Source organism: Triturus cristatus, chromosome 2_2 (assembly GCF_964204655.1).
Source record: "Triturus cristatus chromosome 2_2, aTriCri1.1, whole genome shotgun sequence".
NCBI lineage: Eukaryota > Metazoa > Chordata > Amphibia > Caudata > Salamandridae > Triturus > Triturus cristatus.
Window position 1 is genome coordinate 851,974,860 of NC_140582.1, and position 144,179 is coordinate 852,119,038.

At 45.9% G+C, this 144,179-nt stretch overlaps 1 protein-coding gene across 1 annotated transcript; it reads right to left on the bottom strand.

Moving 5' to 3' along the window:
- Positions 1–12,538: 12,538 nt before the first annotated feature.
- Positions 12,539–109,435, bottom strand: CHRNA9 (cholinergic receptor nicotinic alpha 9 subunit). Its single transcript, XM_085643118.1, has 5 exons — positions 109,224–109,435; positions 57,846–57,991; positions 53,823–53,977; positions 37,293–37,825; positions 12,539–13,131 (listed from the first exon to the last, which is right to left on the bottom strand). The coding sequence occupies exons 1-5, from the start codon at positions 109,285–109,287 to the stop codon at positions 12,539–12,541; spliced, it is 1,491 nt and encodes a 496-aa protein (XP_085499244.1). The 5' UTR covers positions 109,288–109,435.
- Between the last annotated feature and the right edge of the window lie 34,744 nt (positions 109,436–144,179).

Consider the following 144,179-nt stretch of genomic DNA (forward strand, 5'->3'; position numbering starts at 1 on the left):
AAAAATTATAAATAATGTAAAAAATATTTTGGTAACATTTCAATAAAAAGCCTATCCTTTACAATGCTTTATTGCCTTGTACAAATATACCCTCACCTCAGATACCCAAAGTATGGAAGTGATTGAAAAATATGTTTATCAAATTTCAGCACAGGATTAGTCAAAAAAATAAGCTCAGAACTCTATATTTATCATCCGTGAATGTCTCATTCCAAAGAAATTTCAACAACTACCATTTCTAATTATTTGGAAGGGCACAAATGTTAGTCTCAAGGCATAGAATAGCAACACATGTGTTAAAGACTCCCCGATATTAGCTCTTGTATCAAGGGATAAATTATCCCTTTTATGTAAAGTTATGTTGAAATGCATTATTGCACATAAGAATTCAAATTGTCTCTCTATTTTCACATTCCTTTTTCAGTGAATCGAGCTGGCCAAACTTCATCATAGAAGGACCTGGGGAAAGAACAAAGATCCTTTACTGGGAGCCAGGCACAAAGACTTTCCACTACCAGTGAGGAGGAAAACTAACTACGAGCGTGGTTAGTGCCCTGCCTGGAGACAGACCCAATCGGTTACCAAGATACTCAGCTGAACAGGCGGCTAGGGTTGTTATTGACACTACCAGCTGGGGGGAAGCAGATTTTGGGGCTTAACCAGGCCTTGAGTGACAACAACCTGTGGTTTCTGAAGAGCAGACCCCACCACCATATGGACCTGCACCCAGCTCCTTCTTAGCTCTGGAAGCCCCCATTCCATTTGGGCCTCCATCTGCACACCCTGCATAGTTTGCCTCTCATCTTCCCAGTGCCTGCCCAGACACTTCTGCCCCCAACACCTCACAGCCCACATGTGCAGCCCAGTACCTACTTCCAGAATATGTGTCCTTGGCTGCTCTCAAGGAGGCCCAGATGCCAGTTAGAGAGGTTCAAAGAGCAATCTCTGAGGATATTCAGGGCTTACAGGGTCATTATACTCAGAGAGATAGCCGCTGAACAGTTCTGAACTTTACGTGGCCTCGTGACCTCCTACAGTGTAAAGCTCCATGATTTCTGACTCGTGCACTTGGAGCACTGACTAAAGCAGAGGAAGCCAATTGGCTGCCGCTGACCTGCCTGCAGGATAGAGGATCTTATTGCATCAACGGAGAAGCATCTCGGGTGCCCAGCCGACTTGCATGCTGCTCATCTCCAGCATCTGCTCCAGTCTACTGCAACACTGGGCTGTGACCACTCCAGGTGTCTTCTGTATTCCATATTGCAACAGCTGCAGGGGCAGGTAAGACTGATCGCTGGGCTGCAGAGCCCTGGGGGTAACTTGCTCTGCCTCACTCCACTACAGCTCTGGAACACTTTGACTTCTAGGAAGCTGTTGTGTACTTCTAGACTCAAACTCATTAGCAGGACCTAACCTGAATGTTGCCTTTCGTAAATGGGGAATAACCACTGCCAGGAGTAAGGGACATTGGACTCAGGGCTCTGCCCGGAAATTGCTAGAGTGATGGCCTTAGGAGGACTGTGTATATTGTTTGTGTGCGTCGTATGTTCCTTTGTGTTTTCATATAAATGTTACTTTTGACATAAAAGCGAGCATCTGGCTGGACATTCATTTATTGAGGTTGCTGAATGTATTTTAAGTCTTGATCCTGTATCCACCTTGCACATACCTTTCCCCCGAGAAGCCTTGGTCTGCTTGACCCGAGCTACCACTGAGAGTCAAGTGCTGAAGGGGCAAATGACCCAGCTGCTCAGGTCCCTTAGTGGGTCTGGTCCGAGGACATCAGGAGTAAAAGGCTGCATTCACCACAGTTAGGCTCAGTATCTCCTGCTTGCCCCATGCTCCTCTGAAAAGGGTTCTGTTAGTTTCTCACATGTAAATTTACCTTTGTGAATAGACCCTATTGTGTGCACTAGTCCTCACCTAAATTAGAGCAATCTCAATCCACAGATAACTGGGGGATAGAGACACCTGTTTACCCTGTCTAGCATGGCATAGGATCCATCAAAATGAAGGAAATAGTTAGCCTAATGGTCAAGAATGATAATATATTCTTAATGGGATAGTGTGTCTGTAAACATTTTGTAAATAGTACGAGAAGAGTTCCCAGGGTCTGAGTCCACCTGACAATTTTAAATTCTAAGGTATGTTGAGGGAGGAAATACATTATTTCGATCAAGTTGTTCACTTCGGAAGCCTTTTCAATTGTTTGTTTGATTAATAGTTAATTAATATATATCTGTGTCATCTAGATTCCCTGGTCTGTTCATTTGCAATGTACTCAATATTCCGTGCTAATATTTCATAATGCGGACAGTAGTAATCATCATTTCCGTCGATGACACACAAATTATCGTGCTTTTTCAGATGATCAAGGACCAAGTAACTCCATCTTCAGAGCTTGTATGAGTGTGGTGGTCACGTGGATGCAGTTTAACTGCATTAAGCGAAATGCTGATAAAACTCATTTTCCTAACTCACAGCAATCCCTTGGAATAAGCTTCCATTGGACCTGAAGACCTTGCCAATCAATTATGTTTTTCAAGAAATTAAAGGCCTGGCCATTCAAGCCTTCTCACCTAGCAGCTGTGATGTCACCCTCCACCTTTTCTTTTTAGTTCCAGTACATCCTTTTTGGGTAGATATTCACTGCTTGGATTTATGAAATATCAAATAAATATTAAAGTATCTATCCACTACTTAGAATCAGGGGGAACCAAAATACATGGTTGTGATAATTATATATTTGATAGCCTACCCATGAATCTTATTGTTATATATGTTATTATTATTATTATTAGGGAAATTAACAGATTGTTAATTACACATCATGTCCCCTCCAATCTTCTCCTTATGTAACATATTGAAAAAATACACACTAAAAAATGGACTTGGCATTGTTAACATCTGAAGGAGGTATGCTCCCGTAGTTGACACTGATCATAGTGCTCTCAGTCTGTGCTTGGAAGAGCGCCAATGGTTTGTCTCCTTGTACTGTGCTTGATTTCATGAGAGTGTCATCAATCCGCGTAGGCACATTTGCATCACGAATCAGGACATTACATTAGAGTTGTATGTAGTGTAGGGGGGTCCTGTTCATGTAACATAGTGTCACTGTTAAAAAGCGGCACCACAAGTGTAAGTTATTTTTTATTTAAGTGTGGCATATTGGGGATAATGGGTTGGGCTGCTCGTTATCATTGTTAGATCATAAATAAACTAGCCCATGTCCCATAATGGCCGATGAGGGAAAGATTTATATCTGTCATATATATTGTTGTTGGTGAAAGGATTGTCCTCTTAAAATGATGCGCCACTGATTTTGTCATCTAGGCCATCCTTACTAAATAAAGTACTAGGGCATGATATTTGCTATGTGAAATACATTGAATAAAGTACTGGAGCATGATAGTTAAAGGACAGTTAAAAATTTGCGAACATTCGTGACAAGAATTTTCAATTCTATTAAGGACTACGGAGGCGAGGATTATGCTTCTCAATCTTTACTATAGAAGCTCACAGCAGCCAATGAAAACACAGAAATAAACCATGTGACAACCATAGAGTCTCTGCCATATAAGGACCCTGCCAGCCCATAGAGTCCTCTTTCTTTGGAATGATAGTTAAGTCCAAGCACGACCTGCTCTCGAGGATCACCGATAGCCAGGGCCTTCTCCAAACCAAGGAACTGTAAGCCCAACGGGGCCGAACGTCTTCCTGGATCCCGATCCAGACAACTTGCACGGGAGCGGAGCACCGAACGGTAGTCATCCAGTCACCGATAAACCATAATCCAGCTTACTTGCTGTCTGTTCCTGGAAGAAAGGAAAGGAAACACCCCATAAAAGCTGTTCCAGAGTGCTCAGTAAAGCCACCTCACAGTATGAGAAAAACGGGGGGGGAAACAGTACACAGAGAAATGCAAATCCGTAGCATAAGCAAACATCACATGATGAAATATAAGCATCATAACATTTCATGAGGAAAGCATGATGAATAAGCAGCATTACATCAAACAATGTATATCTGTGGGTGGGATAATCCTCGCCTCCGTAGTCCTTAATAGAATTGAAAATTCTTGTCACGAATGTTCGCAAATTTTTAATTCTATGTCAGGACCGGAGGCTCCGATTATGCTTGTTCAAAGCTGATCCACCACCATTGACGCAATATTCACAATGGGTTTATAATAAAATGTTTTGAAGGTACTCTCATTAGACCAGTCAGCTGTATTCATGATATCTACCAGGCTGACACCTGACGAGTACGCTTTCGAAGCCATGGCTCCGCGTGCAGAATGCGCTCCAAATCTGGAGGTATCAATTCCCGCTTCGCCCATGAGCCAACGCATCCATCTAGATAAAGTGGCCGGAGTCACTGGGCGAAATGATTTCTGCAGAGCGATAAGCAACTGCCCCTGCATATTAGTACGAAATTCTTCAGTACTTACCTCGTAATCCTTAATACACTGCACCACGCACAATTTAGGATTAGTGGGAAAGCTTGGATACGTGACTGAAGTGGTGTTGCACTTGGTTCTCCTGGATAGAATGAAATGCACACCGTCCGGGGTAAATCTACGCCCTGCCAAATCCAGTGCCCGTACATCAGACACCCGTTTGCAAGAAACCAAACATAGGAGCATAGTTAACTTGGCCGAAAGTTGCTTCCGAGATAAGAATCTGTTGGAAGGCCAGGCTTCAAGAAATCGAAGGACCACCGAGACATCCCAGAGGTGAGAATACTTTGGGCAAGGAGGTTTCACCATCCTGACCCCTCTCAGTAATTTACATACCAGAGGATGTTCCCCTATGGGTTTACCGTCTAAGGGAAGATGGCCCGCCGATATCGCGGACCGGAAGTTGTTGACCGTCCTGTACGCTAAACCGGAGGAAGCTAAGGAGGCAAGGAAGTTGACCACTAAAGAGACATGTGCCGTAGCGGGATCCACGTCCCGTTGAGCGCACCAATCACACCATCTTCTCCAAGAGGAGGAGTATCTCTTATGGGTGTTGGCCGACCAGGCCTCTTTGATGAAGTTGCTAGCCTCGTGTGAAAGGCCCGGGACACTCCATCTGTCCCTGAAACCCGCCAAGCAACGAGTGGGAGCTGGCCCGATGCCACCAAGGGATGAGGATTCTGAAGAGGGTCCAGCAATAGGTTGTGCACTCGCGGAAGAAGAATCGGAATCGCACAACTCATGGCTAACACTACCGGAAACCATGCCTGAGCCCTCCACAAAGGGGTGATCAATATGAGTTCCGCGCGAAAGGTCCTGACTCTCGCTAGGACCCTGGGGATCATGAGAAACGGAGGGAATGCATAGCAGAGAGTTGTCGGCCATTCCTGTAGGAAGGCATCCGTGGCTATCGCCTCTGGATCCGGCCTCCAACTGAAGAATTGGGGGACTTGCTTGTTCAGTCGAGATGCAAATAAGTCTATCAGGCAAGGACCCCAAAGTTGTGTCAGGCGTCGAAACACCGTGGGTAACAACCTCCAATCGCTGGAGTCCTGCAGATGGCGGGAATTCCAATCTGCTACCTGGTTGCTGGAGCCGGGAAGGTATTCCGCAAGACCGAAAGTCTGTTCTGCAGACAGAAATGCCAGAAATCCTTGGCGATCTCCGCCAACATCTTCGACTTGGTACCACCCAACTTGTTGACGTAGCGTACCGCCGATATATTGTCCATCCGGAGGAGGATACAACAATCCGCTTTCTGCGGTGAAAGACATCTGATTGCAAAAGAACCGGCTAATAGCTCCAGGCAATTGATATGTAAGCGCAATTCCTCCGAAGACCAGCGACCACCCGTGGTCAATGTGTCGCAACGGGCTCCCCAACCCCATCGGCTGGCATCCGATTCGATTATCACATCCGGAGCCGCTCCAAAAAGCGCTCGGCCGTTCCAGGCCTCCATGTGATTCAACCACCAATCCATCTCCAGCCTCGCCTCTTCGGAGAGAGGGATCTGTTCTGAGTAGCTGAGACCTTTCCGGAGATGTCGGATCTTGAGCCGCTGGAGGGCCCGGTAGTGAAGGGGGCCCGGGAAGATCGCTTGGATGGAAGAAGACAGTAGGCCCACCACGCGGGCCAACGATCTCAGGGAAGTCGTTTGCTTGCGAAGGACAAGTCGCAGTTCCCTCTTGATTGACTTTATCTTTGCCATTGGCAGCAAGAGTTGGCATGATAGAGAGTTTATCAAGAACCCTAGGAACTCTATGGATTGCGAGGGAACCAACATCGACTTTTGTGGGTTGACGATGAACCCCAAACTCTGCAGTAGATGTATCGCCCAGTAGAGGTGTGTTTGGACCGTCTGAGGGGAGGACGCCAAAATTATTATGTCGTCCAGATATATTATGAGGCGGACTCCTCGAGCCCTGAGAGACTCCACTACCGGTCTCAGAAGCTTCGTGAAGCACCACGGTGCTGACGAGAGGCCGAATGGAAGGACTTTGTACTCGTAACAAACTGTCTCCCAGATAAACTGAAGAAACCTCCTGTGGGGGGGAAAAATGGGAATGGACAGATACGCGTCCTTGAGGTCCAATCGGACCATCCAATCTCCTTCCTGGAGGAGATCGCGTAATAGATGGATGCCTTCCATCTTGAAATGCCTGTAAACAATCCAGGAGTTGAACTCTTTGAGGTTCAGCACTAATCTGGATCCGCCTCCTTTCTTGTCCACCAGAAAGACTGTGCTCAGGAACCCATGCGGGTGCACCACGGAAGGCGCAATCGCGCCTTTCCGTAACAAGCAGTTGACTTCTTCCGTGATGAAAGCGCGATCTTGTTGGGAAAAAGACAGCGGGGGCGGGCGGAACTTTTGCGAAGGGGAGTTGTACATCTCTAACTTGTAACCCTGTACAGTCTGCAACACCCATGCATCTTGCGAAATTTCGCGCCATTTGTCTAGAAAAAATGCCACCCTGCCCCCCAAAAGCACCTCCGAAAAAGGAATCAGGCTCACCTGAGTTTGCGGCATCATTCTGGGTGTTGGAGTTCCCTCCAAATCTGCCACCTTTGCGGAATCTGTTCCTTGAACGGCGGGAGGGGTAGAAATTGGAGGTATTGGCAGAATTGTCTTGGTAACCTCCTCTTTGCTGACCTCGCTGGGCGCCTTGATTGTAGCCCCGGCCGAACGAGCGCCCACGAAAGCGTCCGGCCCTGCCGAAAACCGGGCGGAAAGCCCGCTTCAAAGAACCTTGGGCCTTGTCCAGCCCACTGAAGGTGGCCACAAACTTTGTGAGTTCCTTTAAAAAAGGTTGGCCAAACAACAGACCTTGGGCCAGCGGACCTGATTCGGACGTGGCCAATTCAGCTAACCTGGGATCTAATTTCAGGAGGATGGATCGGCGCCGCTCCGTCGATAGCACACAATTAGCGTTGCCTAATTGGCACACTGCCCGTTGTGCCCAGCCAATCAGCTCATCCGGATTAATCAAAAGGGCCGACTCTTTGGCCCGAAAACCCATCTCTAGAATCTTCGTCAGGGGACCAATGACGTCCAGCAGTTTATCCTGGCAGGACCTCCAGGACCTATCTAGGCCTTTCTTGGGGTCTTTGGAATATTTTTTCAAATATGTCAACATTGACGGGTCCACTTCCGGGGTAGCCGCCACTTTGTCCGCCAGGTCCGGCCTAGGGCATTCCGACCTCAGCCGAGTTCGCACATCGGTATCAAATGCTTGGCGCAGATGCGACTGGACATAGTCCGCCACTTCCTGTGACGGCAACCAGGAAGAAGAATTAGGGTGGATAATATCCGCCGGCTCAAAGGTAAGAACCTTGGGTGACGAGGACGGGCCGGCATGCTTTTCCTTCCGTGCCTTTTTGGCTGGGCGAGGGGATTCCTCTTCGTCAGAAGTAGGGTCTGGGGAAGTATCGTGGCCATCATCCTCCTGCGAAATTTCAGTAATTGTAGCTTCCCTAGAAGCTGAGCGTTCTTGCTCCGCCATTGACTTGGCCAACTTTGCGAAATCAGCGGCGTGTGGGTTCGCCCTTCCTTTACCCCCAGATTTAGTGCGGGAGCCAGGTGCTGGCAGCCAACCTTGTTGCTGTGCATAAGAGCAAAGATGGCGTTTTAGGGGCCCCATCGCCCTCACCAAAGCAGAGTTTACTGACTGCTGGACACCCGCGTCCAATGCCTCAACGAGGTCATACTCCATCGACCCAGAGGGTTCCTCATCATAGTAATAGTACTCCTCCTCATAGTACTCAGACATTATTTCAGCACGAGTGCAGTAGATGACCCTGGAGGAAATGATTGGCTTATTCACCAATTATTAGAGTTCTAATATGAGTTCAGGGGGAGTGGTAACCCCAGGCAAGCCCTAATCAGACACCCACAGGTGACTTCTGGATAAATTTAGAATGTGGAGGGAGAGGGCTTGCAACAAAAAACCCCACTCTAGGCAAAGCCTATGCACAATTTTACAGCCCCTGAGAAGGAATACACATCAAGGGCGTCAGAGGAGCAAAAACGAGCCGTTTAGGATCCAAAACGCTACAATCCTGGGTCAGAAGCATGGAAAAACGCTGCTCCGGCGTTCGTTGAAGTCCCAATGAGGACAATATGGCCGCCGCGCATGCGCGCTGGCCGAGGCTCGTAAAAGCTGAAAGGGGACTGCGCTTCAATCCGATGCGCGTCCCCGCTCCTCAATCTCCCGCTCCACTATAACCGGCAATGCGAGGGAACAAACCTCGCTGACACACACACGCGCGAAGGCAAATTTAAAATGGGAAGAGGGGAAAGCCGGTAGGCGCGTACAGCGCGACACGCGAAACGAGGGACAGTCCCACAAGAAGAACGTCTAGATCGCAATAGCGCGTAAATACAACACAATGCCAACAACAACGCTTAGCAATAAAGGCAACTTGCGATCAACAGTTATGAAGAGAAAAGGTAAAATGCACTTAACTGGCTGCGGAGCAGCAAAGAAAGAGGACTCTATGGGCTGGCAGGGTCCTTATATGGCAGAGACTCTATGGTTGTCACATGGTTTATTTCTGTGTTTTCATTGGCTGCTGTGAGCTTCTATAGTAAAGATTGAGAAGCATAATCGGAGCCTCCGGTCCTGACATAGAATCAGGATGCACCTCTAATGGTTGCAAATGGTGTTCACTGGTGCCCATGAATACCATTTCACTGTAGGATGTTAGGGTCATGTAGATGATGAAGTGAAGAAAGGATCAAATCCTATTTAACATTTAACGTTGTTAATCTATGTGGATAAATGATGATCCATATATAATCTGAAGTTACTAAGGATTCCTGAATGTTATTAGGGGTGGCTTACTGATCCTTAGGCTATACGTGATATTGTGATCTTATCTGTTTTGTGCAAGCTAGTACTTGATTATAATAGTGTACAGCTATGACATAGTATGCGTCTATGTTGAAATCCTTTGATGTACTGGGGCAAATCAGATTTTATCCCTATTATGTCAGTAAATGCCGTTCAATCTCATTGTTTAATCCCACTTTGTCGGTGACAAACCTATAAATTTGTTCTTGTTCCTCCTTATGGATAATGTCAGCCATTTTTCTATGTCTGTCCATTTTTAATGGTTGGCGATATGCTGTTTCTCTTTTAAGTGTTTGACTAGCTTAGTGGCTAGATTGCCACACTTTGTGTAGGATTCATGTTCCAGTATCCTAGTCCTGAGTTTCCTTGTGGGCATCCTGTAGTATTTTAGTCCCAATGGACATAATTGCATGCATTGGTACTATTACAATTGTTTCACGATTCTCTTTTTAATTTCATTTTTTCAATTGCATACTCAAATTGTCTGCAAACTCATCAAAGCTAGGTAAATCAGATACATTTATTCTGTGTATTCTTAATTGTTGAGCAAGAAACGTTTCTCTTAATGTATTAATGCCCCTACCACATATATGATTTTGAGATCAACTAACAATAGATCACTTCGACTCATGGTGGTTGATTACGATGCCGGCCGGAAAGGCTCCGAACGGCATCCAATTCGGTCGAATCCAATTTGGAAACCTTGGTTCTGACCGACTCGGACACATTTTCGTACAGCTGATCATAATGTCCTGAAAGTGTGCGAACTATGCGACTTGGGGGCATATTATCAAGCACGGCCTTAAAATTATCGCCGCTTTAGCGGTAGAAAACTGCCGCTAAAGCATCGATTATGGGCTTCATAATATGCCGCAGAGAATTCCAATAGACACCAGAAAAAAGGCTTCTATGGGAATTCTCTGTGGCATATTATCAAGCCCATTATCGCCGCTTTAGCGGCAGTTTTCTGCCGCTAAAGTGGCGATAATTTTAACTCCGTTTCTTGATAATATGCCCCTCAGTCCTGAACGGCATTTGGAGTAACGGTGTCGTTCGGAGCCCACTCGTACAGGTCTACAGGCTGCTTTTCTGGATGAACCAATAGCATTTCAGATTCGGACAGCCTTTCTGAGTCGGTTGTTCTAAGACGGATCAGCTGCCGGAGTCTGACTAAGGGGGCCCTTAGCGGGCCTCCCTTCACCCTGGGCCCTCCCAATCAGACCCGTGGTGGTACCCATGGGTCCCCCCTTTCCCTGCATGCACAGAGTGGCAGGCACCATGGGGTGCCTGCCACAGGGTGCAAGGTTTTCCTCAACCACCCCTTTCCTCAATGGGAGCCTGTGTTCTTGTTTGGGACACAGGCTCCCATTGAAGTCAATTGGAATCTGACCGAATGGTGTTGGGACACAACGTAATTGTTCAGTTGTACTCCCCGAACTCGAGTTGTTCAGAAAGCATTCCCAAACCGATTCGGTTGGAATGCTTTCCGGACAACATCGTATTTGGGCCCATAGTGATGGTGAATCTTAGATGAGGATCTGTGATGTTCCGCTTTATTTTCATTTATGTTTAGGCATTTGTAATATTCTGGCACCATACCATCTACTTTCTATATAACACATGGTGAGATTCCTGAGCTAATCTTTGGCTCACTCTACCTCCATTTACATGTGTTAAAAGGTTGTCATCTGTGCAGATGGTGATCTTTTTCAGTCACTCAGCTATCCTCAAGCATCTACTTGGAGGCATTTGAGAACACTCATTTGCACAGTGGATGTTTTCCGTATTTGTGTGGAAGGCATGAATTAACCAGACAAGGAAAGACATAATGGATTTTTAAAGGAACAGTCACCGAGAGGGCCCAGTAGGCACCAATTCTCTTAAGCACTTTGGCTCAATGACTCTTTTGGATATACCCTCTGGAGCGTGTTATGCTTGCGTTATTGTATGGTGTCTGGGCCTTGTTTCCAGTGATGAAGCTGCACAGTAACAGATATTAGCTCTCTGTGCAGGATATCTTAGGGATGTGGTCGACTGAAGTGATGCATCAGTTTCCTGCATCTGAAGACCTAAAGAGAAGCCTTGCAGTTGACCTAACGGCTAGGGCGGTTGACCTCGAATCTGGGGAACCAGGTTCGAGTCTCGGCAATGACACTGAACATCCTGTGATTCTGGGCAAATCACTGTAACGCAACTGGTGCTATGTAATGCGCTCTGATACCCGATACTGGGTCTAGTTCGCGCTATATAAAACTGTAAAAAAAAAAAAAGGCATTGCAATGTATATTGCCAAATTCTTTATTTTGTATTCGAGTACTCTGTCATAGCGAATCAGGGAAAGAGTGAGTTGGGCCATGTGGGAGCTAGTATGGCTTGTGTGAAAGACATCTGAGTATCACGTGGGGTTGAGATTGTGTGGGTGGGGGACTAGGAGTCTCGTGCGGAGAGGTGTAACTTAGCATGTGACAGACGAACAGACAATTGCCTATCTGAAACAGCCTTTACTCATCACCCTTTGATCTGAACACTCACATGATAACACCCAGTTTCACATCTTAAAGAGATGGTGTCGGGTACCAACTTTTATATCATACAACAGCCCTGTCTAATCACGAGAGCTACAATCCAGCGTCAAAGTGGCAATATCTCCAGAGCAGACATACAACAATGGCCCCCTAACTTTAACATGCCTTGGAGTGCTGACTTGAGTAGCTAAAAGCCAGTTTTATTATTTTACTTTCCAACTAAATTGCCCCACTTTTCTGATCCTCATTCACAATTTAAATCGATGTTCTAAAAGGCTGCTGTACTCACTTCTTTAGCTGCTTCTGGATAAACCTGCTCTCCAGCTGTCTCTTTGGCACCTGTACCCAAGTGCTTGCAGAACACAAGTTGCAAAAAGCTAAGAGGCCTTTAGAGTAAACTTCATTCTGTTCTACCTACGATAATTTGCTCTGTTCAACATGCAGATAATCTGCAGTTGCATGTGGGTCTAAACTCTTAAGTAGTTTCTGCTCCATCAATGTCAACATCCCACTTTGTAATTTTCAGAAGTTCTTGAATGGGCACCCATGCCTTCACACACAAAATGAGTATTCCCATCATTACACTTTCTTTATAGGCTTCACATAAAACTAGCCAGCGCCAAAATAATGAGAAGAGCTGAGGACGCGCAGAGCTTTATTGAGCTGAACAGAAACAAAATCCTACTACAGTCAGTCAAAGGGCATCAGTGGGCCTTCGCAATGATCAAAAGACTCATAAAAAATACCATGAGGAAAAACACCCACATGAAAAACCTATCCATCACCTTGGCCACCTTCTTCCACTCAATTCCTTTGATTGTGGTTGCTCTGTGTTCCCTAAAACAATTTGTGATATACTCAATATTCCTTGTTAATATTTCATAATGCGGGCAGCAGTAAGCATCGACTCTTTCTAGGCTTCCACCCTGTGCCCCAGGAATCCCATCCACATGTCCATTTTGCTCCTTCTGGATGACAATATCGCAGACACAGTCTTCATTTTTGGGCAGTTGCCTCTTCGCGCCTTTGTAGGAAGCATGCCCGTTGGAGGCTTTTTCGTAAGGTTTAGAGCCATCGCTTTTCAGATTGCACTCATGCTCTCTTCTGTTTGGTGGGCCAGTACAATTCTCACCCACATCATACACGAAGAAGATCTTCGACATGTAGTCCAGTATCACCACCCTGGCCCACTGGGGGACAGGTTTCGCTTCTGCCCCACAGTGGTGGATGTTCATGATAATGATGGTGAGCGCAGTGGATGCGGTGATCATTGTCATGGTTGCTATGTAATATTTACCTGTGAAACATAAACAGAGAAAAGTACTGGTCATTTATAGAGACCCTAAGGAAAAGCAATCAATATGTTGCAATCGATGAGTTAAATCTTTTTTAAACTTGTTCATATTGTGCTGCCACCCCATACCTTTTGAAGCAATGTGCATAAATAGAAAACTAGATTTGAGGTTTATTGTTTGTACCACACAGGTTACCAGTCACGGAATTTCAAAACATCAGTCTATATGTTGAAGGCAATACAATCTGTATACGTTAGATCATATTGTAATAGGTTTGATTAATGAAATTAATTGGTAACCGATTATGAGATTCGGGTTTAAGATATTTGTAATTGTTTTATTATGTACATAAGTCACCTTTTCTCAAATTTGGCAATATTGTTTGATGTTATTATTGCAGCCATTGATGAATTTGTGGAACTACATATTATATATACACACACGCACACACAGACACACACACAGACACACGCACAGACGCACACACATCGAACAGTTACTTCAGTGACAATTTTCAGTTTATCACTCTTGTTGGTGCAGCCAGTACTGTGTATCTCTGGATGTGTGTTTCAAGATAGTTGTCCTTCTTCAGTAGAGAGCAACACATCGTTTTGGGGGTTCTGGAAATGCTGCCCAAACACTTCTCAGGTCTTTGTACTGCTCACTGGGCACAGGTGCATCAGCTAGAGCGCATCAGCTCATTAGCTCAAGGGAGTCTTTTCCCCAAAAAATAGGGTAGAAGCACACTGCCTCACATTTCAGCACTCAGTTCTCCCCAATGCATCAAGGTAAATGCAGTGGATGATAACACTTACTTCAGCGACAGTCTTTAGTTTTTCACCCTTGTTGATGCAGCCGGTGCTGTCCATCTCCAGACACGTATTCACGGATAGTTGTCCTTCTTCTGTACAGAACAACCCATTGTTTGGGGGTGCTGGAAATTTTGCCTAAAGTCTCCTCAGGTCTCTGTACCATTCACTACGCCAGCTACAAAAAGTTATCCCTGCTTCATTTCCAGCCAGAGTCTAAGAGAAAATGTTCTCAGTGGCCCTCATCCTCCTGGACTTTACTGCTGCATTTGACACAGTCTCCGGCCCTTCCTCATCCAACAACTACACAGCATTGGAATCCAAGAACATGCACTCCGATGGATCTGCTCCTTCCTAACAGGAAGGACCCAGTCAGTCAACCTGGCACCGTACACCTTGGACACGGGCGACGTCATTTGTAGAGTTCCGCGACCATACTCCCTAACCCAGACCCTCTTCAGCGCGCACATTATCCCGTTAGCCAGCATCATCCACTCTCACAATGTCAATGTCCTCTTCTACACTGACATCATGCAGCTCATTCTCTCCCTCAGGGACAAGACACCAGTACCCAGATCAAGCTTAATGCCGGCATGACTTAAATCGCCCACTGGATGAAGACCAACTGTCTAAAACTGAACACTGGCAATACCAGAATCCTGATCTACGGGATGAGCACATAAATGTGGGACTCCACCTGGTGGCCAACAGAGCTAAGGCCGACACCCACCCTTACCAGCCATGCCAAGAACCTCGGGATCATCATTGGCAGCAAACTCAACATGCCCACCCAAGTCAATGCTGTCACGGATTTATGCTTCCATACCCAGAGGACACAGAGGGCGATTTTCAAATGACTAAACTGTCACGCATGCACTGGTCACAAGCAATCTGGACTAAGGTAGCACCCTCTTTGCTGGGATCAACAAATCACCAGAAGGCTGCATACTATTCAGAATTCAGCGGCCAGAATCACTCTCAATCTCCCAAGCTGCACTCACATCATACCCCACCTGAAGGAGCTCAGCTGGCTCCCCATTCACAAACTAGCACAATTCATACTCCTCATCCACATTTCTAAGGCACTACATAACACTGTATAAGCTTACCTCAACAATTCCATCAGCTTTCACAAACATTCATGACACCTCTGCTCGTCCGGACTCTTACTTGCACAAATCCCCTACATACGGAACACCAGTCAAGCCTTCTCCTACATTACTCTAAAAGTATAGAATGGCCAGCAGCAACACATAAGAACCTCCTCTTTACTTCTTGAATTCCGCAAGAGGCTGAAGACCTGGCTTTTTGAGTAATCCCACTATGCCCTAGAAATGCCAAGGCTCCCACCGGCTCAGCGCCAGGATACCCTCCCGGGTGATAGTGCACTCAACAAATCAGCATAACATAACATAAAATAACAATATAACAGTAAACCTCAGAGCAAGATGCAGCAACAGGACTACAGGAGGGGAACAAGAGGAACACGCCAGGAGGGCCAGCTTAAGAACTACGTCTGTCCCTCAGGGAGACGTGGGCCAAGACATCACATTTTTTATGTCTGATTGAACAAAGATCTGAGAGGAATCAGAAGCCTTCTCAGGGTTAAGTTATGTTGTGTTGTGTTGTGTTGTGTTACGTTATGGTATCCAGCCTCATTGTTGCTAGAGTTATAAAATTTAGGGACACTGATTTCATCCCCTGTGAATCATGGAAGATGCCTGCTGTTTATTACACAAACCTAGGGCCACTACAGGGCATACATCTTAATACATTAGGCCCAGTCTGTGAACAATGCAAGCTAGCCCTGTAAAGAAGTTATGAATACATTTGTGGTGCAAAAGTTGAAATGCATGCGGATGTACCCAGTCAAACTGAAAATAAAAGATAATTGAAATGCACACTCATTTAAAACGCCAAAAGAAGCATTGGATTTGATGGAAAAACAGGGAACATTGAATACGCTGTACTGGAAAAAAAATGAATAACCCAAGGTGGGAAGAACAGAGGAAACACTGAAGGATGACAGGCTCCTTATGACAGCATATTACCACAAAGCAGGACAGAATATTGCCACATGAAGAAGTGGTGCTGTAGGAGTACGTGTGCTGTCTCGATGTTCAAAGAACATCAGAAAGAAAAATAATTTCCCTGGTTGAGTTAATCCCATGTTTAAAATATTGTTTTTAAATGGTGCATAACACAACATGTTTTGCCACTTCCATGCTACAGCAATTAGGGAGCATAAAGAGGAGTGGGAGGAGGAAAGCTAAAGAGAAAAAGGGGTAAATACAGCGGGCAAAACGAAGGATGTGGGCAGGAAGGCAACCACAAGTAAAAGGAGGCAGGATGAAAATGATTTAGTCAGTGAAAAACTATCCGTAAAGATGAGGTTGTCAAAAATATATTTGCATGTAAAATATGCAGTTCGACAAAACAAAATTAACAGAGCAGTTTCGTCTGGTATATTCATCAAATAAAAAAAGTCAGACTCCCATGAAACAAGTTGAAGATGCTTTCTAATTCATTGCTCTGCAAGGCTATATGATTGTATGACAGGCCTTGCTGAAAGGACAGCAAGACTGGATCTCAAACAGGGGTTTTCATTGAAGTCCAACACATATTGGTGCAGACTGTCTCAAAAATATCTGCATTTGTTGGAGATGTAACAGTGATGATAGAAAGGTCAGATCTTTATTTTATCATTCTTTCCCAACTCCCTCCATGCTCTATCTGTATGTTTCTTCAATTACTGTTTCTTTTAACAGGGAAGATGAATAGGCTCTAAGTGTGATATATCAGAAAATTAAGTAGAAATCACTATGTTCAATAAATTAGATCTCGGTATTAAAATGTGGGAGGTTTAGTTAGCTGCAGACAAAGAGGAGGATCGTAGACTATGTGAGGACATTGTTGCAAATATAAACCCAATTCGCAGCCAGTAGAGGATTCTGAGATTAAATGCTCCTTGGTCTTTTCACGCCAACATATGTCTGATCATTTTCACTCAGCAGTGATTCTACCTATACACCTGTATCTGAATAGCAGGATATTACTCCGTTTTCAAAAGCTGCAGCTAATTCAAAATCTGGCAAAATCCAAGTCCCTGAGCATTGTCTTAAAGAGTATGTAAATATAAACATAACAAATTGCTCCCACCCTTGACTAAGGTATTCAGAAGAATGATAAAAAAAGAAAGAAAGTATTCTGCTACAATATATAATAAACCAATAGCACTAATGTTTGCCCAAGTCAAGTTATAAGGTAGGATAACATATGGGACGGGAATTTGGCATAAATTGCCAAAGGAATTGTGGAGATCCATGAGATACAGCACAGGGATCACCCAAGCCGAGTCCTCGGCTAACAAAGACAGAAACTACCAGGCAATGAGACGACTTGTATGGTCTCAAGTCGTCATTAGAAAGAAAAACCTGTATAATGCATTTATGAATTTGAGAACCACTTTGTAAACAGGTGTCTCATTTGATTGACCCTGTCCCTTCTAGTGAAACGATCTAGAATTAGGATGCTGCGCTATTGCTCACCATGAGCATAATTCTGCATACGTAACTTGCAAATGTCTTAAGAGTGGGCTACTTTGTATTATTGTAAGGGGGTGTATCAGAGAAGCATTTTGGCAACACCATCATTTCATCGTTCTTTTATATCAATAGTATAATTAAATGCCTTTGTGAATCCCACTTGAATGTTCCAAAACTCTAGCAGGTGAAACTCATATTATTGGTGTTGTTCTACTTGCTAAACCCGAAGTAGCTGTTCAATGGTAATTACTGTGTTTCAAAGTGTTTCCATGAAGCCAGGCTTGCAACATTAATATATTAAAGTCAAAGATATGACAGTCGGCAAAGAGAAATATTTTAGGAGTTGTTCAATGGACTCAGTTAAATATCATGATTACCTTGCATTAAGATTTTCAAACCGCTTATCCTAGGGTGAGCCTAGGAGGCAAACCATGCATGTTATTATGAGGGCATTCTTTCTGTACAAGGCCACGTGCTTTACACTCAATTGTGGCATAAAGCAAAGGTTGTTATGCAAAACTGATAGCTAGAAAAAAAGACTATTGTTCTCATTTAGAGAATGGTGTATGACCCGTTGTCCATCAGCGTAGTCAAGAGCGATACCATGGCTGGACTGTTACTCACCATCTTTAGAAAACTCTGCTGACCCTGTGGAGATCGCATGCCTTCAGGGAGCCGCCACCACGGCAGCTCCTCTCTGGCAACTGATCAACAAACATTTTTGGTTTTTGAAAACAAAACTCCCAAAGTTTCGAATTTTATCCCAGGATGTCCGGATCAATTTGAATTATTTTCTGTTCGCGACTGCCAGGGAAACCCTGGAGGGTTTGAACAGAAAAAAGTACATCAAACCATCTGCTCTAGTTAGGGCGGACGGTTTGAGGTACTTAAACCGATTGCCACAACTCAGGCAGTTGGTGTAAGGTTTCAACCAGCGTGGCCAGTGGGGGAGCCACCATCAGAAGCAATCTGGTCTGCCCAGAACTCAGTAGAGTGAATATATCTCTTTACATTGAATGCACTACAACGCATTCTATTACAACTCGGTCGTTGTTACAACACAAACCATTACAACGACTTGCTGTACGGGGCTCCCTGGATTTAGGAATATTATAATTTATTATTCCTACTCCAGTTTGTGCAACAGCAGGGAAGGTGTTGGATTGTAAATCCAACACCTTCTGCCCCCTACAGCAAGTCGCTGTAACGACCTGCGATGTAATGGTTCACGTTGTAACACCGCGGTCGTTGTAACAACCCCGTTGTAATGGAAGGCGCTGTAGCGCATTCGTTGTAAACAATGTCTCCCCAGTAGAGCAGGTGTACTGTCAGTTTGGTGGACAGGGTACACTGTTGCGTTTTTGGCAGAATACCTTGCACGCTAAACTCTAAATCTTGCCCTAAATTCATCAAGAGTTTGTTAGAGATTCCAACTACGACAAGTGGTATAATGGTGCAATGGGTTATGGTCATTCTATCACTGAAATACATTGCAGAACTAAACCCAGGCTATGATTGTGAAGATCATTGAATTAATCATTAATAATTAGATCTATCCAAGAGCTATCCCCGTTATAGACACGTGCGGAAATTCTATGGTTCAGTGCAATTAGGAATAGGTCATGAGTAGTAGGTAATAGCAGTAGGTGTAAAATAAATGTAACCCTATTTGCTTATTAGATGTTTTGTTCAGACTGTTTATTAATATTTGTTTTTTGACTCAGTTGAATGCTGCCTGCGCTGCAGACGATGCTGTCCAATAACCTCTCAGACAGGGTCCTCTTGTAGGTGTCCATCAGTCTGGTTACAACAATATTCAACATGGGGCTGGCATTCAAGCATTGATCATTGGCTTTCATCTGACAGCACCGCATGAAACTTCCCATGGCCCAGATGGGAAGAATTAAGGCCAATATAAGCATGCTGCACTCAAAAAAAACAAAGAAAATGGAAATGTCTCAATGTGGGTTCCTGGAAGCAATCCATAATGTGCAGTCCTACTCTGGTGGTACTGACAAGTCAACTGACAAACTGGACTGGATTTGAGCAGCAATCAGCAACATGAGGACAGCACTGGATGCTGCAATTGATGTGGTGGCAAAAGTCCTACACTTGATGTGAGAAGAAAAAGGCAAACTCTGGGAATAAATCTGGCATATTGAAACAGTATTAAAGGATCTACTCCTGCAGACCACAGATATGGCAAAGCAGATGCAAAAACTCAGAGACAGGTTGAGCTTTTTGGAGGGTCTTAGAAGGATGCACCAAGCGCAAGAATCTGTGCATAGGGCGCTGTGCAAAACCACAGAAGGCCCCAACACAACACTTTATATGCAAAATTAACTCCAGATGGAAGTATCCACGCAATCCTTTTCACCAATGTTCATAGCCCAAGTCCACCAAGTGCCTGCCAAGAGACCATCCTCCAGAGCTCCAGCTGGGCCAATTGTAGCAAGGATTTTGAACTACTGTGACCGAGATACCATATTACAAAAGGACAGAACATGAGAGCTGCTGATGGTAGGCTCTGCCAGACAGATGATCTCATTTGGCAGTACAACATAGAAATTCTTTCTTGAGCGTGAAGAGAAAGCTCAGGGAACTAGACCTCTAATGTGCTCTCCTTATCCAAGTAACGCTGTGGGCAGTAGCAGGTCAACAAACTAAATTCTTCACAGTGCCTGAAGATGGGTGGAACTGAATAGACCAGTAGCAGGAAAAGAAAGAAGACAAATAAATTGCAGATCTGAGAAGAAGATGCAGAATAGCAAGGAAACCAGACGATGGACAAGGAGACTAAGACACCATACCTTAAATGATGTATCCTCCTAGTTGATGACACAAAAGGGTAGAATGGCAGCTCTTCACATAGCAGTGGCCATAGAGGAAATTCTCAAGTACCGATCCAACGAGGACTTGGAGTGAGAATCTGCGGGCACATGTTGATTTGAACCTGCCCCTGGCGGTGACATCGCGAACAGCTAAGTATATTATATTATATGGCAACATGTGGAACTCACGATTGGCGGTAAAACCACTATTATAGCATTGTGAAATCAGTAATGTAGCACTCATACAACATAACAGCAAGACAAAATGCTAACAAACTAATACCGCAGGAATCTGGCACCCGTCAGTATGCAGTCAATGGGTTTGAGGTGAGAATCACTCATAATGACATTGCCTCCCTTCACTGCCCCGGTAAGTCAGCTCCAGAAAATATGCATAGACATGCCGAGTCATTGGGATGGCCTCTTCCTCTAGCACTTATAAGACTAAGTAATGGGCTGGGTTTGAGCTTTCAGATAAGGCATGTACGGTGACCGGTTTACCTTGCCCAATGAGGATAACTACAGTTAAGTAATCATAATTACAAAGTTCAAGTTTGAAAATTTGTTGAGTGTAGAGCTTATGGTTATTTGGACAGATTAAAGTTTTGCCTCTGACCAGGAGTTATAGGGAAGGGATGTGAAACCTGAGGTGGGTCCTGCTGAGCATCAAATGAATGCATAATCAGATAAAGATAGCTACCATCTCCCCCACAACCCATGAACCCATGAGATGGGCTTACTGGGCAATTACCCTGAATAAAACACAGCATGTGGTCACACAGTAGTTACATATTTCCAACCTAGAATATTTGGTCATGGGATTAGTGAGCAAGAGCTACAAGATATGGGCACAGCTAAAAAGACACAACACACACACACACACACATGGCATTAATACAAGAAATGCATTTAACTTGTAAGGAAGGGAATACATTGAGGCATAGATGGAGTGACAGTAGTTTTACACTATATTCTCAGAATATATTAGAGGTGCAGCAGTTTGGCTATGACTTGGGATGCCATTTTAAGCTGATGAGGTGTGCCTAGATCAGAATGGGCATTACGTATTGCTTCGGTGCTGCCTAGATAGACACCACACATTACCAGGTGGCTAATATGCTCCTAAAATAGAGGAACCCCAATTCTTAGCAACAGTATCAAAGAAAGTGGATGAATGGGTAGACATCCTTTGAATACTGGGTAGAGATTATAATAGCATTTTGGATGTAAATCTTGACCAATCACATCCTTCACTACCCAATACACCTGTGGAGCACAATGCTAAAGCACTGCCACAGGCTGACAGAATGGTCATTAGTAGATTCATGGCAACACAAGAATGAGGGGAAGAGGGAGAACTCCTTTTACCCGGTCCCACTCAGGCTTCATAACAGTATTTACTGGACATAAGGCAAAAGAGAGCAGATTGGCAGTCTAGAATGCCTTTGTATTTTATTTATTTATTTATAGTTTTATTTTATATAGCGCTAGCCAGACGCGAAGGTATCGAAGCCTTTACAGCCTGATCACTCGTAAGATACATAAACATATTAGTATGTACAATGACTCAAGACGCATCGCATAATATCGTCGTAGAGAACATATTGTCACTCGTGGGGTAAATGATCATAGTAGTATGTACAAAGACTTGTGGCACTTCGCGTAGTGTCGTCATAAAAGGCACAATGATTCATGGCAAGATTGGACCTGGAAAGGGGAAGTAGGTGATAGTCAAGAGGAGATTGAGGTAGAGGTCTTAATGTCAACGTGTCCGTGTGCTGCTGTGGGGAGGCTTCGGGGGTTAGGTTGTAGCTATCCATTCGGGAGAGATCGGTTGAGGAGGAGGTTTTTGAACTGCCTTTTGAATTGTAGGTGTGAGGGGTTAATCCTGATATGGACTGGTATGGAGTTCCACATTTTGGGAGCATTTCCTGTGACGGATCGGGATGCAGTTTTTTGTTTGCGAGTTCTCGGAGGAATAAGGAGTAGGGTGTTGTAACTCCTGAGGCTTCTTGTCTGACTGGCCTTCTGGAATTTGGCAGTCAGGTAGGCAGGTTTCTCTGTGTGCAATGCTTTGTGCGTGAGGCAGTGTAGTGAATCAGCCACTTTTGTGGTCTTACACCCTATGATGACCCTCAACCACCACCATTCTGTACTGACTTAAGTGTGTTCTGCCTTTTAGTGGAATAGTCTTTCCAAGAATAGAAGGTATGGGATGTTGAGGTGCAGTCTTGTGGGTGGTGGTGCACACATGTGCTCAATGTTGTATACTGAGGGATTAAGTGTATAATGTTATTTGGGTTAGGTGAATTATGACTTTGACCTATTGGCTTTGACGTGGTCTAATGTCATTCTGCCTTCTGACTTTACCTTGCTTCAAACTTTTCTGTGTGCACAGTGGTGCTTGTTAAGTTGTGTGGATGAGAATTATAGGTGCTCCTTGCTTTTTTGATTCCATCTTGCTTTGGGACTTTGTGTGCATGGCCTAACTAACTCTGAAGCCATTTTCTGTGAAGAAGAGGGCATGTTTTGCTTTCCTGCTGTTTTTCGCATTTTACTGACTAGAGAGAACTGGTTCTTATCAGAGGAATGTACATGGTTTGACTTTTAGTCATAACAGGGGCCTGATCAACCCTTGGTCTGACCTTGAAGCAGGCTGGTACTGGCACTCATGAGAACTAGGGGGCGTGGCTTGCTAGAAGCTTCGCTGTGTTTTGAATGTGTATTAAAAAGGTGAGTCCTATCCTGACTAAATCCTGGTAACTTTGACGGGCTTTTGCTGATGCATTTGCGCTGAGGTGCCACCCGTTTTCCAAATTCAGATCGGACGCCGGGAACCCGAATGGTTGCCCTCCGAAGTTTGCGGCCTGCTATTGCCTAGGTCCCGATCTCGAGTTGGTGAGGTGCCCGGGTACGAAGTGAACAACAGCGGCATGCTGGGCTTCATTTGCCGCGTACCCCGCACTTTCACTTTCGTTTTCAAGTCTGTTTTTTGAGATCGACTGAGGGACCTTGGTGTTTCAGAGGAGCGCGGCCGGCGGAGTGTCTGGCCTGATTTTCGGACTATACACGGACTTCCTGTCTGCGATTGCAGTGTTCGATTGACTTAGCCAACTGGTCCCTGTCCCTGGCGCTGGCGGGTGCCAACCTTGGTGGCCTCCGGACGATGGCGGCGAAACCAGACGGAGACAAGTCGAAACCCAAGTCAACCCGGAGGGGATCCTATGCTCAGGCCAACAACATGGATCGCTATGCGCAGCTAAAGGGATCCCCCGCTGGCCTGCATAAATCGCCTGAGAGGTCTAAAGAGGTCACGGGCCCATCGTCAGAATTGACCCTGCAGGACGTCATGGGCGCCATTGAGGAGATGAAGGCTGCTGTGGGTCAGCGGTTTGATACCCTGGCACATAAATTGGACGCAGTCCTGATCGATGTGAATTTGGTCAGGGCAGACCTGTCCAAAACCAACGAGCGGGTCGACTCCTTGTCTCAAGCGGCGTCGGGCCTAACTGTGGATGTGGCCGCCCTGCGGACGGAGGTCCGTAGGTTGTGGCTTGCCAGTGACCAGACGGATCGTCGACTTGAGGATTCGGAAAGCAGGGCTAGACGGAACAATGTTCGTATCATCGGAGTGCCGGAAAGATCGGAGGAATCTGCTGCTGATCTTTTTGTGGAGGATCTGGTGATCAATCGTCTCGCGCCCAAGGGATTGAGCAAGTTCTTTGCGGTGGAGCGGGCCCACAGGATTCCGGGTGGTGCGCCCAAAGTGGGTGCTCCCCCGCGGCCTATAATCGCCCGACTTTTTAACTTTCGGGATAGAGATGCTATCCTTCAGGCGTCGAGGGTGGCCGGGCCGCTGAAGTTTGAGAACTCCAATGTCAGCTTTTATCCGGACTTCACGCAAGCGGTCCAGAAACAGCGGCTGGGATTTTAGGGTGTCAAACGGCGCTTGAGGGACATGGAGCTGAAATATGCGATGTTATTCCCGGCGAGGTTGCGGGTTGAGTTCCAGGGTCGTTCCCACTTTTTTGACCGGCCGGAGGCGGTTGGAGACTGGTTGGATGCCCTGCCGCGGAGACAGGATCGAGACAGTCGGACGGCGGAGAGCGGACGGGATGTGGTGGAGCAGGACTAGAACTTGGTTCCTGGCGATGGACTAGACTGGCGATGTTTTGTACCTTGGCTCAATTGCACTCTGATCTGGCACACCATGCCCTTCAAATGCTTGGGGGTTGTGGGGAGCTTATTGGGGTCTTTTCCTCCTTCTGGGGTTCTTTTTGTGGTATATATTAGGGCGACAGGCACACTGCAAGTTGGGGGGGCTGTTCGGGCTCAAGCAGGGGTGCAGGGAGGGGGGAGTTGTGGTTTTGGGACTGTGGAGGAGGGGGGTTGTTGGGGATTGTTGTTTTTTCGTTTTGCAAGGCAATGTGAAGTTTTCTGTTGACTTCTCCGGGTTGTGCTCTACGGGATGTGGGTATCATGTGCGGGAGTGGGATGGGGGGTAGGGGATTGAGAATCCTTTCGTGGAATGTGAATGGACTGGGGGACAGGATCAAGCGCGGGGTGGTGTTGCAGTTCTTGAAGCGGATCTCGCCCGACATTGTTTTCCTGCAGGAGACACATTTGATTGGGAACTCCTTCCAGGCCCTAAATAGGAGGGGCTATCGCCTTGCCGCTCACTCTGGTTTCACTTCTGGCTCTAGGGGAGTGGGCATTCTGGTTAGGGCCTCTCTCCCATTGGAAATGGACGAGGTGCTTCACGATGATAGGGGGCGATATGTGGCACTGGTGGGGAGATGGGAGGGCAGGACTATTTCGCTTGTGGCTGTGTATGTGCCTCCGGGGTTACAGACGGCTACATTTGCTGATTTGGGGCGTTTGGTCCTGGGACTCCCTGGGGGGGTTCTGGTGTTGGGTGGGGACTTTAATGCCGTTGTCTCCGGATTGGAGGACCGTCGCCCCCCCAGGGATCTCCCTAGGGCTCAGGCCTGGTTGGGGTTTTTTTTGGACACTTTGGGACTTGTAGATTGCTGGAGATTGATGCACCCGGGACAGGCGCAATATACCTTTCACTCGGGGGCCCATGGGAGTCTCTCGAGACTTGACAACATGCTTATGCCGGCGATCCAAGCTGGGATGATTGGGGAGGTGCGTCATTTAGCCCGAGGTATTTCTGACCATTCCCCTATATGGTTGCAACTGAGGGTTGTCCCTGGGGCAGAGGGAAGAGTGGCACCCATTAGCCCCTGGTATCTTCGTAACCCTAAGATCCGCGCGGAGCTGGTCAAGTCCACTGATCACTACTTCACTGATAATGTGGGGTCGGTGTCGTCGGCCGTCTCCCTATGGGAGGCTTATAAAGTGGTGGTCAGGGGGCAGGCCTTGTCCCTTATCTCCCATACTAAGAGGTGCGAGAGAGCTGAGGTGGTTCGCCTGGAAGCTGAAATAGCTGAAATGGAGGAGGACTTGGAGCGTGGAGTTACTGATGAGAAATTGCATGTTCTCAGCCTAAAACAATCAGATTATAGAGCGCTAGTCACAGAAGCTGCTAAAGGGATGTGTAGAGAGCAGCAAGGGCGACTGTATGATGTGGGGGATAAGGCCGGAAAGTTGATTGCTTGGTTGGATAAGAAGGAGAGAGCGAGCAGGGTGGTGCCCGTTGTGGAGAGAATGGATGGAGTGCGTGTGACTGACCCTGTGGAGATTGTTGACTGCTTCGCGGATTATTTCCGCGGGGTATACTCTCCGGTTTCTGTGCGTTCGGAGGAGGATTCTCATTGGTTGCTTAGAGACATTGAACTGCCAACCCTATCGGAGGCTGATGCAATATTGATGGAGGCGAAGTTGTCGTCAGATGAGATCGCTTTGGCCACTCGCTCGATCGCGTCTGGTAAGGCTGTGGGTCCTAATGGTCTTCCCATTGAGCTATATAAGTTGCGTCCCGATAAGATAGCGCCGTATCTTCGAGACATGTTTTTGGTGGCACGTGCGGCGGGCTTCCTCCCCCCTGACCAACGCCTCGCCACCATAGTTGTGATACACAAAGAGGGGAAGCCGCGAGATTGCTGCGCCTCCTATAGGCCCATTTCGCTGTTGAACGCAGAACCCAAAATTCTGGCTAAGGTGTTGGCTGACCGACTGGTTCGGGTCGTGGGCGACTTGATTCATCAGGATCAGTCCGGTAATATACCCCATCGGAATACCGCTCTAAATTTGAGGCGGTTGCACGGTGTGCTTGCTAGAGCGGAATTTATATGGGAGCCGGCCATCTTGGCATCTTTAGATGCTACTATGGCGTTCGACACTTTGGAGTGGCCATATATTTGGGCCGTGTTGGCGAAATTTGGGTTCGGCCCTGAGTTTATTGGTTGGGTAAAATTACTATACGCTGACCCACTGGCTCAGGTGGTGGTGAATGATAGGGTGTCGGCTCCCTTCGCACTGGGGAGAGGTACGCGGCAGGGATGTCCGCTATCACCCCTTCTATTTGCACTTTCTTTGGAGCCTCTCGCCGCTTGGTTGCGTTGGGAGCCGTCGTTGCGAGGCATTAGATGGACTCCGAAGTTCGAAGACCGTGTCTCCCTTTACGCGGACGACATCCTTCTGTATCTCACTTCTCCCCGACAGTCGCTAATTGTATTGGTGGACGTACTGAATTCCTTTGGCCGCAACTCCGGCCTGGTCATCAACTGGGCCAAGTCGTGCGTCTACGTCCTCTCGGGGGATGCCCCCCTCCTGCCGCGAGATTGCCCTGTTCAGATTGCTACCCTGGGGTTCAAATATTTGGGAATTTTTATCTCACTGGATCCCGCGGTCCGCTATGAGCGAAACCTTCTCCCTCCCCTCCAGCGATTGAAGGCCGACGTCGCGAGATGGCGACGACTTCCGCTTTCACCGCTCGGACGAGCGGCATTGTTTAAAATGATGTCGCTGCCTCGCTTTTTGTACGCTTTGCAAAATACTCTTGATGTCGTGCCGGCCCGTTATTTCCGGGAGGTGGAGGGACTTCAGCGCCAACTGTTTTGGGACGGGCGGCCGCGGAATGTTCTCGCCAAGTTGACGCTCCCTTGGTATGATGGGGGGTCGCCCTCCCCGATATTAAACGATACTATTGGGCGTCTCAGTTGGCGGCGGTGAACCACGGGATATATGGTCCTGCCTTAAACCCGGCCTTCGAGATGGATAAATTCCTGCTCCCGGGTGGGGACTATAATAGGGCGCTGTACTCGGTGACCCCGGACACGCGGTTGACGGGACCCACGCGGGTGGCGGTACGTGTGTGGCACGCGGCGAATGCTGCGATGGGGTGGAGGGATCGCTTGACTCGGGCGACGCCGTTGTATGCCTCTGGGCGGTTGGGCTGTTTGTGGAGATCGAAAGGCTTTGAGAAATGGGATATGATTGGTATATGTAAGGTGGGTGATCTGTGGGCTAAGGGATCTTTCAAAACGTTTGAAATGCTCAAGATTGAATATAATTTAAACGATAGAGAGTACTTTCGGTATGCTCAAGTCCACCATGCGCTGTGTTCGATTTTTCCGGACGCTGCGGCTATCCCCGAGTATTCCCCACTGGAGGATAGAGTGTTGGATGGCTACGTGCCCGACAGCACTATTTCTCTGATTTATAAGAAACTCATTAATGATCGTGCGGACTTGCTGCTCCGCCTGAGGGAGGCTTGGATGGGCGATGGCTTGGAACTGGATGATGAGGACTGGGTATCGGCGGTGGCCTCCCCGAAAGAGGTGGCGATCCCGGCCCGCTTACGGTTTGTACAGCTGAAGATCCTTCATAGAGTGTATGTCACGGGGCCCGGTTTGCTGCGTATGGGTTATTCGATGGATGGACTGTGTAAGCGTGGATGTGGCCTACCGGGCACCTTTCTTCATATCTTGTGGGAATGTTCGGAGGTTGTGCGATTTTGGAACGGTGTCCACACCGTTATGGAGGAGGTCACGCGCGTTGCCCTGTTGCCAGAGGCTAGGAGGTGTTTGTTGAATGTTTGGGAACCGAATGATTGTACTGCGGCACAGACGCAGTGGGTGACCTTGGGGTACATGGTGGCTAAGCGTAACATTGCACAGTTATGGGGCTCCCCGAGGCCGCCCACGATCGAGGTATGGAAGGAGAATATGGACTGGTGTATGTTTAGGGAAAAGACGGTGTATGTGGCGAGAGGTAAGCCAGGGAAATGGACTAGGGTATGGGGTCCGTGGAATTTATATCGAGGACGTATCTGCACCCCGCCTCTGCCATTAGAGGTCGATATTGCTTTGACCCCCTAGCCACGCATTCTGCGGGAGGGTGTGAGGTGTGTTCCATGCTTTGTTTTCCCATTGCTCCCCTCTACCGCTTCCGGACAAGAACTGCTTTGGACACTGTATGTTATTCCCCGTCCTGGGAGGAGCACGCTGCTATCTCGGACTCTCATTGCCTTGAGTGTGTTTTATATTTAATAAAAAATGAAACTGTTGTTTTAAATTGCTCCTGGCCTATGGCCACGGCCTGTTATATGTGCTTACGAACTGCCGGGCGCTTTGCCTCTGGTTCATTTGAATGTGTGGCGTTACACTGCGGGCCCTCGGGCTCTATAGCGGCCGGCCCCGGTGGTTGTAGGCCCTTGTCTGTCTTTTATTGTGTGCTAACGGTTTCTAATAAAAAATATTTTTAAAAAAAAAAAAGGTGAGTCTACACTGGCTCGGTGGAAGTTCATCCGTGGAACAGACGTGTTGCCACGGAAGAGTAGAGGCTGGTGTCACCTCTGAGCTTTCGCCCGGTTCAAGCAATGGACTCCCCTTGAACAAAGTGGGGTGAAATGGAGCATTAGGTGAGGTGTCTCTGCTAATGTCTCTTGATTCTTTTCTGAATTCTTTCCTTTCCTTCTTATTTTCTGATTCTTATATCCATACATATATATATTTCTAAATATATATTTGTCTTGATTGATATTTGCAATCATACTATTGATATGTTAGAGTCTGCTATGTTAGGTGCATTTGGCTTACTGTGTGATGCTATTTACTAATAAATACATCCCAGATATACCAATTCGTCTTTTCCTTGTAGCAGGAGGTGTGGCCTCTTCTTGGCCAAGTATTCTGTTGTAGAAGGATGGGTGAATTCCCTTCTAGCAGGTAATTGTGTTATAGGAAGTTGGCGCTACTCCTCACAAGTGATGCGCAAATTATTGTTTTCTTGCCTTGCCTTTGGGGGAGTGTTGAAAGTTTGCCCACCTTAGGAAGTGCTGTGTATATGTTATATTCCATAAGTTTGGAACTGATATTCTCGCCCTGGGAAAGTGACGGTACATTCCTTGGTCCAGGGGAGATCTAAGGTTTGTCATTACAGGCAGGCAGTTCTGAAGTTGGCCCGCACTTCGATTGGGAGCCATTTTAGCTCTCTGAGTGCAGGGGAGATGTGATCATATTTATTTACTCCGGTGACCATTCTGGCTGCTACGTTTAGAGTTGATCTGAGGGGAGCTAGGTGCGATTTTGCTGATCCTGTAAGGGTTGCAATCCTATAGTCCAGTCTGGACAGCACCAGGGATTGAGTGGCTTGTTTGAGGTCATTTGAAGGGATGAAGGGTTTTATTTTGTTGAGTAGTTTAAGGTTCAGGAAGGCGTTCTTTGCGGGGGTCTTGTTGTGTTTGCTCATGTCTAATTTGGGGTCCAGTGTGATTCCCAGCAATTTTGCAGAATGGGCTAAGGTGGGGTTGTAGTTGGGTGCATCAATAGCTTTTAGCCATTCTGTGATTTGGGGGTTCTTCTCATCGTTGGATATGAGGAGGATTTCCGTCTTGTCTTGATTGAGTTTTAGGTGGTTGCGTGATAACCAGTGTTGGACTTCTCTTATAGTGTCATTTAGTCTCTGAATGTCTTCAATGGAGGAGGTTTTCAGATAGATCTGTGTGTCGTCTGCATAGAGGTGGAAGGGAATGTTGGATTTTTTTAGTATAGTGGTAAGGGAACCCATATAGATGTTGAAAAGTTGAGGGGAGAGTACTGATACTTGGGGGACACCCCTGCTCACAGGGAGTAGGTCAGACGAGAGGTTTTTGATTTTTAGACTTTGGGTGCGGTTCTGTAGAAAAGAGGTGAACCACTATAATACCATCTCTTCTGTTCCGGCCCTTTCTTGAAGTGCCTTCATGAGTAGTTTGTGGTTGACCGTGCCGAAGGCTGCCGATAGGTCCAGGAGTATGAGTAGGCAGCATTGGCCTGTATCAAGAGATTTGTGCATTTCATCTATTACATTTAGGATCGCTGTCTCTGTACTGCAGCCTTTTCTGAAACCTGATTGGTGAGGGTCTAGGAGGCTGATGCTGTCCAAGTGTTGAGTGAGTTGGAAGAGAACACATCTTTCCAGGATTTTCGTTAGGAGAGGGAGGTTGGATTGTTAGTGTCTGAGCCCGTTTTTTTCAGTAGCGGTGTGACCTAGCCGCTTTTGAGGCAGTCTGGCATGACTCCGGTACTCAAGGAGCTGTTTAAGATCTTGGTCCAGTGAGGGGCTCGGGAGAGTTTGAGCTTTTTGGCCAGTTGTGAAGGTATGGGATCCAAGACGTGTGCTGAGGGTTTGGTGGTGGAAATCATTTTGATGACCCCCACTTCACAGATGGGATTGAAAGATTTCCATGAGTTGGGGGGGGGTGCTTGGGTGTGGTATCTCCTGTCCCTGGGGCTGACTTGCTGTCTGGGGGACTGTTTTGCACGTCCAGTGAGAGTTCTATCTTGGTGATTTTGTCATTGAACGAGTTGGCAAAGTTGTCGCACAGGTCTTTGGAGGCCACAAATTGAGTCGAAGATGGCCTGGAAGTTTGTTGTCTGATGAAAGTGAAGAGTTCTTTAGGTCTGTTTTTAGCATTGCCCAGGGCCTTACAGAAAAAGGAAGCTTTTTCATTCTTTATGTGATTTTTGTATTTCCTTCGTATTGATTTGAGTCTAGCTCATAGGATTGAGGACTTTTTTTTGCCAGAGTCTTTCTGCCGCTCTTAGTTCTCTTCTTTTGGCGTTTATGTCTGTATTGAACCACGATCTAGATGGTAAGTTCCTGACTCTTTTCAGTTTCAGGGGGGCTATTTGGTCCATAATGGAAGTCATAGTTGTGCTGTAGTGAGAGGTGAGTTCTGTAGTAGAGAGCTTGCCAGTGTGGATGGGGAGGAGGGAGCTTACCTTTACTTCCAGGTCTGCAAGGGGAATCTGACTTAGGTTTCTCGCCCAGCGGAAGGGGGAGGGTCTTCGAACGGGGCTGGGATTGGATCCTTTGGTTCATGCGGAGCAGAATGACGTGGTGATCAGACCAGTTAACAGGCAAGGTGTGGACGATGGAGACCAAGTCTGTTTGAGCGATAATGGCATTGAGGATTGAGCTTCTGGTGTAGGTTTTCTCTGTGCAGTGTTGGGTGAGGTTATTGTTGCTTAGGAGATCGTTTACGGTTTTGATTAGAGTGTTGTTTTCCTCATTCCAGTGTAGATTGAGGTCGCTGAGAAAAATGTTGTTGGAGTCACAGAGTGAGCATTGAGTTATCAGGTCGGAGAGGTGTTCACTGGAAGAGGAGGTGTTTCCTGGCGGGTGGTAAAGGCGATGGCAGAGCAATGTTCTGTTGTCACTCAGCTTAATGTTGGCAGTAAGACATTCAAAAGAGTTATATTTGATGGAGTCAGTTACCGTCACGGAGATGTTGTTCTTATGTATGATTGTTATACCTCCTCCTCTCTGTTTTTTTCTGTCTTTGTGGATGATTGGGAAGCCCGGGGGCACAAGCATGTCCATACTTGGGGGGGAGAACTCATTTAGCCAAGTTTCGGTGATGAACGTGATGTCAATATCATGGGTAAGGAAGGTCTCTGCCAGTTCTGTTGCATGTTTGGTGGTTGACCTGCAGTTAATAAGCATGCAGTTGGTATTGGATTCCTCATTTTTTAGATTCTTCTTAAGCGGGCCATGGGGAAGTTAGTGGGGGTCTAGTGGATCTGGGGGGGGGGGGGAGCGGTCTCCTCCAAATCCAGGGATGACCTGGATCTTGGAACTAGGGGTGACAGTAATGGATGTGTCATACGAAGAGGCAAGATCCATCGCTTCCTTTTTGGACATTGCGGCTCTAGTTCTCTTGGGTCTCTGTTTCTGTTTCGGGAGGGAGGTTGTGATCCAGCTGAGCCGTTGGGTCGTGTGAGGCCTTGAGGGATTAGAGTTAATGAATGAGGATGTCGGATGTAAGTGTTGGACGGGCTTTCGGGGTGAGGAGAGGTTCAGTAGGATTCCAGAGAGGCCCAGTATTACCATTTCTAGCAGGCTTTTACAGCAAGGCAAGTCGCTGGGTCGTCTCTCCAGGGGGGTGGGGTGGGTGCGTCCCGGGAGAACGTTGCATTTTTTCATTCTTTTGGGTCTCTGTGTCTGGTTCCAGATGGGGGATGTGGTTGAGCTAAGTTGTTGAGTCTTGTGAGGCCTTGCGTGATTGGAATCAGTAACTGTGGGTGACAGGTATAGGTGTAGGCTGGGCTTTTGGGGTTGGTTTTTGGTGTTGGAGATGCACCAGGTATCCTTATGGGTAGTCCAGGATATGGGGTGTGGAAGATTATGGCTTGGTTCAGGCTGCCTTGGTTCAGGCATCAATAACTGCGGGCTAGGTTCGCTGGTAGGGGATGGAGGTCTTCTGTGGCTGGGCTCCGATTAAAATTGGAGGGACGGAATGAGTTGAGCGCTATGGTGGAGGGGCAGATGGAGGGGAGGATGGTGTCTGGAGGGCGGAGGTTGACTTTCGTGCCGAGGTCTTGTGATTGCTTTGTGTGATCGCCTGGAGGGGCAGTCTATCATGGGATAGTGAGTTGGACGGGCGGGAGCTGTGTAAATTCGCTGGGGCGTTGCAGAGCGAGTGGAAGAGGGAGTTGAAATCTTCATGGTTGTCATTGTTGGCTTGGATCATGACTTTGCCGTTGGTGTAGAGGGTCACTGAGATGTTGCCGCTGCATTTAGGGTGATTTGGGAGTGTGATTGTTAGTTTGCAGCTATAGGGGGGTGTTAGTTGTTTTGGATATGTGCAGGTGTGTTTTGAGGATGCTGTTCCACTTAGCAGGTCTTAAGGTATAGTTTATTTGGCCTTTGGAAGAGCAGTTGTATATGTCTGAAGATAGCATTTCTGGGTGCTGTCTAATCAGTCTGTGTTTGAGGTTTCTTTTTGCTTTTGGTGTGAGGTTGGGGGGAAAGTGATGGAGAAGGATTTCAGGCCGTGTGGTTTCAGCCTGTTAGGTGAGGAGAGGCGAAGGAGGGATGGGGTAGGAGGTGACATTTGTCTTGGTTTGGAGGGTGGAAGGTTACCCAGGGCTGTGTTCAGCCTATTGGTCTATTGTACTAACTAGAGGAAGATGAGGACCAGTTAATAAAAATTTTGAAAAACATAGATTTGGCAGAACCAGTAAGGATGCATAATATGAATGTATGGGATAAGAATGCATAAGTCAAATGAAATATTTGGAAAATGTGGGGACCTGTCTGAAGGTCTTACAAGTGTCTCGGAATTCAGGGATTAATTGAGTTTGTTTGGATATGGAAATATTCAGAGGAAACATGTTCCAGCTAGGCTCCTCTATAAGAAAAATGACAATCTCTCCCAGGAGGGCCATCTAGGAACATGTTTAATCAAGAGAAAGGTTAAGCCCCAGTACTGGTTACCAGGAAAGGACTTCATGGCACAGAAAAAGGTTACGAATTGTGTCATTGGGCCGTTAAGTGTAAATATTATGACTGTAAGAAACCCCTTCCGTCACCCTTTGAGGTACTATTTAAATCTTCAGAGCAGGTGGGCATTTAATATCGTTGGCCTGTTAAATCATATTGGTCTGAATGGTAAGATCATTGTTGTTCTAGTGGACTACAAGACTCATTGGATATTCACATGAACAGTACAGAACACTACAACAATGAGATTTATCAACTTTCTGAGCGAAACGTTCTTTAAAGAGGGTATTTAGAGATTCTTGTAATGTATAATGAGGTACAATTTATTTCAGACTCCTTGTTGGATTTCTTATGAAAAATGCCTCTGAAACACCTCAAAAGTACACCCTACCACTGAAGGGCAAATGGGCTCATTGAATAAGGTTGAATTGTATGATCACTAGGGGTGGGCGGAACTCATGGAATTTAACTTCACAGAATTCCGCGGAGTCACATAAAAACTCGACGACGTTCCGCTGAGTCCTGCCAATGGGCAGAAATAGGCACTTTGAGCGGTTTGCGCTGTGATTTATTACCGGTATTGTGTTCCGTACTGAAAAATCTGAACGAATGGCACCACCCATTGCACCAGAGAGCGCAGCTACTTGAGTTGATTTTGTTGCTACTCCAGTAGATTTTCTACTCCAGCTGCAGCCTTCTGACAGCTAACGGTCGCGACTATCCATGACCACTTACGTTAAAAAAATGTCACTAGATGTCCTCCTAGCGACCAGAAATCCCGCTCTGGGATACCAGATCTCATTTGCTTTGTCAACTTGCCGTGCTTGGGTTGGAGTGAGAAAAATATCTGCCACACAGTAATTGGTGGAATTTGGCCAGGACCAGCATTACAAGAGTGATGCTGAGTCAGCAAAATTCTGCCTGTTCCGCGGGCAGAGCGGAATATTATGCCCACCTGTAGTGATCAAATGAAGAAGATCTTCCTAAATATGTTATGGCTCTATGACGGCACACCCAACAGAACAACATAAGTTTCTGCTTTGTTAACTCTCAAGGGTAGGCACCCAGGTGACAAAATGGTTCCAGTTGAACTGATTAGTGGTAACCTCACCTGGGTAGAGAGAGAATTTGTTATTGTTGGACTTGATTCTCTCTGCAGGGTCATCCCCAAACATTTTCTCTTTACCCTCCTGTCTTCTGAACCAGTTTTTGTTGGCCTTTAAGACTCTGCACACTTTACCACTGCTAACCAGTGCTAAAGTGCTTGCGCTCTCTCCTTTAAACATGGTAGGATTGACTTACACCCAATTGGCACATTTAAGTTACTTGTATGTCCCTAGTAAAGTGGTACAACATTTGTCCAGGGCCTGTAAATTAAAGGATACTAGTGGGTCTGCCGCACTGATTGTTCCACCTACTTAAGTAGCCCTTTAAGCATGTCTCAGCCCTGCCATTGTAGCCTGGCAAAGTAAACCTCTTGCCAGGCCTAAACCTTCATTTTTAAAACATACAAGTCACCCCAGGGTAGGTCTTGAACAGACCACAGGAAGGGGTGCAATGTATTTAAAAAGTTGGACATGTACTTTTAAGTTTTATATGCCCTAGTAGTGAAAACCCCTCAAATGTGTTTTTCACTACCGCAAGGCTACCTTTCCCATAGGATAACATTGGATTTCTGCAGTGAACTGCCTTGCTGAAACCAGCCTGCCTATGTGTCCCAGGACTCCATGATCTTCAAGGGTCAGTCGGCAGACATCCTGTTCCTAATCCACAGGCACACAAAATGCTTCTCTGCGCCACGCATCTTGAACGCAGGAACATGCATCGCCTCAACAGCTTGGCAAGCCTGATCCAATGCGACCCATATCAACACCGACAACTGGCAGAGGGCCCTGCAGCTCCCTACAGTTCATACGCCGAACCATGCATTGCATCGGTGTCTCTGCCAGCCCGACCCAGCGCGATATATCTCAACTGGGATGACCGGACCAGCTCAACGCAGTGCATATCAACCCAAGTCCTCAAGAGCAACATGGCTTTACCAGCAAGCTCCATATCGACAGTTTCTTGACACAGGCCAGTGTAACTGAACACAAAGACTGCATTGCTCTGCAACCATTACTTACAATACTCTTGTTCAGCTGGCCTAACTGGTTCCCTGCAGCCGGCCTGCACTTCATCACAGTTCACCTGAACTTGTGACTTTGTTCCAGTCTAGCGCAACCACTTAACCACAGATGGCACGTTGCGCTTAATGGTGCTATCTTCACTGAAATATATCCCCAGTTCTACTGATTGGAATTTTGTTGTTTTGTTCTTGTTTTATTTATTAAAATGTACAATTTTTTTCAATTTGGTGTGGGACTCTTTTTGTGCGGTATTCTCACTTCATTACTGATTGAAGTGCTGCATACATGCTTTACAGGTTGCCTCTAAGTTAAGCCTGGCTGCTCTGGGCCAAGCTACCAGAGGGTTGACCACAGGTTAATTTGGGGTTTGCTTGTGACTTCACCCATGTAAGAATTGTGGTTGCTGCATAAGAAGGGTTACACCCCCTCAACCAAAATCCACATTTCTTACAGTTATGGATAAAGTAAGTACTATTTAGAAAGAATATAAAAGAAGGTTTGGTTGATTGCAACTTGGTGCACAGAGAAAAATCTATGGTGCATGAAGATAACATCATCCCCTTGTTTACCAGAACCATGTGAATTGTAGAAATAAGATGTGATGTAGTAAAACACAAAGCTGGTCAGCCTAGGAACATGGATTAGGCTGTCTAAAGTTTGCATGATATTGGAAGGTAATGTCAACCACCGGTCATGCAATTGTGCCTGCTCACAAGACATGTTCATAGGTCTGTAAAAGAAAGCTTGGCAAGATCTGGGGTAGCATAAAAGGCTATCATAAATGATTTGTTCTCTATTTTAACTTCTGTATAAGAAAGTAGAAGTTATATTTTACATTATACTGTGTGTTGGGTACAGTTTTCTTTTATCTCCACTTATAGCTTTGTACACCCCGAGCTCTCTCTTTCTATCCCATCCTTCAACGGGCTCCCACTGTTTTCAGAATGTTGGAGTGTTTAACTGTGAGGACTCCATTGCTTGTCTCAATAAGATGTTGTCGACTGCTAATAAACATGCAAATATTCCTCTACTAGCTGGATTCTTTCCTTATTCTGTGAATTGACAAATCGCCTCTGGGCCAGAGAGTTCTAAGAAAATAATTGCATTTTATGTTCCAACCCAGATCTAGTTAGATCCTGCATGCATAGCTCCCAATTATAGTACACAATACTTACCGATAAGTGGGACATTCTCCGAAGGTGGCATACTCTCCGCAACCATTAATTGGAAAACCGTCAATGCAAGGAGAACGGTTACACCCAGAGATACTTTTTCACCTGAGTCTGCTGGGAGGTAGAATCCCAGAGGGGCCAAGAATGAAATCATCACACAAGGTACCAGTAAGTTGAATATATAGAAAATCGATCTCCGTTTTAAAATCAAAGTGAATGTGACATCTGGGTAGGGCTCTGAACAGCAGCCATAGGTGATGACATTCTTGACGGCGGGCATCCCATGCATTTCCCACTCCACATTTTCTACAAAGTCGGAAAGATCTCCATGGTCCAATGCATTTATGATGTCTACTTGGTTGCCATTGTAGGTCCAGGATCCAAAGGTGAGGTTACATTGTTGACTGTCAAAGGGGAAATACGACACATCCAAAACACAGGAGCTCTTTGTAATCGAAGGCGTATCCCATGTAATTTTCCCATCATATCTCAAAACCACGTTTGTATTGACTGGTTCTGAGAATTCATCATCAGCCCTAAGAAAAGAAAAGTAGTTTTTAGAAAAAACAAAATAGTAAAATCTTTAGAACTGAAAAACTGGTTATGACACTTTCACACTTTTGAGAAAAATGCAATTAAAATGCATTGACAGAAAAATGTCTAAACAACTTTAGGACATTTAGATGAAAATCATTGTGCTAAACCGGCAATTATCAATATTTGGACAAAAAACAATATTTATAAATGTTGATTTGTCGTTACACAATTTATAAAATAAATAAGTATAAAAACGATATACGTATAGGGAGAGAAAGATAGTGAGAGTCATAGGATATTAGATTCAGTTTTTTCTACCACACATGAAGGTGTTATGTGTTTATAAGCATTATGTAAACCCTTAGGGGCCCATCGACAAATGCAGGTATGGCCAGTGCTCCAATTCTGGGCTGAAGGGACAGACAACTTATGAGCCCTGGATGTCCCTCGGCTTACCTGGAGATACTGCTTATCAGGCTCAAAGCAATGCCAGAGACTAGCAGGCATACCTTTTTATTATTGTTGTGAGTTCTGGCAACTACAAGTACACACACACACACACAAGAAATCCACACCACTATGTTTATACGTTTTTTTAAGCCAGTTTTAGTGCAGGATAAATTAAATTAAATAGTTGCAGCATTCAGTGAATTTGCGGGCGAAGATAAGAAGAAAAATAACGTGTTTTATGAAAGTCAGCAAAGTTTTAAATCTGATGCATTGTAAGAATCTGTACATACTTAAATTCTATGCATCAAACATTTTGCCATAATTAGTGTCAGTATTTCAATAAAATCAACACATATTCCTACCTGAACTTCATTTATGTTATGCAGGTCTGTCTGCAAGACAAGATTAAGTTATGTCTGTACCAGAAATGTTCTGTGATAAAATGCCCATATGGCCTTGGATGGCTCCACTCGGAGCCATGCTGCTGTGCTTCTGCCTGCAGTTGTCGAAATCTCAATCTCTTCCTCTCACAGAGAGGACTGTGAACTGTACTTTTCAAGTCTTTCATTTTGATAAAACTAAACCTCATGATTGTGATGTAAGGTGAGATAAATAACATGAGAATTCTCTTCTGTAATAATGCGAAAACCTGAAGCTTTCTTGTTTTCTCCTAAGCACCATCTATTTAAATGAATTACACAATTATTAACTAGAAGCATACTGTCAAAACATATGCTAACTGTATTGCACGGTATTATATATTAATAAAAATAAATGAGTCGGCTATTGCAAATGAATAAAGAGTTATATGGCCTGAGAAAATGAGGAAATGAACGATAAATGGGACCACTAAAAGCCAAAGTAGTAGGGGTGGGAGAAACTCCCAGAATTTGACTCTCCTGAATTCCACAGAGTTACATAAAAACTCCATGAGATTCTGTAGAGTTCCACCAATGGCTGGAAATAGACTCATTGCGCTGCTCATGCTGTGATTTAGAGAGGAAACACATTCTGGGCAGAAAAACCCATGCGAATGGCACCATGCGGTGCACCAGAGAGCGCCAGCTACTCAGGTTGATTTCGCTGCTGTTTGAGTAGATTTTCTACTCGAGTGGCGGCCTTCCGATTGCCAAACTGTTGCGACCATCCAAGTTTGAAAAATCTCTCCAGATGTCTTCCTAGCAACTGGAAATCGTACTAGGGGTTGCCAAATCTCACTCGCCAACTTCAGGTTCTGTAGTCTCGCATGAGAAAAGATTTTCATGCTGCAATTGGTGGAGTTTGGCAGGAACTCCATGCTACAAGAGTAACCAAAATTCCACCAGTTCCACTAGCAGAATGGAATATTCTGCCCACCTCCTACAAATAAGGTAAACTAGATGATAAAGCGATCTTTCACAGAAAGATTTTTTTCTGGGCTAGGAGGCTTGCTAGAGTAACACAGTTTTCCTTGTTTTGGTCAGGTTATCCAAATCCTTATCCTTTGATTATGAGCTTTGCAGTAAATGGTATGCCTTAACATTAAATGATTTTTTGATCAGTAGACTGTTACTTGCCTCTTACTCTGAAGCATATGTGACAAGTTTCAATTGGGGTATACAAACTTTAATATATACTTGGATAAGGGAGACCTCCCCATATACACAAATGGCACTGTGGTGTTAGCCTTTTGGTTAAATATACAACACACTATTGCCCTCATGGCTTATAGAAAAACATATATAACATACATTTTTATGACAATAGAACTATTGCTATATTTCTGCTCTATTCACTTGTTGATTTTAGAAACTAAAGATTCAACTGTTTGCTATCACATAGTGCAGATCTATCATATAAACGTTCTAGAACCACAGATTCTATATATCCAGGAAATCTAAAGGCTATCGATTAAACAGCAGCCCAGTTCCAGTTAATTAACTGACTTGTGGGCTTATTTGTTTTCCTTCACATGTTAAATAAGATTTCTATATGTGTCATCGTAGGCTAATTAATAAATTACCTCTGCTACATTTTCTGTTAAAAACAAAACTAAACAAAAAACAAAGGGTCTGATTTAGAGTTTGGCATGTTATTCTGTCACAAAGTGACAGATATCTTGTCAGCCTTATTACAAGTACCAGAGGATTTAATGTGCTTGTTGTAAGGCAAATGGAAACTCTGCCACATTTATGATGGAATAAGCAGTCCGTCAAGTTTCAAATCAGGCCCAAAATATCTTAAAGAAAAGATTTTTTTAGCATTGTCAATATACTTGTTGAGATTATCCAGTTTTTTAAAAAAAATATAGCGATTAATCATGCCTATGAACTCAGATTTAAATATTGTTTTGAAAAGAGAGACATTCTTAATATCTGGAAAAGTCCACTTTTCTAGGCTTCTGAGGAACTTTTTATGTTGTCTCTATAAGAATATAAGGAAGCCTCTTTGGAAAATTCTTAAGTCATCTGAAGTATTTCTTTCATCAATGAGTCTCTGCTTCCATGGTGTCATGAGACCTCTTTTAGATACTTCTGCTTACTGATAACAAGAAATGTTGTGTTCACAGATGCTATATTTAAAGGGGCCATCCAATGAATGATGCCATAATAGATTTCAAAAACTCACCTGAGATCATCAAGCAAATGAACATTTTAGAATGCCTAATGTTGACAATTGATAGAGACACACAACTGGGCTAAGAGAGTTTCATTTTCAATCAAGTTATCATGCTCACAGTAGTGTATGCTCCAAGAAAGCACTCGTTGGCAAGAAGTAATTTGTTTATTCCAACACAGTCCTCTAGGAAAGGGGAATTTGGCTTCCCAACAGTAATGTCTTCACTTCAAAAATGCATTGGCAAAACCAATAGGCCTGGTATTGGGGTTCAACCTTTTGGCATCCTCAGTGCTTGTTTTGTCGTGTCCTGGTTTTTGCATGCCTTTATGTAGAGAAAGCTACAGGACACTTGTCAATCTGAAAACAATTCATTAAAATCAAAAATAGTGTTTGGTCTGAAAAGGACTCATTGCCATAGTTCATAGCAAATAGCACCGAAAGCAACTACTTGTGAAAAAGCAGAATGTCATCACTCACAGTGAAGTTAATCAAGGCCTAAAGTGGGCTGACCCATTACCCCATGCTGAAAACAAACATGTGACTAACACAATAACAGTCCATTAAATGAAGAGGGCTAGCTGAAAACCCCAATAAGTTAGTAAATTATTCATACAATTTTAGTGAAATCAAAAGGTATTGGCTAATACCAGACCAAAAGAACAAATTTCAATTGCATCAAATTGAACAGTTAAAAAGCTCACGTAGCACAGCTAGACTTGGATTACACAATCTACTGATAGGTAATGACCTTTATGAAAGATTTACAGGTGGTAAGGAGAGAGATAATCAAGTATTAGACTGAAAGGTGATACCCAACCTTCTCAAGGCAGCTGCACAGTGAAACTTCCCGAGGTTTCAGCTTTCTTGACCGCGCCTTTTTTTTTAGTTGCCATGTATAGCAGTAACAGACACATAAAAGTATTCATTCCATCTAATGTTATGCTTTATAAAGTCAGTGGATACATCCATTTCTGTGTAGTAATAGTTATCACAGGATGTGGGGAAAATATGACAAGGTTTGAGGCAAACTGTAAAATATTAATGAATAATATTAATTCAACATTGCCAATTCTGAGAGATTACGCTATATAAAGAAATATTGTATAATCTCCCAATGTGCTCTGAAATCTATGTAAAATTATGTTTTAAGATACAAAGAAATAATTATCATGCTAAAGGGAGTTGTAAAATCAGTTGACTGAGTTTCTCCATGCATCCCTAAAAGTACTTAAAAATATACGTATAACTAACTATACCTTGATCGAAATAGCTCAATTGGACATTGAAGTGGATTTGCTAATGTCCACTATTGCTTAGGTGTTTCCATGTTGGGTACTGAATACATATTTAAGTTAACCTCAAAAGAGTATTTGGGTGGATGTCACTTACAGAGAGGATACTGACAAACTGGATTGGTTCGGGACAGCACCGAAAATATGTTATACCTCAAAAATGAAATTTGGTAGGAAGACTTTATCCAAAAGAGAATAATAAAAACATAATTGGTCATGGCACAATGTAAGTCTGTGATGTGCAGGTAACAGACTGACCTATTCACACAGTGCTGTACTAACTTAACAAATCTTACTGGCTTGCACTATAAAAAATTGTGAAGGACAATATTGCCCTAGTTCAAGAAGCTCTACATTTTCAATCAATATTCTGAGATGCGACACATTTCAATATGTTAAAGAATTCTCAATATTCAATTTATCATGATCCATACTTGAAAAAAGCTTTGGCTAAAGAAAAATGTGTGTTGAAAAGGGCCAATCGAGAGAGCAAGAGGGATGGTGCTAACCCAAGTGAACAGCCATAATTGCAGGCACAAGTTCTACAGAGTTCCACTGGAGGAATAACTAATGTGATTAACCGTCCAAAGAATGAAAATGATCAATTCTAACTTCTAACATTTTGATGTTGTTTGGAATCATGAGTTGAATGTTACCACTTCAAGATGGAGCCCATTCAGCTAATTGCAAGAGATTACTAGTTACAGACAGTTTGTTAATCTTTCTGTGAAACCCTTGAATAACTAGTGTGAGTTAGTGATTAGTGTTCTCATCATAAGGTCAGCTGACCCTTAGGCTGCATACAATTGATGCTAACCCATTGGTTGGTCATTCAAACATATTAATCCTGCCTCTAGTGTATTTTATTTATTTAATATGTGGAAATCACACAAAACACTCTAGAAGAAGTAAGTATGATGTCAGTGTAAATGTGAATCTGTGGAAGGAGGTAGTTGGTGTTTTAACATGGTGTAGAGATACAATATTTTCAGGGTACTAAATCTCTGAGTCAGCACCTCTTTTTGTTTTGGCTGGTAATACAATAAAACCATTACAGTGATAACATCCACCACGAAACACTTATCATACTAAAACATTTTACCTGTGATGAAGGTTAAGAACCAGGCTCTCTGAAGGCCAATAAACTGTGGAATACTGTGATCTTCTAAGTTGTATAAATGATGCCCAGTGAAAGCTTGTACACTTTTTTTTAGTTCTTGCACCAATAGAACTAGAGTATAGCGGGTCTGATTAATGTGAATGATCCTTTGGAAGCGGGTACTTGCAAGAAACTTCTCAAACCTACAGCAGGATGCAACCCACGCCCTATGAGATTTTAATCTTGCATGGGGCAGCCGTAATAGAAATTCAAATTCCAGACTGCGTACCCTGATAAAACTTTAATTCTACCCCTCCTTCTAACCCCATCACACGCATCCTCTAAAAAACATATTTAGGCTGAAGTCACACCTGTAAAAGGTGTGTGTAATTTTAAGGATCGGACATGCTAATTGTCCAGGCGACTTACCAGTGTGCACACTGACAGTGCATACTTAATATTATTCGCAGTCTCCCATGTCCCCTCTCCTTCTTCCCATACCTATTACCCTCCATAGACTTCCAATCATGATGCATAAAGGCAGGAAAATGTAATTTCTGTCACAATAGTCAAGCATAGGATGAACTTGTTAATATTTCCATAAAATGTGTGCTCCTCTCATAAAATAGGTTAGTATCGCAACTACCAACATGGTTTTATCCATTTTTGGTTTTGCACAATCTAGTTGATTTATATTCCAATCCTTTCAATTAGCAATTATATCACACATTTTTACTCCTTTTCCCATTCTTCTTGATGTCTCAAAGTCTTCCTTTGCGCTTCTTCCTATACTGTCACATCCTCCTGCACTGAAATTATCTGCACACATGCATATACTTCCTATTTTTTGTGTCTTAAAATTCTCCCCTTGTACATTTTCCTACACTTTTATGTCTTCCTTCTGATGAACTTCCTCATGTTCCTTAAAACCCACTCTTTTTCCCCCAGCGACCCATGTGACATCCTGTATTGATTGAGGTATTTGTTTTAATTTTAGGTTTTGGACACAGAGCAAGCAGTTTCCCCCACAAGTCCCATTTCACTTAGGCACCACTGTGGTTTGAGTTGCCTCCGCCAGAACTTCAAGGGCTGGGTTGTGCGGCAAAGTCTCTTTATTAGGGATTTTGAAGAGGCTGGCTCGTGAGCCAAGGTAAGAGACTTTAGGCATTATTTAAACATTGGTCGAAAGACAGTGAAACTGTTAGGATAAAAGAGGCCTTGACTTTGCCACACATGCAGCAGTCCGGCGACAAGTCTTAGAGTTTCTTTGTGCTTAGGTGGGGAATCTTTGTTAAAAGTTCTCCCGCCAACAGGTGAGAGGATTTTCTGCAGCAATGTAATGTCAGAAGCATCGTGTGTCATGGCAGCCAGGACCTCATTTTCCTATGTTGTTTTTCAGAAACAAACCCTCAAATAAGATATTACTTTTTAAGACACAAAAAACAAATTACACTAACACGCATTAATGTGTATCCACAACCACCATGCCTCCAAGTCGCTCATGGCCAAGATAAGCCAGTCTTGGAAGGACAACTCCTTAATGGGGGCCGCTTCGTATGATCAAAAGCCAGCAGCACTAAGGCGGCAGTTGTGTTCCAACAGTGGAGACAGCTGATGCTCTGGTGAGGAAAATAAAGCAATTTCACGAACTCTGAATGAGGCATGGTAACCGTGAAATGGCCGATGCCCTGTTTCCATCCATTCTAAATAACCCCCTTATACTTTAACTTGGCTGAGACTGATAGACTGTGTAGACCAATCATTACAGTGGAGACATGATCTCTGCTTTTAAATTTACAAATATTCTGAATTATCAAATTTGGATCTGCTAAAGTAGACTATACCAGGTAAACAGTAACTCAAAAGGTTACTGTAGTGGAACTGATTGATTACCATAGCCCTGATCAAGGTGCTCTGAGACTGGATATTTAAAAAATGTATTATGATTATAGGCAGTTGATGATGAAAGTTTCAGGTTTTAGCGTTCTCCAAATTCTGTTCAAGCGAAAGGTCGTTATTCAGGTAACACCTAGATTAAAAAAAATATATAATATGGTAGGAACTACCTTAAGTGAGTCTGACTACGGGAGCAAAAGGTTGGCTGGGGCTCCAGTTCACACCAATTTCAAGCCAAGATACTATCATACATCCATTTCAAAACTTCCACAATCCTGAAATCTCTCTATTTGGCCTGCTCACCACATGAACAGATAGCTGAGTATGTAGCGGTTGCTTTTGGAAAGTTTTGATTTAACTTTGTACAGTTAAGCAGAGATGCCAATTGGCTGCTCACACTGTGCTTTTATTTTATAAGGATAGGCCCTGAAATCAGGAGGAATCCCTGGAAGTGAGAGATAAGTTGAGATTGTGGTTTTTGAGGGTATCCAGGTTTAGATCGTGTGGATGAGATCACTCACTTTACCTACTCATGTTTCTTTGTTTCCCACAGCACTGCCTTAAAACGTCTCATGTCCCTTTCCGTGTATTTCCAAGTTTGGAATTTGTTTAGGTTTAGAGTCCTTTTCTTTGAACACACGTTCTCTGCCATTACTTTTAGAGTAGACCCCACCATATAATGGCCAAGGGCTTCCATAATTTCATTGCCCAGTTTTCCCATTAATAAGATTCAGATTTAATATTTCCCATCACAAGTGCAGTCCTTAATTTGCATTGTTGGTTGTTGGTTGTTGACACCGGCACTCATTTATGGGAACCAAGACTTAGGTTCCATCCTCAGCAAGGCAAGGGATAGAACAGTAGAAATGGGAGAAAATAGAAGGAAGAGAAATACAATGATCCTCTCGGAGACAGGACGTAGCCTCAAGCTATAAAAATGTCAAGGACACCAGAGCAGAGCACTGCCTGAAAAACAGAGACAAGTAAGATGGAGCTGAAAGAGCATGAAAATCTCCTGTAGAATTTAGCATCACTAGAGGCAAACCTGCCTTGAGCTTCAGAAATGAAACTGCATTTAAAAAGTGACACACAGACATTTGGTTCTGCAAAGTGAAAACTTAAGGCTGTGATATTCACAGGGTTTAGTCAGACGCTTTCTATTTAGTAAATTATGTAACGCATGTGCAAGTCATTTATAGCTTGACTTAAATGTGTTTAGATTAGATTTTTTTCTTCACTATGGAAATGTGATTTTAACTTGTAAAAATGTTACATGTGCATTAGTAATATATATATTTTATTATTAGTAACACAACATTTTATATTGTAGAAACACAGAAACAGCTCATGATTTAGCTCTTGCTAGAACTCTTGGCATAATTTACAGCTTGTAACCTTGGAGCCGTATCAATTTAGGGGCAGATTTACAATCCTCTTGCGACACTTTTGCACTGCCTTTGTGTCACTTTGGTGGTGTAAAAAATGCGGCTTATTTACAACATGACTCATCTAGGGAGATGCGTCACGTTGTAAAGCCCTGCATGACATTATACCTGCGTCAGGTATAATGTATGCAGGGTAGGCGTTCCCACCCAGGAAAGCCTTGTAAAAGTGATGCAGTGAAATCTACAAGATTTCACTGCGTGACTTTTAGGACGCCACTGCATCAAAACCTTACGCCTGCTTCAAGCAGGCGTAAGGAGTGACGCAGTGTATTGGGAATAGGCCACAACGCGCATTGCTGGAGTAGCATCATGCTTGTGACCAGACTCCAGCAATGCGTGACTTTTCCACCAACAGATGCATCAGAATTTCTGACGCATCTGTCAATCCTTGCGCCATAGTGCGCCGTATTGTAAATACAGCGCATCTATTGTGGCGCAAGGGTTTTTTACGCAGTCGCAGGGACACTGACGCATCTGTACAGATGCGTCAGTTTCGGGTAAATCTGTCCCTTAGTTGCTAGAATTGTTTTAACAAAGCCTCTGTTAATTCTTTACTTTAGAGAGAATAGAAAACACACGTATTTTAAAAGTGCATTACCATGTTATGTTTAATGTTTCTTGCTTAATTAATACGTTCTTTTGCAGCTAATGTTATGTGTTTAGTTAAAAATAAGAATGTTTCTTTAAAGGAAGGTTAGGAGATGTAGTTATATTAAATAAGATGCAAACTATGTTGTGGGAAGGATCTTCGCCTGTCCGATAAGATGACTTATGCAGACTGCCGAGGGGTGAAGGTGTCCTTTTGGAGAATGCTTGATTCCAGTTGGATGCAGAACAAAATCACACTACATGCTTTGTAAAATTATTCTCTGATATAAACGCATTCCTAGTTTAGGAGCTTCAGAACCCTTGCAGAGAGATTTAGAGACGGGAGGCTGCAGAGGAGTTTCAGACTTCAATGCAGAACTGAAGGGAGGAGAGCAGATGTGATTTGCAGATGCAGGGAAGGAGAGGGCAGGCCTTCATGGAGTGCAGAACTGAGGCAGACAAAGGCAGATTAGATGCAGGTTTTGTTACATTCAGATTTTATTAAAATCCCCAAGCTTTATGCTATGACTAACTGGCTTTGCCAAGGCTTATTTGCTCTAAGCTTTATTTCTCTTTATAGGAGATTCTGCAATTATTAATTATTGATTAAGCTTCATGCTAATCTCAATCTTGCTTCTATTCTTGAACTCTTCATGAGTTCTAATTGATATTATGTGTGCCTCATTTTCTTAGAATATGATATGATATGCTCTGTACTAACTTAATTTTTCTATTATCTTATATATTACCTGATTGATACCTCTCTAATGAATGAAGAGTCGAGAATCTTAAAATATATATTAGAAAATAAATCCCTTTAAAACTACTCACAACTCTCATTATGTTTATTTGCATTTGATTATTTGCCAATGTTTATGAAGCAAACACAAGGAGATGATGGACAGAGTGCTGACACTTTTCAAACACTCACCCCCAGTCACAGATCTGGGTTGAATCCATCATCATTCTTTAGCTCACTTTGCCACCCCAGTTCTGACACAGCTATATGCAAATCAGTCTTGAGCCTGTGCCTTCATGGGAACAGTCCAGCCCGAACTGCCAAGCCATGTCTTCCCTGGACTGGAAACAAGCATCCTGGTACCGGTTTCAGGATAACAGCCCTCTTCAGCCAGGCTAGCTTGAATCCAGTGGCAAAGTAAGCAAGGGACCCATCAGGGCATACCCTGCCAACTTAGGGTGAACAAAGCAAACACAAGGAGATGATGGACGGAGTGCTGAAACTTTTCAAACACTCACCTCCAGTCACAGATCTGGGTTTAATCCATGATCATTCTTTAGCTCACTTTGCCACCCCAGTTCGGACACAGCTATATGCAAATCAGTCTTGACCCTGCGCCTCATGGGAACAGTCCAGCCCGAACTGCCAAGCCATGTCTTCCCTGGACTGAAAACTAGCATCCTGGGACCGGTTTCAGGCTAATAGCCCTCTTCAACCAGAAGGAGCTCTTCTGGTCAAAATACGGTGACCAAGATCCATCGCCTTGAGCGGAAACCAGGGTAATGGTAATTAAAGGTAATTGTGCCACATTTTCTGAATTTCTAAAGAGATATTACCCTGAGATTTCTGCATTATCAGAGCCTTTGAAATTCTATTTTTAGAAAATAAGTGAAAATCCTTTTTCTCAGTTCTCCTAGTGATGCTTGTATTATTTTCTATACAGATTAATTGCTGCCCGTCTTAAGTCATACCAAACAGATGTAATATGCAGGTATTGTATTGTATGCGGTATTTGTAAAGCGCAGCAATCACCCAACGGGTATCTCGGCGCTACATTACATGATACATTGACAAGTGTCTTGGAGGGAACGGAAATGGAACAGATAGAGCAATAGGGAGAGTTAATAAGCTCTAGGAAACAGCCATGTCTTGAGTTTTCTCCTGAACTGCAGAAGGTCATGAGATTGTCTAAGTTCCAGGGGAAGGCCGTTCCAGAGTTTAGCTGCAGTAAAGCTAAAGGCCCTACCCCCGGACTTGGCTTTTCGAATCTTTGGAACTTTCACCAAGTAAGCAGTAGCCGAACGAAGACACCTAGTAGGTGTATACAACATAAAGATCTCTTGAAGGGGCATGGCTCCTAGTCCATGCAAGGCCTTAAAAACCAAGCATAAGGACTTAAATTGGATCCTCTGCGTTAAGGGTAACCAATGAAGCTCTGCAAGAGCCAACGAACCTGATGAATGCCGCGGTTTCATCAGCGCCAGTTTAGCCGCCATAGTTTGTACTCTCTGGAGGCGTTCAATCAAACATTTGGGGGCATCCAGCAGTAGAGCATTGCAGTAGTCTAGTCTACTGAGGATAGTGCCGCCAGTGACCAATGCTCTGGCCGCCTCTGGTAGTAATGGAAAAATTTTCTTCAGAGCTTTAATCAAAGAGAAGCAAGTCCCTACCACCTTATTGACGTGCATCTCCAAAGTTTGAGTAGCGTCGAGCATGACTCCCAAATTGTGTACAGCTTTAGCCGGTACCAGAGTAGGTGTAGAAGACCAAAGATTTCCAGGAAAAGGAGGGGGAATCCTCCCGGTGGTGCAGTATAAAACCTCAGTTTTGCCTGAATTAAACTGAAGAGAATTTGCTCTTAGCCAGTGGGCAGTGTCTCGCATACAGTCATGGAAAGCTGTCAGTGGAATGGAATGATTACCCTCTAAAGAAAAGAAGATTTGTGTGTCATCAGCATAGTTCACAAGTCTCACACCATGCGTTTTTATGATTTCAACCAGGGGTCGCATATCAACATTAAAAAGGATGAGGCTTATCGCTGACCCCCGTGGAACGCCGGGGTGGACATCTGAGAACTTGGACTAATACGGTGGAAGGGAAACCGCTTGACACCTATCCGAGAGGTAAGATCGAAACCATTCGAGAGCAGTCCCAGACACCCCAACTTCTTCCAACCTGGTCAGCAAGATGTCATGATTGACCGTATCGAAAGCGGCAGAAAGGTCAAGTAGAATTAAAATACCTGATTGCCCCCTGTCTGCCCGCAGTCGAAGATCATCCAATACGGTCACTAGTGCAGTCTCAGTTCCATGGCCAGGTCGAAAACCGTACTGGACATCATCCAGCCTGGAATTGGATTCAAGGAACTCAGACAGACTTTTGCTGACCAGACGTTCAATGATTTTTATCGGGTCGGGAAGAAGGGAAATGGGTCTATAGTTAGCCGCACAGGTCGGATCTAGAGTCGATTTTTTCAGGAGTGGAGTAACCACTGCTTTCTTCCAACAAGCTGGAACTGACCCGGAGGTCAAAGAGCTATTGCAGATCTGACAAAGAAGAGGGAAGAGCTCGGAACCCAACTCCTTCCAGATTTTATTAGGAAGGGGGTCTAAAGGGGACCCCGAGGGCACACTCCCTGCAGTTCTATAAAAAGTGTCTTCCGAAAATAGCTCAAAGTGATCCAAAATGGGCGTTAGGCCCATCTCTATTTCTTTGGCCATTCCCGGCTCCAGTACCTCAGTGATATTGTCCACGGAATCTTTGCAACTAGGTGGATCATTTTGCCTTAGTCCATCAATTATGTTGCTTATTTTTTCAGAGAAAAAAGTAACTAGACTGTCACACAGAGCTTGGGTCGGCAGAACTTTAGATTGTATACATTCAGGGACAGTCATATCCTTCACTATTTTGAAGATTGTCCGTGAATTATTTTTTGAATTTAAAATAATATTGGCAAAATATTCAGACTTGGCCAAGTCGATTTCCTTCCTATAGTCCCTTAATAACGCCTTCCAATCGGACCTACCCTCGTCCGAGTAAGTTCTCCTCCATTTCCTCTCAGCCTGCCGACAGCCCAATTTCAGAGATTTAAGGTGGTCGTTATACCAACTGGCAGACGATCTACCTATCTTTTTACAAATTTTTTCAGGAGCGATTTGGGCAAGTTGACTTTTAATCTGTGTGCAAAAGGCCGTATAATTGTTTTCCACTGTTCTACTATTATTAAAATTGTCCTTAAAGGAGAATACGGGAAGGGAACTAGTCTTTCTCTTAAGGAGTCCCTTCCAGTTTCTACTCTTAAACATTCTTGCCTCTCTAACGGCGAGCTGTGTTCTTCCGAGGTCAAGTATCCGAAATTTGGCCAAATGGGGATCGGACCAGCCAACCGGGAGGATTTCTATCACTCCCAGAGCCTGTTCCTTGGAGAAAATTAGATCAAGTATATTTCCTCTATATGAGTGGCCTTGCTGACTCCCTGGTATAATTCCAGGCTCTCACAAGCCTGAATAAGATTGAAATAGCCAGAGTCCAGCGTTCCGTTACACCATAGATTGAAATCACATAATATAAACAGGTTAGAATGGGTGATGGCCATGTTGCAGATAACATCTATTAGACCCTGCAGGTGAGAAGATCTTACTGCTCCTGGCGGTCTGTAGCAGACAATACCTGCCAATACACAACCCTTGGGGTCTTTAAGTGAGAAACCAAAAAGTTTGAACCCCTCTTCTTCATCGATCTCTAACTGAGTAAAATCCAGGGCTTCTCTGAAAATAATCCCCACTCCACCTCCTCTTCCTTTGTCACGGGGCTTATGTAAAATGTTATAGCCCAGAGGGCATGCCAGTCCTAATTCTACCTCTAGGCCTGAGTGGGTCCAGGTTTCTGTCATGAACAGGACATCTAGATGGTGGAATTCAAGCATTAGTTGGATCTCCACCTGATGTTTTGGCAGAGATCTAACATTAAGCAACCCTCCCAATAAAGCCTCTCTCCTAATAAAGTCGGCCTTGGTACCAGCTGTACCCTCCCAATGGGGCATGTTGATCCTACCATTTACTGACTTACCAATCCGTCTTAAAACCTCACTAGAGGATGTAAGTCTCTTATCGTCGACACCACTCTCGTTATTTCGGGCAGCATGGCTGGCGCTGTGCGAGGCCGGTGCGCGGACGGGCGCAGAAGGGGTTGTCTTAGGCGCGCCTTCGGCGCGCCTGCGTGCTTCCTAAATAGGGCAGGGCGGAGAACAAATAGACCGCTGACCTCAATGCTAGCGGGACTGCTCTGAAAGGCGGGCTCCGTGAGGTCGAAATAGGCGGAAAAGTAGCGTGACTGCAGTGTGAGTGGGTTCAAACACCAGGCGAGCCAAAACAAGTATAATTAAAAGTATAATCATAGTTTTTTAAAAAGTTTCACAGTTCTAAGTTTGGAGATTTTTAAGAAGACCAGTGCAAGAAGCAGGACGTGCAAATACGCAGTTTCACTTAAGAAGCAATGCAGGATGTGCAAATACGCAAATTAACATTCCCCCCACCACACAACGATCATGTAGCGTAGGTGAAACAAAACAAACAGCAGCGAAAGGCTGTAAGTGTAGCTTTTTTATTACTAAAATATTTGGTTACTAGATAAGTAAAGCTATGCGCGTTTGTGTGAATGGATGAGTCAGTGATTGCAGGGGTTGGTAAAATTTGGGTGGCTGTGTATATGAGTTGGGTGAATGGCAATGTATAGCTTAATGTGGATGAGTGAATGTAAATTCGTAGGTGATCAAGGGCAATGGGTGAGTGTGAGTGAATTGTTCTATGCGGGTGGGTGAGTAGGTTAATGTAAGTAAGTGGGTACTGAGGCACACTCGTACAGCACAAATTGCACGTTTGTATTTGTGCCTCACCACTATTTTCTAATGGAATCACCACTAGGCAGCCTTCGTATTCGGTAAAATAGGCATTCTGGAGCATCCATGGCAGACTCCTAAGAAAAACTTTAGGTCACTGCTCTTAGTTTTTTCCCAAATTGAGCAGTGTTCTTCGGAAGTATGTTATTGGCTGTCTAAGGACAACAGATGGGTAAGAGGTGTACTGTAAATGGATACACATATCACAGTGACGCTGTAGTCTGTTAGGTTAAATGCTTTCGAAGGCACCCAAAGGGCACTTCCCATCAGGCTCTTTCAAAGTGCACAGCAAGACTGAGCCACCAGTAAATTGTATGAGTATAACAGCTGCCCTAGAAGAACTTTGTGAGAAAATCTATCTTTTAGTGTTTTTGGATGTTAGTAGAATAGTCCATATTCCATGATTGAAGTACATTGGGTGGTAGGTATCGGCAGATTTGTCTGGGTTGCCAGTAGTTCATTGTCAATGTTGACTGATTCTTATTTACTTTCTTCAAGGATGGCATACCCCAAGTTATCCTAGAGGGTAGAACATGCCCTTCCTATTAAGGGCCTTTAGTGCAGAGGGTTTTGAATTTAATCTGACACTTCATCTGCAGCAAAGGAAGGTGGTGAGAAACTGTAGATATATGTTCTGTAGTTCCTGTGTTCATTATGGACCATGAAGCTTTGTTTTACACCCTCTGCACCCAAACCAAAGCCTTGGCTGTGAGAACCTCAGTAGCCCAATAATGATAGTGCTAATGCTCTGATATGGGAATAGTGATATTTTGTATGATACACACGTTTTCACAAACTACACACCATAAGAATGGTTTAATAAGAAATTATGCCTAATTCATGCAATAAGTATGTTACAACTCAGTTATGGTGACAAATGTAGCACAACAGCAAACCTATATGTACTACTAGTACCAATTTAATTATCTATTTATTCATTTTGGCCCATTAACATAGCAGATTAGAAGAATGCAAATTGAAGTGTCACATACTTGTTGTATAGGACAATATCTGGTCGCCACACCATGTTGCCGGGAATTCTGATAGAATCAAGACCATCATACTCATCCTTGTCCCACGTGAGGTAGGCATCATACCAGCTTTGCCGAATCCACAAGTAGGCCGTCAAGACCTGGTTCCTCTCATCCTGTAATAAGTGTAGAAACAATAACAGGTCTACTATTTTAACTGAAGAAACGTCTCATGACACAACATGTTCACAATTGGAAAGGCAGATTAGCCAACTCCAATTTATATTAAAACATTGGCATGTTGAGAACTTCATTGAATGGAAAGGGATAGTTCAGGATCAATAATGGCTAGTATAGATCTTCTGCTCCAGCATTCCAATGTTTATGTTTCTGTCTCTCCTTTTGTAATATAGAACTTTCTTCCCTCTTTAGGCGGCATGTTCTCATAGTTTTATCACCCTTTTGCCCTGGTCTATACCTGCTATTGAAGGCCGTCTCACATTATAACAGTTGTATATCAAATGTCAGTAAGTAGATACAATATTATGTTGTAATATGCTTTTATTGCAACATAAGAAGTTCAATGTACAACATTCATGTTTGGTGGGTATATTATTTGAGTTAGCTATTTTCTTTTGGGGCCTTGAATAAAGATTGTCCCTACCCTGCTTTAATTTGGTGTTTATATTGCTATTTGTGGTTGTGCAAGTTAAAAATAGGAAGCAAGATATAAATATTACTACTGGGTTTTTACCAGATTTTATTAAAAACCTCTCAAAATAACAAGGCTAAAATATTGACTACTACAGTATCGTCAAGGTAGGTATATATACATATATATAAGTATAGATTTACTATTCATAAAGGCACATATAAATTACTCACTCATAGGTATGCACGGGTGCAGACTAAATATTTGTCCTAATTTTGATTATTGTCCTTTGACTTGCAAACTGAGTTTATTTTTGCTAGCTCATTATTGATCTAAATTTTGATTATGGCTAATTCTCTTATGTTATGAACTCTCACAATTTACTTTATTTTCATGCATGATTGATGCTGATTTGAATCTGACTAACTAACTACTTTTTGACTTCTGTTATGATTCTGAATTTTGGATAAACCTTTATGGTTTTGACTTTGAATATTGTCCTGCGAAGGTTTTCTTTTTTATATTAAAGCCCCATCCTTTGGGACTCATATGACTCGATCCTGCGCATCGGCCCTGTTAATTTATTAGTGCCAAACAGCAACAGAGTCTTGGTAGCCCCTCATCACATTGTGCAGGGTGGTACCAACATTTTGCACTATGCCACTGTTTCTACCAGCAGTAATGGGAGAAATCTGCTCCATCATCTGAGTCAAGCTGCGGGCATGCATGCAACTGGGCTCTATAAACGCAGTGTTCAATTGCCAAGCCCATACTAAAAGGTAGAGATATATGGGGGCACTTGGCTCTCCCCCTGATGAGGCAAAGACCCATACAGAAGACAGAGGACCTGCCAGTACGAACATGATTTAAAACTGACTGCAATAAGATGAAGAAGTCCTACACGAGTCTTAACTAAGTCTGTGCGGTGAACTATGCTCTGCTCGCGGAGTTTGCGGAGTTTTCCGCACTCCGCGTTACACAGAACTCGCGGAGTTCCGAAAAACTCCGCCCCGCATAGCAGAGTTTTTTTTACCTCGCTCGCGTTCGTCAACGTCAAGTTGGCGAGCGCGAGCGAGGAAAGCCCACCTCCTGGCGAGATTTTTCCTCATTTGCAATCGTCATCAAGTTGGCAAGCGCGAGCATGGAAAATAAACCTCCTGGCAAGATTTCTCAATGCGGGGGGTCAGGTTTCTCATTGCGTGTGGGCTCTATAAACGCAGTGTGCAATTGCCAAGCCCATACTAAAAAGTATAGATATGTGGAGGCACTTGGCTCTCCCCCTGAGGCAAAGACCCATTCAGAAGACAGTGGACCTGCCAGTACGAACATAATTCACAACTGACTGCAATAGGATGAAGAAGTCCTACATGAGTCTTAACCAAGCCTGTGCGGTGAACTATGCTCCGCTCACGGACTGTGCGGAGTTTTCTGCACTCCGCGTTTTGCTGAGCTCGCGCAGTTCCAAAAAACTCCACCCCGCATAGCGGAGTTTTTTTTACCTTGCTCGCGTTTGTCAACGTCAGGTTGGCGAGCGCAAGAAACCCTCCTCCTGGTGAGATTTTTCCTCGTTCGCAATCGTCAACATCAAGTTGGCAAGCGCAAGCGTGGAAAATAAACCTCCTGGCAAGATTTCTCAACGCGGGGGGTCAGGTTTCTTATTGCAAGTGGTCGTGTATGGTTGAGAAACTGCCCATTCGCATTGAGAAAGCTAGCGGTCGAGTAAAAATCTACTCAAGCGGCAGAAAGGAAAGCAGCGCCTGCCTGCACTGTGCATGATGCTGTTCGCGATGACAAGCATCCAGCACTGAAAATCACTGCGACCGGCATTTTCTCTCACTCCGTTGCTTGCAGAGCTCCGCGTAGCGCTGCAGAGTTTGTTTTTACCACAACTCCGTGAACTCTGCCCAGGGTTAGTCTTAACCCTTCCAATTTCTGAGGGAATCTCTTCCAGGCAGTAGGTTGAATGACAGCCCTGACAAGCACTCCCAACTTAAGGCAGGCTTCCTTGTTTAATAAGGCTGATGGCTATCTGAGAATGGAGAGTGCTGGATACTGGATTGGGCTTCCGTTTAAATACAGATGAGCATCATTTTGCTAATTGTAGAAATGTGGAACTGATGAATTACTAAGCAGGTAACCACACAGATGCTGTGCTTGCAGAGAGTTTGTGATGCAAGCTGGACAATTCTTTGTAATGTGCCAGATGTATCAATTTAGTATACCACAATTAATATTAACATAAGATTCACATAAACCCGCCCTCATCAATATTCATGAGGCAAGATTTCATCTGTGAATCCATGCGTCCAGAAGCAAATGCAGTGATAGGATCCTGCAAAAAGCAGGAGACCTTCATCTCTTCATTTACAATCACAAATTAACCCTATGTCTAAAATAGGTATGGGCTGCAATGTAAAAAAAAGTGGTAGTTTGAGAAATGGCCATGGGCGGTGGGGGGGGGCATAATGTCATCCATAGGACAACTGTCTATGCCAGTGCTACCCAAACATTTTAGAACCACAACCCAATTTTTAAAAAACACAAGCTTCTGTAACCCACCCAGCTTTAATGGACATGAAGTGGGTGATTTATTAATGTAACATAAAGCATTGTGTGGTAGTCCAGTGTCATGGAAAATGGGTTTAAGTGAATATTTATCATTTGTACATCACCTATTAAAGTGTCTTGATTTGTTTTAATCCTATTAAATTCTTTGTTTCCATCCCACTTCAGAATTACAAAAAATGTGCTTAATTTTTGTTTTCATAACTGCTGAATAGCATTTGCAGGTATTTTCATTTTGTTGTGTGTTAGAAAAAATTACATCCTATAGTCTCTTATTTCACACTCCCTTTACCCCAGCAAGATTGTCACATAATTCACTTGACTTTTCTTTCTCTGGCTGTAAAGCGAGAAGAGTCTGTAAACACCAATCCCCATGTTAACAAACATAAGCAGCAATTTGTCAGAAGACATTGCCTGACATTTAACCTCTTACATTGAGGTACAGCAAACGTGACAAGACAAATACAGAAGTTAAAGGCATCTTTATTTATTGCTTGAGCTTTCGAGACCCACCAAAAATCAGCTTGCAACCCACAGTTTGGTAAACACTAGTCTACACCATAATGTTCACAGCTGTCCTTTGCAGAGTGGAAAGGTGGATGGATAGATGGATGGGTGGCTGGATGATGGATGGATGGATAGACAGGCAAAGTGTGAAAGTTACAGGTTTTCAGACAGATAGACATAGGTTTGACAGATGACTGATAACCAGACGGACAGACTGTCTCTAAAGTACATTTTCACCCATATAACACCACTCATGGTTTATGCCTATAACTGAACTAATGTTATAGTTGGCAGAGATAATGTTGTTGTTTGATACGTACCATATCTTTAATCTGAGAAAGTGTTATCTGCAGTGTGACGTTCAGTGCTTTATCTGTGTCCTCCACCGGTCTCAATGCGTTAGAATATGTTTCAAATAAATCTTTAAACAGCATCTGAGCATATTTTCCATGCGCTGCCTCCATGCCTTCATAAAAAATAGATCACTAATGAGTTTAATGTGTAAACATATAACATGAACACATATAGACACACATCGTTTAATCCTGCATCCTTGGTATACGTCAATGAATTTTCACTCAATGTGCTAATCTGTTGACTTCTCAAACTTACCACCGGAATAACAACTTTGTCCAACCTTGGCAAGGTTTAAAATGTTTTTTAACGATCTCGCTCATCTACAAGAAATTGATAAACGTCCGGGCGGATACGCTTCTGGGGCTGCGGGACCAGTGGACTAGGGATGGACTCGAGTTGGATGATGAGGATTGGCAGTCTGCGGTTTCCTCTCCCAAGGAGGTTGCGATCCCGTCGCGTCTGAGGCTGGTGCAGCTCAAAATACTGCATCGAGTGTATGTGACGGGGCCAAGGCTGGTTCATATGGGATTCTCTGAGGAAGGCCTATGTAGGAGGGGATGTGGTATGGTGGGTACTTTCCTGCATATCATCTGGGAATGTGGTGTCATTACGGAATTCTGGAGGAGAGTCCATGCAGTGATGGGGGAGGTGACGGGCATTGCTATGCAGCCGGAAGCGCGGTGTTGTCTCCTGAATGTCTGGGGGCCCACTGATCACGATGCGGCACAGGCCCAATGGGTGACTCTGGGTAACATGGTCGCTAAGAGAGACATCGCGCGATTGTGGGGCTCCGTGGGGCCCCCCACATTGACCGCGTGGAAAGAAAATATGGATTGGAGTATGCTCAGGGAAAAGACAGTATATTGCGCTAGAGGCCGCCCTCGGAAGTGGCACGCCATCTGGGGGCGGTGGAATCAATACAGGGGGGGAATTTGTCTTGCCCCTGATTTGGATCCCCCGAGGAACAGCTTTCTTCTTGACATTCTTTCCAGCCCAGTATATAAGATGTGATGATTAATTGACTTCTTGGGCCTCTGCTGTCCCCCTTCTTCCTCTTATCACAGTACTGTGACTGTTAGATGATTGGGGTCCGGCCTCCCCTGGGGGGCTATCACCATGGGCATTCAGTGTTCTTGCCTTGCTGGGGTTTGTTGTGTGTTTGTGTTTACTTAAAAATGGAATCTTTTCACTGCTCCTTTAATGCAATGTGGACGCTTCTTTGTCCTTCTCTATCGAAGCTGCCGAACCTCCGGGTTGTCGGCTGAATAGCTGTGTCCAGACTCTTGGAGAAATAAAGGTTTTTAAAAAAAAAAAAAATGTTTTTTAACAGACTGCTAACTTATAATTTCTGGTTAAAAAGGAGTGCTTTCACATTTATCAATAAAAGTGAAGCATATTATAGCAGTGAGCTTTTTCGTCAACTGCTTTACAGGTTTAGCAAAGTCACAAGCTTGATGAATTACCTTGATTTAATTATGATAATGGTTCAGAACCAAAACCATGATAATCAGTACACATTTAAAAAATAAGAATTAAAAAATGTTGACTGTGGTCAAGGCTGAAATTCACTAGACAGTTTAAAAATCATATATTTAGAACTTTTGTTGAAGAGGCTTTCCAAACAGGATTTCAAATTGCTAAAGAAATTTAGGTCCCAGCCCAATAATGTTAGTGTCAGAAATAGTTGAAAGCCAGTAAAGCAAGATGCTCTTGCATGGTCAGACAGAAATTCATGGGAGGTGTGGCTTAAGCGCTGATCAAGATGGCGGTGGACTGCTGACCTCCGTTTCATCGAGAAGCTCTTCACTAATTTAGCAGGAACTTTCTGCATGTTCCTGCTGCATTTTGAGCTGATTTACAGTTCTTTTGGTACATACCTTTCATTCCAGAGCTGGGACAGTGAGTTCTCCTCAGATGCGAGTGGCCACCATTTTAGTAGCGCTCCGCTCACATTCTCGGCTCCCTGCTGGTTTGTACCGTCGCACCTTTCAGCATACGCTCAGCTATGGCCTTTTAAAGCTCTGGAGCAGAGCTGCATCTGCCACTTCACTAAAAATGTCATGAGTACTCCACTTAATTTTTACTAAAATAGAGTGCTATCTACTCCTACATTTAATCTTTTCTGTTTTTCCCCCTGTTTTCACTCGTCTGTATCAGGTCTCTTTATTACAGTGCTGGATTACATGCTGCTAAATACCTTCTCTGCTCCTGTAGCTACACTTATGAACTGAACTTGGTACTTGAATCACATATTTACGTCTTGGAGATTACTGCACTGAACTTTGCTCACTTGCATACTTTTGCATTCTGACAATATAGTGTATGGGCATGCTCAGACCACTCCAAAGGATTTCATATCATCCTCTATACTATGCTAAAATGGCCAGTCATCTTCCTGCTACTTCTAAAGCCTCCCCTTCCGACACAAAATCTAAAAGAGCGAAAAATGACCCTCCATCACCAATTATGTCGTCTCATAATCATGTTTTAGATACTATACTTGATGAGGCGAGGGGTCTGAAAACCTTCATGAGTGCCAACTAACGAAAAGATTCAACAAATTGAAGATTGGTAGATTGCCATGGAAACTAAGATGTTTGATACGGTGCAACGCATAAATGATCTTCAAGATGCTACCACAAAGATTCCTCTGCTGGAGCAAGATATCCAAAAACTAGGGACCTCAAAAACAGAAACAGACGTATTAATCTTCGTCAATATGGACTACCATAGAATTTGAAGAGTCCCGATCTTCTTATCTTCTTGAAGAAATTCTTGCCTGAACTCCTAGATTTTCAACATGTCTAAACTTAAATGTTCCGTTTTATGCTCTAACTAATAACTTTCAAGATTCTCCCATACCATGATGGATTGTATTTTAATGTTCTTTATTTAAAGATTTCTCATTTACAGATGTAATTTATATGTCAATTGCACTTTTATTTCTACAAAACCCTTTCTAAAGTATTCTCGACATTTGCTACATAGAATATTTTCTTTGATTTTTATGAATGTTTCCTTGCCTCCTATATTTGGTATAAAATATTTATAAAATATTGACGCAAATCATTGTATTAAAAAAATTGGAAGGAGAAGGGTATTATGTTTGTTCATCAACTTGTACAACATAACTCTGTTATTCCTTTTCCCAACTTAGAAGCACAATATAATCTACCAATCTCTTTTTTTACAGGAATACAATCTAATATCTTGTGCTCTTCAATCCATTTTACTAACTAATAATTTCCCTCCTGACACTATATCATCATATCTTATTTTTATTTCGGTTTTTCTGATAGCATAAAAGAGATACATAAAATAACTTTGAACATACAGGCAATCAAAAGTTAAAACATTCATTAACTAAAAACAAATATAATCTAATTAAAACTAGTAGCATTTATTTTTTTAATTCATCATATATTAAAACTCTCATGGCCTAAAAATTAACCACTTATAAAACTGGCCCGATTATTTAGGAATAGCATGCCTCCTTAAAAACCAGGAAATCATGAGAAATCTTGAAACTGCAAACACCATAGGGGGGCTGGGTTAGTCCTGAGGGTCACCTCGTGGATCCTGGTGCCCAGCCTCTTGCAAATAGGAGCTAGCCATTTTGACCTGGGTTTGAAATTGCAGGAGAAAAACAAATAGGGCACTGATTCTTTGTCATGACTGCAGCTAGAGCAGCTCTGATCCTTAGGGTTGTCCACTCCTGACTAGCCTGGTATAAATGCACAAAGAAGCAGTGTACCAAACCTGAACGGACACTATATCACTCACACCATTGAAACCATTACATAATATTACTCATGACTGTATACCCAAAGCTGGTTATTTATATAACATTTTATTATAAGGTTCAACAGTTCTTTTTAATTACTATAGGATATTGATAATCTTGCTGTCTTTTTATAAGGGGGGAAATACTTTGTTTTTCTCTGTTTCATGAATTGTAAAAATGTTAATACTGTCAACATTTATGGTTCATCGAACCAAAAAAAAGTTCTTTTGCTTGGCTACTATGGAAATCTGACCTTTCTATCTCATTCCCTACTCATATTTGGGATAAAATATGGCTTAAAATATTTAAAATGTCTAAAGCTGCATGTATCACACAATCTCTATTTTTTGTTTATAATAGAGCTGTTATTACCCAGAGGGCCGACCAAACAGTCAGGGCCCACAGCAATGGGCAATCCACTCCTCCCCGACCTTCCCACCCGCCCGCCCCCAACCAGGCATACCCTTCTGCTTTCTTGCAGCGCGAGAACCAGAAACAGAAAATGGTATTTAAAATACCATTTTATGTTTCTGCTTCTCGCACTGCGAGAAAGCAGTGGGGTGACACTCCTCCGCCCTAATGGAGGAGTCGCCCCGATCTAGAGTCTTGAATTCTACACCATATTGCCATCTAGTATGGACACATATAATGTATCATGCTAAGTAAATTGTTTTGATGAGTACAGCATGTTGTACACTGGTGCCACGATCTTAAAGGGCAGTTCATATGAAGTCGTATTTTTGGGGGGAATGGCAGCTCCCAGAAATTAAAGTCAGTTTGTTATGCTATTCCTGACTGTGCCCCCAACACAAAGAACTTGTCTTTACATCAATTCAGGAGCATACAACATGGCCGGCTTTATTTATAAATGTGTTTCAAGCATTCTGTAATTTCTCTAACTTCTATCATCCATTCTGAAGGTGCGGATGGATCTGTGAATCAACATTTCATAATTAGGAGTGGATCTGGTGTCAACTGGCCTTTGGAGGGGAACATAATGTTATTCATAGGACAGCTATCTATGCCAGTGCTTCCCAAACGTTGTAGAATCACAACCAAAGTTTTAGAACAATATTTTGTGAGCCACCTAGCTTTAATGGACATGAAGTGTGCGATTTGTTATTGTAACTAAAGCAGCGTGTGGTAGCATACTGTCATGGACGTCATCGGGTTTAAGTGAACATTTATCATTTGTGCATCACAAAGTAAAGTGTTTTGATTTGTTTTGACCCTATTAAAATCTTTGTTTCCATCACACTTCAGAATTACAAAATGTCTGCTTTATTTTTGCTTTTCTAACTGCTGAATGTCATTTACAGGTATTTACTTTTTGTCAATGCCTGTGATGAGATGACCTGTGTGCTCTGCTTCTGGTTGGTTATGCTGAGAATGTCATAGCATTCATTTTAAACAGTACTGGTCCCTAAAACCCTTTGTCAAATTCTTCCAGCAAGCCCAGGATGATCTTCTGGATAATTGTGTTGAAGGGAGCAGACATGTCAAAAAGGATTAGAAATGATAAATTATCTTCATTTAGCAAAGCATGACTGTTCTGCTACGGTGTTTGCACCTAGTTAAATGCCTTTTTTACATTCATAGAGGGAGGACTGACTTTCCATAAAGCTTCTGGGGCTAACCAGTGACCTTACCTTCTAGAGTTTATCTTGGGTATGAGCAACAGCTAATTTTATGCGCTAACAAAAATGCTTTTTAGTAATAATGTGAAAAGTCTACGTTTAAATAGCACATATACTAAACATGAAGATTTGTAGTAGGCAATCATACTTAAAAGTTATAGTCCTAAAAGTTAAAAGAATAAGTGCTGATTTAAGTTTTCCTAACTATCAATGCCATGTTAACTAAAAATAATGTATTAACATTCAAAGGCCCATTTTCTCATTTAGATTGTTGTTTGCACAGGATGTTTTTCTTCTCTTTGTTGCAGATGTTGTCGTTTTCCAGAAGCCTTCTGTTAAACAGTGAATAGGCACTTGTTTTTATTAGACAATGGCTAGTCAGGTTCTCACCTGGAGAAGAGGGGGCAACAGGAACAATGGGTAGTATTTAGAGATAGTGCAGTTAGTATCTCAACTGGCATGGCACACACAAAATGTTATACCACAAAAACTCCTCGGGTCTCTACAACCACGCAATATTGTGTGCCATACAATACTGCGTGGTTGTAGAGACCAAAGGATTTTTTGTGGTATAATTTTATTGTATATGGGGATATTCTCCTCGCAGGTCTATAAACTATCTCCCTTGGACCCTCCCCCCTTTTTGTTGTGTTATCACACAAATTGTGACATCATCGGGCAAGATGCACAGTAATTATGGAGGTTGCAAATAATATGGCAAAGCAGATGTAGTTAGTGTTGTTGAGATCCTACCTGAGCAGGGCTCACCGTTCTACCTCTGTGTTCACCAACAGTAGTCCTTTGACTTCCGCAACAATGTAAAGATTTGCTTTCTGCATTGCCACATCCTGTTCCCAGACCACACCCGTTGCTGGTGGCTCATCTGTTGGGCCTGCTGCTAGTCCCATACCACAGCCTTGTAATGGAATATAGTGTCTAATGATTTCTTGAATTTAAGTTCTGGCTCTCTCCTAGGTAGGTGCCTACCACCATACACAACTATTTCCATAAGGTGGCTGGATCTGCAGTTGACAGCAATGGAAATATGTGTTTCTTTCTGTAAAGAATGGGAGCTTGTGTTACAACAAGGAGCAAAGATGTAGTCAGGGAATGTTCTTTCCAAGCCTAGGTTAGACACTTCAAATACTTTCTCTCTTGGATACTATATTAGAGACTACATTCAGTGTAGAGCGAGTGTTTTGGGTTGGAGTATTGACCATTTTGTCTATCATGTTTATAACATGCTTGTTGCTTTACTTGTCCCCCCAAAAGCTGATTCTACCCTCAAGAGAATTTTCAGGGATGGTAATTTAGAGTAAGGATCAAAACAATGTAAATCCCACCTGTAATCTCGCTCCCCTCGTGGGCGAGAATTCCAAGATGTCGCCTGCGACTAGACCGCCGGAACAGGAAATAGGCGGTCTAGTCTTTCCGGAAGGGCATCCGATAGCACGGCGAGAGGAGAACAAATAGCGGGGAAAGAAGACGCCACGCAGAACGGAGGTTTGTTTTTCGCCACTTCCAAGGACCACGGTATTGGGGACTGGATCGGACCCCCGACGCAGGAGGAAAACAACGCCGAGAGAATAGAGAGCCCACCACGAGAAGAACTGCCTAGTGGCTATGCGCGAGAGTCCAGCCAACCCTGGAGAGGAGAGGGTGGCAAGACTACCACAGCCACGACCCAGGAGGGCCGTGGCCCTAGGCAAGTACCGTTTTTTAGATATATCACTGTGGGCTGGTGAAGGACAGGTCTGTAAGAAGCCCCATTGCTAAAAACCTTCCTCCCTTTCTTCCCCTCCTCACCACGTACACCAATCCCTCCTTTTTCTTTGAAGTTCCAAGCACATCACTAGTTGTGGGTGACGGTTGCAGTGGATTTACCGACACAAAACCCTGTGTTGCTGACCTTTGATGTTCTTTTGTTTTCTTTGAGGGTACGAGCCACACACCCCCCTTTTTTCTGGCATTCTGGCCATAAGGAGAAGCCGACTAAGGATCTCTGACAACCCCTCCCAGGCGAGAAGGCCACAGAAGCAGCCCTCCTCGTGACATTTTGTTTAGTGGACTGACACCCAAGGAACTTTCTTATTGTTCAACTGTACTAACTCTATTCCCTCCTTTTCTTGGACCTCGTATGACCTGTATATTATCCCATACCAGCAGGTCAATTAAGTATTCACCATCCTTCGCCTTTGACTCTGCGCCCTGTATATCTTGGGGATCACACCACCCTTCTGTCCTTTAGAGAGTCCCACTGTTTTTCAATAGAACTAACCTAGCAGTGAGAAATGATAGCGAGCGATGGTACTCTATAATTTTTAGGGGTGCATTATAATCATGAATATTTTGCATCTACATTTATTCTTTTGTCGTATTAACATGGAATAGTAGAAATGTGCTGTAATAATGTGATGTGATAGGTTTAGCTTTCCTCTAAACCTGAAGAGTCTAAGATGCAATACATGTGTATTTAGCTGAAAACATTAACGTGTAGCACGTACTTACATTTATTCACATATTTGATGTGCTCATGTAACATGGTGATTTAGAAATGCTCACTAAAAGAGTTCATTTATATGTAAATTCATGAGGCCTATGTGCTATTCTCTTATGTTGGCCGATATTCTGTGGGCTTAAAATGCATTCTCCCTGCTGCTCTCGTTAATGGATGAGTATCATGTGTATGTTAGATTTGCTCTTTTTTCACGTTTCTGTTGCAGGTGAAGATTCTTGTCTTTGTTAGCTAGAATAACACTTATGTTTTAGGAGTTAGGCTCAGGGAGGAAAGAATACATTTGCTTGAGAAATGCTGACAATGGGAGACTGTGTTCTTTCTCACTGGAGAAGGCCTGGGAATCAAGGTCACCAAGCCAGGAGTTGGGAGGTATCGAAACTGAGGGGAATAACACCTATGAGGAGTGCCCAGAAGGATGAGGAGATCGGAAGACGGACAGTGGGCTTGATCTTCGATTTTGGTATTTTGAACTAGGGACAGTGCCCTGGGGTTTCAGTCAGGAGAAGAGAGGAGATCGATGGTGAAGAAGGAGCATCTTAGAACGAGCTCTGTGGTCTTTGGCTATTTGACTCATACAACACAAGTGTACTTCTTAGGAAGTCTTCCCGAGCTGACACCTTTTTCCTGACTTGCCTGGGGAATGCTAAGTGGAGATGTCACGTTAGTGATAGTGTAGAGACAGACTAATGCTTTTTACTTACAAAACCCCAATGAAGTGTGATGTAGATGTGGGGGCAATTATTGCCTGTGTTCTTGCATTGGAGATCGTCATCCTTTTCCTGCTCCAACGCTTACATTTTGCCCGTAGGTTTGGTTTTGTATTAGTTCCAATGTATCTTTACAACCTCGTTATGAGGTGGCTGTACATTCAGTTATTTTTGGCTTTGTAATAAACCCCTTAAACTTAGAACTGGAGTCTGTGATTTTTCAGAGTCCTGTTTCATTGAGTCTTTGAACTGGTATGCGAAAACATTTTCTCCCCTCTACACTTCTAGGCAGACATCCAAGATCCATCCGCCGAGGATTCTACAATTAATGAGAGAAGAGAACCCAGCTCCTTCAGATACAATACAAAGTTTGTCTATGATCTCTTTAAATATTGACTCATCACTGCTTTGAATACCCAAGCTATCACTCGGCATAGCCCAACACTGCAGCGTCATTCACATCCTGGAGAAATAATTTTGTTGATCACTATCATGAATGATCTCTGTATAGAGTATTATTAGGCCATCCATTTCTTGGGTGTGTTTCACCAATGTGTTAAATAGTTCCCCATTTCTCAGCCCAGGAGCTCATTTGATGTAAGTGTCATGAAAACAAATGGCTTCACAAGTGATTGCCTATTTTTACTTTTTACTTTTCACCTGATAATATGAATTTTATTAACCGAAAGGATCTTAAAAAAACCTGTATGACTCATTTAGAAGAAATCAGGCTAGCCCAGGAACTGAACAAAATTACGGTGATTAACCACCAAATCATTACTGTAACATGTGAGATTCAACCATATTTAACATGTGTGGTAGGAGGATACGACAGATACCTGTTATCCAGATTTAGATTTGGGTCTTTCCATCGCCTCATTACCCCCCCTAATATTAATGACTGGTCGAGGGATCTTTGCTGCTACCCATGTGATAACATGTCACCGCAATCCACATTACAAGTAATTTTATTCTGTATATTTTATGTTAAAGAAAGGCGCAGATGGTTGATTCCTTTCCTAAAACAAGGTGGATGGAGGCAATGCCGCCCAGCCCTTGTGTACTTACAGAAGCTGGAATTTTTTTTATTTTTTTTTAAACCGTTTATTACAGAATCCAAAAGATAGACAAAGATGGGCCTACAACCTTCAGGCCGGCCGCTAGCAAACAGAAGGAGCATATAACACAAACAGTAGAACACACGCTGCGGCAGAAGAGAGATCACAGGAGTTGAAAGAAGCGTTGGCAGCCACACCATCCGGACCCCACACAACGGTTTCATTTTTATATAAATGACAACAAAAAACAAGTCCACAAGGCAACCCACAATCGGAAACAACAGCATGTGCTCCCCTAGTGGGGGGACCCTACCGATCCATAAGAATATCGAGGGGGGGGATAGGTCGGGACGGGGACAAAGTGGACTCAGTGCCCAGAACCAGGAAGACAAGCAGGCTAAGGAGACGGGACCGGTGACGGATCAGGCATCAGCGGCGGGGTACAGATTCCCCCACGGTAGGCGTTCCAGGGGCCCCACACTTTCACCCATTTCCCAGGCTTACCTCTCGCAACATACACCACCTTTTCCCGAAACATACACCAATCCATGTTGTCCTTCCACGCCGAGACAGTCGGTGACCTCTGGGAACCCCACAGTTGCGCAATGTCACGTTTGGCCACCATATATCCCAGAGTCACCCACCACGTCTGCGGCACTGAGTAGTCGGTTGGCTCCCACACATTCAGAAGACATCTCCTCGCCTCGGGCAGCAGCGGCACATGCGTAACTGCCTGCAAAACCTCATGCACACCACGCCAGAATCGCGCCACCTCCGGGCATTCCGACAAAATATGGAGAAAGGTCCCCAAAGAACCACACCCACGCTTACACAACCCGTCCACAGCATAGCCCATACGCATCAGACTCGGCCCCGTAACATAGACCCTATGGAGTATCTTGAGCTGGACGAAGCGAAGGCGAGCCGGTATGGCCACCACTTTCGGGGAGGCCACCACAGACACCCAGTCCTCGTCATCCAGCTCCAATCCATCAGCCCCCCACGCCTCACGAAGGCTAGTCAGCAGTCCCAAACGATCATTAATGAGTTTTTTGTAAATTAATGAAATCGTGCCGTCCGGTACATGCCCATCTAGCACTCTATCCTCCAGAGGGGAGTACTCCGGGATGGAGGCAACGTCCGGAAATACGGAGCACAACTCATGACGGATCTGCATATATCGAAAGTACTCCCTGTCCTGCAACTGGAATTCCGTCTGCAGGACATCGAACGTTTTGAATCCCCCCCCTCGTCCAGAGATCGCCCACCCTGCTGATGCCTATCATGTCCCACTTCTCAAAGCCCTTCGAGGTCCACAGGGAGCCCAGCCGCTCAGATGCGTATAGTGGCGTCGCCCGGGTCAAACGATCCTTCCACCCCATCGCCACGTTAGCCGCGTGCCACACCCGTACCATGACCCGCGTGGGGCCCGTCAGACGTGCGTCATGCGAGCTAGAATAAAGCGCCCGATTATAGTCACCACCCGGCAGTAACATTTTATCCATCGCAAAGGCCGGGTTTAGAGCGGGCCCGTAAAGGCCGTGATTTATCGCAGCCAGCTGGGAGGCCCAGTAATATCGCTTGATATCTGGGAGGGCAACCCCCCCGTCGTACCACGGGAGCGTCAGCTTCGCCAGGGCGATACGCGGTCTACCCTCCCAGAACAGGCGGCGCTGCAAACTCTCCACCTCGCGAAAGTAGCGCGCCGGGACAACGTCCATTGTATTCTGTAAAGCGTACAGGAAACGTGGCAGCGACATCATCTTAAACAATGCCGCCCGGCCGAGCGGCGAGAGCGGCAAGCGCCTCCAACGCGTGACGTCCTCCTTCAGGCGCTGGAGGGGGGGAAGCAAGTTCTGTTTATATCGGGCCTCCGCGTCCAGGCTAATGAAGACACCCAGGTACCTAAATCCCCGCGGGCGATCTGGATAGGGCAACCCCGCGGAAGGATAGGAACCTCCCCAGAGAGGACATACACACACGATTTAGCCCAATTGATGACAAGGCCGGAGTTGAGGCCAAATGAATGCAATACATCAACCAGTACTATCAATGATTTACGTGGGGAAGCCAGGTACAGAAGAATATCATCAGCGTAAAGAGATACGCGGTCCTCATACTCGGGGGTCCATCGGAGACCACGGATAGAAGGATGCCACCGCAGCCACTCCGCCAGGGGCTCCAAGGCGAGCGCAAAGAGGAGTGGTGATAACGGGCAGCCCTGCCGCGTGCCCCTGCCCAGCTCAAACGGAGCCGATACTCTACCGTTCACGGCCACCTGCGCCAGCGGTCCAGAATACAACAATTTCACCCAACCGATGAATCCCGGGCCAAACCCAAACTTCGCCAGTGTCGCCCAAATATATGGCCACTCAAGTGTGTCAAACGCCATAGTGGCGTCCAGGGACGCCAAAATGGCCGGCTCCCGTATGAACGGGACACGCGCGAGCACCCCATGCAAGCGCCGCAGGTTAAGCGCAGTGTTGCGATGAGGGATAAAGCCGGACTGATCCTGGTGAATCAAATCGCACACCACGCCAACCAGCCGATTGGCCAACACCTTGGCGAGAATTTTGGGTTCCGCATTCAGCAGCGAAATAGGCCGGTAGGACGTGACCCGGTCCCGCGGCCTCCCCTCCCTATGAATAACCACGATAGTAGCCAGACGCTGGTCTAGCGGTAGGGAACCCGCCGAGCGGGCCGCGAGGAACATAGCACGGAGATGCGGCGCCAGCGTATCCGGTCGCAGCTTGTACAATTCGATGGGAAGACCATTAGGACCCGTGGCCTTGCCGGAAGCGACCGAACGTATGGCGAGGGCAATTTCCTCAGAGGTTGGGGCGGCGTCCAACGACACTCTGTCCTCCTCCGAAAGGGAAGGCAGCGCGATGTCCCTGAGCAGGGCATGGGAATCCTCTTCCGAGCGGGAGGACACCGGGGAATACACCCCACGGAAATATTCTGCGAAGCAATCAACAATTTCTTCCGGTTCAGTGACACACACACCATCCAATTTCTCAATCGACGGGACAACTCGACTCGCTCTCTCCTTTTTATCCAGCCACGCAATCAATTTCCCAGCCTTATCACCCACATCATACAGTCTCCCCTGTTGCTCTCTACTGAGGCCCCTGGCCGCCTCCGTGACGAGGGCCTTATAGGCCGCCTGCTTGAGTCGGAGAACATGTAATTTGTCATCCGTCACCCCACATTCTAGGTCACTCTCCAACTCGGTTATCTCAGTTTCAACACGGGTCACCTCCTCCCGCTCGCGCCTCCGGGAATGGGAAATAAGGGACAGGGCCTCGCCCCGAAGTACCGTCTTGAACGCCTCCCACAGAGAGACCGCCGATGACACAGACCCCACATTATCGTCAAAATATCGCTTAAGGGACTTAACCAACTCTGCGCGAATGGTGGGGTCACGCAGGTACCAGGGATTAATCGGGACCACCCTACCCTCTCCCCTCGGGAGAATGTCGAAGTGTAGCAAGAGCGGGGAGTGGTCTGAAATACCCCGCGCCAAATGGCGCACCTCCCCGATCCTCCCCGCATGCGCCGCCGGCACCAGGACATAATCTAGCCTTGAGAGACTGCCATGGGCCCCGGAATGAAAGGTGTACTGTATCTGCGTGGGATGTTTCAAACGCCAACAATCCACCAGCCCCAAGGTATCCAAGAGGCCAGACAACCCCGCTTGGGCACGGGGGAGATCCCTAGGGGGGTGACGGTCCTCAGTTCCGGAAACCACAGCGTTAAAATCCCCCCCAATCACTAGAATCCCCTCCGGAAGGCCAAGGAGGAGGCGCCCCAGATCCGCAAAGGTGGTCGTCTGCAACCCTGGCGGGACATAGACAGAAACAAAAACAATCACTCTGCCCTCCATTCTACCCACCAGAACCGTGTAACGTCCCCTGTCATCATGGAGCACCTCATCAACTTCCAACGGGAGCGAGGTCCTGGCCATGATGCCCACACCCCTTGAACCAGACGTGAAGCCCGAATGGGCCAGAAGGCGGTAGCCCCGTCGATTCATAGCACGAAAGGAGTTGCCAATGAGGTGTGTCTCCTGCAGAAAAACTATGTCAGGTGAAATTCGTTTCAGGAACTGCAGGACCACACCCCGTTTTATCCTGTCCCCCAGTCCATTAACATTCCAGGACAAAAGACTCAGTCCCCTACCCCCCATCATAGCCGAAAGCGATCAATCGTTCCCCCGGGAGCACTTTAGGAATAGCACAACGATACTTTTGCCTTGTGGTACAAATGAACAATACCCCACCCCAACCCAACCGCCCCAACAAAACTCCCCCCTCCCTGCACCCCTGCATGAGCCCAGACAGCCCCCCCAACTTGCAGTGTGCCTGTCGCCCCTATATAATTGGAACTAGTTAGACCCCCTAGAGGAGGAAAGAGTACCCCCTCAAGACCCCGCACCGCCTCCAAAGGAGGGAAGACGAGTACAACAAACGAAAGACCCCAAGCTTGGCCGAAAGTGGTAACATCGTCGTCCGGAGTGAGTCCCAGCATCAACACCTCAGACCCGGTCCAGTGGGCCGTCTCCTCCCGCAGCCCCCCCCGCCATCCTGATCATGACCCCCAGACAAAGTGTCCAGCCAGTCCCCGGCCGTTTCAGGACGGTCAAAAAAGTGAGTGCGACCATCCACCTCCACTCGCAGCCTGGCCGGGAAGAGCATGGCGTATTTTAAGTTCATGCCCCGAAGCCGCCGCTTGACGCCCAGGAAGCTCAGTCTCTGCTTCTGGACCGCTTGGGTGAAGTCAGGATAAAAGTTCACCTCCATGTTCTCCAGCTTAATCGGCCCTTGCAGTCTGGATGCTTGCAAAATCGCATCCCTGTCCCGAAAGTTAAAAATACGGGCAATAAGAGGCCGCGGAGGGGCTCCGACCTTCGGTCTTCCCCCGGGAACTCTATGGGCCCTCTCCACGGCAAAGAATTTACTCAGTCCCCGAGGCTGGAGATGGGTAGTGATCAGGTCCTCCACAAAGAGATCCGCCGCCGACTCCTCCCGTCCCTCGGGTACTCCGATGATGCGGATATTATTCCTCCGGGCCCGGCTCTCGGAGTCCTCCAGGCGCCGATCCATGAGCGCACTCGCCTGACGGAGACGGTGCACCTCTGTTTGAAGGGCCGCCACCTCAGTCGTGAGGCCCGACGCGGTGTGGGCCAAAGAATCGACCCGGTCGTTAGTCTTAGAGAGATCAGCTCTCACAAGGTTGACATCAACGAGGACCGCGTCGATTTTGTGCGCTAAAGTGTCGAACTGCTGGCCCACCGAGGCCTTCATCTCAGCAATGGCGCTCATGACGTCTTGCAGAGTCAGATCCGTGGGCAAATCCGGGGCATCCGGGGGGCACTCAGAGGACTTGTGCGGTCCGCCGGGAGACCCCTTCGGGAGGGTGTAGCGGTCCATGATGTTGGCCTGATGTGCGGCGCCACGCCGGGTCGACTTGGCCTTCAACCGATCCCCATCCTGTTTCGTGGCCATCGTCGCGGGTCTCACACCCGCACCAGCCACGCCGTGGAGGGCAAGCAATCAAGGCCACGAGCTCCGGGGGGCCACCCCAGGACGGCAGAGCGGGCCACAGCAGGCAGGCAGGCAGGGTCTCCCAGCGAGGCCACCCCAACACAAAGAGCGCTGCGATCCCACTTGCGAAAACGGCAAGGGGGCGCGAAAGTGAAAGTGAAAGTGTGGGGTACGCGACTCGCCAGGACCAGCCCGCCGTTGTTGTTCACTTTGCCACTGGGTCGCCCCCAAACGCGAATCCGGGGTCAGGAGAGAAGTAGGCCGCAAACTTCAATCGGTGCTCACTCCGGCGCCCGAGGTCCGATTCGAAAACGGGAAACGGGTACCACCTCGGCTCAGGCTCACCGACACAGTCCCCTCAACTGATGCAGGATGAAGACAGGATAAACGTAGGAGGTTGCGGAGGTCCTCGGGAGCCTCGCACCTACGCGGCCATCTTGGTTGCGCGCTAGGCTCCTCCTCAGAAGCTGGAAAATTGTTACTGTACTGGTTCAGTGATGGGTTTTTTAAAGGGCGTGCTACGAGTCAGAAAATGTTTAAATAACTAAACTGTTAAATCCGTTACAGGTTGGATCTAGTCAGGGCGATGCCATTGCCTAAGACATTTTTCATGGCTTACATGCACTTTATGAATTTATCTTTATTACCTTGAACATATTTCCACTTGATGCATAACAACGCTTTTTAGATGTAATCTATGTCTTGATTTTTAATTGTTGTTTTTATCAATATGTCTGCTTTTATGATTTTAATTTCTAAAATCGAATAAAGCCTGGTTTTGATTTGATTTGATTTGATTTGATTGCCTATTGTATTTGTGGTTAGGTCCACGAGGTTCAATTACCTGATTTCCGATTTGGAGCTATGGTGATGTTTAGGTGTTTATGAAATAGATTGGAAACCCTTGGGTTCTGAGTTAATTTGGAAGATCTTCTGATGGGAATTCAGGATGCATGCACCATATTCTATCGTAAAAGTTATGCAGATTTCATAATTGTCTCCTGTCATAACAATTCATTTTTTACTGTGCTTATTGGGATATAATTTAGGCATTAATTCTAGTAAACCCCAAAGTATGGATGTCTGTTAGGTGTAGGTCAAGGGCCATCTTCCAGGCTGGAGCCTTTACAGTTTAGAAAACTACCTTTGATTATAGTTTTGCATCTAAGACCTGACTGAGTGACCAGGAATTAGGATTTCTGAGTTAGATTTCAGTATTACTCGAACTTTATCCTGCTTCTTTTCGATGTATGGGCTTTCAGGTAGGTTGTCAATTTCTACCTTGTATTGTCATATAAAGTTTTGTCTGTCTTGCTGTCATTCTCACTCTCTCTCTTTACTGTCTCTGTCTCTCTTGCTACCATCATCTCTCCACCTCACTTCCTTCATCTCACTCTTTCTCTCATACCTTACATCCTTGGTGTCTCTTGTTGGATCACAGTTGTAATGCCCTCCTAAAGTATTTGTATTATCTTTTCTACTTCCCTCAATGTGTGACACACTACACAAACACTATCTGTTTTCTGGGTTGCTAACGCAGCCCTTCTCTAATGGACCCTAGCTTATCACTAAGGCTCCCTGTTTTCCGTTTTTACTGATTTTTACAGATAAACACAGACAGAAGTCATTTATTTTCTTGTCTGAATTTATTTGTAAATGTGGATAAAAATGGAAATTAGGTTGCTTTTTGAGTGATTCTAAATACTCTCTGCCAAATACTCTCTGCCATGACTGTCAGGCCAATAGCTGTGTGGATTTATAGGTAAGGGTCCTAAAAAAGAAAGGACTTTAAGTAAAGAGCCTTTAACAGCAGTAGATATGCACAAGGTTGATACTGTAATTAGCATATTTTCTTATAACGGCATTGATTCATCTTTTGCGGGTGTTTATAGCATTGAAACCTAGTAGGCAATCAAACATGAGTGCATATTTACCGGGTAAATAAATGTGTAAATATACAAATGTCATCCTCATTTTTCCAGAAAACTCAAAATAAATATGGATAAATACAGATAAAATTTGCAAAAAATAAATATGGATAAATACAGAAGGAAAAGTCCAAAAAATAAATACCATAAAACCGAGAGGCCTACTTATCACGTATCTACCATCTTAGTTTACTTTAATTTATTTATAGGGTGCTTGTTCCACTAATGGATCACTGGGTGTGGAAGGAAGTGGCATTGAATTACTATAAGAATGATCAGGTCAATAATATCCTAAATGATTTATGGTTGGTGTTCTCACATATATTCAAGAAGAGTGAGTTCCAGGTTAGGAATGGTTATAACACCTTAATGTATGTTTAAAAATACATGAAAAAGGGAAGTCAAAGGGAAATTACTTAACATTGCCATAAACACTATGAAAAAGACAGCTGTGGATGTAACATGATGCATCGGTATGAGTATGTTTTGTAATTAAATGACATGTTTTTAGGTGTTGTTACTTATTGGTATAAATATTGTGGGAATATAAGCAATGTATGTGGTGTGTGAGTTATGGTTTGCATGGCTGTTGTGTTAACTGTTGTTACTTCAGTGAATATTTTTTTTTAACCATATACAACAACCAACTTCTTATAAATTATTCTCTTCCCTTTTTAGCATGGCCTTTGGAAGTGTGCAGCGGGAGTTGACCACAAGGCCAGGCCATGGCCTGCACCCAACCCACCATTGGCTGACAACTTCGGTGCCCACAGCCTTCATCTTATAATAAGGCCATGTGACAAACCTGCCATGGGTGAACTTATCGCCCTTTGAACTGCCTTTGAGTGACCAAGAGGGAGCTTCTTTCACATTTTTGAAACTTTTCTATTATTTATTCATTTATTTAATTTAAATTTTTTTCTGCGGTTTGTTTACCTTGTGAAACCTTAGAAACTCTTATAGGGGTGCCTCTTGGGTTTGCAGACCCAGTCCCATGTCCCTACTGTGTTTGTAGACCCCAAGACAGGGTTTCTGGAACTCAGAGCCATGCTCGAAGTCTGCAAATCCAGTTTTGTGGTTCTCGAACCTGCACCAATATTTACCTTTTTCGCATTGAACATCAGGGGGTTATTTTGGGGACCCCTCACAGAGTCGAGGTGTCTGGGGATGCTCCCCTTGCCCCTTATGGCACTATTATCTTTTTTACAGGATATGCAGACCAACACTTGGGTCCTGTAATGGGCCCACAAAAATATTTTTCTCTTATGGTCAACCAATCTGAGATTTTGGGTCCAAGGACCTGGCTTTGAGTTTGCAGACCAGAAAGGGACAAAGGAGAAAAAGCTTCTCAAATTTCTCAATTTGTTTAATTTGGGCTCGTATGCCCAGGTTAGTGGACCATCCGCGGACTACCGGTCCAGATATACCTGTAACTCAACTTAAACTTTGTTCATATCCTAATGTTTCTAGATACTTGTCGCCATTTTTCTTTTAGGGCTTGTGTTGTACGAGAACTCTATCTCCCAAGCCCTGTATCTCTCTGTGGATTAGTCTCTGATCTATTTCTGACATGAGGGCTATCATTAAGGTTGTGCAGATTTCACATTCAGATGTAAGGACACACCTTTAGGACTGCAGACGCTCTTCTGATATTTGTTTGTATGGTAGTGAATCTGTTTATATATATACATCTGTGCTTAACTACACCCTCTCAGTTTACTGCTGATGGTAGCTATTCCTGACTCTCATAGATTGGGCACTATTTCTTCTTTGGCCCTTTCTTGTATGTTTGCTTTCTCTGCTGTACATTCCTACCTTTCGTTTCTGGACACTTAACCTTTTTTTTCCTCTCAGGGTCTGGGATGTTTGATATTCTTTCTCCAGAGTCCAACACCATCTCATTTGGTAAATGAGTCCCTTGCCTATTTCTTCGGTGGATTAGAACATTGTCTATTCCAGCTACAGAGCTCTTATGAAGGTTGCGCATATTTGCACGCTAGTGTTCCATTTTTATGCATAAGGCTGGACGAAAGTATTTCAGGACGGGTGCTGTGCACAAGACTGTGGTTCCTGTCACTGTACAGAAATAGTTAAACAACAAAAGAGTGTATCCTGAAGTAGAATTAGCAAAAAAGTGAGTCACTGTGTTTTAAAAGAACCCTCACTCACCAACCTAGTTGGTGACATGCTTCATCATTGGGTTCCCACCAGAGAGGCCGAGTGCCTCTCCGGTGTGCTGTGACGTCTGGATTACAGCGGAGCTGGATTTGGTGAAGTCAGTGCAAATTGTGAATAGTGAAAGTGCAGTTTAAAATGGTGTCGCAATTTTATCCCAAACTAGTTTTAATGGTGGAAAACTGGACACAGTTAAAAGGGGTGTGTTGGACGTGTAAGCTCTGGTTGTTATTAGACCAGCTACATCCTAGTATATGTGAAAGTGGTCAAAATGTTTCTGCTTCTAAAGGTATTAGGCGAAGCATTCGTCAGGGCCTTAGCGGACTACCACGGAGGTATGCGCTCGCTAAGGCGCACCCTAACCTGTGGTGTCTAGAACCGCTTTGACTTACGGTTCTTTAGTGGCCTTCAGGATTTCTGAAAGCTTTTTGATCTCTGTTGGAACAAAAATAAAAGGACAAACAAACAGTAATTCACAACATAAATATCGACAGGTGGTAGTGTCTTGCTGGGCAATGTGTACAGGATGAACATGCATGTAAGTACTCTACATTGATCTCCATTGATAATGTGTATAAGATCACATGCATGCATGCAGGTACTCTGTTCTCAATCGATAATAGTGTGATTTTGCTAGTAGGTAAACAGTGAATATCTGTATCACTACTTGGTATAAGTCATTTAAATCAGAACACTCTTACACTTTAAGAGGCAGTAAGACTTTTAGTTTTCAGGTCAATGAGTCCATTACAAAAAAGTTGTTTCATAATAGAATGAAAAGCCGTCAACAAGACTCAGAGTAAGATTGGTTTACTGAGAAAAGGAGGCGAAAGGCAGACTTAAAACCTAGTAAGATGAAATACGCAGGGCTTATCACACAATAATTCGATCGTAATGGCGGTAATGGAGGAAGACAGAAAATATGATTAGCGCTTACGTGAAGTGGGAATGCACATCACAACAGGAGTCCTGGTGGGGGGCGGGACTTGTAGTCACACTCTGAGTAAGAGAAGGCGAGGAGGTTAGAAAAAGTCTCCCAGAATAAGGACTTTCCATGCTCAGCTTGAATTGTGGCACTGAGCTACACCACCTACTTACTACATCAAAGCCTGCCGCCCGCTGGACACCTGCCTGCTCCCTCCTGAGGACACGAATGATGGCGCGTCCTATTTCGCGAGGGAAATATAGAAAGTGTCCTGCTTGTGTGTACGATGGCTATTCACAATTTGCACTGACTTCACCAAACCCAGCTCCGCTGTAATTCAGGCGTCGCAGCACACCGGAGAGGCACTCGGCCTCTCTGGTGGGAACCCAATGATGAAGCATGTCACCAACTAGGTTGGTGAGTGAGGGTTCTTTTAAAACACAGTGACTCACTTTTTTGCTAATTCTACTTCAGGATACACTCTTTTGTTGTTTAACTATTATAGTCCAGGGGGATTAAGAGTGGCTCCAACAGCTTCCCTCCCTCTCTTGTTGTTGAGTTATACAGCATAGAAATCCCTATTGGGCCGGTGGTGATCTCTAAATGTGGTGGATGGGATTCCATTAGAGTGGTGGATGTAATGTTCTCTGTCACCCTGGCAGATAGCATACCATCCACCAAACTCTACATCTGGTCCCAAGATCTTCAACAAACTATTTAACACTTCTTTTAGTTCCCACCTTCAGAATTTCATTCAACCTGATTTGTGCTTAGCACTTTTCAGAAAGCCCCAGGTGAATTTTATTTGTAACCAAATAAATTGTACCATGGTCATTTTCTGTCTGCAACTGAACGCCAGGATTTTTTGCCAGGTGGACTTGTTAGGTCTAGATAACAAGCTCTCTACCTGAGCATTTGTCATTAATGTTCTCTAAAACACATTCAGCGGGCTTCAGAGGACTAAACATTATCGACAACACAATATTGGCTGTTTAGTGTATCATCACACCTCCTTGGGAGTGCTTACATTGCCAGCCTTGCCATGTAGCACGCATCAAGGTTTAGACTAAAACATTTCAGTGATGTGTCTATCACCACACAAAAAAGTGACGCAATTATAGTGCTGCCTCTGACCACCCCACATGAGAGATGCTACAGAGGTGCTGCATTTAGCAGTGAGCGCGCTGCTGGCAGTGAGTGCACGCTGTCATGTGCTGTGTGAGACTGAGCCTGCTGTCTAACACTGGCCACTCTTAATTATTGACAAACCAACAATGAGCGCAACTTACTTGTTCAGAACTCCAAGTTAAATAATTATTGGCGCTGCCACCTGCTGAGCTGCATTTAGTCAAGCTGAGCCTGGTGGCCTCAGCATACCATGTGGTCTTTCACAGTGCATCACAGTAATAAACAAACACATATTCTATCCCCAGTCAGTAGGACCCAGCAGTGCCCATGTGAATCCGGAGTACGGCGCATTGCCTATTGTTGTTTTTCCAGCAACTGGTGTCACCTCACCATGATGAATTAGGGGGACTTGGGGACCTCGGGCTGGGAGGGGAGGCAGGCATCTGCAGGTGTGGCAGCAGCCGTCGTACCGTGGTCTCCACTGAGGAAATGGCGGCCAGCAGGGGGCAGCGGGAGAAGAGGTGAGTTCACGGGCGGCTCAGTGAAAAGAGGCGCAGCCCATCTGGGTCCTGGAACTAAGTGAGCGGGGCACTCTGGCACCGGTGGGGCCATGGCCCGTAAAGGAATGGAGGCCACGGATGGGAGGGGTATGTCCAAGGGAGGCCCTGTGGGCTACGGTGAAAGTCAGGGGGAGTGTGGCCCTGCCACGCAGTATGCGTGTATACGGCCCACACATCAAAGAGGAGCATGGAAGTGGGCACCTAGGCTGCCCACATTGTATGGCACATGCAGGGAGAGGTGAGGCCAAAAACGATCTGCTTCGTTGGAGCCACTCGTGAGACATACGCAATGCAGGGAAGAGATAAGTGGAGAAGGGTGGGGGTTGGGGCAGTGGGAATACCTAACAGTGGATCAGAGCGCATTGCCTGGCCAGCAGTTAAGCAGATTGCCTCATCCTGTAGATTTGGAAGGGGAAGGGGCTGGGAGCAGCACACTGCGGAGTGGTCCCACAGCACTGTGGGGGACTGGGCAGTTTGGGGTGGGTTGGAAATATTTGAACACTGGGAGGAGGTGGCAGGGGAGAGTAGTGGGACAGGGTGGCCCAAGTGGTTGCGTACATAGGTAGGGGAGGTTCCCTACAGCGGGAAGGTGAGGGGAAGGTTTCTACTGAGGAGGTGGGAGGGGTCAGTGGGCGTGGGAAGCAGCCAGCGTCTTCATTAGTAGCGGCTATTCTAGAATGGAGCTGGGGTGCGGATACATTAGATGAGGACGGCTTGGAGGATGAGGATTTCGGGGCCCATGGGGTCAGCCACATGCAGGGGGTGGTGCAGGGGGTTAGGGGGAGAGCAGAAGTCAAGAGTTGAGGATCCGGACACCAGGTATGGTGGGAGAATAGTTGGTGTGCAGAGGATATGGCAGGTCAGAGTAGGGTGCCAGCATACCAGCCCTGTCATCTTTCTTTCAGGTGCAGGGGCGGCGCAGTGTTCCAGACTTGGTAGAATTGTGTGCGGCTCTTCAACACTGAGGGGAACAGAGGGCTCGGCCCAGTGTGGTTCGCCTGACACCGGCGGGGAATCCCAGCGTGGACAACGTACAAAGGTCCAGAATAACCTTGTTGACCCCAGCAGCTGGTAGGGATCACCGAGGCAGGGGAATTGCAGGATGGGGAGCCAGACCTTAGTAGGGGGAGGGGTCCACTATTCAGCTGTCCAGTGTGATACAGGTGCGCAAGGAATGGCTGCATAAGTGTTCGGAGGAGAAGAGACCACTGACGAGGCAGAATGCAATTGCATGAGCAACGACCTTGGTGCCAGGTAAGATCAAGGAGATGGCAGATGCACCAAAGATGGTCTGCACAGGCGTGGATGTCAAAGGCTTGTTGGAGGAAAGAGGGAAAGGCTGTGCAAAGGGACATATGTGACGGATGTGGGAGTGGGTACTGAGGAGATGGACTGTGCTGTCAGTCAAGGCAGTGGCACAAGCAACAAGCATTTACAATGCAACGGTCTCGGCATTGTTAAAGTTAGAGCTATTGGCATTGCTCATGACAATGCCGTTTCTTTAAATGTTTAAAAAAAAAAATAAATAAATAATAGCTCTAACTTTACCAATGCCGAGACCATTGCATTGTAAATGCTTGTTTTACATACACTGAAAATACATAATTATGCAGAAAACACTGCGTCCGCAAAATTCCCTTCTGCTTATTAGTAGCCCGCCCCTGGCAGCAGTGTCTTGTAGCATTAATTTAATTTAATATTGTAATGAATTCCGGGCCCCATGCCCTGCAACAACAGTAGATGCAGCGGACGTAATATAACACTGAGCCAAAAAGTGCACAGCTCTCACCCTTGCATCTAATGCTATTGACTTTTAACCACTTTATCCAGACGCTTCCTCAAAGCAATGTTACACAACAAATGTGATGCTCTGCCCACCCTCATATTCCGCACTAGAGATATGTTTATTCTGCAGGTGTAGGCTCCCCGAGGAGCTGCGTGGGTCCGAGAGGCTCTCACGTAACGGCGCATGACACTGTACTTGCCAGAATCCTCAGCGTGCACCGACTCTGTCCCAAGAGGCGTTTTACAGCCGAGTTCGGACTCTTCCGGTATTGGGAGGACTTCTCCCTCGCCATAGGCTCCCCGAGGCTCAGCCCTCCTCTTGTAACACAGCGCATTTCCCAGCACCTGCCACTCAACTGACAGGAATGGCTGAAGCCCGCCTACCTCGGAACATCCGACCAGAGCAGCTGCACGCAGAGCCATTTAGTGCTCACCATCCTCCTGCAGTGATGCGTTTCTCCTCATTATAGGTTACGTCGTGGGTATGGAACAAGGTATTGAGTTGGTAAACAAAAAAATGTCTATTCGGCCTGCCACCTTATAAATGGCCATCGCTGCCACAATATTTCCATTGTTAGGTGTCGGACAATAATACACTGCAAGTGTTTATTCAGCCGATCGTTGGTTGCTTAAGAGCGATTCTTTATTCAGATGCCCGCGGAAGAATGGTTGAAGGAAATGCTATAACGTAACATCCACGTCCCATGCCGGCCACCCTAAAAGTAAAGACAAACGCAAGAGGCTGGTGAACGGGAAAAGCAGCTTGGCTCAGTGTGCTGCTGCACGGTCTGATTATTCCGAGGGAAGCAGACAGCAGACAGACACTCCTGTCCGTGAGGAGCAGGGGCTAGGAAAATAGATCGCTGTGGAGAAGTCCGAACTGCACGAAAGCATATAGCGAGGAGCTACCTCCTAGGCTAGAACCGGTGTAGCCGGGATCCTGGAAGGTAAAGTGTCACGCGCCTTTACATGAGTGCTTCCCAGATAAAGAGCTCATCGAAGAGCTTGGCACTGCAGCAAAGAAAACAAGTAAAGAGGGCACCGGAAGACACCACCGCCTTTCTCCGAGGCAAAACAGAAATGCCTCGGAGAAAGGCAGCGTCCTTTTCGGATTCGGGGGCGTGTTTTGCTGTTGTCTCCTCCCTGAGACTTCTCGCAAAAAACACGCCCCCCGATCCGAAAAGAACGGGGCCTAATGTGAATGACTGACCTCTTCTCCAATGGCTGGCCAGCATTCAAGAGGCCAGCCAATGGAGAACAGGGGAGAAGAGGGGCGGGTTCAAGCCCCTCTTCTCCAAGTCATTAAATCTCGGAGTGAGACTGCGCAAGCGCAGCCTTCGCAGCCGAGACCTAAAAAGGAGAGCTCTGGGGTAAGTAGCGGGGGTTGGAAGAGGGGGGAGAAAAGAAGGTGGGCCCGAAAGCAAGGAGCTTAAGATAAAAGTGACCCTCTATGGGCGTGACCAAACCACTTGGGGCTCATTTAATGTTAGCCACGAAGGAACTAATTTAGAAGGGGGTGTATGTGGAGATACTAAAACTCCTACACAGAGAGGTGCGCATGAAAGGAGGGTTCAAAAGAGGAATCAATCAATCAATCAATCAATCGCATTTATAAAGCGCGCTACTCACCCATCAAGGGTCTCAAGGCGCTGGGAGGGGGGGGGAGGTCAGTGCTCGAAGAGCCAGGTCTTGAGCTGCCTTCTGAAGGAGAGGTGGTCAGGTATGGCGCGAAGGTGGCTGGGCAGAGAGTTCCAGGTCTTCGCTGCTAGAAAAGAGAAGGATCTTCCTCCGGCGGTGGCTTTGCGGATGCGGGGTACGGCTGCCAGGGCCTGTCCGGTGGAGCGCAGAGTGCGCGGGGGAGTGTAGAAGGAGACGCAGTTGTTGATGAGTTTGGGTCCGAGGTTGTGAAGGGCTTTGTGTGCGTGGGTGAGTAGTCGGAAGGTGATCTGCTTGTTGACGGGTAGCCAATGGAGTTTTTTCAGGTGTCCGGAGATGTGGTGGTGGCGAGGGATGTCCAGGATGAGTCTTGCGTCAGCGTTCTGGATCCGTTGGAGTTTCCTCTGCAGCTTGGTGGTGATGCCGGCGTACAGGGTGTTCCCGTAGTCCAAGCGGCTGGTGACGAGGGCGTGGGTGACGGTCTTCCTGGTGTCGGTGGGGATCCAGCGGAAGATCTTGCGGAGCATGCGGAGGGTGTTGAAACATGCCGAGGTCACCGAGTTCACCTGTCTGGTCATGGTGAGGGAAGAGTCCAGGATGAAGCCGAGGTTGCGCGCGTGGTCGGTGGGTTGGGGAGTGCTGCCTAGGGCGGGGGGGCCACCAGGAGTCATCCCATGCGGTGGGAGTGGGGCCGAGGATGAGGACCTCCGTTTTGTCTGTGTTCAGTTTCAGACGGCTGTCTGTCATCCAGTTCGCCACTTCCTTCATTCCTTCATGTAGTCTGGTCCTAGCTGATGTGGGGTTGTTAGTGAGGGATAAGATGAGCTGGGTGTCGTCGGCGTATGATATAAGGTCGAGTCTGTGTTTGCGTGCGATGTTCGCCTGGGGGGTCATGTAGACGTTGAAGAGAGTGGGGCTGAGGGAGGATCCTTGAGGTACGCCGCAGATGATCTCCATGGCTGTGGATCTGAAGGGGGGAAGGCGGACTCTCTGAGTCCTTCCGGAGAGGAAAGAGACGATCCATTCCAGGGCCTTGCTTCTGATGCCGGCGTTGCTGAGGCGGCGTATCAGGGTGCGGTGGCAGACCGTGTCGAAGGCTGCAGAGAGGTCCAGGAGTATGAGGGCCACGGTCTCTCCCTTGTCGGTCAGGGCTCTGATGTCGTCCGTTGCTGCGATTAGGGCGGTTTCGGTGCTGTGGTTGGCCCTGAAACCGAACTGTGTGGGGTCGAGGGAGTCGTTGGTTTCCAGGGCGTTGGTGAGTTGAGCGTTGACGATTTTCTCAATCACTTTGGCAGGGAACGGCAGGAGAGAGATGGGCCGGAAGTTTTTGAGTTCGGTGGGGTCTGCTGTAGGTTTCTTTAAGAGGGCGTTGAGCTCTGCGTGTTTCCAGCTCTCCGGGAAGGTGGCGGCAGTGAGGGAGGCGTTGATGACGTCTCGGAGGTGCGGTGCGATGATGTCGTCGGCCTTGTTGTAGATGTGGTGTGGGCAGGGATCCCATGGGGATCCGGAGTGGATCGAGTTCATTATGCGGGTGGTCTCCTCGGTGGTGGTAGGGTTCCAGGTGAGGATGGTGGTGGTGTCGGTGGCGGGTTCCGGAGGGGGGCTCGTGTCGGCGGTCGGGAAGCTGTTGTATATGTCGGTGATCTTGTGGTGGAAGAAGGTTGCAAGGGAGTCGCAGAGGTCCTGTGAGGGAGGGATGGAGTTGTTTTCTGCTTCCGGGTTGGAGAGCTCTTTGACGATGCCAAATAGTTCCTTGCTGTTGTGGGCGTTGTTGTCAAGTCTGTTCCGGTAGGCTGTTTTTCGTGCGGCGCGGAGGTGTTGGTGGTGTTGGCGGGTGGCGTCCTTGAGAGCTGACATGTTCTCTTCGGTCTGGTTAAGGCGCCACGTCTTCTCGCGGGCGCGGCATTCTTTCTTGGAGTTCTTGAGGTCGGGGGTGAACCAGGAGTTTTTCTTGTGGTTGTTGGTGCTGGCTTGAGTCTTCAGGGGGGCCAGGAGGTTGGCGCAGTCGGAGATCCAGTTTGTGAGGTTGTTGGCGGCTACGTTGGGGTCGGTGGTGCTGGTGGGTTGGTTCTGGGAGAGGGTTGATGCGAGCTGTTCCGTGGTGATACGATTCCAGTGTCTTCTTGGTGGTTGCTGGGTGTGGTGGGGCACAGTGGTCTTCTTGAAGATGAAGTGGACGCAGCTGTGGTCCGACCAGGTGAGTTCGGTGGTGTGGCTGAAGGTGATGTGTTTGCTGGAGGAGAAGATGGGGTCGAGCGTGTGTCCGGCGTCGTGGGTGGGGGTGTTGACTAGCTGATTCAGTCCCAGGTTGGCGAGGTTGTCCAGTAAGGCGGTGGTGTTGTTGTCGGTGAGGTTCTCCAGGTGAAAGTTGAGGTCTCCTAGGAGGATGTAGTCGGTGGATGAGAGTGCGTGAGGGTTGACGAAGTCTGCGATGTCTTCGCTGAACTTGGTGCGAGGTCCTGGTGGTCTGTACATGAGGGTGCCTCTGAGGGTGGTTTTGGGGTCGCTGTGGATCATGAAGTGGAGGTGTTCGGCGTCGGGGAGTGAGTTGTCGGTCGAGATGCGGATGGAGTTTTTGTGTGCGATGGCGATGCCTCCCCCGATGCGGTTTGTGCGGTCTTTCCGGATGATTTTGTAGCCGTCGGGGATGGCTATGGCGATGTCGGGTGCCGAGGAGGGGTTCATCCAGGTCTCGGTGAGGAAGGCGATGTCCGGGTTCGTAGAGTTGATGAGGTTCCACAGTTCGATGGCGTGCCTGTGGATGGATCGGGTGTTGACCAGGATGCAGTGGAGGTTGTTTCCGGGGGAGTAGTTCTTGGCGGGAGCGGAGTGGGTTCGGAGGCAGGTGAAGCGGCAGTTGCTGCAGGTGAAGGGTCCGTGGGTACGTTTCGGGGTGGCGCAGTAGCAGCCCGGCGTGCAGCCGGGGTTGAGGTTGGCGAGGAAGGCGGAGTCGTAGGTCAGGCGGGGGGCGCGGGGGCCAGAGGTACGGGTGCTGGGCGCGGTCCAGGTGCGGTACGGGCGCAGACGGGCTTGCCTTAGGCGCGCCTTCGGCGCGCCAGCGGCGCGCCCGCTGCGCGCGTCCGCTGCGCGGCCTCACAGCGGCCACCATATAAGGGGTAGCCGGGGAGGCGGGGACAGCTGGGAGGCGGGAGGAGGGCAGGTAGGGGGGAAAAAGAGCGGGAAAAGCGGCGAAGGGCCTCGGGGAGGCGAGGAGGCCCGAAAAAGCGGAAAAGTACCTAGAAGGGGTACAAAAGCCGGAAAAGCGAGAAAAAAACGACAAAAAGCGGCGGAAGGACGGAGGGGGACGGCGGGGGCACGAGGGGCAGCAGGCACTCAGGGATACAAAAAGCAAGGAGAGCGCGATCACAGCGGGGAAAGCAGGCACTCAGGGATACAGAAGGCAAGGGGAGCGCGATCACACGGGGAAAGCAGGCACTCTGGGATACAAAAAAGCAAAAAGGGGACGCGATCATACACAGGGGAAAAAGGCAGACACTCTGGGGGACAGTCGGCACAACAACAGAGCAGAAGGCAGGCACTAAGGATCTGGTGGCGCCGCGAGGGCAGGGGAGCGACCTACCCTGGGGTCAAAGGTCGCTACCACTGCCTCGCAGCGGCCGTCATATAAGGGGTAGCCGGGGAGGCGGGGACAGCTGGGAGGCGGGAGAAGGGCAGGTAGGGGGGAAAAAGAGCGGGAAAAGCGGCGAAGGGCCTCGGGGAGGCGAGGAGGCCCGAAAAAGCGGAAAAGTACCTAGAAGGGGTACAAAAGCCGGAAAAGCGAGAAAAAAACGACAAAAAGCGGCGGAAGGACGGAGGGGGACGGCGGGGGCACGAGGGGCAGCAGGCACTCAGGGATACAAAAAGCAAGGGGAGCGAGATCACAACGGGGAAAGCAGGCACTCAGGGATACAGAAGGCAAGGGGAGCGCGATCACACAGGAAAGCAGGCACTCTGGGATACAAAAAAGAAAAAGGGGACGCGATCATACACAGGGGAAAAAGGCAGACACTCTGGGGGACAGTCGGCACAACAACAGAGCAGAAGGCAGGCACAGAGGATCTGGTGGCGCCGCGAGGGCAGGGGAGCGACCTACCCTGGGGTCAAAGGTCGCTACCACTGCCTCGCAGTGGCCGCCATATAAGGGGTAGCCGGGGAGGCGGGGACAGCTGGAAGGCGGGAGGAGGGCGGGTAGGGGGGAAAAAGAGCGGGAAAAGCGGCGAAGGGCCTCGGGGAGGCGAGGAGGCCCGAAAAAGCGGAAAAGTACCTAGAAGGGGTACAAAAGCCGGAAAAGCGAGAAAAAAAAACGACAAAAAGCGGCGGAAGGACGGAGGGGGACGGCGGGGGCACGAGGGGCAGCAGGCACTCAGGGATACAAAAAGCAAGGGGAGCGGGAAAAGCGGCGAAGGGCCTCGGGGAGGCGAGGAGGCCCGAAAAAGCGGAAAAGTACCTAGAAGGGGTACAAAAGCCGGAAAAGCGAGAAAAAAACGACAAAAAGCGGCGGAAGGACGGAGGGGGACGGCGGGGGCACGAGGGGCAGCAGGCACTCAGGGATACAAAAAGCAAGGGGAGCGCGATCACAACGGGGAAAGCAGGCACTCAGGGATACAGAAGGCAAGGGGAGCGTGATCACACGGGGAAAGCAGGCACTCTGGGATACAAAAAAGCAAAAGGGGACGCGATCATACACAGGGGAAAAAGGCAGACACTCTGGGGGACAGTCGGCACAACAACAGAGCAGAAGGCAGGCACAGAGGATCTGGTGGCGCCGCGAGGGCAGGGGAGCGACCCACCCTGGGGTCAAAGGAAGAGTTCGAGTTGGCTAAATGGCCAATGGTACCCCTCACAATCAAAAATAGTGACCACGGCATTTCTAATTTATGTCAGTGTGTACTGTGAGAAATATCTGGAGTGATGCGTAGCCATGCTCAAATACATGGATGTGGTACGGAAAGCCCAACTCACAGGAGGGGGATACTTGTGGGCACAATATGACAAGGAATGCAGGGCACGACTAGTGATCCAGATGCAAAATGGGGGGAACTGGACTTGAATCTGTGGCAGCAAACTATGGGCCTGCGTAGCTGTGAATGACAATCTTTACAGCAAGTGGTCTTCCTATAGTGTGCCACCCCTTTCAGGGATTACAGTACAGACCGCATTCTTTTCACATTTAGGCGTCGTTTGAAGCTGGAAATAGGGGTAGGGTGCGTGAGGATATCCAGCTGCTGGGCCGCTGGTCATCTGAGTGCTATAGGCACATTGTGTGGGTGCTGAGTGACTCCTTCATCAAGTGGGCAGCTTTCCAGATGCACCAGAGGGGTGTGGGGTCTAATTTGGGTTTCAATGATTGTCTTTTTAAAGTAAAGAGTGGAAAGGGGGAATGCTCTGGAGGGATCTTTTATACACATTGAATGGCATGATGGTTGGGGCAAGGTGCAGGGATGTGTTGCTTATTCACCCTGAGGAGAATGACTTGGTGAGGGAAAAAGGCATTGTGTTGTTGAGGAATAAGAAAAGAGACTTGTTGGAAATAAAAGAATGTTGGGATGGGTGTTATGTTGTACGGGCCGAGTTTGTGCCGCGGCAGTCTCCGAGAGAGGCATGCAAGCTGGCAGCAATAAACAAGGCTCGGAAGAAATTGAATAGGGAGACATCACAGTTTTGTAGGAAGATTGGTTTTGGTTGAATGTGTCACTCTGACATTAAATTTGAGCCCACAGAGTTTTTTAAGGGGGACAGGGTACATCTTTCTTGGATAGGAATCGACTTATACCTACTGGAGATCAGAGCGGTTTTGGCTAAAGCTTTGAATGTAAGGCAGTAGGCGATCAGACCACCCACCACACGTTGAGGCGTGGGCAGAAAAATGGGGGTAGGTTCCAATCCCCCTAGTCTGGGTGGTGGGGGCATGAAATGTTTTCCATGAGGTGGCAGAAGTTGGTTGACATTGCCAGTTAGGGAACCAGGTGCAGAGGAGGGAAGGCAGGTAGTTCAAGGTTCAGTTTAGGACATTTGGTTACTTACAGGTTCATAAATATATTCAGAGGATGTAGGTAAAATAGAAAGTTGGAAATGTTGAAATGCAATACAGTTAAATGAATTAGCTGCAGGGTGGGTATGTCAAGGAGAGTGCTGTAGGGGTGAGGATGAAGTAGGGGCTAGTTCACTGGATGTATAGCGAAGTTTTAGTTCTGTAAGGCAGTTTTCCCAGGAAAATTTGTGATGTACACCTGTTTCAATAAAGCGGCCTTTTTTGTACACAAAAAGTGGTCCATTTTCTGTACTGCATCCCTTCCTCCAAAGTGGCCTGGGGGTCAGCTGACCAGAGGGAAGTCTGCCCCCCTGGGCAGATTGTGAGGGTGGTGTAGTCCAGTGACTGCCATTTTGTATTGGGCTCCATTTGGGCTCCATATATTTAGGGGGTCAAGTTGGGCTACCAGCCACTATTTTAGGTTCAGGTGACCTGGTGGCTGGTAGCACGGAGCTTAGAGTTTGAGAAATTTCACCTCCCACCCATCCCTTTTGCTAGGGTTCCCTAAGGTGCAATGTGGGGGGCTGGAGATAAGGGCTCTGTTGTTGAGATAGGTGCGCAGGGGCGTGATTGCGTACGTTGTCGCTTGGAACAGGTGCTTCGAGATATAACAAGTAAAGCTGGTTGGAATTGCCCGTTGGGGAACGATGTGTAAGGTGTTCAAGTAGGCAGGTAGTTCAAGTTTCAGTTTAGGACATTTGGTTACTTACAGGTTCATACATATATTCATCAAATGTATGGGGGAATAGAACGTTGGAAATGCTGAAATGAAATACCATTAAATGAGTTAGCTGCAGGTTGGAGATATTGGAGGGGACTGTAAGGGTGGTAGGGGCTAGGTCAGTGGATGTATAGCGAGGTTTTAGTTTTGAAAAGCGGTATTGCCAAGAACATTTGTGATGTGCACCTGTTTCAATAAAGCGCCTTGTTTCACACACAAAAATTGTCAATTTTCGGTACTGCACCCCTCCCTCCCAATGTGTAGATTGGCCGCCATAAACAGTGAGATGGGTCTTTGTTTCTTTTTGCCGTGCCCACCACCGTCCGATTGAGGCCTCTGTGGTCCACAGTTGACCACTCAGTGCTGCTAATTGTAAGAAGGTCATCGTGCATGACTGTCACCAGGCAGGATGTTTTGTAGGTCCTGCCAGCCCCCCACTTCAGCAGACCCACCACTCAGGAAGACATCATTGCTTCCTCCACAAATTGGAGGGTGGCAGCGGGGGCTATGGGATTGCATCTGGCCATGGTGACCAGTGCTGCACCGCTGCTGTCTTTAAAAGACAGTGCTGACCACCAGCATGTTACAAACTCCCACAACCCTGCCAATCTCAGCTCTCCTTGACTGTAGCAGGACTGCTTGAGCAATCACCAGAAGGTGGTCAGAGAGCGATGAGCCAGCTAGCCAGTGCGAAGACTTCATAACCAGTCTGACTCCATCAGTACTGTTTGAGCAGCACTGAGCAGGTAATAGCGGATCACAGCTCGACAGTGAGTTCACCACACTGCAACCAGACACCACTACAGCTGACATCCAGCATTACCCAGCAGTTGGTAAATGGCCATTTAATACAGAAGGCAGGGCAAGTACTGTCTAGTGAGTGTTGTCTATTGGAGAGGTGTAATGTGTGGTATTACAATGAAAGGAAGGAGTTTGGATTGGTGATAAGGTATATGTAGCCAAACATGGTCTTGCAATTTTACGCAGGTCAGAGACAGCAATGTGATTTGTCCATTGTACTGCAAGCAGGTGCAGAGATCAAAGCAGGTTGTAAAATGTAGGAATTGGGGACATTGTCTGAGCAAATGGGAAAAAAATGTCAAAGAGTGTTTTGAAGGAATATGCGCATGGTAGAAAGCTGAAGAAGGGTGGACTATAATAAAGGGGCAATAGGTTAATGATCTAACATTTCAGATGCTTTGCAGCAGTTTCAATTTCAATAGTTTCTGACATTTCTCTGTTTCCGTGGACTTTATTGCTTGGTTTTGCTCACAAGAAACTGTCACTGTAAGTGTTACACATTTGGGTGTTGAATATCACTCATAAGTACACTGAAACCTTGAAAATGTAACACATAAGCAATCTGGAATCTTGACAGCCATGCATTGCAATGATTGAGGTACATTATTTTTAGCATGTGACAGAGACTATTTGTAAATGAAGAATGTGTTTTGATTTGAGGCTCCAGGGATAGCACTGTCATCACTCACCGGGAATCCCACAAAGAAAGAGTTAGCACTGGCGGAAATGTATCTTTGCTATTGGGCATCCTAGTTAACTATGGTCACTGATGGCATACAGATGGAAAATAGACCCGCTCGGCTATATGCAATATCTCTATGGCAAGGGAAAACTAAACAGCATCCCCTCCCCGGTGGCATTGATGGTTAAAACGTGGAGACGATAGTTATGAAGCTGGGTTTGTATGACACGCTAACACTGAAGACCCCTTTATGGGAGGTGGTCACTCTGGCAGCACTGCGAGAGGTAGTGGGTTACAGAAAATGGGACCTACTGGGCATCTTCAAACTGGGGGATACCTGGAGTTCGACCAGGTTATTACCCTTCCCTGAACTCCAACAACAATACGAGATAACCAGCAGCCATACCAGAGAGATATACAAGTCCAACATACTTTACAGGTTTGCAACAAACCCAACCAGAAAATTGCTAAATAGAACCCTTAGAATTCCGGATTTTATAGGCACAGTTACATAGACTTGCAATATTCCTGACCTACTCCACTCTGTTAAATAACAAACAGCCCCTACTAGCAGCACTGAGAGAGAGGTGGGGAAGGGACCTGGGCAGAGTGGGGGATGATGACTGGGGTACAGCAATTAGATAACCGAGGAAATTGGCCATTTACGTGAGGTTTCGAGTGATTCATTTAAAACTTCTTCATAGATCATATTACACCAGGACCAGACTTTATGCTGTGGGGCACATCACAGATGATCAGTGTCTGCGAGGTTATAACCAAAGGGGTACTATCATACACACAATATGGAAATGCCCGAGACTCAGATACTTCTTGAATGGATTAAAGCAGTGGGTCTTTCAGGCCTTGGATGGTGACCTAGAGCTTATCCCTCAGGTGGTGTCACTGGGGATTTGTAGGCTGCAAACATTTTTTTTTTAACACTTTATTTTTCATTGAACATAAAAAAAAAATTAAAAAGCACGTTTTCATGTAAGGACATTCATCTTTGGTAAGCACATCAGAGATTTCAAATTATCTTGAAGAGGTCACATTGTCAAAGGTACAGGTGTCCTATAATATCAGCCAAGAGGTACAATAAAAAACACAATGCATGTCTATGTCCGTCCATCTGATTGTCCCTTTACAAAATGGCCCTCAACATTTGCTAATATATCATAAATCAGGGCAATCGCCACCTGCAACAGAAAGTGCTGTTTTGACAACAAATAATAGAAAACGTAGATCAACAATATTCTATGAAGCTTCCTCTTTCCCCCTAAGGTGTATTCTATACAATCTATCCTATACCCATGGGGACTATCCCAGAGTTAGATTGGTAGGCAGAGGAATTGCGCAATTTCTCAATATAGGTCTTATATGGGCCCCAGAAATCCTTAGGGCGAGCTGTGCTGGGCAATAGACTAGAGTAAATCTCGCTGTGTGTACTACAATGAGTGAGGCTATTCAACCAGCTCTGCAACGTGGGGGAGACTTTGCTGCCCCAATGCAACGCTATCTCTCGTTTTGCTAGGAGGAAGCCAAGCGAAGCCAGCTTCCTGACTGTTTTAGGAAAATTAATTGTGTAACCCATCAGTGCAACTTCCGGCAGAAGAGCAAGTGTGAGCCCAAGAATATCTCCTAGTGTTTCGTGCACCTGTACCCAATAGGAGTGTATGTGGGGGCATGTCCAAGCTGAGTGAGCAAAATCTGTGAACTGAGCACCACATTTCCTGCATGTATGGGGCCTGTCCGGGTCAATTTTATGCAATGTGGCAGGTGTCATATATATTCTTCGGAGAAATTTAAAGTGTAATAATTTATGGCGACTATTGAACGAAATGTCCTTTGTTGCTTTACAGCATGCAGCCCACTGGTCGTATAAAATTGGATGCCCTAAATCGGCCTCCCACTCTGCTCGGAGTCTGTTATCCACAACAGGGACCTGTGAAATGCACCGTTTATAAAGTTTGGAAATTTAATGTGTTCCACTCTTATTCTCAATCAGTAGGGGCAGTGGTTCGGAGGAGATAGGTTCCAGTGGGAAATCAACTATTGTAGCTCTTAATGCCGAATATAGGGCCATATGTAGGTAGCAACACATTTACCGATTCATAAATACCGAATTTTACCGATTCGGTATTTATGAATCGGTAAATGTGATGTAGGTAATGATTCGGTAAATTTTACCGAATCGGAAAAATTCGGTAAATATGAATCGGTATTTACCGAATCGGTAATGGAGCATACCTTCCCATTGATTCCTATGGGCCTGGAGGCCCATAGGAATCAATGGGAAGCCAGTCACCATTACCGATTCGGTAAATACCGATTCGGTAATGGGGGGAGCATATACAAGGGTGGCAGGGTGTCACATTGACACCCTGTTGCACCCCTGATTCTTGCATGTGTGCACATGTGGCGCACATACGTGCCCTAAGGGCATGTATGTCTGCCACATGGCACTCTTACATCTGCATAATATTGCGTTTTGCAAGGTATTCGTTATTTATCACCAACCTGTATTTGGTGGTAAATAACGAATTCTTAATTCTAATTTGCACTCTTTAGAGTGCTCCCTACATTCAGGATTCGGTATTTACCGATTCGGTATTTTACCGATTCGGTAATTTACCGAATCCTGAATTATGCCTCCTACATCCCAAATAGCTAAATACCGGTCGGTAACGGGATATTTACCGAATTTCGGCCGTTACCGACCGGTATTTAGCTACCTACATGAGGCCCATAGTCTCTGTAGGATGAATTTGTTCATGAACGTGGTTTCTTGGAAGCGAGCGTCCTCAGTAGCCGAGAAGACATGCCCGCCTGGATACAAATCTCCCACTGTGTTAATGTCGAATTTAGTCAATGTACGTTGTACTAGTCTCTCTCCCGTAATGGGAAGCCAGCGTGCATTCTGCAGCGGAAGGGCAGAGGAATATAAAACTGCAGTGCCCGTGTAGCGAATGAGCCTGTTCCAAGCCCAGCTGGTGGTTGATACCGTTTGTATGTCTACTGGATCCCTGGGCTTACCCTCGGGTAAAACAGCTGCTAATCTCTCCGGGAGGACGAAGTCGGCCTCCGGGCGCAAAAATGGGATCCTAGCATTCGGGTGGTACCAGGCAAAGGCATAACTGCACTGTGCAATTAAATAATATAGATAAAAGTCCAGAACCCCAAAACCCCCCCTATCATACGGTAATGTAAGGATCACCCATCGTACACGCGGTCTCCCACCTCCCCATACTAGACTGATAAGGTGCGAGCGCAGCGTTCGAAAGAAACTGTGTGTGAGGGGCATGGGGATATTATTAAAAAGATATAAAAATTTTGGAGGATGCAAACATTAAAAAGATACTCGTTCCTCTTCTGAAATGTTGCATTGATAGATGGACAGAGACCCTGACTGTACAGGCATAGGAATCTAACCTCGACTAGTGCATGCGGGTGGAAGAGCAGATATATATGGCGAGAGATGCCCCAGGAAGTTGACTAAGCTATGGGGCTCATGGAGCGGAATGGAGACTGGGTAATAGTGAGGGGTGAAGAGAGGCACACTGCTGGGACAGAAGATAGACCCAGGATTGGCAGTAGACGAAACACCAGAGGAGTGGACCCCACCAGAGACATGATAAGGTGTCTGTAATATGAGAGATCTTGTGAAATGATATGATGGGTTTTGTAATACACAGGCCCTTTTTATTGTTTTGTGCTTTGACATATATATTTTTAAAGAATGTATCTTGAAAAATAGGCTTTTCCAATTACAAGCAGCACATTGTGTATGGTAAGCAAATACATATTTGAAAAGGGAGATTGCCTGGCCTCGGGACATACAGACAAAATTATTGCTGTGTTTGAATGTAGTAACTGTGTGTGTGTGCTGTGAATGCACAGGCAGCCCTGTTACCTATTGGTTCTCATTGCTTAATTGTGGTAAACTATTAACATGACTGTGTTGACATAGTGATCCTGATTTGGGACCTCCCTTCCAGGCACACTGCCCTCTTCTTCTCCTTCATTTTCATTTCCCAGTTTTTCTCCTTGTTTCTGCCTGCACCTCTGATTAGACTATTGCAGTTCTTTATCCATGGTAGTTTACAATGTTATCATCCCGTTGGACTATGTCTAGTCCCAATGCTTCTCTTCTCACCTTGTCCTTTTTTATTGGCTCTTTCTACACCTTGCCAACCTGAACATTGCACCTATCTTTTATTAGTTCTCACCTTATTGTTTGTATTTTGTCTTTGCCATTAGAACAACCTTACACCAAGGTGGCCTCTCTAAAGACATGCAAAATGAGCAACAAAAGCTGCAGCCCTGTTGACCTACGGGGCAGTCATTGTAGGACAGGCTGTCCAAATGTAAAGATAAAACCAACCTGCAACCAGGCATTGTCACTCTCATACTCTGCACAACTACTGTATGGTGACTGCATGACTGCTTAGTGTGCAATGCTGTATGTATTTAAGACTGTCTACAGTGATGTAACATCATTTAAACAGTAAGATGACAAATATTCAGCAACCTTTTTATGTACACTGTATTGCTGGACTGGGTTTGAATGTCCTATTGTATCAATTGAATACAATTTACATTCTTACCAATATCAGATAGTTTAGTAGAATGATAATCTACATATTACAATATCCAACAAGTAGGTTTGTCAATCCAATCAAATACTAAAGTGTCACAAGGTCTACCATCGATTTTAAGTGTGCTCTAGGTAAAAATAAATATTATTATTATTATATAAAGATACATTTAGGACTTAAATACTTTGACTAAAATTCTTCTGCAAAAAATATATGCAATGGAGATATAACTTCTTGTCACAGAATGTCTAATAAAGTCTAATAATGGCTATTGATTTGGAGGAAATCATTCCAAAAACATTGAAAGAGTTGGACATAATTTCACATCTTGAACAGTGGTCGCTCAGTGACAGTTTTAACCTGTCAGTAATTCAGGTTTTGTTGTGCAACAGGAAGTACATTTCCAGTTTTTTAGAATTACTTTTTTGCCAGCATTAAGCTTTACACAATTTATTCTATTTTAGTTTTTTCACACGTACACCATTCTTAACATCTTTGAAAGGAAAAACTGACTTGGATAAACAAATATCAAAAGAGGTTATCAAATAGATTATTTCAGCTATTTATATACACCTGCATGTAGGATTTCTCAAGTCCACAAAGATGTGCATTCAATTGTTATCTGGGCAGTTGAATTTCAAGCAACCCTCTTTTTCTTTAAGACCTAGTTTGAATAGTTTGCTTGATGTCCAACAAGACCCCGTTAAAAGTTGCTACTTGGCATGAACTGTTTGCACATTAATGCTAGTTTTTTTAACAGACATGTATTTCTGCCAAATGGTTGAAGGGATGTCATAGCTTGGCTCCCTTTCCAATCCTGCCTCTGTTTCTCCAATGGTTGAAGGTTTTAATTTGAATGTGACGGATTTCCAATTATGTTGTCCTGTATTTATTTAGAAATCTGTTTATTAGAGTTTTCGTTGCAGGTAAAACCACGCAATACATCATACTTCATCACATAGCATTGTTACATAAATCTTGCAGTCAGGTGTCAATGTAGAACTAATACAAACATGGTGCGTTACATTAGGTGTGCTGTAACCGGTTGTGTCCCAAGGTATAACCTGTCAGGTCATAAGTAAATCCATCTCCATTCGTATCGTTATGGCCCCAGCCCTAGTGGAGAGCATCCGCTCACCAGCGTCGATGCCAATTGTGTGCTATTCTCAGTGCTTCCCCGAATAATTATACAAACAGTGCTATACTCCCCACTCTGTAGCTGGGCAGCCGTCCTTCCAACAATCTAACAACTAAAACAATGTACAACAGCAGCTTGCGTCTACTAGTCCAGTCGGTCCCCACTCCGCTGACCCCTCTCCCGTCAGGCTCCACCCTCCCTGGCCCCCACCACTCAAAAAGGGGATGAGGCGCTGATATCCTATCTGCGGCTTGCACTATCTACGCCAGCCAGCCAGTCGCACCCACCAGCGTGGAGTCCCAGTCAAGTGAACAGTGCCCCATCGCCTAACGCGGCTCCTACAGCGCAGCAGTGCCCTCCCCTGGGGCCACCTCCTCCGATTGTGACAGGAGCTGCCTCATTTCCCCCCACTGGGCAGCGACGGGCGTCGTCCTAAGGCCCAATGTCTCCTCCCGCCGGAGCGCCACCTCTTCTGCCTTTGCCCACACCATAAAAGAGCTACGCCACGCTCGCACATGCGGTGCGGTATCTGCCTTCCAGCGCTTGGTGATGAGCCGCTTAGCGACTATTATCCCCAGATCAAGGAAACGACAGGCCATCTTAGCCGGTGACGGCCGGGGAAAGAGATGCAGCAGGTATGTGGGCCACTCCGATGGAATCTCCCGGCCCGTACACCTGCGGAGTTCCCCATGTATCGCCTGCCAGTATATCTGCAGTGTGGGGCAGCCCCATAGCATGTGGATCAGGTCGGCGCCAAGCGTCGCACAATGGGGGCAGCACGCGTCCGTTCTGCAAAAATACTTATTGATGGCACCCGGTGTGAGGTAGGCACTGTGTAGGACAAAAAACTGTATTTGACGGAATCTCATATTTCGGGGCACCCTCCGTGGCCCCCTCAGCGCTCCCTCCCATTCCCTGTCTACCATAGGGCGGGCAAGGTCCCCCTCCCACTTCTCGCGCAGCGTCCCCAGACTCGTCGCCGCATGGATCCGCAAGGCCCCAGCGAACCACTTGATCAGGTGTCCTCCTCGGCCCATAACATGGAGATACTGCAGCACTAAATGCTGCTCCGGTTCCACCTGCAGGTCCCCCCAGTGACCCACCAGAGTCTCTATCAGGGCCCGGTGACGGAGGAACTGGCCCTGCGCCAGCCCCGTCTCTTCTGCAAGGGTCGCAAACGGCAAGAGGCCCCTTTCATGATATAGGTCCCCCATGGTGTGAATATCAACCGCATGCCAATCCCGTAACTCCGCAGCTCCCAACGTGTCTCGCCCACAAGGGGAGCCCTCCAGTGGGATGGCCGGGGCATATGGGAGCGTGGCCCTCGTCAGCCGGAGGCTTCTGCGGTAGCTTTTACAAGCCACCACTAACAGCAACGGTTCAGGCTTCAGCGCTCCCGTCGTCGGGTGAAAAATCTTGAGGAGCTCGGTCAATGACAGCGGCGGATTCTCCGCTGTTGCCGTATCCTCTCGACACCTGTCAGCCAGCCAGCGAGCCACCCACTGCAGCTGTGCGGCCAGATAGTAATGCTCCAGGCAGGGTATCCCAAGCCCGCCCCCACCCACGGGAAGGCACAATTTCGGCAGCGCAACTCTGTGGCGCGCCGTACCCCATATGAAGTCGCGGAGGGAGCGCGTGAGGGGCGCAAAGAAGGACACCGGTAGGTATACCGGCAAGTTGGCAAAATAGTACAGCAGACGGGGCAAAACCACCATTTTAACGAGTGCTATTCGGCCAGTCACCGAGAGGGTAAGCGTGCTCCAAAACGCCATCTGGGTCCGGAGCGCGGTCACCGCGCGTCCCAGATTACCCTCCACTAGGTCCGCCGGACGGCGATAGATCTGGACACCCAGATAGTGAAAGGTGTCCGGCTGCCACTGTACCCGCACTCCTCCAAGGCAGTAGCCGGGGTCCTGGACGTCGCCCCCAAAGGCGTACAGACAGGATTTGGCCGCGTTTACTCGGAGGCCTGAGAGCCGCTCAAAGGTGTGTAGGATGCGATCCAGCCCCTCAGGGATGGAAGATACATCCCTGACATATATTAGGAGGTCATCCGCATAAAGGGACACCTGATGGGTTGCGTCCCCCAGCGGGATGCCATCCACAAGTTCCCCACGGAGCGTCGCCGCCAACGGCTCCATTGCAAGCGCAAACAGGAGGGGCGACAACGGACACCCCTGCCTAGTGCCCCGGCCAATTACGATGGGATCCGAGACATATGGGCCCGTGCGCACCGGCACCGTGGGTCCTTTGTACAGCAGAGCCGCAAGTTGCAGGAAGCCCAGCCCCAACCCGAACCTTGACAGTGCCGACACTAGGTATCCCCATTCCAAGCAATCAAAGGCTTTCTCGAGGTCCAGGACCAAACAGCCCGCCCTGGGCAATGGTCGGGTGCTCTCCCCCATCACCCTAAAAAACCTCCGCAAATTAAGCGAAGTGCTGCGCTTGGGCACGAAACCATTTTGGTCGCCGTGCACCAGCGTAGGCACCACCGGCGCCAGTCTCTCCGCCAGCACCTTCGCCAATATTTTATAGTCCGTGTTGAGTAGGGCGAGCGGGCGATAGGACCCCAGCTGCGTGGCGTCTCGCCCCGGCTTAAGCAGGGAGATCAGATAAGCCTCCTTCAGCGACGCTGGCAATGTGCCCTCCTCCAGGGCAGCCAAGTAGAGACTATGTAGCTTAGGGATAAGGGACTCACGGTGAGTTTTGTAGTATTCCGCCGGGAGTCCGTCCGGTCCCGGCGCTTTGCCTGAGGCTAAAGAGGAAATAGCGTCCCCTATCTCCTCCATCGTGGGGGGGCATTCCAGGCTCTCATGGTATTCCTCCGGAACCACCGGTAATTCCACCGCTTCCAGGAACTCATCCAGATCACACGCATTCCTCCTGCCCGTTGACCGGTACAGAGAGGTGTAGTGTGCCGTGAACGCCCGGTGGATTTCCCACTGCATGTGAACCAGCACTCCGTCCGGCCCCGTGATCGCACCCACGGGGGTACGGGTCGCATCCTGCCGGATGAGCCAGGCCAGAAGCCTCCCCGCCCTGTCTGACGTGGCGTGTACCCGGGCCGAGTGCGCCGCATAATTAAGGCAGCGGAGCCGCTCAAGGAGATCGGCATGTTGCGCCCGGAGGTCAGATAGATGGCTCGCGTCCGAGCCCCCCCCCTCACCACGCACCTCCCATGAGAGGAGGCGAGATTCCAAGGAGGCGAGAGCCCCCGCCAACTGCTTCCGAATATTCCAGGTCGCACCTATGCAATGGCCCCTGATGTACACCTTATGCACGTCCCACTCTATCAGCTCACTATCCGTGGAGCCCTCATTGAGATCAAAATACTGTTCGATTGCAGTGCCCAGGGAGGCCCGAAATTCCGGGTCCTCCAGCGCCGCTGTCTGAAGACGCCACGTCGGCACCGGGGGCCTATCGGGCCTCCAGCGAAGCCCCAGAATGAGTGGATTGTGGTCTGAGTGCGTCCGACCCATGTATTCCGCCCGGGTCACCCCCGGAAGCACCGAATGGGTGCCCACCACCCTATCCAACTGAACATGGAGGCCGTGGACCGCGGAGTAGTAGGAGTACACTCGGTCGCTCGGATGGGCATTCCGCCACAGGTCGGTGAGCGTCCAGTGCGACAGCCATGCGGCGAGGGCCCTGGCGTTCGAGCCCACCTGCGTGCCCCGCAGGGGCGGAAAGGACCGGTCCATGTGCACATCCAGCACGGAATTAAAGTCCCCCCCCAAAAGCCAGGGGAGGCCAACAAACGGTTCCAGCACCGACGACAGGCTGGCCAGGTAGGATGGCTGCTCCACATTTGGCGCATAAAGAGACCCCAGTAGCACCTGCTGGCCATCCAGTTTCCCATGAACTAAGGTGTACCTCCCACCAGGATCCACCAGCGCCTGCAGACAGACAAACGGGGTACCCGCCCTTATCCATATCAGCGTGCCTCTAGCGTGCGCCGAACACGTGGTGCCATAGACCTGCCCCCTCCAGCGCGCACGCAGCCTACCCAGTTCCCCGGTCGTCATGTGCGTCTCCTGCAGGAGAGCGACCGCCACCGAGTGTCGCTGCATGTATGCATAGACTGAGTATCGCCGCGCCGGTGTATGCATGCCCCTGACATTCCATGTAATCACATTTGTAACAGCCATGCGGAAAGGACTAAGGGTAATACTGTGGCAGGGGAGTAGGGACGCCCGTCCGGGGCAGGGGGCGGTGGGCCCTCACCTGGCTATGTAGAAAGCTGCAACATAAACACCTCAATGCAACTACGCACCACCATGAAGCCGTGCGAAAAACCGAGCCAAACAGGCCAACTGAACTGACAGGGCGAACCCCTCTACAGGGAATCGTCCAAACCATGTAACAATGCTCGCTAAGTAGAGCTAAGCCCAATTGTGGCTAGGGGGCAGGCAAGTGAGATTCAATCCGCGCGGGTGCTCATCTGCAGGGATGCCTGCGTATGTGTGACGTGAAGGGACCCCCAGAATCAGAGCGCAGTGCCGGCTCGGGGAGTGTAGGATCCCCCCCCCCCCCACCACGCCACCCACAAAGGCAGTTGAACCCTAGCTCGGGCAGCCGCCCCATCGCAGGGGGGCGGAAGTCCAGCCACCACCGCAGCCCACCTGGTCCATCAGTCCCCGGTATTCCAGCAGCAGGCGTGCTCCCATCCGCAGCTCATGTCTCCGCCCGCTGCACGGTCAGGAGCCACAAAGTGTCCGTCTGAGGGCTGCAGGGCCCATACCCAAGGAGCACCCCCAGCCGCGACCCCAGTTCTCTCAAAAGTTTCATCCATATTACATCACTTGGTCCGATGTCTGCGGAGTGACCAGCGGCAACAGCTGGTCGTCAGAGATCACAGTTGATGGGGAGGAGGAGCCGCTGGACAACACTTCACCCCGTTCTTGGGCAGCGTCTCCACTCCCGCCGTCCGGCGACCCGAGAGTGGCCACCGCTGCCAGCGCATCCTGGCGCTCCAGTCTGCTCTTCTCCGGGCTGGGGGCCACCCCCAGCCCCCGCCCCTCAGCGTGCCGCCGCCTCCTCCCCTGCCTTTGGCGAGATCTCCTGCCGCGCGGCGTGGCAGCCTCCTGACTCCGCGGCCGCCGGCCATCGCTGCGCCCCGTGTCCTCCAGCCAATCCCAGACCTCAGATGGCGTGTCGAAGAAGCGGACACCATCCGTGGTGGCCACCCGCAGGCGGGAGGGGAACAAAAGAGCATATGACATTCCTAGTTCTCGCAGGCGACGCTTCACCGCCAGGTAGTTGCTGCGGCGTCTCTGCACCAGGGCAGTGTAGTCCGGGAAGAAATGCACCTGCCCACCGCCAACAGTGATGTCGCCCATCCCCCGGGTCTCGCGGAGCACCACGTCCCTGTCCCGATAGTTGAGGAGTTTGAAGAGGAAGGGCCGCGGTCGGGACCCTGGGGCGGGCCTCTGTGTGGGGACCCTGTGGGCACGTTCCACTACGAAGTGCGGGGAGAGTTTCTCCGGTCCGATCAGGTTGCGTAGCCACATTTCCACATATTGCTCCGGCTGTCTCCCCTCCTCGCCCTCCGGCAGGCCCACCACGCGCACGTTGTTGCGCCGAGAGCGCCCTTCTGCATCATCCGCGCGGTCCTCCAATGCATGGACGCGGTCAATGAGATCCTGGAGGGCGGCTGTATGAGTAGACACAACTGGTCGCACCTCCTGGAGAGTTTGCTCCTGCTGCTCTACCTTGTCTGCCAACTTGCGGTGGTCCGCGTGGAGCAGCGTGAAGTCGACCGTGACCTTGTCGATGCGGGCTTCCAGCGACGACCTAGTCTGGTCAAGCGAGGAGCCGATCCGCTCCACAGCCGCCAGTACCGAGTCCAGCTTGGCGGCCAGTAGAGCAGCGGGCGGGGCCGCCTCGGGGTCCCCAGGCGCCGGGGCAGGGCCCAGTCCTATCACCGGGGCCCGGCCGTCTTTCTGGGCATTGCGCAGCCGGCCCATAACCAACTGTTGTGCAGTGGGCATCCGCCCGTAGTCCAGTCCGCCAGTGGATGGGCCCGGTCTAGCCGCAGCAGGCCCCTCCTCTTCAGAACCAGCCGCTGTGTCAGGGCCCCACCACACTCCAGGCGGCCTCCCGTCCCGGCTCAGTGGTCACCGTCACAGTCCAGGTGCCACAACGTAGGGAGCCAGAAAGTGCCCGCCGTCGGTGGGCGTCTCGCAGCGCGCCAAGCGTCGGGCGTCGTGATCCCTCGCCTTCCACCTCCTCAAGGGCCGAGGCTCCCAAGCTGCAGGTCCCACCGGGGTCGTGCCTCCTCCCCCGTCCGCTGCCTCCGCTCCGGGGCAGCCACGCGATCGCCGCTGCAGGGGGGCGCGCCCCCTCCGCTGCCTCCTCCGGGCTGCCGGGCTCCGGCGGGTCCCGGATCACAGGGCCCACCTCCGCTAAGGCTCCGGACGCGTCCCGTCCAAGCGGCGGCCAGGTAAGAGGCCCCTCACTCGGGAATCAGCCGCCTCCTGCGTCCGCACCTCCGGCCACTGACCTGCCGAACGTCGCCGCTCCACTGCTTGGGCTCCCGGTGCGGACCTCCGATATGCCCTCAGTGTGCTCCCGAGGTCCAAGCTCCGCCTCGCCACCAGGCCGCCACAACCAGCGCCCCGACGGTCACGGCCCAGGGGTCACGTGGCAAGCCGCGGCGCACAGCAGCGTGTGCGGCCGGCCGCAGGGCTCCAGCGCTCCTCACCAGCCGCCGGTCTCCCTCCTCAGGCGATCCCGAGCCGCCGCCCAGCAAACTCGCGCTCCGCTCAGCAGACCGCTGCAGCGGGGGGTGAGCGATCCGTCTCCGCCATCATTTTCGGCCGCTATGGGGGTCCCCTGACAGGATATTTTACAGGATACAGGCACCGATGCACCGGAGCTCCTCTAGCTTGCGGCCATCTTGTTCGCGCGCCAAGCCACGCCCCCCAATTATGTTGTCCTGTAGGCTAGGTATAGATTTTGCTTCCTTCCTTCAGCTGATGTTGAAATCCTGGCATAGAAGAAGAGTATAGTGTCTACTTTGGTTATATGTCTTTCTGAAGTTCACAATAAGTTGATGCACTTGTTTTTAAACCCTTCTTTCTCTTTTATGACCCATCTGGGAGTTTCTGGCAAGTTCTTCAGTAACCACTACAGACCATGTGATTGTATGAATTCTAAGGAGTATTTCTTTAGGCAACACAAACCTCCTGAATTTGCGACTTACGTATGCTGATTCTACCTTTAGTCTTAAGAAACCATGTAAAATCTTTCATCATTTTTTTCGAAATGTACTTACATTTCATATTCACACGAGACAGCTACATTTTGAAGGATGCTTAGTATTTTAGCTGAACATTTATCTTTATTCCATTTATTTTAGCCCACACACATTGATGTAGACCTGTAAATATAAGTTGAAGTTAAATTGACTTCATACGGTTTTGCGATGGTGAATTAATCCGCCCACCCTATTGTCATCACATACGTTTAATATAACATAACCGTGACTTTAAAATCAACCATGTTTTTTTTTCAAAATATAGCAATTATTTTAAAGATACAGTTAGTGGTGCATCCTCCATAATCAACAGCTTTCATTTGTTTAATACAATGTAAATGTACTGCTCAAAGTTACAATGTGTAGTCCCAAAGAGGATATATTGTGTAGCTTCATTCTTACACTCCACACTAAGTACTGAAGACGATATGTCCATTACTTAGTTTATTTAGAAGTTAATTTTTCTTTTATAGTACATCTTCCTTTAACACGTTGGACTATTAATATGCGGGTGAAACCCTGAGGAAGGGTAATGTCAGTCCCAAAATGCATGTATTGACAGGGAAAGCAATATTTATTTTAATGAACTGGCTGCTGTGACTTTTTTAAGGAAGAGATGTATTAAATTAAGATGGAAAAATAAGGTTTAAATCATTTTTAGTACCAGATGCACCTTCAGCATTTAGTGCGACGTGTATGTTTGAATCTGTACAATATATCAGCTTTTGTAACTATTAATTGCTGAGCAGTTGCAGACACCCAAGTTACACTCCAGAACCACAAACTGACAAATATGCTCCATGTATAAAATTTAGCAGCTCAGTATTATGTATTTGATGGTTACAATGTACTATAAATAAGCAAGCATTAGCAAAGCCAATATGATTGACTTAAAGGTGGTTACTCATCCAAATGTAGGCATGAACAAATGAAACTTTTCTGAGATAGCACCTTGCAGCTAGGCTTGCCGGCTTTGCCATTCATTGGTTGTTCTCAATTGCTGTTTTAAAAATGTCCATTGTTAAGTGTTCTTTACAATTTCTGATATTTTAATTTTTCAAATTCAAATGTGTAGGTGTGTAATATTGCTAAATACTTTAGTATGGAGCAGACTCAAGAGGCCCTCAATACTTTATCACATACTAGGTTTATGAAAGGTAGCACTGGATGGCATTTGTGGGGGTAGACATGGTATAATACGTGGTTTCTTGAAAGAATATTTGCAATGGGCACCAACATAGTATTTCCTGCATTGTTCTGCATGTATTATTTTCCCATCAAAGCAATTTACAAACAATGCCTTCTAAAAGGCCTACAATGCCATAATGACCATGAACCCAAATACCAACTGAACCATGCAGCCCACATTTGAGGACTGTTAGTACATCCAATACCAACCTCGAAGTGATCGGAGGCAATGTGAGTGATGAATCAAATGAAGGTTTTCGTCAACCATTAGCTTACTAGTGCAAGTCTAAACAAGACTGTGTAATTTAGGGGCAGCTTCTCCGTTATGGCGGAGGAGCGTTGCCCCCTTGCCAGCAGATGCAAACCTGGGGGAAATAAAATGATAATAAAACAGGTTTATTATAATTAAATGTTTTCTTCCCAGAGCGATCTTGGAGGCGGGGCCATCGTGACGACAGGCATGGAGGGGGAGTTGTGGGCATTGTTGCAAGTGCGCTTGTGGGTTTGGCCGACCATCTTAGGACGGCCAAACTGACATGAACACTGAGTTACCTCCAACCCGAGTTGCGTTGCCGGGTTGGAGACAGCAGGCACAGGCTCTCAGGCTCTGTGGGAGCTCAAATCCAGCCCGCTCAGGCCAATCCCGGCGCTTCTCTCATGCTGCCAGCAGCATGAGAGCAGCATCTGGATTAGCCGTAGGGGAGTTTGGGAGCCTTAGCCTGTGCTGCTGTGGAATCAAAGGAGCAGGCGAGCGGCGAGGCGGCAGGCTTGTTCTTTTTTTGTTATGTATTACTTTGTTATTGTCCAAACACCCTCAAATCTCCCCTCACATGTGCTACTCACCCCTTTTCCCTGACACCGGCCGCTACTGATGTAATTGACTCTCGATTCCTGGGGATGTGCAGCGAGTGTGTTGCTAAATTATGCATCTGCTTCTATTCCAGGATATCTTTAATCAAAAGCAGTTGTCTAACTGTGAAGAGATAAAGAAGTGAATCTCCGGTTCACTGGAGAGATAACATTGCAAATGTTTTTACATTTAGGAATTAGTGCTGCCAGTATACCACAAAGCAGCAGGCAAGATAACAGCGGCAGAGGAACGTTACTGCATGAGTCAGGCCGCATTTTCTGTATAAACTGCAGGTAAAACACCTAATGCAACCTATTTAAAGTATGGAGGGAATTCACATTTGTGACCAGTTATTCACAAAGTGCAAATAAAAGGTGCAGACAATGTATCCATGATGAAAATCCTTATTTAAGCTGACAAATGTACTTCAAGGTATACTTGGTATAAAATGCATGGTAGCCATAATTCTATCAGCGAGATCCATTTAGATATGTTCGTAGTACATGTGATATTGGGAATATTACACTATTTATTAATTGGTGTCTTGCAGACAATATAAGCTGAAAATTATTTAGCAAGAAAGGAACAATGCGTGTATATTTTGAGAAGTGATGCTTTGGGGACTTGACTGTGAAAAGCATGTGTATATTTGAATGTCTGACCCCATAAGTCATAGGCCTTAGCTCTAAGTAGTTTTGAGATTTGTGTCTTAATTGACTTTATTTTACATTTCAGTGTACTTCACTGAGGGCTGCCTCGTGAATCCTGTCCTGTGGCATGATGGAACACAGGGGGCATCAGGAGCAGTTCGCGAATCTGTTGTCCAAAGACACTCTACTACTGACAAGTGAAAGAGACCAACATGAGGTTCATGGTTCTTGCAAGAGCCATCACAAGACGGAAACGGTTCCGAGGGGGCATGAGGCCCCAGAGCATGAGCTTTTCAAACTACTGCTCTCCTTCAGCAACATTTATGGATTTTTAATTGTGAGCAAGCCTGTCATCTTTATTAAATATTAGGCCGCTTGTGTGGCCAACCCACTCACAGTGCCAGATGCCTTGATTTCTCCTTCCTTGAAACACATTTTTTAATGCTTAGAAACAGATGCTGCTTATCACACTCGGCTAAAGTAAAAGAAGCGTTACACTCTTGCCCCAGGATTCACAGTAACGTCTGACAAGCCAGGTTCTAGCCTCTATTTGGAGTTGTCACTGTCGGGAAACAGCCTTTACAACGCAGCTCGAACCATGCTGTGCCTTTAAAACGCAGTCTGAACCACGAATGCATCTTTACGACACATTCTCTTACCACGCAAGTCGTTACAACGACTTGCCTTAGGGAAAGCGTTGTTGGACTGATGGTAGACTTTAAGTCCAACAGTTTCCCTACCGTTGTGCAGACTGGGGTTGGAATAGTAAATTATAGTATTCCAAAGTCCAGCACTTTCCCTAAGGCAAGTCGTTGTAACGACTTGAGTGGTAAAGGAATGTGTTGTAAAGAAGCATTCGTGGTTGGGATCGCGCTGTAAAGGCATGCGTGGTAAAGGCATGCGTGGTTCGAACATGCAACCATCACTATCTACTGTGGGCAGACCAGGGCAAGCTCTTTTTCTGCCTTGCCTGAGTGGCTCTGGCTCCATACTTCAGTTCCAACAACCACTGAATGGTTGAACGCTGTGGAGCAAAGTTCCACGGTAGCACATGCACTGACAGCCAACCGCCTGGTGCTGGTGCCCCACAGCACTTAACAGGCACCACAAAAGCTGCGGCGCCTGCTCCGGAGCCACTCAATGTACTGAAGACACACCAAAAGTGCAAGCTTCTGGCATTGCGTGTGTTGTGTCTGCCTATTTGTATGTTAGAGACCCATTATGGGGTTATGGTGTCTCTGATGATGTAGATTGGCATGTGTGATGGTGTCAGATGGTATGTGGGCAGATGTATGTATGGTATGTAATAATGTGTTATTGGCATTCATATAGGGCTTTATAGTATTATTTGGGCACCTCAGGTTCTTTCTCCTGGCATGATTTGATAATAAATGTTGTTTGCTTATGTTTGGCTGATTGTAGTTAGTAGACAGTGTTTCAATGCCTGGTTTAAAAATGGCTGGTGTGAGTTAGTGTGGGAGTAAAACGGGTCTGATTTAGGAAGAGGGGTGTGTGTGTGTGTGTGTGCATGCGCGCGTGCGCGCCTGCGTACGTGTGTGTGTGTAAAAAAAGTAAGTAATACATTTAGAAGAGAAGACAGAACATGGTTTGAGTGTGGTAGATGCGAGAAAGAAAAAGTAATAATGTAGATGGAAAATAATTGCGAAATTCCAGTAAAGAAAACAATTACAGGAGAAAAGAAGGTTTCTGGTGGATCTGTAGATGGCTACTTAGAGGGCGGGAAGCAGGGTATATGATGCGTGGTACAGCCATGGTTTATGATTACAACACCGTAATTTAATTGTAATGGGCTTAGCCACCGTTTTTGTTTCCGGTACGGCCAATCACTTCAGCAAATTTCCTATTCGCTGTCAGCCTGTATAGTGTATACCTTTAAACAACCCACTTACAACAGAAAATAATGCTGAAATAATATACGTGAAAAAATGATGTCAATGCAATGCGTGAAAAAGACCTCAGTGCATCTCATTCATCATCATTCCACTGAATGCATCCTCACCTTTCAGATTCCAAGCTGCAAAAAGAATCCACACCGAGGCGACCGCGTGGCCATTTCTCTTCATTTTAGCTAAATACGTCGAACCTTAAGGCCTGTGAGTAATCCTGCAGCTGGCAACGTGCCAGAACAGACAATATTCACCCCCAGAGCGGAGAGGGGCGTACAGCGAACCGACATCGGTGGAGTCCGGTCCTGTCAGAGCCGCCGGCACACCACCGGCTTCACTGGTCCTCTTCCCTCTCCCAGGTAAATGCCTCTCGCAGCTCGCGCCGCTCTGGAGGTCTCTTCCCTGCAACCCGAGAGCGCTTGTAATCTACGGAGCACGGAACAGGCCAGGGTGAGCTGATACGTGTTGGCTCAGTGACAATTACAATTGGACATCATCGTGTCTCACGTTTCAAGGAGTCCACTTCAATCTGCACCTGTGAAATGTATATCACCTGCATGGCTTTCAGTTAATGTGCTTTCAAACACATATACGTAAATGTACACTAGTAACCTCAATCGAGAGTCAGGTGGTAGTGCTCGCAAATATCAACAAGCATTGGCAAAGCAAACACGCCTGTGTTGGCTACACAGCCTTTGGGCTTTGTCAATGTTTGTTTTGTTTCGGCCTGGTTTTTGTAAAATCTAATTTTGAAGGGGATTCTGGGCTTGCTCTAATATATTTAACAAACAATGGCTAAAAGCAAAAATATTTTGGGGCCTTACAAAGCACACTTTGCCATTGCTCCTTAGCGTCGATGTAAGCTTGGGGACACAGCAGAATGCTGTCACTCACAGTGAAGTTAACCAGAGGCTGAAGTGGGCTTAGCAAGTGGCCCTTCCTGTAGGCTGTCGTGCTCAGAATAAAAAAGTGAGTGACACAACAGCAGACTAATGGGCGAAGAGGGTTGACTGAACGCCCCTATAAGTAAGTATATTTTATAAAGCATTTTAGTAAAATCAAAAGGTCTTGGCTAACTCACGACCTAAACATTGGCTAACTCAAGATCTAAACACAATAATTGCTCTGCAAGAATGAAAACCTTCTCACTGGTCACTCTAACCTTTTTAAGGGCCAAACGTGAGCGCGACTCAGCTCGAAACCTCCAAGGCAAAGAGTGGGAATTCCTTACAGCATACCCCCGTAAAATCTCCAGCCACTCTCAGTTTAACTTTATACAGTTCTCCATTTTACACCAAGCTTCTCTCACCCCCCACAGACGTCACACCATGTTCCCCACATTTCCTTCGTCAGGCCGCACACCAGATGCCTACTTATTACACATGCTATGGGACTGCCTCATACTGTCCTACTGGGCGCACCTCTCTGCTACCCCATCAGACCTTTCTGAGATAAACCAGTGGCATACAATGGACTGCTGCATCCAAGCACTATTCCTCCGACCCAAAACCGCCACAGTGACGTCGCGTTTTGTAGACTTGGCACTATTGCTGCTGCTTTGCCTCATAGTATTAGAGTGGCACCTGCTATAAATGCAGTTAGACAAATGTGACCCCCAAAGGTATGGGTTTTTGCTAAGGAATTCAGGGTGTGTGCCTCTGTGCCTCATGACTGTTGGAAGTCAGACAACCATGAGGGTAACTCGTGGGTTTACCTATGTAAGGTGGGGGGAGTTTTAGCTTAAAACCAACCACAACACTCATTTAGGCGTGCTGAGTAGGGTGTATGCCTTTAAGTCTTTGACTCTATTGTGGAGTTTATATTGGTGTCTCCTGGCAATGTTCTCTATCTTGGCAACAAGGGAGGTCTGTTTGTTGTCACTGACTCGCAAAATAGCATTTGCGACTCTCGCTATTAGGAGGGGGTGTCCCTAATAGCGAGTCAACATGCTATGTACTAATGTTTTGCGGCCGCATTTACAGCCGCAAGACACTCGCAGTTTACCACCTATTTCAAGTAGGTGGTAAACCACTCGCAAAGGGGTAGAGGTCCCTGGGGACTCCTTCTCCTTTGTGAGTATGTGGGAAAATATCATTTAAGAGCAGGCAGTGGTCCCAGGGACCATTAAAAAAATGAAACTGAAAAGTTTCATTTTTCTTTTTTAAATGCATCCCGTTTTCCTTTAACCCCTTCAGTGCCCGCCCCTTTCCCCGCCCTGTGCCGGCCGTTACATTAGCGGGCGGGGTCTATGACGAGCTGGACTCGTCATGGGCACAGCGCAACCGCGGCCCATGACGAGTCCAGCTCGTCATGGGCACCGAAGAGGTTAAGGAAAACGTGCTGCATCTGAAAAAAAAACTGCTTCATTAAAAAAGCTGTCACAGACATGGTGGTCTGCTGACCCCAGCAGGCCACCATCCCTGTGAATGCTAGCCATTCCTAAAGGGGTCGCAAATTGCGCCTGCCTCATTAATATTAATGAGGCATGCAATTTGCGACCCCATTAGGAATCGCAAACTGTGTCTGAGACACTGTTGTGCATTCCAATTAGCGAGTCGCAAATTGCGAGTCGCAAATGCAACGCAATTTGCGACTTGCTAATTGGCGGGTCGTACATCTGGCCCCTAGTCACCAAAGTATTTTTGAGTACTCCAGTCTCACCAGCTTAAGTACTCACAATTGCTATTCATTAACGTGGGCGGAGATGAGATATCTACTTAATTAATGCCTGCCCTTTCTTACTTGTTTGTGGTTCTCTGCCACAAGCGGGGAGAACGTGCCACATGGAGCTCTATGGTTCTGAGGTAAATATGGTGGTAGGGGCAAAGGGAAGTAGTTGGAAAATGGATAGTATCTGTTGATAAATGGGAGGAATTAAGGGAACACTAAGTAGGGGCTGATGGATATAATGCTAATATAAAAATACCTTTAAAAGAGTAAGACAATTGCTATCCACAAAAGTTAGATCCACATCTACTCCAATGGTACTATAACCCAAATAGGTGTAAATCTACTCCAGGCAAGCCTTGGAGTAAGTCAAATGCCACACCAGGCCACTCACTGAACCAACAGGGTTGGCACATAGAAATCAGATGAGGCAAGGAATAACACCAACCACCTATAAGAACAAATAGAAAAATACAAGGGAGCAAGGTTTTATGTATTGTAAACTATAATACATTTTAATTGTTTTATCTTGCAATTAAAACACAAACAATAATAAACATAACTAGAATTAGTAATGAACACTCATAGGAATGAGGCTTCATTCATCTTAAACACACTGGCTAAGGAAATGGGAGATTCAATAGTCAAGACCACTCCCATCACCAAGTTATGTTATATACATTTATAAAGCGCAGCAGTTGGTTACATGAGGGTGTCCTGGTGCTTAGCTGAAACAGTCGGTATAGGAGGATAGCATGAAGACCTTGGTCTGCCCCTAAGTACTGAAAAAACATGTTTTTAGTGCCTTTCTAAATGCCGTCAAATCAGGGGAGGCTCTGATATGGACTTCACTACACTACACCATCAACCAATTGCACACAGATTGCCCACATAAGAAAGCAAGACAAAACACTTTTCACTATGTTAGTAAATGTCTTTGATATCTTGCCCCTTGTTTTGAAGAACAATTACTTGAGGAGCAAGGAAAACATATATGCAAAGGATCAACTTGTTTGGCATGCTCAGGGAAGCAGTAATTGCTAGGTACTGCTTCTCTCCAGGTTTAATTGTCAGGAAATTACAAGCGTTTGCAACCCCTTCTTTAATACCAAAGTGCCCCAGGGTCATAGAATGAGGGCTCATATGGCTCTTATGCCGCAGGGGCACTATGACTCATAAAATCATCAATGCATTGTCTGGCATTGTGAGATGTGCAGTCTAAAGTAATGGAAATAAATGTGCTATCGCCAGACTGGAAAATGTGTTTTGATAACATTGATTTATTTAATGTGTGCCCGACATTATGGTAAACAACGAAAGCCTTATTTATATTCCTTATAATGACTGGCTGTACACTGTTGATACAAAAAAGAGATTCTTTAGGAATCAAACCTGTGTCAGCACGAGTGTTATTCCTCTACGCCATTGATGAGTTTTAAATCTTTAGCAAACCTGTTGGATTGAGCTCCTGTGTGCTGGGCGAATATGTTAAGTAACTTTGAAGATCTTTCATATTGGTCATCCATGCCAAGGATGAGGTGATGTACCAAAAGTCCAAGCTTTCCGGTCACAAAGTGTGGCATATTTTTTTAAACACAGTTTATATATATTTTTGTTATAACAAAACAGTCAGACAGGACCTCCATGTCATACAGGTATCATGTGTCAGCTCTCCAGATCCTCAATCCGAGGGATGATTTAGACTGTTAGAGTTTGGCAGATGGGATACTTCGTCACAAACATCTGCTGTATTACTACTGCACTATAGCCTATGGTACTTGTAACATAGCAGATTGGATGGACATCATGTTTTGATGGAGTATCCCAACCACCAAACTGTAAATAAAGGGCATTAGCTGTAAGGATTTCTTCTATGAGAAAATTAACACAAGTGGCCTTGACATAATAAGCCCTGTTCTTAAATATTGAGCTCTGGGCCATCAGACATAAAGGTAGTCTGGTCTCAAGAAGAGCTACTCACACTCGAAAAAACGGAGTATAGAATTTTTCCTGGGTCCTTTTCCCTTTAAATGTCGGTCTGGATAGAACTTGAAGAAGCTATGCAATTTTGTTTCTCCCTAAACTATTTTCTCTGGATGGGTTAACCTATCCAACCAATCTTGAATCTTGAATCTTGAATCTAAAATAAAATTCCTTCCCAACACCAATATCGTCCCTGGGATCTGTAATAGCACAGTTCCCAATTCATCCAGTTTACTCAATTGAATTGGAGTCAAACACATCAATACCAGTGCAATCTTCTCACTAGACCAATCTCCCACACCCACATCCGTGGATTTGCAACCCAGGAGATGCGGTCACATCATTCTACTTTAAATGGGGGTGACTCCCTGACCAGAATCTCAACCTCCAAGACCCTAGTGTAAATCCTAAATATGCTAGATTATATTAGACCCTGCTAACAAACCTATTATTATGGCCTACTAGGTATGTTTCTTGAAGCAAAACCATAATGGACTTAGGACCAGATGTACGACCCTACCAATATACAAGTCGCAAATTGCGTCGTTTTAAGACTTGCAAATTGCGATTCGCAAATAGGAATGTACAACAATCTCTCGGACACTGTTTGCTATTCCTAATGGGGTTGCATATTGCCTGCCTCATTAATATTCATGAGGCAGGTGCAATTTGCGACGCAAATAGGAATGACTAGCACTTCCAGGGATGGTGGCCCGCTGGGTTCAGCAGACTGCTGGGGTCATGCATCACGTTTTCCTTGAAGGAAAACTGGATGCATTTAAAAAATAAAAATTAAACTTTACTGTTTCATTTTTTAAGAGTAGGCAGTGGTCCGTGGGACCACTGCCTGCACTTAAATAATATTTTCAATGCCAGTCACAAAGGGGAAGGGGTCCCCTAACTACCCATTACCGTTTGCAAGTTGGTTAACACCCATTTGAAATGGGTGGTAAACTGTGAGTGTTTTGTAGCCGTAAAACAATCTTACATTGGAGTGCGAGTCACTATTAGGAAGGGACGCCCTTGGCACGCCCCTTCCTAATAGCAAGTCGGGAACCCTAATTTGCGAGTCGGTAATAGGTTACTGACTCACAAAATCGGGTTTACAAATAGACCTATTTTGCAGTTGCAAACGAGCCGATTACCCGTTTGGGAGCGCAAAACATGGTCTTACATCTTGCCCATAATGTCTATTCAGAAATAGCGTTACAACAAACAAGTGATGGACGGAATGCTGACAATGCAGACATTCTCCCCCAGTCAAGAGATCTGGGTTAAATCCATCGTTCTTTTGCCCACTACGCCACCCCAGTTCAGACATGGCCATATGCAAATCAGTCTTGACCCTGTGCCTCATGGGAACAGTCCAGCCCGAACTGCCAAGCCATGTCTTCCCTGGACCGGAATCAAGCATCCTAGGACCGGTTTCTGGCTATCAGCCGTCATCAGCCAGGATAGCTTGACTCCAGTGGCGTAGTGAGCACGGGTCCCACGTCTGGGAATACCCATCCCACTTAGGGCGAAAAGCGTTACAACAAACAAGTGATGGACGGAATGCTGACAATGCAGACATTCTCCCCCAGTCAAGAGATCTGGGTTAAATCCATCGTTCTTTTGCCCACTACGCCACCCCAGTTCAGACATGGCCATATGCAAATCAGTCTTGACCCTGTGCCTCATGGGAACAGTCCAGCCCGAACTGCCAAGCCATGTCTTCCCTGGACCGGAATCAAGCATCCTAGGACCGGTTTCTGGCTATCAGCCGTCATCAGCCAGGATAGCTTGACTCCAGTGGCGTAGTGAGCACGGGTCCCACGTCTGGGAATACCCATCCCACTTAGGGCGAAAAGCGTTACAACAAACAAGTGATGGACGGAATGCTGACAATGCAGACATTCTCCCCCAGTCAAGAGATCTGGGTTAAATCCATCGTTCTTTTGCCCACTACGCCACCCCAGTTCAGACATGGCCATATGCAAATCAGTCTTGACCCTGTGCCTCATGGGAACAGTCCAGCCCGAACTGCCAAGCCATGTCTTCCCTGGACCGGAATCAAGCATCCTAGGACCGGTTTCTGGCTATCAGCCGTCATCAGCCAGGATAGCTTGACTCCAGTGGCGTAGTGAGCACGGGTCCCACGTCTGGGAATACCCATCCCACTTAGGGCGAAAAGCGTTACAACAAACAAGTGATGGACGGAATGCTGACAATGCAGACATTCTCCCCCAGTCAAGAGATCTGGGTTAAATCCATGTCTGAACTGGGGTGGCGTAGTGGGCAAAAGAACGATGGATTTAACCCAGATCTCTTGACTGGGGGAGAATGTCTGCATTGTCAGCATTCCGTCCATCATTTGTTTGTTGTAACGCTTTTCGCCCTAAGTGGGATGGGTATTCCCAGACGTGGGACCCGTGCTCACTACGCCACTGGAGTCAAGCTATCTTGGCTGATGACGGCTGATAGCCAGAAACCGGTCCTAGGATGCTTGATTCCGGTCCAGGCAAGACATGGCTTGGCAGTTCGGGCTGGACTGTTCCCATGAGGCACAGGGTCAAGACTGATTTGCATATGGCCATGTCTGAACTGGGGTGGCGTAGTGGGCAAAAGAACGATGGATTTAACCCAGATCTCTTGACTGGGGGAGAATGTCTGCATTGTCAGCATTCCGTCCATCATTTGTTTGTTGTAACGCTTTTCGCCCTAAGTGGGATGGGTATTCCCAGACGTGGGACCCGTGCTCACTACGCCACTGGAGTCAAGCTATCTTGGCTGATGACGGCTGATAGCCAGAAACCGGTCCTAGGATGCTTGATTCCGGTCCAGGGAAGACATGGCTTGGCAGTTCGGGCTGGACTGTTCCCATGAGGCACAGGGTCAAGACTGATTTGCATATGGCCATGTCTGAACTGGGGTGGCGTAGTGGGCAAAAGAACGATGGATTTAACCCAGATCTCTTGACTGGGGGAGAATGTCTGCATTGTCAGCATTCCGTCCATCATTTGTTTGTTGTAACGCTTTTCGCCCTAAGTGGGATGGGTATTCCCAGACGTGGGACCCGTGCTCACTACGCCACTGGAGTCAAGCTATCTTGGCTGATGACGGCTGATAGCCAGAAACCGGTCCTAGGATGCTTGGTTCCGGTCCAGGGAAGACATGGCTTGGCAGTTCGGGCTGGACTGTTCCCATGAGGCACAGGGTCAAGACTGATTTGCATATGGCCATGTCTGAACTGGGGTGGCGTAGTGGGCAAAAGAACGATGGATTTAACCCAGATCTCTTGACTGGGGGAGAATGTCTGCATTGTCAGCATTCCGTCCATCATTTGTTTGTTGTAACGCTTTTCGCCCTAAGTGGGATGGGTATTCCCAGACGTGGGACCCGTGCTCACTACGCCACTGGAGTCAAGCTATCTTGGCTGATGACGGCTGATAGCCAGAAACCGGTCCTAGGATGCTTGATTCCGGTCCAGGGAAGACATGGCTTGGCAGTTCGGGCTGGACTGTTCCCATGAGGCACAGGGTCAAGACTGATTTGCATATGGCCATGTCTGAACTGGGGTGGCGTAGTGGGCAAAAGAACGATGGATTTAACCCAGATCTCTTGACTGGGGGAGAATGTCTGCATTGTCAGCATTCCGTCCATCATTTGTTTGTTGTAACGCTTTTCGCCCTAAGTGGGATGGGTATTCCCAGACGTGGGACCCGTGCTCACTACGCCACTGGAGTCAAGCTATCTTGGCTGATGACGGCTGATAGCCAGAAACCGGTCCTAGGATGCTTGATTCCGGTCCAGGGAAGACATGGCTTGGCAGTTCGGGCTGGACTGTTCCCATGAGGCACAGGGTCAAGACTGATTTGCATATGGCCATGTCTGAACTGGGGTGGCGTAGTGGGCAAAAGAACGATGGATTTAACCCAGATCTCTTGACTGGGGGAGAATGTCTGCATTGTCAGCATTCCGTCCATCATTTGTTTGTTGTAACGCTTTTCGCCCTAAGTGGGATGGGTATTCCCAGACGTGGGACCCGTGCTCACTACGCCACTGGAGTCAAGCTATCTTGGCTGATGACGGCTGATAGCCAGAAACCGGTCCTAGGATGCTTGATTCCGGTCCAGGGAAGACATGGCTTGGCAGTTCGGGCTGGACTGTTCCCATGAGGCACAGGGTCAAGACTGATTTGCATATGGCCATGTCTGAACTGGGGTGGCGTAGTGGGCAAAAGAACGATGGATTTAACCCAGATCTCTTGACTGGGGGAGAATGTCTGCATTGTCAGCATTCCGTCCATCATTTGTTTGTTGTAACGCTTTTCGCCCTAAGTGGGATGGGTATTCCCAGACGTGGGACCCGTGCTCACTACGCCACTGGAGTCAAGCTATCTTGGCTGATGACGGCTGATAGCCAGAAACCGGTCCTAGGATGCTTGATTCCGGTCCAGGGAAGACATGGCTTGGCAGTTCGGGCTGGACTGTTCCCATGAGGCACAGGGTCAAGACTGATTTGCATATGGCCATGTCTGAACTGGGGTGGCGTAGTGGGCAAAAGAACGATGGATTTAACCCAGATCTCTTGACTGGGGGAGAATGTCTGCATTGTCAGCATTCCGTCCATCATTTGTTTGTTGTAACGCTTTTCGCCCTAAGTGGGATGGGTATTCCCAGACGTGGGACCCGTGCTCACTACGCCACTGGAGTCAAGCTATCTTGGCTGATGACGGCTGATAGCCAGAAACCGGTCCTAGGATGCTTGATTCCGGTCCAGGGAAGACATGGCTTGGCAGTTCGGGCTGGACTGTTCCCATGAGGCACAGGGTCAAGACTGATTTGCATATGGCCATGTCTGAACTGGGGTGGCGTAGTGGGCAAAAGAACGATGGATTTAACCCAGATCTCTTGACTGGGGGAGAATGTCTGCATTGTCAGCATTCCGTCCATCATTTGTTTGTTGTAACGCTTTTCGCCCTAAGTGGGATGGGTATTCCCAGACGTGGGACCCGTGCTCACTACGCCACTGGAGTCAAGCTATCTTGGCTGATGACGGCTGATAGCCAGAAACCGGTCCTAGGATGCTTGATTCCGGTCCAGGGAAGACATGGCTTGGCAGTTCGGGCTGGACTGTTCCCATGAGGCACAGGGTCAAGACTGATTTGCATATGGCCATGTCTGAACTGGGGTGGCGTAGTGGGCAAAAGAACGATGGATTTAACCCAGATCTCTTGACTGGGGGAGAATGTCTGCATTGTCAGCATTCCGTCCATCATTTGTTTGTTGTAACGCTTCTCGCCCTAAGTGGGATGGGTATTCCCAGACGTGGGACCCGTGCTCACTACGCCACTGGAGTCAAGCTATCTTGGCTGATGACGGCTGATAGCCAGAAACCGGTCCTAGGATGCTTGATTCCGGTCCAGGGAAGACATGGCTTGGCAGTTCGGGCTGGACTGTTCCCATGAGGCACAGGGTCAAGACTGATTTGCATATGGCCATGTCTGAACTGGGGTGGCGTAGTGGGCAAAAGAACGATGGATTTAACCCAGATCTCTTGACTGGGGGAGAATGTCTGCATTGTCAGCATTCCGTCCATCATTTGTTTGTTGTAACGCTTTTCGCCCTAAGTGGGATGGGTATTCCCAGACGTGGGACCCGTGCTCACTACGCCACTGGAGTCAAGCTATCTTGGCTGATGACGGCTGATAGCCAGAAACCGGTCCTAGGATGCTTGATTCCGGTCCAGGGAAGACATGGCTTGGCAGTTCGGGCTGGACTGTTCCCATGAGGCACAGGGTCAAGACTGATTTGCATATGGCCATGTCTGAACTGGGGTGGCGTAGTGGGCAAAAGAACGATGGATTTAACCCAGATCTCTTGACTGGGGGAGAATGTCTGCATTGTCAGCATTCCGTCCATCATTTGTTTGTTGTAACGCTATTAAGAAATAGCAGCAGAACCCCTCTCTGTAAATAATGGCTTGAGGCATTCACATTCCATGTAAGTATCTTGATATTACCTTACATCTGGGCCATGTCTATTCTTCAATATACCCTCACGTTCATCAATATACCATTCTATATTTCTATATATGTGATACTGAATAAAAAGAATAAAAGAAACAATGTACTCCTATTTATCCTACACCCTTTTACCTTGTGCAATGAATCTTGACCTACTCGCCTCCCAGTGCTGAAGGTGCCTGTCTGCCAAACATTATACATTGATTTAGCACTAGAGATGTCTTCACAGTGGAAGGGGTACCTGCCTCACAAGGGAACAAAAAAATCTTCCATCCCTCCATCCCACATCCCAAGAGTGCACAACTAAGAAAAAACACATGGTTCTGCCAATTCATATATTGTACTTCATACTTATTAGGGAGCTGAACATCAATCTTCGAATAACAACAAAAGAAGGGTAATTGCCCAACATATTATTTAGATATTATTTAACACCATTACCATTGATCGCAAGGGTAAGCATGCTGGTTAGCATGAGTTCCAACACCTTCATCACAGTGGCAGTGTTGTCTTCATGTTCCACATATGTTTGAGGATCAGGCAGTGTTTGACGAATGGTGGGGTCCAGTTCATAGGCTCATGCAGCCCAAGGGAAGACAGAAGGGGGAGCCGTGGCTCGCACTTCATCTTTGTTCCCATCAGTTGGGATCCTTTGAGTGTTGTGACAGTCAGCAGCCTGAGGATCCCTTGCTGGATGCCATCCTTCCAACCACTTTCAGACATCATCTGGATTGAGACAGTGCCATTAATTTTCATTTCAGTGTTAACATCTAACGTCTGGATGGAAAAATCTGCATATATTGAACACTAAACTTCCTAAGTTCCTTTTTTACAGCCTCTGTACACTTATGTAAAATCAGAGAAGAGGAGGGCCCTGGCTTTATCATGACATCAGGTAGAAAGGTTACATGCCTATCTGGAAATTAAAGATCTGGGCAATGATCAGTCTATGGAGGGCACCTAGGTAAAGTATAGGCAGCGGGGCCCGATGGATTCTCTAAAGAGAGAAGAGGACAGACAATCTCATGGGGAGTAGTTATTTGAGAATCAGGTAATCCACAAAAAGTCTGATACTCTTTCAGAAACTTTACTGAGGTCAGTGAGCAAGACATTCAGGCCAATTTTATGTTCTAGAAAAGTTCTAGATCCTTTCCCTCCCACCAACACATTTCGCTGCTGCCATCAACACATATCACCTTGCGAACTTGGAAGGGTCACTACTTTAAACGTAGCATGCCTGGGGTTGTTCCCACTTCTCCTGGGACCTTCACCACAAATAAACGCTTGTTGATCTAGTGTATTCTTTGGCTGGGAGAGAGTTGCACAATTGTATCCCATCTCTTAGGTGTACAGGCATCTGCTGAGAGATGCCGTCAACTCTCAGCTGTGACACGGGGGAGAAACCTCCCAGACCACTGGAGTGAGGAGGAGGAATTGAATCAAATTCCTTCAGTGGGTCTGATGGCATTTCCACAAGCACTGTACGTCAGGCTACCAGTCAGCCTGGCTTTAGTATTATTGCAGTGCTGCTCGCTAGAGGCTATTAGTGGTTGGGCCTCACACCACCGAGCTGGCTCATGACCACACTAACGGGGCCTCCTTATTCTAAAACCAATTAGCACTCGACTAGAGTTTGGTGAGGCTCTTACCTACTCCAACATCACCCTACCATACATAGACTGGAGTACGGGGAGCCTCCGACACAGTGTTCTTTATGGGGCGACACCCCACAATATTTTCCAGGACCAGCTCTTCAGCATAAACTTCTTAACTCCGCCAGTATGTCTCCTAGGCACCGCAGGGAATGGAGCACCCATTCCGGAACAGCAGCATCAGTGGGGGGTGGGGACCATCCTCTACAACGGTTAATACTCTATAATGCATTAATTCTTCTTTCATCTCCAAATCCCCCTCAACCAGAGATTACAAGGCTCATCCACATATGCTGCTGCTAGTCAAACTACAAATATAAATCCATTCATTAAATGCAAAGTATTGTATATCTTACAAAGCCAATCGTTTCATGAACTATTTGATATACTGTACCCTCATTAAAGTGATCGTATAGTGTATCAGTTGTGTACATTGGCTCCTTGTTGTGGAACACGTAGATTGCAAATCATCCACTGTGGTCTGTGACGTTTGTATCCTCTACCTCCTCATTATATTTAGCTGTTGTCTTCCGCATGCTGAACACAGTGTTGTATGTATTTGATCGGAAAATATAAAGTGCAGGCTACAGTTTCCTACAGATGACAGTTTCTAATAGCCTGTGCCCAACTAACCAGTCTTCTACCAGCTGTTGGCAAACTCTTTCTAAACAACACGAAATTATCAGATATATTTGAAGGTCTTGAAGAATGGTGATTCATTTTCAAAACAATTATCTTTCTTCCCTTTCACTCCTTTGACAATCCATAGCCCTTCCCTCCTGATGCTGGTTATTCAACCGCAACCCCATGTTTGACAAACAATCCTTCTTAACAGGGTACACTGGGGAGATAGTTGGAGAATCGCAGACCCCTCCCCTCCCCCAGATCTCACTGACTAAGCTACGCCTCTGCTCTCCAAACAACATTTTTCTGTTCTTTACTTGATTAATAGCTCCTTCTTCCTGTTCTCCTTACTAATGGAAACAAAATCACATTATTCTGTTTTCGTGGGCACTCACATTCTCTTTTTTGTTGGCTGGTTTTTGTTGACCCCTTGGTTTTGTTTGCGAGATATTAGATACTCTATTATGAGTCAATGGATATTCTGGAGGGAGCCTCCTGCATGGCATGCCCGTCCAGGAAGTATACATCTTCAAACCACCATTTTGTGTTTGGTAGCATAAAAAAATGATTGGTCCTTAATGAAATTCACACCGTATCCACCAGTATTTCCTGAAGGTCATGCATGGTAGAGTTCTTGATGAATGGTAAAAGAGGGCTCTTTGGCCGTCGCGTTTGTTTTCAAAGGCAATTTAGCCCCTGATAGCCACCAGCAGAAGTTGGATGCACTTGTTTGTGGCATCAGTTACATAAGTCAAATTAATGGGTAGGTGTGAAGGTAGTGCACTCACACCTTCCCGCGGAGAGGGCGGGTATTGAGGAGGGTGAGCCAATGAGGCATCAACGTTATTCCTAACCCCTCATTTGTTCTGAGGCTTGAAGGGGACTGTTTTTAACTACAAATGGTAGTTTTATGAAATGTGAATCCACTCTTTATAAGTCTTCCCTAAGACACCATATGTGATGTGTTCTGCTCTGCCTGTTCACTAGAATTATTATCATTATTTACAGTACAGCTCACGGGTTAGTTCTAATGAGAATACACATGGTCAAATCAAATAGATCTGCCTTGACCAGCAAGCAATTTTTTTGTAGTTTTTGTAAACATCTGCAATATGTAGAAGAATGGAACAAATATTAAAAAAATTAAAATAATGAAGTTAGTGGCCTAGCAGCCCACACTATTACGACTATCAATACCCATTATCCTTTTGATCTGAATTATCAGACATTACTCAATTTCCCATCTCTCACCATTGAGAGAGTGTCAGAATTAATAATACTAACCTAATCAGGCGCCCTATTCGACCCATGCCCCCAAAGGTCAGTGCAGCATGATCACATGATAGAAACCTTTTACTCTCACCGAAAACGTATCTAATATCCAGGTGTCAGGATCTTCCCCTCAAGAGAGCGCAGATGGGCCTTGAGGGAAGATGCAATTCATGACTCTCACAAAAACCCTCTTCCCTTGCCAGCTTTGAACACAAGGCTATGCCAGTGGGAAATGTGCTAAGTAGGACACTCAGCAATATTGCTCCCAGGAGTAGTAGAGCTGTGAAAGGTTTAAAAGTATTTCAGTGTTACTGTTTGTTTGTTTGTTTGAACTTTATTTCGGCTTATATAGCCTTAAAAGCAGAAGTACAGAAGAATAAACAAAACATAAATATTTACATGACCATAAACCAGCAGAAGATTTAAAATTAGTCATAGCGGAAGAATGAATCAATAAGTTATGACCATAGTTGAGCTATACCGCAATTAAGAGCATAAATATAATTATTAAATTAGCTAAAAGCCAGAACTAAAAACAATTTGGACTGCGAGGATCAATGCATCAATAATTCTATACAAATTAAGAATAGGCGTCAGGACACATCTATACATTACAATTTATGGTCAGACCATTTCCTAATAAGGTACACACTAAATAGGAATCTACTTATACCGAACACCATAAGCTGCGAGGTATTAGACTTAATTATGCGCTCTGCCTCTTTATAGGATCTAACCCCCAGGTTTTTACATAAGGGTTTGATCCAGCAATCTCTCGGTTTTTTATAGGCCGGGCAAAAGAAGAGTAGATGGGCATCATCTTCCTTTGCTCCTAGAGAGCAGAGAGTGCATAAATCAGTACAATTTTTACCCCCCCACCTACATGTAATTGCAGAGGTCTGTAGAACCCCGTATCTGAATTGCAAAAATAAAGTTTTTGCTAATGGTAGCTCTATCTCGTCCATAAATTGTTCAAAGGAAGGGCTATCTTTTGTGTTCAGAAATCTCTGGGTCAATGTGCCAATCAGTGTACTACGTATTAGTTCATGATTGACATAAAACCAGAAAGTATCCTTTACGAGTTTTTTTGAGGATGAGGTCATATTCTGGGGAGCATCCCATAGATGGGAAAGCCCTAACCTCTCGTACCACAAAAAGATATGCTTTAACCAAGGTATTTTCATGCGCCCATTAATCTGAATTATTTCAATCAACCCATTCTTGTAATCACCCAACTCCAAGGTTGTCCACAACCTAACCCAGTATAATAATGGTCTTAATATGGCTTGGTGATCAGTCCTTTTGAGGTTAATATCAAGGAACACTGGTACTAAGGGGGTTCTGGTCGGAATTTTGAGCAGTCTACGAACAAAGTGGTTTTCTGCTTTTTCAAAGTTGTCTTTACAGCAACATCCCCAAAGCTCAGCACCATAAAGAGCTGCTGATTGGGCTTTCGCTTTGAATACCTCAAGTGCCGGCGTAATGGCTTTTGAATAACTTGCGCCGTGCACTTTTAAAATAGGCAGTGAATTTTGTTTAAAGGATAGGTTGCTTTTTTCCAGCTGCCCTTTCCATGTAAGGTTATTATCCAGCATTAATCCTAAATAATTAAAACTCCCCACATGTTCCAATTTTAGATGGTCTAAAAACAAGTTTTTCCTAAAGGACTTTTGGGGTTTTATGGACATATATTTGGTTTTGGATGGGTTTATTTCTAACCCCTTCCTCACACAATAACTTTGGAAGGAATCCACCAATTTTTGCAACCCCCTCGGAGTCTGTGAGATGAGGATGGTATCGTCGGCAAAAAGTAAAGACGTGATCACCTCACCACCTAACTTTGGGGAATCGTGATCACAGTTCCTTAGATGGCTAGGGATATCATTAACATATAGCGAGAAGAGTGTGGGTGCTAACACACATCCTTGACGTACACCACGGTCCACAGATATGGGCCTTGAAATTTCTCCGCTCTTCCCCCATCTAATTTTAGCATAGTTCCCTGTATGTAGTTTGATAAGTTCTTTGAGGAGCTCGCCTGGGACCGCCATGTTCCTAAGAGTAATCCACAGCAAATTGCGTGGGACAAGGTCGAATGCGGCTCTCAAATCAACAAACGCTACATACAGGCTGCCCTTCCTTAAATTAATATACTTCCAACAGATGCACATGAACCTAAACACCTGATCAACCGTACTGGTTTTTGACCTAAATCCTTCTTGGTATTTGGTTAAGATCTTCGTCTCTTCAATCCAATCTAAAAGCCTATTTAAAATATGTCTGGCAAAAACTTTTTGTAAAATATCAATTAAACTTATTGGGCGGTAATTACTCGGGTCATAACGATCACCTTTTTTAAAAATGGTTGTGATTTCCGCCCCTTTCCATGATTCGGGGAACGGTGTTCCTGCCACAATTGAATCACACAGGAAATTTATATACGGCCCCCATACTCCCCCATCGTGCTTCAGTAGATCACCGGGGATTTTGTCGGGACCTGGAGCTTTACCCATTTTAACAGCCTGAAGTGCCTGAATAGTTTCTTCTAAGCTAAATCTTAAAGGAGCGATGCACAAATCTACATTAATCTCTTGGACCCCTTGGGTCAATCCCTCGGAATCGTTAGAATAGTGCTTGGAAAAGTGGTCACACCAAGTTTTTTCATCTAGATACACATCCTTTGGTGATCTACCTATTTTGTTTCCTTTAGAAATTAGATTCCAGAATGTACTCTGGTCTCTTAACTTTGCCGCACTTAGGAGATCGGCCCAAAGAATTCCATCCCAGGTTTTTTTCGCTTGGGCCAGAGCTTTTTTGTAAGCCAGTCTACCATTTTTTATATCCAGTTGGTTCTTGGATTTTACTGCCTGAATCAAACTGGACTTATCTATCCGACAATCATTGTTATACCATGGGTTTGTTGGCTCGTAATAATTCCCTATTGGATTTCCACCTTTTTTATGCGATTTACTCAAGAAGGGAGTTAGTGCATCTACCAATTTGATGTGTAGATCAAGGACGCCCTCTGAGCACAATAGGGGCTTCTGGAATGCTTCTACTGTCTCGAAGAATGTGTTATAGATATTTAACAATAACTCTTCATTCCCCAGGATATGTGGCCATCGTAGAGCACGACTATTATTTGTTATCTGTGGCTCCTCGTCAGTATTCGATGGTGAGACTTCACCGACTAGTCTAGAGGTAAAAGGCTGTGGAACTAGCCATAGTTGGAGTGGGAGATGGTCGCTCTCTGACCTAGAATCTATCTTAAAGTCAGTAATTAGATACCATAGGATCATTGAGACTAATACAAAATCAATATGGGACCTACAGTTTCCCTTCGAGAAGGTTGGGGACGGTGGTCTATCGGATCGAAAACGGCCGTTGCATGCCCTTAAATCATGGGACACGGTCAACTGTAAAATCTGTGTGGCAGCTATAGTAGATTTGACCGACCCCGTGGGCTCTAAAATCATAATATCATTAGCAGCATCTTGCTCTTCAAATAAGGTTTCCAGACCCAAAACTGGTTCATACTTACAATTAAAATCCCCACCAACTATTACCTGTGCACTAGGGCCCAATGTATCTAAAAAGGAATCCAGGAGTTCTACCACCTTCGATTCCTTATTTGATGGATACGGTCTATTGTATATATTTATCAAATACATAACTTCTTTTCCTCTCGTCACAATTTTTAACCCTAATAAATCGGGGGAGGGAATAGATAGTTGAGTAACAACTATTTCCAGGGTGACTTTGACCCATATGACCAGCCCCCTGATGCTCTTCCTCTTACTGATGGAATTGCATCGGTGCTAAAAGATTTATACCCTAGTCTATGGGGAATTTCTACAGTCCAGGTCTCCTGTAACAAAATAATATCATATTCCTCAATGTATGAGCACCAAACCACATCCTTTAGGTTTCTAGCTAGCCCCGCTATATTCCATGATATCAATCTTATACTTAGGTTATCCTCTACACTTGGTGGGAGTGTAACTGATATTGTATCGTCCACAGGAGTAGTAGAGATATTTATGTCTTCAACTTGGATGTCATCCATGATACTTCCCTTTAACATTATCTCTGGATTTATAACATAACCACTAGTAGCCTCGCCCGCCCCAAACACCTCTTCCAACTTAACTACTTCTCCCAAATTGGTTTTGTAAAGACCATTGCTGTACAACAGCTCATTTGACACCGCAGCTTTAAGGATCGGTTCCAGTGAGGGGTTAGGATCAAAATCTTCGGTGCTCGAAGTTTGCCCCCATACCTGGATAGCAGGAGTTGTTTTTATAGTAGTTTTTTCATCCTGTGGCAGTCAGTCATTATGGTCCAATGTGCTCAATGGCAGAAATCTATTTTCAGTGGGGATTTGAAAGTCTGGGCTTCTATTATTATTTTTGGGCCCATTTTTAATAGTACTGAATTGAGATGTTCTATCAAGGTGACTATAAAAGTAACCCAACGAATGCACAGACACGTCATTCTCCCCCGGGGCCAGGGAAGCTGCTCTAAGTAAAACAGACATAACATGTTGAGGGTATCTAAAATTTATAATCACGCAATCCCCCTTACACTTTTTCCTTGAGTTACCAATCCAGGGGACCCGCCTGGTCGACAATATTTGTTGAGACAAGTGTGTAGGTAATCCACAGTTTTTATTCAGCCACGCAACTGTTTTCTTTTTAAGTGAGTCGTGAGGCTCGCCCCGAAAATTAGGTGCTATGGAGTCTAGAGGAGGGACATTTGAAAGAACTACGACATAAGGTTCGCAGTCTGGTGGAAGGTTGATAGAGCGTGTTGTTTCCACCGGGATAATGGACCTCACAGCTCTAGGTGGAGCTTTTTTTATTTCCACAGTAGTACTGTCTGCCTTCCGAGGTAGCTCCCTTGGCTTGAGAATGGGTTCAAATGATTTTACTCCCCCAGGTACACACGAATGTACAAGATGGGCAGGTTCCAATAACTCTAGATGATTTATACTCTGTGCTTTATTAAAATCAGCTAAGAGGCCACCTAACCTAGATACTTCAGCAGTTAAAAAAACGATTTTTTCCACTAATGGTTTTACAATAAGATTTAATTTTGTTTCAAACATCTCGGCTATGTGACCCAGGAAAACAGAATTCATGTCAACGGTATTAGACTGAGTCTCCTTGATAATCTTAGTGCTTCTCTGTCCTAGTTCCAACATTGGCTTAGAACGTACATTCCTATCCTTATTCTGAGTTTTTCTACATTTCCTTACTGCTCTCTTAACAGGAGAGTGTGATTTAACAATCTCTTCAGGGTCAGATAAAGGATCCTGATCTAAGACATTTGGAGCCAGAACTCGGCTTGCTAGAATCTCCATAAGTGGGGATTCAATAGTAAGAGAATCGGCCATGGCAGGACTACTATTATCGTCTGGAGGTAAAAACGAGGGTTCTGGAGGAATGTCTCTACCCAGTGATTTCCTTCTATCGTTGTTAATTTTGCTCACCATTGTAACTAAATAGTTATCCATGGTTGACTTACTTTTTACCATAATCTACAAGGGGAATATAAAATAGCTGACCCTCGAGAAATGGACTGAGGCACCTATAAGGATTAGTTAACAATAAATACTATCCTGTCACTATATAAAAAACTTTACAAGTCTTTTCCCCCTTCTACAATAAAGGTCAAGCAATAATCACAGTGATTTAAAAACAATTACACAACAAACATACTACAATAATACAGTCCGTCTATGAGCTCGCGGATTAAGTCACTAGTCCTCGACAATAGGCACCCGGAGCACGCTTGGTCAGACAGAACTTAGAAGGGTAGCCCAACCCGACCCCCTTAGGCCCCCTAACGGCCACACAACGGCCCGCCCTTTGCCCGGGCTTAGCCCGGCGTCGCCCGCGCGCGTCCCGCAACGCGGAGTGCGCCTCTCCTTTTTGTGCGCCTCCGGGCGCGAAGGTAGGCGGAAGTTGGTAGTGGTCGCGCTAAGCCTGCTGGGAGCTGTAGTCTCCCCCGACTGCGGCCGTGAACTCTGTTGGTGGCAGGGGAGACCAACAGCGTGGGCGTCCCAGGAACAGCTGCCAAGGATCAGGTAGGTGTATGTCAGCGCCCTGTCTCCGCTCGTTAAAGCCCCCGCTCCACCGAGGGAGCCTCTCCTTTTTGTGCGCCTCCGGGCGCGAAGGTAGGCGGAAGTTGGTAGTGGTCGCGCTAAGCCTGCTGGGAGCTGTAGTCTCCCCCGACTGCGGCCGTGAACTCCATCGGCGGCAGGGGAGACCAACAGCGTGGGCGTCCCAGGAACAGCTGCCAAGGATCAGGTAGGTGTATGTCAGCGCCCTGTCTCCGCTCGTTAAAGCCCCTGTTACTGGAAACTTCAAGCTAATAAAAGGCTACATCCATATTTGATAAAAATTTAATATATTCAGTTGTAAACATTGCACCTCATAGGGGTATAAGAATATAATTCAAACAGATTTTAAGTATGTTTTCACATGTTCACAGGCTCAGTACTCATTTGCACAGCCTGTCTCACTGCGACCGCCATATTGGTGGTGTTGCCCCTGTTATTTATTCTCATACTCGTAAGTAATCAATGGCCCTCTGTATTACTCCATCCTTTGGCGTGGAAACATTTTCTTTATGCTAAAACAAAAGCCATGCACCCTTTATTAGAACGTTATGTTTTTTATCAGTTCTCATGCATACGATTTCCTGCATCCCAGTTCTGGATTATATTAGCAAGGTAAAGTGTTAGAAACTAACGTTGCTTAGTCAGTTTAACACGATAGATTTGTTTGTGGATCCACAAATGTTAAAACAGTAGGAATTAAGAAAAGTAAGAAAATAAAAAGTCAGCTTTATAGTGTTACTAACTCGCAAAATCTTGTTTACAGTAGCAATCATGACTGTACTCAGAGAATTTCATCATGAAGTCCAATTCAGTGTGTGCCCAAAAGGTTTATCCACCAGTTTTCTAGGTCAAAGAGGAGAGAAGCAGTTCGGCCAGGGTCCATGTTCTGAACTTTGTCATTGATGGCTCATTTTATATAGTTACCTGAATTGCCTGCTGTATTATAGTGATTTGTAAATCTAGTTGTGTTCATTTTGCATATGATTATGCTTCAATATTCACCAATTCTAGTCTTGATTTTACCAGATTTCATACCAACTTAGTTAAAATGAAATTAGCATTTTATTAAATAATTTACACAAACTACAGAACTCAACTCGATTGGATCAATATAAGAACTCTCCTGTCGACCTGAAGTGAAAAGAATCCTTTTGCTTTAAAGAATGCAGACACAGACTGAGGTATTCTAGGCGAGCAGGCCACGGGGGACCTTAGAGTCTGTGTGACAACAGGCACACCTCTCCTCCATGTACTTATGGAGCACCAATAAGTGTCTTAATATACCCATCTATGGACACCAAGTAGGTGATTTAAGTGAGCTTGACTTATGTATGGTAAATTCACCATATACACCAGCCTTATGGAATAGGTTTTAGATCGTGTTAGTATAATCGGTTCTGACAAAAGTCACAAGAATTTAGGAACATAAGTAACAGAAACATGTTGAACCTAAGAGGAAATAGTGGTAACTAGAGCGCTGGGACTTCCTAACGTTTCCCATTTTTAATCATACCAGCTGTCGTTCAGATTAAAATGTTGGGGTTACTGGTCAGGCATTTTTAAAGAGTAACTCTACCCCCACTCACAACCCTATTCTTTTTACAACAAAGTGCTCCTGTGTATCTCATAGGTTGTAGCACGCCCCATTCTGCAATAGAACGATAAGGGAATCTATGATGTAGCATGCCACCAAGGGGTACCCCTGGTGGGTGAGAATTCTTTAAAGTAAAGAGATTCTTTTCTCTTTAGGTCGACGGGAGGGTTCTTATATTGATCTAATCAAGTTGGGCTCTATAGTTTGTATAAAGTTCTGTGTCAGCGGAGAGTTAGCCCATGCTCTACAGCACCGGTTCACTCCCCTTAATTCGTTTATGGGCATTTTATGAGGTAAACAACATTTTCAATGTTACAACTGGTGTGGCAGTTGATGAGCCAGGGGGAACAGAGTCCTAGGTAATGTGTATTTGTAACCTTAGTTAAATTGCACACATTGCAATTCCCACATTGGAAATTAAATTTTAATCGAGGAAATATTTGTGGGGGTGTTTGACCAGTTCCCTTATTTGTCAATTTCATGTGTACCAACACTCCACTAGAAACAAAAGTTTAATCAATAACATTGGTAAACCTTCTAGCAATAGATTTTGAAGAAGGGTCTCCCGATAACTATCAACTTTGCAGTCGAATGAAATGTCTACTGGAAGTACATAGATGTCATCTATACATGGAAAACCGGTGCTACGTCAGTCTCTTTTTACATTAAAATCACCTGCAAGAATGATGGAAAGACCCCTGTCCTTTCCATACTTAGCAGAATCCATTCTTTCCTCTACAAGACACCATAAAATTCTCGGATTTGACTGATACACTTGAGATGAAATTATCATTATAAAAAATTAAAAGGAACATGGGGTCCTTTCTAAAAACTTAAAATGAGAGCATCTGTATTTGATGTCCCTATAGATAGGTCACTAATGTTCCAGCTAAGAGAAACTGCCAACTACATAATTAATACTCCTTTAACACTTCCTGATACAAAGGGTATACCAGATAACATTACATTGAAATAACCATATAGATGATATTCGATAGTGACCAAAGTCTCCTGAAGTAAAATGACACTAACTGCTTGACAAAATTAATCCATTCTGCATCCAGTATCTTTAATTGGACACCAGCAGTGTTCTAGGAAATTACCCTAATAATTCTACAAGCAGAATTATACATACATTCAATAGTAGCAGGAAAAGTTACATGTTGTGACACATCAAAAGCATTTAGATGTAAAGTCACAGAATGAGAAACTGATGCTTTTTGCAACATCAATTATTAGAGTCAAAGGATTCCAGAGAAAACCTATTGGAGAGAGGACATAAAGCGGATCACAATGTCTCAAGTAACACTCTTGTCTAATAGATTACATGTGGCAGAAGGAAATAACGATAGTCTGTCAAAATAACCTAAGAAAACTACATTAATCCAGAATACAAACTATTACCCCAGTTGTTATCAACAAACAATTCTCGCAGAAGGGAAGGTCTCTGAAATGTACTGCCAGGGTTGGAGCCAAGCCCAAGATGGTGGTGTATGAGCAAGCCAAAGCTCTATTTGCGCCAGCTGCTGGGAAATCGCCAGCTCCCAGGGGACACTCTGTATCACATCAAGCCAGGTCAGATCCCCCAGCCAATAGATTTGGTGAGTCTAAGGGTAAAAGAGGGCTAAATCAAGCCTAAAGAAGATGAATCAGCACAAAACCGGTGAACAGAATGCAGTCCCATGGGTCAAAAATTGAGCAGAGAGGCTTAACTACATAAAGGAAGAATGTTGACTACTGGACTACCACCGGACTCAAAGGATGATCACTAGAAAGTCTCTGGTCCACAGAGCTGCTCCAAAGATGAGGACTGAAAGACAAAAGTAAAGCATTATGATTTGAGGCAGAGGATGGCCGAGCGAGTTACAAGCACAGCTTATCCTGCAAATAAAAGAGAGATTACGCTGCCGCGGTGGACTGGGGGAACGTTGACTCCAGGAGAGATAATGTGAAAACGTTTTTGAGTTATGTTTTTCTAATTAAATGACAGAGTTGAAGGGAACCGGAAGTAGAGGGTGGGAATGGTGGGACCTGCAAAGAGGGCACTCAGTCAATGCCATCCAAAGACACAGTCCAACAGAAAGAGGAAAGTCTTCAAACGCAAAGTTAGCAACTACACAAACAATGAACAACACAGACCGACACATAAAAAACCCATAACAAATATATATCTAGAATGTGACCCAGACACTTCCCACTTGCATCAAAAAGGTAGGAATACTTCTATAAAGAAGAGTGGGATACATAGTGCAAGATAGCCACAGAGAGAGAGAGAGGGCCAATGAGTCAATGATGCCCTCAGGGGTGAAAATGTTTCGTTGTGTAATTTTATATAACTAATTCTGGACAGGAACGCCATCTTAAGGAAGTGATAGAAGTGACCATAATGAGAGCCAAGAGGCCACTCGTTAGAGGTGGAGACCTAAACATGGCGATGTCTGCAAAGATAGATAAATCACAGCGGAGTTGGGATGGCTCTGTATATGTCCCAGCAGAAGGCAAAAGTTGGTTCGAGGAAGTGGGATTGGGAGCCCTCAGGAGACATAAACACCCACTCATAAGAGATGTCTCACATTTTTCATCAGTCCATAAAACCTATGCTAGATTGGACTACATTCTAGCAGAAAAGCCCAAATTCCAGATGGTGGAAGAGGTTGTCCAAAGTCCTATGATATTGCGGGACCATGGCCCAGGTACTAGTACCATATACTGGAAGGTAGAGAAAACCTGGCAATTAAAAGGATTATGGGGACTCAAAGAAGACTAGACTACTAGATCTAACATGGCGACATGCATCAAACAGTACCGCCAAATAATGGAGGAGGTAAAGTAAATTTAATTGCACACTAGCCAGATTCAAATGACAGGGAATAGCTAATAGCTTGCGACAGGAACTTCTGTAAGTAGAAAGCAAACTTAAAACCACAAGTTTTTTCAAAAAAACTTTAACTAAGATCATAGCACTTAGAGAACAAATTAGACAAATGGCATTCAACAGGTCACACTATATTATAAGTCACTTAAATCCCAAATATCTCTTGAAGGGGAATAGGGCAGGCTGCTTCTTAGCGGCCAAACTGATGGCACATCAGACTAGAACCCCCATAGAAGAGATTCTCACAATCTCATATTCATCAGCTATCTCGGAGGAGGACAAGCTGGCATACTTCCTTATGGTTTACACTGCATGATCAACCCGTAGATGTATATATCCTAGCTCTCAGGTTGGAATTATGAGAATACCTATGCACGTCAGGATTCAAGATCAGTCTATTTAAAACAAGGGTGGGGGGTTCAACATCAATACACCTGTGAAAACGCAGAATTCTGTACGAAATGAGGCCCCCATTTCAGTGGGGAAAGAGAGGCCTAGAATATCTAGGCAAAACAATAACCAAACCCTGGCCAAAACCCTGACTAGAAATAATTCAGTAGAAAGACTCATCCACATGGTCAAGAAAGAACTGACTAACTGGAGATCACACCAAATATCCTGACTGGTAAGTAAAGCCACAATGCAAATTGCAATTTTACTAAAAATACTATTACATATCTATTCAGCGCACTACCAATGGCAATCCTAAAGAAGGACATATGCGCTCTGCAAGCTTTATGTACAAACACATCTGACAATGCAAAAGGGTGAGAACACGATGAAAAGAGGGAACAGTTACTCCTAGAAAAGTAAATGGCAAAAATATCAGATAAAAAATGTGTGTGACATGAATGTCATGTCAAAATATTGTGACTACCAAAATATTATGGAACAGAATACCTAAAGTAAAGAATATGGTGGCTGATTACGATGGCGGACGGACTTCAGTCCGTCTGCCATCGTCTCGAGAACTGGGACCGCCTGCCTACAAGGCGGCGGTCCAACAGGGGGTATTAGGATGCGACCACCATACTTTGCATTCTGATGGGTGCTGCTGGCTGCAGCACCCGTCGCAATGCAAAAAAGCTACTGTTTACATTTCCCTGCAGGGGGGCACCTATCCCCAAATGAAAGTGCCCATGATGAAGGGGTCCCAAAGTCCATCCCCACCATGGAAAGGCTGGCGGGGATGGGCCATCATAATCCTAACAGCGGTACCTGGTAGACCTTGTCACCATGTATGGGATTGTGAGGACCTCCGTAGCATCGGTGGGCTCAAGGAGTTTCCAACCGCTACGGTACCGCCTGCCATCATAATATGGTAGGCGGAAAAGGGCCTTACGATGGCGGTGAACCGGCCACCGACAGCCTGTCAGAGGCGGGATCATTGCCATCATAATCAGCCCCATAGTTTTGTGGTATATAATATTGTTTTTTGGAATATTGTTTACTTGAATATAGTTGTAATAAATATTGTTTTGTATTAATTTAATATCTTTTAGTCAGTACATAAATGTTAAGTGCTAATATAATTGTTATCAATTTTTAAAATAGAGTTTGTAATTTTAAATGTGTACTTTAATTACTAATTTATAATGTAGTAGCAGGTTGTTGGGTTTGTAGGGGAATAAGGTGGGAAGCTAATCAATTTATAATAACTTCAATTGATTATTAATTATGTAAACTGTTTAGTTTTTATTTTATTTGATACTGATTTGTTAATTTTAATTTAATTTTAAATTTATGTAATTCACATTTTGTTAGTTTGTTGTGGGTTTGTAGGGAACCAAGATGCGTAGTTATTAAAATTGTAATTTATTTAATTTAAATATTCAGTAATTTGTTATTGCAAATTACATTTTAAATTGATTAATCATTTTAACGGTGTATAGTTTTTTTGCTATGTCATTGATTTAAGCTTAATTTGGAAATAATGATCTATATTATTCTATTTTTTATACTTTAGTTCGTTATTTTATATTTTGACAGCAGACTGGTCAGTTTGGAGGGAAATAGGGTGGGAAGTTGTTGAAAATAAATTTTTATAAATGAATTTGTAAACCTAATTAAATTGTTATTGATTATTCATTATGTCTATGTTAATCATTTATTATTTACATTATTTGTTTTATTTGATTTGTTGCTAAATGTTATTATTATGTTTAAAATGTATTACTTAATTTTCTTTTAACGTTATTTATTTAACTTAAGTAATATTTTCATCAAAATATCTTTTTATTTAAATTTTTGGATGTCTGTGTTTCTTTGGGCTGTAGGGAGGGAAGTGAATTTAATTTTAATTAGTGGATTTTTTTAATATTAAAATAGTAGCTATTATTGTATAAATTATGATTTAACGATTAATTGTTAGGCATTTCATTGATTTCTAGAAAATAATTAAAAATTGGAATCATATCTGTAACCCTCAAACATGTTTAGAACTATTAAAGGGCAGAAAAGCAAGTCTAAGAGCTGGAGTGATCTGCATGTGGAGCACAAGTGAAATATGAAAAATACTGCAGTGTCCCCGTGAAAAGTTAAAAAGGGAAAACGAATTGCAGAATTCAAGTTATTGGAAATATGCAACAATGCATTCTGGGGATTGTAGTATGGAGAGACTCCGTTGGAATCTGGTAGTCTCTAATAGTGTACGTAAAGACGTAGTGCACGCCACAGTCCATTGGAAAGCTTACATGTGAACAAGGCCGAAACGCGCCAGGACAATATGCTTTAAAACAAGCTGCCACTTCATCATGTATTTTATTAAAACGCCCGTCTATATTGAAGTCCGGTGTGCTTCGCTCTTCTTTATGAATTGAAAAAGAAGATTGTGTTGGATGTTTTTAGGGGTTCTCTGTCCCCTAGCGCCGAGACTGCCCTGTGGGATCAAGGCTCCTTTGTGGAAATATTATGGTTCTCACAAGAACTGACGTCACAGGAAAAAGACCTTGCTTCATCTTGGATTGGAACCCCCAGTTAACATCCTATGTACACACCACCATTATTAAAATGGCATATTATAAGGCTAGATAGCTCACCTCATCGGGTGACCCTGGCCATCGAGACCAGACCAGTTACAGCAGTGTGGACTCAGGGTGCAGCATCTCAGAACCTACAACCTGACTACAAGAACAATGCTATTTCCTCTTGGTTCTACCCCGGGTCTCTGTGAAACTCTGAACTCCATTCTCAACACAGAAAATTTGGGTAATCGATTATATTTAAAGCTAAAGCTTATCATCAAGTGATTTAAATAAATGCATACATTATTTTTTCACGATGCACAAATGTTTTGGAACACGAGAAAAACGTGATAGTACATTCATTTTTATGGTTTTAATTTTAACCTATTGACTAATATTGAGTTTATTCCTCCAATGAAAGCCTGCGGTTACATTTTTTCTTCAATGCTTATTTTGGGGTCTGTTTTACTTTTCTTGGAATTTTTATGCAAAGTTGCACAAGCTGTTTTGACTTCCAGTGCAATGGCAATTGTTTTCTTTTAAACATACTATTTTGACCATTGACATTATGGCATATTTTTTCCAGTTAATTTTACAAACGGAGCGGGACTACAATGTATGTAGCTCTGGAATGGACATCTCAAGTGAAGATCATGTTAGTATCATGTCCTTTGAAACCATAAACACACACATTTATGTTCGGTTGGCCAGTTTTCCTAGAATATTGTTAATAGACTTAATAGTAATGGCTAAAGGAAGCAAAGCTAATTAATTAATAGAGAAACAATGTGGGACCATGTTTAGTGCCTTTGCATTTTAAACATTCTAGATAACAAACCACCGAATTACTAATTTGGAGTCATAATACCCAACTCTAATATTATTAAAGAATATATCTCCAATTTTTTTCTAGGTAATTCATAAAATAAATAGGACTAATTTCCATTGTAAAATGCTCATTCTGCATTCCTAAAAAGACCTAAAAGGCAAGTTTGTACTTAGTAACATGAATTATGTATCATGCACTTGCCTGATTTGCCTTTGATAAATGCTGTTTGCTCAACATGAATTAAGCTATTATCTTATTTAGTATATTGGCCCAAATTTTAGTCCGTATTTTCACATCTAAATTTTGAACTTGGCCCAAAATTGGCACATGCTTGATGGTTTTTGCTCGGTTTAGGTGAAAATGTTACGTAAGACGTCTGCATGGACTCTGGAAAGATTCATTTTCTCATTCAATACTTGAATACTATGGTTAGAATGGGTGACATTTCCAATCTGAAATTACTGAAAACTTTAATTTAAAAGTATTATAAACTTGCATGCAATATTCTGAATCTAATACCGCTTTTAAACTTATATAATTTTCTACAGATCTTTTATCTTCCTCTGTCAACTGAGGTAGAAATCTGCTATCTAGCAATGTTTCAAATTTTCAGAGATGTATCTGGGTTATCATACAGTTTTTTGTGCAAATATATGATCTTCTTTGGATGTGTCCCTGATTTTAACCTTAATTTCTCCATTCGATGATGAAATAGAATGAATTATGTTGTCATATTGTAGCTGCCTTATTTAAAGAGCTTGTGTTTCCCACTCCTTTCTCCACCCTCCAAGGAATATTACTTTGGGCCAGCTGTACAAACATCAGCAATACTGATTTTCCACAGTATTCCTAATGTATGAAACTCTTTTGAGTTTCATTAGCAATTCCTAGCGGGTCGCAAATAGACTTACCTCATGTATATTAATGAGGTAGGTCGGAATTTGAGACCCATTAGGAATCGCAGTCATCACAGGGATGGTGGCCTGCTGAGGTCATCAGAACACCATGGGGCAGATTTATGTTTAACTGGCGCATTCCTGCATATCAGCAGGGATGCGCCAATTATTATGCGCCACAGCTGCGCCACCATGGATGCGCCGCATTTATAATGCGGCGCACCATGGGGCAAAAACGGCACAGATGCGTGACGCATCTGTGCCGTAAAAGTGGCGCATTGCTGGAGTTGCGTCGCAAGCGCGACGCAGCTCCAGCAATGTTCTGGGGGGCCCTATCTGTACAATGCTGCGTCAAGCCTTACGCCTGCTTCAAGCAGGCGCAGGGTTTTGACGCAGCATGGGCCTAAAAGTGACTGAGTGAAATCTTGTAGATTTCACTCAGCCACTTTTAGGAGGCGTTCCTGTGCCGGAACGCCCCCACCTGCCCTGGAACGCCTATATGTGGCGCAGGGCTTTACAACGTGACTTATCTCCCAGATGCGTCACGTTGTAAATACCACGCACCATGGCGCAGGATTTGCGCCGCTCCTGCGTCACAAAAGTGACGCAACGGCGGCGCAAAAGCGGTGCAAGTGCAACATAAATCTGCCCCTGTGTCCGTAATAGCTTTTAAAAAAAGCAATCTTTTTTTTGAAATGCATCCCGTTTTCCTTGAAGGAAAACGGGATGCATTTAAAAAGAAAAAATGAAACTTTGCAGTTTCAATATTTTAGAGTAGGCAGTGGTCCGTGGGACCACTGACTGCTCTTTAACAATGTTTTTTTAACATTCTCAGATACGACGGGGCCCCCCAAGAATCCTCTTCCCCTTTGCGAATAGGTTACCACCAGTTTTACAATATTGATAAAGTATTACTGTGTTGTGACCAGAATTTGGTATTCAAATATTAACACATACCATTCTGATTCTGAATTTGAAAGGGATGCCCCTTCCAAATACCGTATTCGTATTTGGAAGCAAAAGCAAATTGCTATTCAGTAACATTACTGAATTACATTTTTGCCTTTTGTACATTGTAAAAAGCTTTTTTGCAGTTGCAAACAGTCCGATTCTGCAAATCATCCCGTTTGCGACCACAAAAAAGCTTTGTAATTCTGGCTCTTGGTTCGTAAAAGAGGGTATTCCGCATTGTTGTTTTTATATAAATCTTTTTATTATTAAACACCATCGACAAAATTCACCAATATAATTCACGAGCAAGAGGCATAACCAATTACGAATGTCCGATCTGAAACACAGTAAATCAAATAGCATTTTACAGTACAAGATAAATCAAGGGGTCTCAAGAGTCTCAGAGTCATGCAAGAGAGTCGGTGGAGTACAGATATCACCTCTGTAAGGTATTCCGCATTGTTATTAGAAAACTTGTGATCTCATAAATTACCCTTTTACTTCTCTCATCAAATCGTTTTCCACCCAGTAGTTTGTAATATTTTGTCATGTAAACAGCTTACTCTGTACAATGTATTTAAATGGAAAAATTGGGGCTTCCAGCTGCTCAGGTCCAGATGTAGGCTTACTAAAAGCACCAACAAAGTCAGCCAGAGAAGAGTGAGGGAGGTTACCCACTGATAGAAGGCAGGTGTTCACTGTTCTGGACACAGCAACCAGTCAACAGCTGCCAATCTCAAGCCATGAAGCAGTCACTGAAGCCAAAGAGCAATTAGAATAGCCCTGGCCAATCTCTTAAGAAGTGTTGCCTGAAGGGACAAACACACATGTTAAAGAACTAATAATGGGAAACATATTTTGGACATTTTAGAGTGTCGTAATTTTGAATTTAGAGTGTGGAAAATAATTGAGCAATCACTCCTGATTTAGGCAGGAGACCCTCAATTTATTCACAAAACATCTGGAATGTAACAAAAGCACAGTGTAGCTTGTGGTCGGAAGCCCCCTGAAGCAGAGAGTAGAGAGGAGCAGTGAGGAGCTTTATTGTCTGCTTTCCTGCCTGCCTGCCTGTTCTCATAAGGGGTGGAGAAGGAGCCATAGAGGAGAGGATTGGGAAAGAATTTGGTGTTCTGTGTTGTGCCAGCTGCACTTGCCGTGTTTGAGTGGCACGGTGTGTCTCCAAGTCTGTTTGCACGATACACAAAGGTAAACATAGACGTTTGGTCTAAACGTAGAACAAACGTCTAAGTTTACAACTTTGGAAATTCACAAAGGGAATTTACGAGTACTATCTTTATGTCCGCACTCGTACCGGGTCTCCGCCCCAAGTGCGGACATAAAGATAGTACTCCTAAATAGCCCTTTGTGAATTCCCAAAGTCATAAACTAAGATGCCTGATCTAAGTTTAGACCAAACATCTAAGTTTACCTTTGTGAATCGGGCCCTAGGAGCAATGCGGTGGTTTAACGTGGCATGCCCTTGAGGCTGCGCCTGAGTTCCTTCTTTAAAAAGTGGAGTGTGGTGCGTGGAGAGATGAGAGGCAGGAGGAGCGGGCATTAGGGACTCACATTTTGGTGCCGATTCCGATCCGGTAAAACCCAGGTACGAATGGTCGTACGGAGCGTTTTTTCCGTCCGACACGTACCCTGTAAAAAAACCTTACAAACTCGCAAGTACGATTCGCACAGAAATACCATTTCCGTCCGAGTCGTAAAAAACACCGACCGGCGAAAAAATACATACACATCTGATTCTGGACGGCGCATACGCGACGTCCGGATGAAGTCAGGCAGCGTTCTACGGACCAGCAAGTACGATCCGTGCCGACGTCACTCCGCACGCAGCAGTTTTTACGGGAGCCAAAAACTGCCGGGAAATTGAGGACGACGCGAACAAGGAGCCCCGGTACGCGACGGACAGCGATGGACCCCAACCTACGCGTCATCCCGGCCCTCATAGCCTACCACCTCGTGTACAGAAACCGATGCAGACGCCGCAGAAGGTCAGAACAACCCCCAGGGGCAAAGGGGTGTGTGTGTGTGTGTGCAAGGGGCAGGAAACATAACCCACACCCCACAAATTACTAAAACAACCTGCACATTAATTACCTCCATGGACTGGTCACTTCGGGGGGCGTGTCCACCAATCCCACTTCCAGCCACCGTACCACGCCTACCCCTACGTCACACCAACAATGGCGGTACGGCCCGTACCCACGTCCCAAAGGCATGGATACGGGCCGCACCCCCAAAGTTGGTGTGCCGTAGGGGTACGGGCCGTTCCCAGGCCATCAGCGCGTGGGTACGGCACATACCACGCCTACCCTTACGTCACACCAACAATGGCGGGACGGCCCGTAGCCACGTCCCAAAGGCATGGGTACGGGCCGCACCCCCAAAGTTGGGGTGCCGTAGGGGTACGGGCTGTACCCAGGCCATCAGCGCGTGGGTACGGCACATACCACGCCTACCCGTACGTCACACCAACAATGGCGGGACGGCCCGTAGTGACGTGCCAAAGGCATGGGTACGGGCCGCACCCCCAAAGTTGGGGTGCCGTAGGGGTACGGGCCGTACACAGGCCATCAGCGCGTGGGTACGGCTCGTAGCACGACAGTGGACAGATACATAGGGGTGTGTGCCTATCACTCCCAGCAGTGGCCAGACATATGAGGGGTGGGTGCCAATCACTCCCGGCAGTGGCCAGACATATGAGGGGTGGGTGCCTATCACTCCCAGCAGTGGACAGACATATGAGGGGTGGGTGCCAATCACTCCCAGCAGTGCCCAGACATATGAGGGGTTGGTGCCGATCACTCCCAGCAGTGCCCAGACATATGAGGGGTGGGTGGCTATCACTCCCAGCAGTGGACAGACATATGAGGGGTGGGTGCCAATCACTCCCAGCAGTGCCCAGTCATATGACGGGTGGGTGCCGATCACTCCAAGCAGTGCCCAGACATATGAGGGGTGGGTGCCTATCACACACAGCAGTGGCCAGACATATGAGGGGTGGGTGCCTATCACTCCCAGCAGTGGCCAGACATATGAGGGGTGGGTGTACAGGACCCCCAGCAGTGGACAGACACATGGGGGTGGGTGCAGAGGACCCACAGCAGTGGACAGAGACATGGGGGTGTGTACATCACCCTCCGATGATCAAAACTCCATGGGTGCATGAAGGCATCCACAATGTGCGACAATGTTGAGAGTGCCATGACAACACAGCACTGACAGCAGTGTCCCACTCCCATGAGGATGTATGTCCTTCCCCCACTGCATGACACACCACATGTGGGTGTGATGACAAATCACACATGCATACCCACCGCTGGCGGAGGCAGCACAATACACACACTGAGACCATGCAACAAGACTGTATCCTCATGTCAAACACCACTAAAGTAAGAGAGCCTAAGGGAACACACACTGTCACCCACATTCCAGGAATGATAGGAATGTACAGGTGCCGGGGCAGCCAACAAGTTGTAGCCTCACATGGAAGGAAAAAGGTGGAGTACACACAGATACAATGCCCACAATTGTAAGTCAGGTGCCCAAATACCCTGCAGAACACGTAACACATGTGTGTGAGGCAGGGAGTACACACATGCATAGTGCGGAAAAGGGAAAATGTCCACATTAAGTCATCTCAATATACTCCATACACAAGTACAGTGTTCAGCAGGGGCGCTAGGTGGCGCTGGACCGACATGGCCGCACTTCTGTGAGGCTCCAGCCGGCCAGGCGACTAACGATCCGTTAATCCCATCCTTCTGGCCAGCAAACGCAGAGATGACCACCTCGACGAGTGTGGGGACCCCCTGAGCCCACCCTGTGCTAGTTTCGTGGGGGACGTCGGCCGTGAGGCAGAGAAATCGGCTCCTTCAGTCCCGCGGGGACGGATCCGTTGCGAGGGGCGGAGCGCTGAGGCGGATACCAGCGTCAATCTGGGCCGTGGATCCTCGGAGCCTGCTGGGCCGTTGACCTGCTGCTGTATGCCGATGCTGCTGCGGTGCTGTGCAGTCTGGTGAGCGGGACGACGTTACCGGACGGACCGGTACTGGTGCGGAGCGGGGGCGGTGCCTCGTGGGCGGCGGGATCGACCTTCACGGGCTGCTGGGAGTGAGGCTGCAGTCGGAGCCGGTGTGGCCTTGGAGGTCGCGGTTGCACTGGCTCTGCGTGGCGTTGGCGAGGCTGTTTGACTGCGGCCTGCGCTGTGTTGCCCCTCGTGTGGCCCCTAGCCTATCCGGAGTTGGACTGCGGTGGCGGACGGCGATCCCCCCCCCCTGCTCCTGCTGGTGCGGAGTCGTATGTGCGCTGGATCCTGGAGTGGTGCCCCGGGCTGGTCGCTCTCGAGGTCTGTCTCCTTGCCGGGGTGAGACGCCACAACCCCGCCCGGAGGGAACACTTTCCTGCCCCTACAGCTGAACTGACAGGTGTGTGGCTGCTTTTGAGGCGACTGGGGAGGCGCGGGAGCAGTTGCGACCCCTCCCAACTGAGGGTCTGAACAGATCACTCGGTGGTGATCCCCTGCTGTTGTGGGTGAGGGACGCGGAGAGTACGATCTGAAGACCTACCCAGGCTCCGGCGCTAATTAACGTACATTGCCCAACTCCCTCCTTGTGGATA

Coding starts and splice junctions, on each gene's coding strand:
- CHRNA9 (XM_085643118.1), bottom strand. CDS start 109,287: ATGAAGAGAAATGGCCACGCGGTCGCCTCGGTGTGGATTCTTTTTGCA. Junction 57,992..109,223: donor TGCAGCTTGGAATCTGAAAG/GTGAGGATGCAT, acceptor TTTTTTATGAAG/GCATGGAGGCAGCGCATGGA. Junction 37,826..53,822: donor GATATTGTCCTATACAACAA/GTATGTGACACT, acceptor TTCTTTTCTTAG/GGCTGATGATGAATTCTCAG.